General features: G+C 45.7%; 5 protein-coding genes across 15 annotated transcripts; 2 read left to right on the forward strand and 3 right to left on the reverse strand.

Moving 5' to 3' along the window:
* Window positions 1-4,290: 4,290 nt before the first annotated feature.
* Window positions 4,291-19,539, reverse strand: TIRAP (TIR domain containing adaptor protein). Of its 5 annotated transcripts, none has more exons than XM_049654673.1 (5): window positions 19,453-19,539; window positions 11,377-11,456; window positions 8,667-8,822; window positions 6,408-6,995; window positions 4,291-5,834 (listed from the first exon to the last, which is right to left on the reverse strand). In XM_049654673.1, the coding sequence occupies exons 3-5, from the start codon at window positions 8,728-8,730 to the stop codon at window positions 5,815-5,817; spliced, it is 672 nt and encodes a 223-aa protein (XP_049510630.1). In that variant the 5' UTR covers window positions 8,731-8,822; window positions 11,377-11,456; window positions 19,453-19,539; the 3' UTR covers window positions 4,291-5,814. The 5 variants fall into 5 exon arrangements, 4 of the variants coding, with proteins under 4 accessions (XP_049510630.1, XP_049510623.1, XP_049510616.1 ...); XM_049654666.1 differs by having other exon boundaries at window positions 6,394-6,995; XR_007462932.1 differs by lacking the exon at window positions 4,291-5,834 and adding an exon at window positions 7,974-8,080 and having other exon boundaries at window positions 6,911-6,995.
* A 3,638-nt stretch (window positions 19,540-23,177) lies between these two features.
* Window positions 23,178-30,762, reverse strand: FOXRED1 (FAD dependent oxidoreductase domain containing 1). Of its 5 annotated transcripts, XM_049654642.1 has the most exons (12): window positions 30,525-30,762; window positions 28,495-28,715; window positions 27,681-27,791; window positions 27,291-27,409; window positions 26,042-26,136; window positions 25,662-25,763; window positions 25,231-25,307; window positions 24,885-25,045; window positions 24,645-24,774; window positions 24,319-24,423; window positions 23,837-24,095; window positions 23,178-23,566 (listed from the first exon to the last, which is right to left on the reverse strand). In XM_049654642.1, the coding sequence occupies exons 1-11, from the start codon at window positions 30,730-30,732 to the stop codon at window positions 23,841-23,843; spliced, it is 1,584 nt and encodes a 527-aa protein (XP_049510599.1). In that variant the 5' UTR covers window positions 30,733-30,762; the 3' UTR covers window positions 23,178-23,566; window positions 23,837-23,840. The 5 variants fall into 5 exon arrangements, with proteins under 5 accessions (XP_049510599.1, XP_049510602.1, XP_049510603.1 ...); XM_049654645.1 differs by having other exon boundaries at window positions 23,213-24,095; window positions 26,042-26,132; window positions 27,299-27,409; XM_049654646.1 differs by having other exon boundaries at window positions 23,214-24,095; window positions 30,648-30,762.
* Window positions 30,763-31,023: 261 nt separating this feature from the next.
* Window positions 31,024-37,011, forward strand: SRPRA (SRP receptor subunit alpha). Its single transcript, XM_049654683.1, has 14 exons — window positions 31,024-31,265; window positions 31,909-31,992; window positions 32,263-32,426; window positions 32,607-32,770; window positions 33,013-33,172; window positions 33,307-33,460; window positions 33,685-33,776; window positions 33,882-34,000; window positions 34,132-34,218; window positions 34,504-34,676; window positions 34,763-34,976; window positions 35,393-35,556; window positions 35,644-35,742; window positions 35,909-37,011. Exons 1-14 carry the CDS (start codon window positions 31,149-31,151, stop codon window positions 36,035-36,037), a joined length of 1,920 nt encoding a protein of 639 aa, XP_049510640.1. The 5' UTR covers window positions 31,024-31,148; the 3' UTR covers window positions 36,038-37,011.
* A 262-nt stretch (window positions 37,012-37,273) lies between these two features.
* Window positions 37,274-85,911, reverse strand: FAM118B (family with sequence similarity 118 member B). Of its 3 annotated transcripts, none has more exons than XM_049654687.1 (8): window positions 85,827-85,910; window positions 61,996-62,088; window positions 57,423-57,675; window positions 48,357-48,584; window positions 46,106-46,234; window positions 44,520-44,805; window positions 38,071-38,127; window positions 37,274-37,803 (listed from the first exon to the last, which is right to left on the reverse strand). In XM_049654687.1, the coding sequence occupies exons 2-8, from the start codon at window positions 62,079-62,081 to the stop codon at window positions 37,790-37,792; spliced, it is 1,053 nt and encodes a 350-aa protein (XP_049510644.1). In that variant the 5' UTR covers window positions 62,082-62,088; window positions 85,827-85,910; the 3' UTR covers window positions 37,274-37,789. The 3 variants fall into 3 exon arrangements, with proteins under 3 accessions (XP_049510644.1, XP_049510642.1, XP_049510641.1); XM_049654685.1 differs by having other exon boundaries at window positions 38,071-38,130; XM_049654684.1 differs by lacking the exons at window positions 37,274-37,803; window positions 38,071-38,127 and having other exon boundaries at window positions 43,060-44,805; window positions 85,827-85,911.
* Window positions 85,912-85,994: 83 nt separating this feature from the next.
* Window positions 85,995-96,192, forward strand: RPUSD4 (RNA pseudouridine synthase D4). The gene is made up of 7 exons (XM_049654688.1): window positions 85,995-86,208; window positions 86,570-86,735; window positions 88,764-88,965; window positions 92,961-93,054; window positions 93,130-93,274; window positions 94,432-94,529; window positions 95,048-96,192. The coding sequence occupies exons 1-7, from the start codon at window positions 86,020-86,022 to the stop codon at window positions 95,285-95,287; spliced, it is 1,134 nt and encodes a 377-aa protein (XP_049510645.1). The 5' UTR covers window positions 85,995-86,019; the 3' UTR covers window positions 95,288-96,192.
* Window positions 96,193-141,646: the final 45,454 nt, after the last annotated feature.

Genomic DNA, 141,646 nt, shown 5'->3' on the forward strand with positions numbered 1-141,646 from the left:
TGGCGCAGAGGCATTTGTCTGTTGATTTTTTAGTTCCTCTTGTTTGTAAACATTAGAAGGCGTTGCACTGTCCCACCTAATAGCCACTAGCCATATGTAGATAGTTACATTTAAATTAACTGGATTGAGATAAATTAAAATTTCAATTCCCCTGTCATACAGCCGTGTTTCAAGTGCCTGATAGCCTCTTATGACTACTGGCTACAACATTGGCTAGCACAGATATGGATTGTTTCTACCGTAACAGAAGGTTTAACTGCTGTATTAGAAGGTTATTACTGGAAAGCCCTCATCTGTCTATAAGCATCAGTCCTTCAGTCTTGTTGAGAAAGCTCAAAACCTCTCCCAAGTCTTTTTTTTTTTTTTTTTTTTAAAGACTAGACATTTTGGGGCGCCTGGGTGGCTCAGTCGGTTGAGCGTCCGACTTCGGCTCAGGTCATGATCTCAGGGTCCATGAGTTCGAGCCCCGCGTCGGGCTCTGTGCTGACAGCTCAGAGCCCGGAGCCTGCTTGGGATTCCGTGTCTCCCTCTCTCTCTGCCCCTCCCCTGCTCATGCTTTGTCTCTCTCTGTCTCAAAAATAAATAAAACAGGGGCGCCTGGGTGGCGCAGTCGGTTAAGCATCCGACTTCAGCCAGGTCACGATCTCGCGGTCCGTGAGTTCGAGCCCCGCGTCAGGCTCTGGGCTGACAGCTTGGAGCCTGGAGCCTGCTTCCGATTCTGTGTCTCCCTCTCTCTCTGCCCCTCCCCCGTTCATGCTCTGTCTCTCTCTGTCCCAAAAATAAATAAAAAAAGGTTGGAAAAAAAAAAATTGAAAAAAAAAAATAAATAAATAAAACATTAAAAAAAACTAAAAAAAAAAGACTAGACATTTCCATTCATGCATTATGATAGACAAAATATCCTAAAAACAGGTCAGCTAAAAACACCTGGGTGCAAAATTTAAAACATCCATTTGGTTACATTGCTGCTGTCTTAATAAAATTTTCAGCAACGAAAAATGTGGGAACATGAATCTATAAGATGATAAGTGGACACTGAAGCTTAAGTTCTAAGAGTGGTTGGTCATTTCTGGAAATCTAGACCCTTGGGCTTTCAATGTGATGTTTAAGGCACAGAAGACAAGACCCGGGGGCTTGGAAGAGAGCATTTCCCTTAGAGCCAAAATGTCTAAGGTCCACCACCTCAGTGAAAGGGCCAACTATTAAAAACTAAATAAAAATTGTCCCCCTAAAGGAGACGAGATACTTAAATTTATCTGCCTCGACATCTGCATGTGGTGGGAAGAAAAAAAAATCCTCTGAATATTCATAACCACAGGCCAGTCTTCATGCAGGTTTAGAATTCAGATTTGCTCTGTCTACTTGGTCCAGGAAATTGAAATTGAAAACTTATTCAAGCTGGTCTTGTATTTTTCATTTACTGTTTTACTCTATGCCAAATTGACTCCAGAAGAAATGGAAAATCTAAATAGATCTATAACTCTTTAAGACATTGAAATTGGGGTTTTAAATCTTCCCATAAAGAAAATGCTAGGCCTGGGGGTACCTGGATGGCTCAGTCGGTTGAGTGTCGGACTTCAGCTAAGGTCATGATCTCACGGTTTGTGGGTTTGAGCCGCGCATCAGGCTTTGTGCTGACGGCTCAGAGCCTTCTTTAGATTCTCTGTCTCCCTTTCACTCCGCCCCTCCCCCAGTCACACTTTTTCTCTCAAAAATGAACATTAAAATTTTTTTAAAAAAGAAAATGGTAGGCCCGAATCGATTGACAGATGAGGTTACTGAACATTCAAGGACTAATAAATTCCAAGCTTAAACTCTTAATGAATAGAAAAAAGGGACCACTCCCCAGCTATCTTTTAAACGAATGATTAACATACAATATCGTATTAGTTTCAGGTGTACAACAAAGTGATTTGATATTTATATACGTTATAAAATGGTCACCACTGTAAGTCTAGTTACCACCTGTCACCATGCAAAGTTGTTAACAATGTTATGGACTGTATTGCCTATGCCTTACATTATATCCCTGGGTCTCTTTTATTTTATAACTGGCAATTGTACCTCTTAATCTCCTTCACCCATTTCATCTATTCCCCAACTATTTTATAAAGCTGGTGTAACCTTGGTAACACAACCAGAAAGGGTTAATATAAGAAAAGACAATTATGGGCCTATTGTACATGTGAACAGATATAAAACTCTAAAGAAAATGTTAGCAATCTGAAACCTGTGACTTATAACAAAGATATTGTATTCATCATGGCCAAATTGAGTTTACCCCAGGAATACAAGGCTGGCTTAACATTTGAAAGTCTAATGTTAGGGGCACCTGGCTGGCTTGGTTAGTAGAGCATGCAACTCTTCACCTCAGGCTCATGAGTTCAAGCCCCATGTTGGGCATGGAGCCTCCTTCAAAGAGAACAAACAAGGGCACCTAGGTGGCTTAGTTGGTTAAGCGTCCAACTTCCACTCAGGTCATGATCTCACGGTTCATGAGTGCAAGCCCTGCATAAGGCTCTCTGCTGTCAGGGCAGAGCCCGCCTCAGATTCTCTGTCCCCCTCTTTCTCTGCACCTTCCCTGCTCATGCTTTCTCAAAAATAAATAAACATTTAAAAATAAATGAAAACAAAAGCATAAGTGAGACAAAGATGGCCGCTATTGTCACTTTCAACACTTTGCTAGTTATCCTGGGTGGCACAGAAAGACAAGGAACTAAAGCTTTTCTCTTTTGCAAACTATATGGTTGTCTTTATAGAAATCCAGCAAAGTCTATGGTCTTATAAGTAGTTCAGCAGGTTGCTTATTAGATCAATATGCAAAATAATTGTCATCCTTCCTATTGATAATAGATAAAAAATATAAAAATACCATTTACAATGGCAACAGGAAATATGAAGTACTAAGGAATAAATCTAGTAAAAGTGACTGACCAAAATGGAAAAGATTATAAAATTTTATTGAAATACATTTAAAGAGATTGATAATGGAGACACACCATTTTTATGGAGAGAAAAATTCACTGTAAGAAAAATCAGTTCTTCCCAAATGAATCTCTCAGCTCAGTATAAGCCTAGTAAAAAAACTAATAGACATCAAGAATTTTTTTAAATATTTATTTTATTTTTGAGAGAGAGAGAGAGAAAGAGCATGAGTTGGGGGAAGGTCAGAGAGAGAGAGAGAGAGAGAGAGAGAGAGAGAGACAGAGAATCCTAAGCAGACTCCACACTGTCAGTACAGAGCCCGATGTGGGGCTCAAACTCACAAACCGTGAGATCATGACCTGAGCTGAAGTCAGACGCTTAACCGACTGAGCCACCCAGGTGACCTGTGACTTCCTTAAAAACCATAGTAAGTGAGCCAGTGTGCCTCTGATGTAGGGATTCACAAACACACAGGAGAGACCCCCACACATGATAATATAATGACAGCAGTGACATCACAATCAGTGGGAGGAAAGGACAGACATGTAGTCAGTAAAGAATGGCCATTCAAATGGGAAAAAGAAATTGGGCCTTTGACTTATAAGCCCAGAACAACAACAAAAACCCAAACAAAGCATCCTGGTGGATTAAAGACCTAAATGTGAAATAGCTCCAGAAGAAAATACAGGAATAGGGGAGGATTTCCTAAATAAGATACAAAAACACAGACTACAAAGTAATAGGTAAAAGGTTTTATATTAAAAAATAAAGCATTCTGTTCTTTAAAAGATACACTTTTTTTGGAAAACTTCTAAAAAGATACATAGTTTAACATGTAGGAATAAAATAATGCCTGGGATTTGCTTCAAAAGGACCTGGTGGGGAGGGAATGAGTGGGGTGATTGTTGATATCAGCTTAGCTCTGAGTTGGTAATTGTTGAAGCCAGGTGATGGGTATATGGGTATTGGTCAAATTTTTCTCTTCGGTTTATGACATACAAAGAATTTCTCACACACACACACCAAAACAGTTTAAAAAGAAGAAAAGAATAGGATACCAGTTTTCACCCACCAGGTCAACAAACATTTTCCAATCCGATAATTCTAAGTGTTAGTAAGAACATGAAAAAGTGGGAAATCTCACACACTAATGGTGGGAACATACACTGACACAACCAATTTGGAAGAAAATTTGGCATTTTCTACCGAAACTGAAGATGTGTATTTACTACCCAGCTGTTCCCCATCTAGGCTAAGTCCTAGAAAATCTTGTTCATGGAAACACGCACAAAAATGTTCATAAACTCATTGTTTTTACTAGCAACAAATGGCAAACAACCAAATGTCTGTTTGTAAAGGAATGTCTGACTAAATCGGGGTATGTTTACATAATAGAACCATAGTGAAGTTCCTGGTGTTAGTTACATGCATCCACATGGATAAATCTTAACATGGTTAAAAAAAAAGAATTTGTAGAATACGAACATTATAATACCACTAAATACAGTACAAAACCATGTAAAAGTAAATATGTTCTCAGGGATGTATACGTGAAAAGCTAACAATGATGAATTCAAAATTCAGAAGGGTGATTGCTTCTGATGGGAAAAGGGAGGAGAATGTAATTAAAGGCACAAAGGGAGTACCATAGGGATTGTAAGGTTGGGCTTCTTAAGCTGAGTGGAATATACAGGAGTGTACATTATATTCTTTAGTCTTTTTGTATGTAATAAAATAATGCATAATGAAAATAGAAAATGTTTTCACAGTATATACAAATGTCAAATCATGTTTTATACCTGAAACTAATGTTAATATATTAATTATATCTCACATATATATATATGCGTATATATATGTGTGTGTGTGTGTGTGTGTATGTGTGTGTATATATATATATATATATATATATATATATATATATGAATTTTTCCAGTAAAAGGAGGGGACGTAGTAGGGAGAAGTGAGAGAAGTGGCACAAAAGTACACATCAGGGGAATGTATTCGAAATTCATTTCGGTTCAACAACAGACTTATTGAGAACAGGTGAATGAAACCTTGTCCTACAAGGCCCACAGTCATCTGCCAGAAGAAGACAGCTCATCTCTCTCAGTGCAGACGTAAAGAAGCTTGTAGAAGCTTGGGTTCTAGTCAGACCTTTGATGAAGCCCCCATGAGTCAGAGCATCGGTGGGTGGGCTTCTGACCCAGGTGCAGGGTCTGAGCTTCTCCTTGCCTCCACCCCTGCTGCTCCCTGCCATCTCCTGTCTATTCAGAATGGTTTCTAGATGTGTCTTAATGACACGTGCAATAAAAATTCAGAACAGCGCTGAATGCATCTTTCGTGTAGATTTCTGAAGTGAACAATGTCCCTGGGAAAGAGAAGGGCAGTAGTGTGAGTGTGAAGGATCGGTACCTGTTGCTTTCTCCTGATGCCAGGCAACCGGGGACACCATCCCCTCTGAAGCATGCGGTGTAGGCTTTCTAGCCCATGAATCAGGTAAGTGACCTTTCCAGAGGAAGATGTAGGCATGTGCCGGGGCTTCATGTGTCCAGTTGGGCCGGAGGCAAAACACTGGTGATCATCGTGGTATCAGCACCTCCCACCACCTACAATTTCTGGCTTCCCCATGGCCTTCCTGGGGAGTCCCCAGTTTCCTCATGCCTTCCTCGAGGGGAGTCCCCAGCTTCCCCATGGCCTTCGTGGGGGAGTCCCCGGCAATGGGTGCCTGATGGGCAATCTGAGCCCAGGATCACATACAAAGTGCTACAGACTGGTTCCTTACACCTCGTCACAGCTGCCAGAATGCAAGACCCTGTGAGACCCTGGGCTCTCTAACTCGATTTCCGGCTTTGCTCCAACTTTCTGGGTCCCGTGGTGATAGAAGTGTCAGCTTATGGTCTGCAGATCTGAAAGAGACCAAACAGAATGGCAGGGCTTGTCACCCTTCCCAGACCCCAGCATCTGTTTCCTGCGGGACCTGTGGGTCCTGCCACTTCTACCTTTTATCTATTTCACTTTCCAAACCCACCGTAATAGCAAGTCCCCACCCCCAGATACACAATTCTTTCCTATTATTTTGCACCACTGGCCCTCCTGGCATTTTCCTGGGTCTGGGGGAACATCTCCAACCCGACTTCAGAGAGAGAAACCATTAATACCTACTACTATTAATACCTATAATGATAATGGCTATTTTTTGAAGACTTGACAGGTGCTAGGCCCTGCCCGTTATGAGTACTTTACATGCGTCAGGCCATAGTCTGACCACTTGTTTAGTGTATATACTCCTTTAGGTATATACTCTCCTCACTTTACCAGTGGGGAAACCCAAGTACAGAGGACTTGGAATAACTTCCAGCCTTTTCCAGAGCCTGCATCTTGAGCTACTGGGCTACAGTGACTGTCTCCTAAAAGCCGAAGTCGATCAGATGCTGTGGCCGAAGCCACCTTCCCATTCTCCCTTACCCCTAATAGCTTACAACGCATGACAGCTTCCTTGACTTGGCGAAAGCCACCGTCGGGGCCCCGGCCGTCCACGAAGTACATGAACCGGAGCTCAGCGGGGTAGGCGGCTCTGGCGAGGCCTGACATCAGGGGGATGGTGCGGCCCTCCGCCCCGGGAGCCTCACTCAGGGCCTGCAGCATCTGGTACTTGCACCACGGGTCCTGCAGGAAGCCTGGGGTGATGAGCAGCACGCGGCAGTGACTGTTGCTCAGTGCCTGGCACAGCTCGGACACGATGGCGCCGCCTGGGGTTGCATCCCGCAGCTGCAGGAAGCAGCGCAGGCTGGCGGTGCTGCCTTCCAGGTAGGAGACCAGCTCCTGGGCGGCTGCCAGGTCCTCCTCGCTGTGGCACACACAGACATCGTAGTCCTTGCTCCAGCGGCCGCTGCTGCCGCTGCTGCTGCCGCTGCTGCCGGCGACCACGTGTGTTGGAGACGAGGTTGAGCTGAGGTCCAGGCGTGGGGGGTGGTCCTGAGAGCTCGGCTGTGAGACGTCACTGGAGGGGCCGTCTGAGGATTCCAGTATCTTCTTGGGCTTCTTCGACAGGGCCTGCCTGAACCAGTCTGTGGGGAGAGAAACACCACTCAGGCTTGGTATTCTCACCAGGCTGCCCTGGACAGAGCCCAGCCCAGCGCCCTGCTCTGGCCGCCATGCCACATTGCTCTCAGAGACCTACTGCTCTATTTCGTACATCCTTCAGGACTGGCCTTGAAGGTCCCATTATCTTCAAACGTTTTGGACGTCACGAAAACTCTGGCTCTTTTATAAGTCATGAGAATGTAATGAACGGCATGCCGACTAGTGAATAATACTGTCTTCCATATTTGAAAGTTGCCAAGAGAGGAAACCTTAAAAGTTCTCATCACAAGAAGAAAAGTTCTGTAATTATCACTGGTAATGGATGTTAACGAGACTTCTGGTGATCGTTTCGCAATATGTACAAATATTGAATCATTATGTCGTATACTTGAAACTAATATAATGTATGTTAATTGTACTTCAATAACTAAATTAAAAAAAAAACCCTTTGTATAACAACAATATGAAAATTAAAAAGGGAAAGGAAATAACTCTGACTGTTTCACCCACCTGATTAGGAAAGATGGCTTTGCCCTATTCCAGGCCCTTCGGTTTCTGGTACCCTCCGCTTACGCTACCTAGAACTTCTCGCTAGCGCTGACTAGCCAACCGTCTGCTGCTAGTCTGTAAGTAGAGCTGTGTTAAGCTGGGAAGAATCAATCAGTTCCCAAACCCACTCTCTGCACTGAGGGGAGGTGGATTTAGATTAAGGTGGGCAACCCGTTATGGGAGGGAAAGAGGGGAGGGATTGGCATCTGTCTGGCCTGGAGGAATCCCAGAGTGTTGTTGCTAAGTGGTAAAACAAAAGCATGGGAGAGGATTACTACTCAGAGCTCCTGAAGAGCAGAGAGCTTAGTGATTCACAACCTACACTTTGGAGCCAGGCATAGATTTGATTGTGGACCTACTGCTTGCTTTCTACATGACCCTACACAAGTCAGTCTCTGTCTCCATTTCCTCACCTGGAAAATGGGTTCATTTTAATTGTCGTTGAAGATTAATGGAGATAATGCCGTGTCTGGGATATTGTAAGTATTCCATAATGATATCAGCTCAGCTTCTCCAGACTCTAAAAAAAAATTTTTTTAATGTTTGTTTATTTTTGAGAGACAGAGCATGAGCAGGGAAGGGACAGAGAGAGCAGGAGACACAGAATCTGAAGCAAGCTCCAGGCTCCGAGCTGTGGCCCGACGTGGGGCTCAAACTTGCAAACTGCGAGATCATGACCTGAGCCGAAGGGAGACGCTCAACCAACTGAGCCACCCAGGCGCCCCTCCAGCTTTTCATAGGGACAGAAAGTTTAATGTTCTGGAGATTAATTTGTTTTCTCACTCTGCCTGGCTCCTTCTTCTGATAGGTTCTGAAAGACTTAGATGACAAGAAACATGATGCTAGGTGCTCAGCACAATGGTTTCCAGGCTAGGAAATGAGCCGAGCACGCGTAGAAAAGCTGTGAGCCCATACGACTGAATGTTCTATGATGCGTGCCTCTCTCCTCACTCACCACAAAGCTTCTGGGCTCTGAGGTCAAGGCAGGAGGCCTCTACCTTCAGCCTCCCTAGCATTTCCTGCTGCATTTGGCCCAGGCAGCCTTCCACCTCGCTAACACTCATAGCTGTGAACAAGAACACAATTAGGAGTCTATTTCCACTCACCAGCCATCTTGCCCAGAGGCTTCCTGGACCGGGAGCGAGGAGCTGAGGAGGTTGATGATGCCATAGTGTTGGGCTCAAAACTAACCCCATGAGACCAGGCATTGGTAAAGTGGGAGAAGGGAGGGGACTCAGTCTTGATCTTATGGAACAGCCATCCTATAAGAGACAGAGAGAGAGGATCACAAAAACTGGTCTTACCTTACTCCTAGTCCCAGCGTGTGGGCTCTAGATGTTCTCTCCTAATGCCCGACTGAGGCTCAATCTCTCTAGCCCTCATCCCTATCCCTTATCTACCACTGTGACTGGAGCTGGCTTCCAAAAAAACCCAGATCTCTGTGATGTGGTGAGACTTACAGAGTAAGGAGTTCAACATGACCAGTTGAGGGATTGTCCTGTGCTGCCTCTGGCCAGGAGCACCCTGGGGATGTGGGGAAGGGTGGCTGGCACGAAGCCGCCATGGTAAGGACTTCCTGTGTTGGAAGAGCGGGGAAAGATGGCATGGGAGGAGGAGGACCCTGGGCTCATAGGAACACATAACTCTCAGGTCATCCTAAATACCCCAGAAATCAACCTGAAGACTGGCAGAGCAAACTCCACAACGAAAGGGGGAGAAAAGGCCACAAGAAGAAGGTAGGAAGCATGGAGATGTGGTTTGGGGTGGGGGGGAAGGGATCCTGGCTGCTGCAGAGGGGAGGGAGCCGCAGTCACGGAGAACCGTGTGAGAGAGAGAGAAGTTCTAGGAGATGAGTGTCAGGAGACAAGCTGAACGTTTCCCCAAAGCCATTGGCTACGGAAGCAAGAGGAGCTGAATTTCATGAGATTTTGCAACCAGCAGGGCTTAAAGGCTGGAGTTGTAAAGGTTGGAGGGCTTGGCTGGGATAGAGCCGGAGGGCGCGCTGCCCTGCTCCCAGTGGGCAAGTAAGCAGGAGAGCAATAGGGAACAGTGATCTGAAGAGGGCCTGGGGCACACAAGAGAGATCATTGCTCTTCTCCTGAGAGGCAGTTCACAGAGAACTTTCCTGGAACAAAGGAGCCAGCCAGCACCATTTCCCTCCTCCTCCCCCCCCTCCCCCTTACCTCAGTGTAAACAGGGAACCACTGGGGGAGGCAGCTCAGAGGGACACGCTGCCTAACCTGCTTATGCCTAGCCCTGCTCTCCTGCTCCTCCCTTGCTGTCTGGTGGGACTGCCCGACTCCAGCAAGCATGACTCAGTCCCAGCACAGGAGGCAGAGGGCTCCTGTCCCAGAAGACCAGCACAAACCCTTGCCCACACCACATCTCCTGACCAGAGAGTTCTGCCGGGTTTCGGCTCTATTAGAAGTAGTATCAGGTCTCATTTAACAAGCAGACCTAGTTAAAACTCACCATGCTCAGATCAGGACCAAACACTGCCCACTGCAAGCAAGGAGAGCTTCTGCAGACAACTGGCCTGAAGGACAGAGCAGCCAAAACACAGCAGCAGAGTGCATGCAGCACGCACCAGAGACCCTCCCTGAAGCCCCAGGCCCTGGGCACTCCATGACCTCTTCTTCACAAGGCCATTGCTTTCAGGAGCAGCAGACATAACCTGCTCTTCTAACACAGAGAAGAAGGCAGAGACTTAGACAAATGTGAAAATGGAGGAATTTATCCCCAATGAAAGAACAAAATAAGGCCAGAGCCAGAAATCTAAGAAAAACAGGTATAAGTAACCTGTTTAATGGGGAATTTAAAGTAATGCTCATAAGAGTGCTTGGTAGACTTGAGGAGAAAATGGAAAACTTCAAGGAGACCCTTACCACAGAGATAAGAGAGTTAAAAAAGAATCAGATATTTTTAAAAGTGCAATAAATGAGATTGAAAACACACTTGATGCAATGAACGGCAGAATGGAAGAAGCAAAAGAACAAACTAGTGACCTAGAAGATAAAGTAGTAGAAAGTAATCAGCTGAACACAAGAGAGAAAAGGATTATGCAAAACGAGAACAGACTTAGGGATCTCAGTGACTTCATCAAACATAATAACATTCATATAATAGGGATCCCAGAGGGAGAAGGGAGAGAAAAGGAAGCAGAAAATATATTTGAAGAAATAGTAGCTGAAAACTTCCCTAATCTGGAGCAGGAAACAGATATCCATATCCAGGAGGCAGAGAGAATCCCCAATAAAATCCCCAACAAAATCAACCAAGGCATGTTGTAATTAAACTGGCAAAATATAGCAATAAGGAAAAAATCTTAAAAGCAGCAAGACAAAAGAAGATGGTTACTTATAAGGGAAAACCCATAAGGCTAGCAGCAGATTTTTCAGCACAAACTGTAAGCCAGAAGGTATGATATATTCAAAGAGCTGAGTGGGAAAAATCTGCGGCCAAGAATACTCTATCCAGCAAGGCTAACATTCAAAATAGAAGGAGAAGTAAGTTTTACAAACAAGAACTTCCTGTGCCAGTGCTGAAATGGGAGAAGGACAGGTGCTATTTGGACAAGTAATTATGCATCCAGGTAGGCAGATGCTGAAGAGCAGAGAAAGAGCACATGCAAGAAACCTTGGGAGATTTTTCCGCCAGTCTGCCTTCCCTTGAATGACTCCCTCCTTCCACCTATCCATCCAAACACCCATGCCTCCCTCTCTCCCCGCTGCTTCCTCCCTTCCCTCCCCACTCCCTGAGCTAGTGTCATAGTGGTGAAGTCTACAGACTCTGCAGGTAGAGTGCCTGGATGCTTACCTCTTATTAACTGTGGCCTTTGGCAAGCTACTTAATCTTGCTAAGCTTGATTAAGCTTCTCCATCTTTCGGCTTCTCCATCTGTGAAATGAAAATAAAACTAGAACTGCTCAGCTTTATTGTGAAGACCACATGAGACAATTTATGTGACGTGCTAATGGTTCATGGCATAGAATGTTCAGAAAATAGTGTGGGTTAGCATGTATTTAAAACAATCTAGATATTGGAGGGATACATGATGTTCACAGTTTAGAAGATAGTAATGTAATCAATTTTCCCCAAACTAATCTTAAGATCAGTGTTATCCAAATTCTGGAATTTGCAGTGGGGAGTGGGGGAGGGGGGTGTGGGATTGTCAGTCTGCTTCTAAATTTAAAGGGATATGCAAAGGATTTATAACCTCTTCAATGTTTCCTGGGATTGTCAAAAAAGCAGAGGCTTGCTTTCTCACTCCAACCTATCTGCAGAGGTCAAAACAGACTCCTGGGAAATCAAAGAGAACTTGTCCTATGAAACACAAAGTAGAAGATAAGTTTCCCAATTGAACAGATGTTATTCAATAGTGAGGATGATGCTCTGTTCCTTGCTAAATGCTGAACACCTTTATGCCAAGCCAATGACTATCAGACAAGATACTGATGATTCATGAAACTGTATCAAAGTTCAAAAAAGAGAGGGAGAACTTAAACGCCTGCGGCAAGAGGGGCAGAAAGAAGTGGAATGGGCACAGGAACCAGAGACATACCGAAAGAGAAGAGCAGTTGGCTGCTAAGCTAGCCAAGGGGACACAAAAGAGGTGAAGTCTGGCATGTATATGTGGTTCTTTTGCTACCTCATATTCTTTGGATTTCAGAGAGCCTCAGTGGTGCACTGAGGTTAAGGCAGTGCCTGATGGCCACTGATTTTGAAGTCCTTTTCCAGGTCTGGGGTTGCTGTCCCGCAACATCTTCATTTCAACCAATCCAGATGTCCTTTCTCTCCCCCAGTAGTAGACAAAATGTCTCTGGGCTTTTATATCATTTCAACAGTTTGTCAATTTTGTTTTAATTTTAAAATTCATTATGTGGCCTCGATAGACTTATAAACTAGAGAATCATTTGATGTTTTTAGTGATAGCTTAAAGGTTAGAAATTAACATAATGTTTTAATCTTAACACATGTAGATTTAAAAGTTTCAGTTTCTCATGTTATGACATGACTTGGCCATACATGCTGATTTTTGGTAACTGCCTTTTTTTCATTGCTTGGTTAAGAAATCCAATTGCCCAACCGCATATGCCACTGTAAGTGGGTTGGTACAAGCCCTTTGACTAATGTTATGGACAAGTTTAAACACAGGAAATAACAGCATCTTTGACACAGGATAATTCAGCAAGATGGCAGATAAGTCCCATTAACCCTATACACTGTCTACTTCCTGGAATCTAACTCCCCACTACACCTTTCTTGTTATCTTTCAGTTCTTGTGCAGCTGAAGTGGTGAGGCTATCACACTTAAATATGCTTTAATCTTTACAAGATTTAGTACTAGTAATATATATTGAGATAGAGGAGACATCGTTGTCAAACAGATGAGCAGATAACGAACCCAAATCTCCAAAAGGAGGGTCTAATCACTAGCTCTATTTAGGGACTGGTTGTATGGTCTTACATGTAGTCACTTTCCCTTGTGCTTTTTACAAAATTCACAAAAGGATAGACACCTAAGTACCTACCTTGTAGATAATTACAAAGTCTTGATAAAAAAAATTAGTGAAAACTTCTTTTAAAAAAGCAACAGTATTATATCTTTAGTGGTTTTTATTTTTATTTTTTTAAGTTTATTTATTTATTTTGAGAGAGCGTATGAGCAAGGGGGAAGCAGAGAGAGAGGGAGGGAGGGAGAGAGGGAATCCCAAGCAGGCTCCACGCTGGCCATGCAGAGCCTGATGCAGGGCCTGAACTCAACAAACCATGAGCTCATGACGGGAACTGAGGTCAAGAGTTGGATGCTTAGCCGACTGAGCCACCCAGCCCCCCTTCCCTTTAGTGTTTCTTAGAATCCTTTTGCAACGTTATATGTAGAATGTGTTATGTGAAAAAAAAAAAAAAAAGAATGTGTTATGTGAGGAAAAATATGAAGTTTCACTGTACAAAATACAAAGTGTATTAAGTATTATCCAATATCTATTGGTATAGGGAATGTACTGAAACATAGGAAGACATATGATTACAATATGTATCTTACATTTCTGTTAGGCTGGACTCACTTTCTATGGTGGACAGGGCAATGGTCCCCAAAAGATGTCCACATCCTAGTCCTTAGAACCAGGGAATATGCTACCTTACATGGCAAAAATAGATTTTGCAGATTAGATTAAGGATCTTGAGGGGTGCCTGGGTGGCTCAGTTGGTTATGCATCTGACTCTTGATTTTAGCTCAAGTCATGATCTCAGTTGGTGAGATCAGAGCCCTGCATTGGGCTCTGTGCTAATGGTGCAGAGCCTACTTGGGATTCTCTCTCTCTGCCCCTCCCTTGCTTGCTCTCTCTCTCTCTCTCTCTTTCAAAATAAATAAATAAACATTAAAAAAAAAAAAGGATCTTGAGATGTGAAGAGTATCCTGGATGACCCTAGAGGGGAAGGCTGAATGTTATCACAAGGGTCCTTATAAGAGGAAGGCAGGAGTGGGGGGAGGGTTAGAGGAGAAGTGACAGCAGAAGCAGAGGTCTGTGTGACACGGGGCCATGGGCGGAGGATGCAGGCAGCCTTTAGAAGTGGAAAAGGCAAGAACATGGATTTTTCTCTAGAGCCTCCAGAAGAACATAGCCCTGCCGATCCATTTTAGACTTCTGATTGCCGCCACTGTAAGCTAATAAATGTATGTTGTATTAAGCCACTTAAGTTTTTGGTGATTTGTTACAGAGCAGTTGGAAACTACTGCACTATCCTTGATTGTATGTCAGGCCGTGAATGGAGCAAGCATTGAATGTTAAGACTGGTCTGTTTAGGGGCGCCTGGGTGGCTCAGTCGGTTAAGCGTCCGACTTCGGCTCAGGTCACGATCTCGCGGTCCGTGAGTTCGAGCCCCGCGTCGGGCTCTGGGCTGATGGCTCAGAGCCTGGAGCCTGCTTCCGATTCTGTGTCTCCCTCTCTCTCTGCCCCTCCCCCGTTCATGCTCTGTCTCTCTCTGTCTCAAAAAAAAAAAAAAAAAAAATTAAAAAAAAAGACTGGTCTATTTAAAGGTTTAAATTGTTTGAGTTTTTCACTTCTTTGATGAATAAATTATCATCACATTTCACTTGATTTGGACTTTAAATAAAGAATATCGGTTTCAAAGGCTAAGTTTGCTTCTCAAACATTTGCTAAAACACTTGTCGGGCAGGATTTGTTAGGACTTGAAGGACACTGTCACTTAAAAGTGCTCAGTGTAATGGGGCACCTGGGTGGCTCAGTCGGTTGAGCAACCAACTCTTGATTTCGCCTCAGGTCATGATCCCACTTAAACACACACACACATGTATGTGTGTCGAGCCCCATGTCAAGCCCCACATCGAGCCCACATCAGTCTCTGCGCTAAGCGTGGAGCCTGCTTAAGATTCTGTCCCTCTCCTCCTTCCCTGCTTGCACTCTCTCTCTCTAAAAAGAAACAAAAACAATACAGTGCTCAACTAAATTGTTAATAGCTTGATAGACACAATATTGTGTTTCTCAGAGTGATTTATAGAGTAGTTACTTTATATATGATGTGTACTGTCTGTATATGCATTTATAAGTATATATACACACTACGTACATTTACCATATAAGATGTGTACATGTGAGGTGCCTGGCTGGCTCAGTCGGTAGAGCGTACAACTCTTAATCTTGGGGTCATGAGTTCGAGCCCCACATTGGGTGTAGAGATGACTTTAAAAAAAGATATTTAAAAATATGTACACGTGAATGTAGCATGTATATGAATATTGTGTCATACTTATGTATGTGCATACGTGTGCGTGTTTAATCGTAACTTAGCAGACTAGAGAGAGACTCCCATTCTGACTTTGAAGAATTTACCAGGAAATTGCAGGCAGCCTCTAGAAGCTGAGTGATCTCTACAATTAACCTCTAGAAGAGAAGTGATCTCCAGGTGACAGCCAGCAAGAAAACCTTAGAACCGCAGTCTTAGAACCGCAAGGAGATGAATTCTGCCAACAAAGAACACCTGAGGGAGCTTGGTAGTGGCTCTTTCCCCATTTGAATCCCCAGTGGCACTGTGGCCCCAGCTAAAACCTGGAGGTAAGCCAGGTGAGACCCCAGCAGAAGAATCAGCCAAGCCTTGCCTGGGCCCTTGACCCACAGAAACTACCAGATAATAAATAAGTGTTGGTTTAAAATGCTGAACTTGTAATAATTTGTTACCCAGCCCAGAAAACAAATACAATGATGGTTTAAAATGCCAGTTCCTGTGCCCCACCCCAAATCTACTGAATTAAATCTCTGGGTGTAAAACTTGGGAAACTGATTTCTAAACAGTAACTTTGGAAGACTTGAAAAATGCCAAAAAAGTACATATATGCGCACGTGTGTGTGCATTTAAAAGCACCTGTTTTTAAAAATTTAATTATAAGTCAAAAGTATTCTAACTGGTTATTCAAATCTAAAACTTTAGCTGAAGTTCAGCCACGTGGGAACATATCTTACTGATCAAACATGAGTGGGAAACATAATAATGTCTTTTGCAAAAAGTAGCAACTCGGTCTTGGGAAAACACCAGTTTCTTAGTTTTAAAAAATTCTCTTTGTTTTGAAACTATATCATATAGGTACTAAAGCCCACTGTAACTAAAATAAGGTGAATTTATTTTGTATTTACTTTGCTGTAGATCTGATGTAAATATGCAGGCATTGAATGTAATATAGATTGTGTCAGCAGTAAATTGGTGGATGGATACAGTTTACCAATTATGCCAATTACATACCCTTTTACATTAGTACTCTATTGAGCTTACAAAATGACTGCTTTTTATATATTTCTTAAAAAGGCTTTGGGAGGAGTAGTTAAATAAAAATACCTAAGATCTTAAAGAAAAGCAATGCTGAGAGCTTCCACCACCAGAATAATAGAGATTATAAAGCAACCATGAAGGCAGCGTGCTAATGTGCACAAGGACAGACAGATGATGGAAGAACAGGGTGTCCAGAAACAGACCCACATCTCTACTGTCTCCTGATTTATGACAAGGCTGACACCGCCATGCAGTGGGGAAAATTGTCTTTTTAACAGATGGTGCTGCATCAATTTTGATAGCCTTGTAGAAAAAAAGAAATTTGACCCTATTTCACACCACACAAAAAACTTAATTTCAAGTAGATAGAAGTGAGAATAACCATAAAACTTTCAGAGGAGAATATAGGAAATTATCTTCCTGACTTTATCTTCTGATTTATTTAAAATTGTCATGGGGACACCTGGGTGGCTCAGTCAGTTGAGCGTCCGACTTTGGCTCAAGTCATGATCTCACGGTTCGTGAGTTCGAGCCCTGCATCAGGCTCTCTGCTGGCATGAAGAGCTCGCTTTGGATCCTCTGTCTCTCCCGCTCTCTGCCCCTCCTCCACAAGCTCTCTCTGTCTCTCTCTCAAAAATAAATTAAAAAAAATAAAAATAAATTGAGATATAATTGACATATAACATAATAGTTTCAGATGTACAACATGATGATCCAACGTACGTATATATTATGAAATGGTCACCGCAATAAATCTAGCTAACATCCATCACTACATAATTACACATTTTTTTCTTGTAACAAGAATAAATCCACTCTCTTAGCAACCTTCAAATATGCAATAGTTTTTTTTGACTCTAGTAACTATGGTGTAAATTTACATCCCCAGGATTTATTTATTTTATAACTGAGTTTGTACCTTCTGACTACCTTCACTCATTCTTCCCCCCCGCCACCCCTTGGGTAAGTAAAGAGTTTTTCAACTGGCCATAAATAATACAACCATCCAGAAAAAAAAAAAAAAAGATACACTGGGCAACATTAAACTGAACTTCTGTTCATCAAAAGATATCATTAAGAGAGTGAAAAGGCAATCTCCTGAGAGAGAGAGAGAAGATATTTTAAAAATACATATGCCATAGGGGCTCCTGAGTGGCTCAGTCGGTTAAGCATCCGACTTCAGCTCAGTTCATGATCTCATGGTTCGTGAGTTCGAGCCCCACGTCGGGCTGTGGGCTGACAGCTCAGAGCCTGGAGCCTGCTTCAAATTCTGCATCTCCCTCTGTCTGCCCCTCCGCTGCTTGCACTCTGTCTCTCGCATTGTCTCAAAAAGAAATAAACATTAAAAAAATACATATGCCATAAATATGTCATATCCAGAATATTTAAGAAGTCTTACAAACTAGGGAGAAACAGAGACAATCTACTGACAAAATGGGTAGAAGAATGGAACACTTTGCAAAAAGGCTATCCAAATGCCCACCAGACACATGAAAAGATGCAGATTCATTAGTCATAAGAGGAATGCAAATTAACACCTCAGTGCAACACCACGGCCCATGCATTGAGCAGAGTGGCTACAATGAAAAAGAGGGACAATATCGCGTATTGGTGAAGGTGTGGAGGAACAGGAACTCACACTGCAGATGGGAGTGTAAATTCGTATAACCGCTTTAGAAAACCATTTGGCACGAAACTATGCTAAAGCTGAACACACCCAGCAATTCCACACTTAGGAACATTCCTATCAGAACTGCTTACTTATGTTCACCTGAAGACAAGTACGAGAATGCCTCGTGGCACTATTTCAAAAAATAAAAAAAAAAAACCCGAATGGGAAACAACCCGTGTCCGTCAATCCAAGTGTCCAGCAGAAAGTAGAAATAAACTGTGCTCTCTCTGTACAGTGCAAAATTATGCATCAGTTGAGAGTAAATGAATTACTGCTAAATGCAACACGGCTGCATCTCACATACTGTCCACGTGTCAAAAGTTCAAAACCAAGTAAAACGATTTTATGATGTGAGAAGCCAGGATAATAGTTGCCCTTAGATGAAAGTAGCCGTTGGAAGTGGATATTGAGGGCTTCTGGAGTGCTAGTGGTATTTTATTTATTATGGATGCAGGTTGCACAGGAAATTCACTGTGTGAAAACTGGGTAAGCTGTAAGGTCGCACTGCAATATATATTTTTTTAAGTTAAAAAACAAACAAACAAACCAACAACAAACCGGTCCCCTGGTGGCTCAGTCGGTTAAGCCCTTAAGTGTCTGACTTCTGCTGTCAGCACAGAGCCAGCTTCTGATCCCCTGTCCCTCTCTCAGTCTCTGCCCCTCCCCCTCTCAGAAATAAACAAACATTAAAAAATAATAATGTTTAAAACACAAACAACCAAACTAGATGCGACTCTCTCCGACAGCCAGTGAATCCTGACCCTAGGTTCCCCCCGGCTTAGGTGTCCTAGCTACCAGAGTACTCCGGGCTGCCCCTCTCTCTCGGTGGCACTTAGCAGGGCGAGTTGTAATTTCTAATTGACCCGTCTCCAGGGAGACGACAGGGCTGAACCTTTCCTGTCCAATGCTGTCACTCCAGCACTGCACAGGTATCCCATCCCAGTCCTTGACAGATGTTCATGAAAGGCCTCCGTAGGTCATGAACCCTAACTAAAGCCATCTCCTCGCTGGAACACCCACACACAGACCCATCAGAAGAGCAAAGAAGGATGCGAGGAGACCGTGGTAGAGACCCTCTCTCTACAGTTAAAGATGGAAACAGCCTGACCGAGCCGGGCTGTTCTACACAAACTAAAGGGCGCGGGGGTGGGGGTGGGGGGGGGGGGAGGTTCCCTGCACGAGCTCCTTTGCGACGGAGAAGGTGACAACTTTCTCGGAGAGCCTGCTCACCCAGTTTCCGTATTCGGGGTGCTGGAAGCAGCCAGGAAAAGGGGGCAGGAGAGAGGAAAGCGGCGTCCCGGCCAAGGGACAGGGACAGGGCGGGTCCCGGCGCAGGGGCCCCCCGCAGTCCCCGGGGACCCTCCTCCGCCCCGCCCACCACCCGCGGTGACCCCCACCCGGCGCCGCCCCCGTCCCCGCGTCCCCGCGAGCGCTCACCAGCGCGTGGGTGGCGGCGACCCCGCCGCGGTGCTGGCGGAGAGGCTGGCTCCGGCTCCCGCGCGGTGCCGGCCGCCCCCGGCGAGGGGAAGTGCGGCGCGCAGGCCCCTGGCCGCCGGCCGCCCGCCCGGTTCCCCCGGCTCCGCCGGAAGCGGCGAGGAGGCCCGGCCCGCGGCCCCTCCTCCTCCCCGGCCCGCGCCCTGACTCTGCGTGGAGCTCCCGCCGCCGCGTCACCCGGCCCGGGAGCCGCGTCTCCCTGCTGCCCGCCGGCGGGGCCCTGGGAGCTCCGGAGCCCGCAACCGGGCGGAAACCCGGAGAAGAGGCTGTCCTCCCGCGTCCCCCGGAAACCCGCCGCGACACTGTCCCGCGTCGGGGAGAAGGAAAAGAAACCCGTGTTCCACGCATTTCGTCCTCTTGACACCCTGCAAGGCAAGACCCCATACCTTTTTTTCCTTTTCTACAGTTAAGAAAAGCGGAGCTTGAACTTGTCCAGAGGCCGCACGGTAGGTTGGGAACGTGGCTCTCGGATGCCGAAGGGGGCCGCCCGGGACACCGAAGCCGGGGCGGGAAGCCGATGCCGGCCCCTGCGCTACGCCCCACTGCGATTCCTGAAAGGGCGCGAGGAGCGCTGCTCTGCAGGGTGACAGAGCTGCCGCACAAATGTGGTGAGCAAGACGTTGGCCGAGTCCGGGGTTAAACAGGTTGCAGGATTTCTTTACCTGCCCGTTTGCACCGTGATGAACCCGGTTTGGGTGGGGGAGGGAACACAACATGTAGCATTTCCCAAACTTGTTTCACCGTAGGAGAAATATCGGGGTCTTCCTGAGCAGGGGTCCATGGCACGCCAGTTTGGGAAACACTCCTACAACCGTGCGCACGAAATGCTTGGAGGATGCCGGTAGTTTAACAGGGCCAATGGAAGATTCACCATCTCCCTTTCAGTCTGATTTCCTCCTTTTCTCACCAGCCAGCAGAGAGAATTAGTGGCTAATCCCGGCAGGCAGTGTAGTACAAGGCTGGGCAGGAGGGCTCTGGAGTAAGATTGCTGGGGTTCATATCCAGAGCTCATCACTTACTAGCCCTCCGACCTTGGAAGTGTGCAGCCTGCGGAGGCTCACTTTACTCATCATCGAATTTTAGGATCTGGTTCCCGGTGCTGTGGGGAGGAGTCCATGAGATAAAGTAGGTAGGAGGTACAGGAAGGGCTTCTGGGTTTCTTTTACTCTTTATGAAACTCACCTCAGCTTTCCTTGCTGGGTGCTTGATTTCTGCTGTTCCCTCCACCTGCGGGGTCCCCCCTTTCCGTGCTGCGATCCTCAAACGCCCCTCTTGTGGCAAGCCTCAATTCTGCAACTTACAAAGGAAATCCTTTCTTAACCCTGCCCCTCTGGCCTCTTTCCCTACAATCCCTGTGTTGTTCCCTACAAACCTTGTGTTGTCTGGAGTTGGGCTGATGAGGGTTAGCCCTCCCATTTGACTGAAAAGTCTCGGAGGCCCGGGATCCCCTTCCGGCTCCGGTGCAGAGCAGAGTTACTCCAGGAGGCACGGACAGCTCGGTGTTGGGACACAGGTGAAGAAGGCTTGGGCCCCAGCTCTCGTACGGTTTGATAGATGCAATGAATGCTCTCCCACAAGCTTGAATAAAGCCCTGTGGATCTCTCTCCCTCTCTCTCTGCCCCTCCCCTGCTCACACTCTCTCCCTCCCTCTCAAAATAAACTTTAAAAAGACCTGTGGGGGCGCCTGGGTGGCTCAGGCGGCTAAGCCTCCGACTTCGACTCAGGTCATGATCTCGCAGTTTGTGAGTCCGAGCCCCACGTCGGGCTCTGTGCTGACAGCTCAGAGCCTGGAGCCTGCCTCAGAATCTGTCTCCTCCTCTCTCTGCCCCTCCCCTGCTCATGCTCTGTCTCTCAATAATAAATAAACGTTTAAAAAAATTAAAAAAAAAAAGACCTGTGGAAGTATGGAGGATTCATCAATGTGTTCTTAATAAATAAGTACAGTATTTGTCATCTTGATGTCGCTTTGGGGTGAGGAGCCAGATGAAGCCCATTTTCCTTCTGACGCATAGATGGGGGTATTTGTACCGAAGGAAGGGGGTGTGAATATCAGGCACCTGACAAGGCTTGCTTACAGGGTTAACACAGATGTTGGGGTTGGCCTGAGTTGTCACTGCCTTGTGCCTCTGGCCAAGTTCCTTCCTGTCTTTCAGCACTGGTGGCTCTTCCTCTTTTGCTCACCTGATCAGTCCTGGCTGTCCCCCACCCCCACCCCCACAGGGGCTCCTCCTGTTACCTCACTGGCATCTCCCCTGGCCTCCCTCCCTTACACAACCGATAATCAGTCACGTCCATCTCTTGTGTTTCCTTCTTCTCCCCAAAGGCCGCTTTTCAGGGGGAATGAACACTTTCCTAGATATTTCTGCTCCCACTCGCTTCTCCCTTCTGGACAACTGTCGCCTCAAACCCCACCTTCTTCCCAGAACTGCTCTCCCTCGGGTCCCCACTGACCTACTTGGTACCGATCCAGCCAGTGCACGTGCGCGGGTATCATCGCCCATTCCTTCTAGGTTCCCGTGATACCTCATGCTCCTGGCTTTTTTCCTGCCTCTCTGGCCACCTCTTCAGCTTCCTCTCCTTTGGTTCATCCCTTAAACGTCAGTGTCCAGTGTCCCCCTTGGTTCCCTACTCTTCTCCCCTCGTGGGGGTGATGCCCTTCTCTTCCATGGTGTTCGCAGCCCGGATCATCCCGAGTGCCATGACAATAAACTCAACTCCTCATCAGACGTCTCTACCAGGCACCTTTGACTCAACAGGTCTCAAACTGCTTCATTTTGTCCCCCACACGGCTCCTCCCTGGCATCCCTCACCTCAACGAAAGCAAGATATACATCTAGTTGTCCAAGCCAGATGCCTGAGTGTCATGCTTGACCCCGTTTCTTGTTACTACCGTCACCTCTTTGGATACACAAGCTTCTTGCCATGACAGCGTGGGCACTGTTGTTTCTGCCACATGGACTGCAGCAAAGCCTCCCATCTGGCCTCCTGCTTTGATACCACAATCTGTTCTCCACAAGGCAGTCAGAGTGATTTTTCTGAAAGGAAAATCTGCGGCGCCCGAGTGGCTCAGTTGGTGAAACTGCTGACTCATGATTTCAGTTCTGGACATGATCTCACGGTTCCTGAACTGTCAGTGCAGAGCCTGCTTGGGATTCTCTTTGTCTCTCCCTCTCTGCCCCTCTGCCCCTTCCCTACTCATGTGCATACTTTCTCCCTCTCTCTCAAAATAAAAAAATAAACTCAAAAAAAAAAAAAAAAAAAAGGAAAATCTGAGCATGTCACTTCCCTACGGAAAGCCCACGGAATACAGCCTGAGCTCCACACCTGGCTCTTCAGCCCCTGACCCTGTCCTACTCCTTACTACCCCTCTTCACTCCATGATCTAGCCAAGACATCACTTATCCTCCCTCGAATCCTGTGAAGTCTTGGCCCTGGGCATTTGTATACAATCTTCCCCACAGCCTGCGGTCCCCACCCCACCCCCGGTCCCTGCTGTGCCTTCACTGTGTTCAACTGCTCATCCTATAGGTTCAGCTCAGAGGTCGGCTTCCCCGGGGGAGCTCTGTGGAGACACAGCTGAGATGAGGTGTCCGTGACCTGCGCTTCTTCCTGGCACCGCAGGGACTGCACTCGGTCTGCTCTGGGCTGCGGGGCGGGCACAGATAAGAATGCTCCAGTGAGGATGCAGAGGATGCCCCGCCTGGTGGTAGATCTCTGATATGTAGCCCTGGGCCTGGCCGAGAGTTGGAGCCAAATAAATGCTGAATAAAGGAATGAACCATCCCTTCCCTCTGCAGCAACTCAGGAAGGGAAGGCACTAGTTTGCCAACAAGCTGCCTACACCTAGGACGGGAGAATGCTGCCGGGAGGAGAAGGCCGTGCGGCCTGGTACCAAAGGCTACCGGTGCTTCAGAAGCAACTGCTATGAGGTCAAAGGAGAAGGGGCAGAAGACTGAGTAGAAAGAGTAATAACATTTATTGATTGATGAGTAGGTAAACGGTCACTAATTCTGCACCAGCCGCCCTGGAAGGCTCCCTGCCCGGGCTCCAGGGTAGCCTGCCAAGAGGGGCATAGGTGATCTTGCTGGCTCAGTACCAGGAAGAAGGCAGTCTTGGGCCACGTGCTCAGGTATTCTGTCCGGCTGCACTGCCTTGGTGGGTGGCCTCAGCCCGGGCCGTCAGTCCTGGGGTCTCCCCCTCCAACACTCTCTGTTGGTCTGGGCCTCACAGCCCGTAGTCGGCCTGCCCACCCAGCCCTGTGGGGACAGGAGAGTGTAGGGAGGCCACGGGGGGCGGACAGAGCGGCAGGGCCCAGCGAAGAGCTTACAGGCTCAGATGATGTTGTGCTCCTGGACCTTCTCTCCCGAGTAAAAGCGGCTGAAGAGGAAGGAGCTCAGGTTGATGGTCTGGAAGTGGCCCTCCAGCACCATCTCCGCCACAGCTCGCCCCACGGCAGGGGCCTGTTGGAGCCCGTGGCCGCTGAAGCCCGTGGCAAAATACATGTTGATGACCAGTGGGTGAGGACCCACCACGCCATTCTGGTCAAAGGTGTTGTAGTCGTAATAGCCGGCCCAAGCGCTCCGAACCTGCGGGTGTACAAGACACGGGCGTGCCTGGGAAGGTGCCGACACGTGCCACCCTCACTCCTGCTCTGGGGACAGACGCGGCACCCTCTCCCAGCTACCGAGGGGTCAGTGGGATGGGTCCCTAGACCAAGAGTCCTTAGCAGTTGTGAGGCAGAGGGCGAGTGGCAGTGGACAAGCTTTCCAAGCCGACCCGGGTGCTCCAGGCTCATGGGTCTCCTGTTACCTTCAGAGTTTCAAAAGCCGGTACCCTCTGGGCCAAAGGGGGCCACACCCTGTCCTGGAAGAAATCATGGTCCACCTCCAGGTTCCCTGGATCCGGTTCCTCCTCCTACGGTGAGAGGTGGGGACATGGCTTATGTTGCCTGGGACACAAGGGCTGACCCAGACCTCACTGAGCCCCTCAGTAGGAGGGGATGGGGAGAAAAGATCCCAGTTCAAACCCATAGGAGGCTCAACGTCAGTGAGAGCGCTGGGCCGTCCAAAGAGCCTGACTCTTCGATGACAGTGGCCTATGTCCCCTGCCCAGCACCCCAACCCCGCTTAGCTTACCTCAGTGGGGCTACAGCCACCCAGGTAGTTATGGCCTAATCCTTCTCGGCGGAAATAGGTTCCACTGGGGTCTATAACGAATGGGGTCTCCAGGCCTGGTCCCTGGGGGCAGTGCCACAAGTACACGTACCTGCCACAACCAGCAGGTTAGGAAATCCCCTTCCCAGCACATTTACCAAACTCTTACATTGCTTCTTTCCCTCTCTCACCGACCTCCTCAGCTGCCCTGAGGGAAGTTACCTTTTTCTCAGCTCCACAGGTAGCTTGGTGCCCTGGAGGGTGCCAGGTGGCCCCTTCCCAATGCCAGCCAGCTCTGCAACCTGGCCAGACCAGGCCCCTGCTGCGTTGATCACTATGGCACATTCCACGGGCTGGTACTCCAGGCTTTGGTCTATCTTCACCTGAAGGCACCAGAAGGGGAGGGGAAGGAGGGCCTGGCCCACATACCGGGCCCTGTGAGAGGTACATTTCTTCCCGAGCCTTAATTTACCCAGACTGGAAGTGGGTAGAGAAAGACCAAAATGACAGCCGTTACCTTTTCCACCCTTGCACTTTGGTAAGGAAGATGCACAGGCTGGCAACTTACATGAACTTCGTGGATCCTTTTCAAATTCACTTCTTCCCCACTTGCAGTCTTCATGAGGTTAGACGAAGACATGAAACCTGCAGGAAAAAGAAAAGAAGCGCCTGAGGCCTGAAGAAGACGAGACTGGGATTCCGTGCACTTCATTAGGAAAGCAACCTGGAAGACCGGAGCTTTCCCGCAAACAGATATGGGGTAACCAAGATGACCTTGACTACATGCAAAATGGGAGCAAGCTGAAACTTTCACGTGCAACACGAGTCCTGAGAAAGCCTACTTAGGAGCTGGAGTCAGGATGCTCAGGACCAGGCCGCAGGGAGAACTCCATTCCCCACCAACCCTTGCTTAGCCCGTGAGTGAAGATAAGACCCCATCTAGGCCTGTGCCCCAGCTGGCAGAGGAAAGGAGCAGTGGGCACGGGGCCTCAGACTCACGTGTCACCTCTCCGCGGCAGAAGAGGACCCCCATGGACTGGACCTTTCGCCGAAGCCCCTGGAGCAGACACCAGGGGTCAAACCAACCTTCATGCTCCATGCCTGTGATAAGAAAGAGGACTCAGGAGGTGGGATTAGGACCCTCCTCTCCTGTTGGATTTCCTGTGCCCCCAACTCCTCTTTAGGGAAGCCAGGGAAGGTTCACGTTGACCAAGTGTACCAGAGTGAAATCCTGTGGAAGGACAGAGAGCTAGCAGGGGCCGAGGGAGGCTCTGCTGGCCCGGGGGAAGCACTGGTTCTAGAGGCGGGTTACAGGGTGCTGAGACTTCCAACGTTGAGGCGCCCCTCAACCCCTGATCCCCTCTGCAAGCATGTTTTACCATAAGATGCCAAAGCCACGCCCTCTGTGTTTATCCAGGGAAATTTGTTCCGAAGCTGCTCAGGAGACATCAGGCAAACTTTGGCTCCTTCCTGCCTGAGAGAAATGCACGACTGTGTGCCTGTGTGTCAGAGGCGAGGACTGTGCAGAGAAGGCGAAGTATGGACCCCGACTCCACAAGTGGGGATTCCGATTCATTCAAGTAACTTCTCTGCCCCAAACCCCCAAGTTTTCCTCCCTGTTGAACGTGTAAAGGCCAAGCGTCCTAGTCATGGCTCTTCAGCTGACCCCTCTTTCCTTTCCTACCCCCTGGTATCCCTTTGACCACACTAAACTCCCTGACATCCCCTAACTATCCTGTATCCTTTCACAACAGGGCAGACCACTGTGTCCCTTCCGCTTGTCTTCTTCCCTTCTGCCTGAAATGACCTTCCTGTCTACCTTCTAGTACAGTCCTGCTCACTAGCGCAATTATCTCCTATGGGACACTGTCCTCGAAAGGCAGCAACGCAGATCCTAAAACAACACACTCGCAAGCCCGACTGCCTGGTTCAAATCCCAGTGCCACCACTTGCTAGCTACCTCGTGCCTCAGTTTACCCACATGTGAAATGGGGATGTCTTGGTGACTAAATGAATAACTACTGCATCTGGGACATTACCCAATGTCCCTAGTAAGACCCGCAAGACTGTTATAGACACATGCTCCTGACCGATCACAAGACTCACTTAGGAGAGGGCTTGCCCAAACCAGCCTGCTGCATTTTTGTACCTGAGTCACACTGATTCATTTCTATTTTTGCCTATATCTTGTCCCTGGCTGCTTCTGTTTCAACTACAAAGCTGAATGACAGCAGCAGAGTCCATATGGCCCCCAAAGCCTAAAATGTGTACTATCTGGCCCTTGTAGGAAAAGTCTGCAGATTCCTGGGCCCTTCCCTAGAGGCTCTGGCTTATTAGGTCTGGGATTTCCCGGGTGGTTTTTGTGATCTGGCCGATTTAGGAACCACCGCAGCAGTGTGTTGTCTGTATCCATGTTTGAGCACTTAGCACAGGGTACTGGAGGTCTGCATGTGTCTGTGCTTCCTGACAGACTCCTGTCAGAGCTCCTACACAGCAGGGACCTGTGTCATCAACCCCCCTCCCCATCCCTACCCCACCGGGTTTCTCAGTTCCTAACTTGGTGTCGGAGCTTGCTACATGTACACAGCTGAGCAGCAGATGGGTGGTCGTGCCAGGCACCCCACCCACCTCTGCACCTTCACGTTGTTCTCCATGATGGCAGCACCCTTTTCTGAAGCCAGCAAGAGATAACCTGATGGGTTGAACTGGATGTCCAGGGGAGGGTCATCAGCTACAGCCAGGTACTCCTGTGTGTGTGCAAAGAAAAAAAAAAGTTCTTTAGAGAAGCTGATTTAAAGGAGGGAGGGAGGGAGAGCTTTCCTGGCCTCCTCACCAACAGCTCCCAGGGCTCAGAGAAGCCCACCTCTGGGTACCACCACTGGGGAGAAAACTGGTGGTTCCAACTCCTAGTGGCCCGAACTGCTTCCGCTCCCTGATCCCCCTGGCCACCTGGGCTGCTCCTCTCTCTGGGCTAAAGGAGTGCTCACCACCCCAGTCCCCAAATCTCTTTGCACATACATTGATGTTCCGTAGAAAGTCAATTGAAAAGAGGGAGAGCTGGACGTTCTCAGGCACCGAGAACTGCTGACGAATCCCGCCCACGGAAAGCACAGTGGAGGCCCGGGAATACTGTGGAAAGACAAAAGTAACTGAGGGAGACCAGTACCCTGTCACCTGGGAGCAGAATACTGGAACGGAAGCCCCTAGGGGTAATGGGGGGTCCTACTTGCACGTTTATAATCTAAGAGGAGTTGAGGTGGATAAACCTGTATGCAAGTTAACCAGCACCCAAAGAGGACAACAATTATTAAAATCCTTCTTAGCAGATGTGCAGAGCAGAGAGAGCCAGTCATCTAAAAGGGCTGGGCACTGTGGCACAAAACGGTAATGGCCTTGAAGTCCAAGGGCAGGAGATTAACACTTCATCTACTAATTGGAAAATAGAGGAATATGACCAAACTAGTAAGATTCGTGGCTAACTCTCAATGGCTAATCGGAACTAAAGTGCAAAAACTCAGAAGTAAAGGAACCTGGAAGGGGGAGGGGATAGCTGTTTGTGTTGATTCCAGCCGGAATGCAGGCTCTCAGACGGACCTGTGGGCGCCCAAAAGATCTGACATTGTGAAATGTGCTTTTAAAAGCAAAAACTCTATGGCCAAAGTCTCTAATTTGAAGGAAGAACCCGGGACTGTTTCTCAACAAGAGTCAAAGTACAGTCCCTGCCCTTTAGACCTCCAAAGATCGAAGTCTTTCCTCCCTTCCCCTCCCCTTGGCCCTTAATAAAACAGGAGTCTGTGCCCCAGTCATGACACTGCCCTACCCCACACCTCACCGTGTGGTCCCGTTCCACCACCAGCACTCGAATGGCACCTCGTGGCTTCTCCAACTTCTTCAGCCAATAGGCCACGGACAGGCCAAGCACCCCACCCCCCACAATCACCACATCTGAGCTCTCAGGGGGCAGGTGGCTGGTGTCGTACAGTGGATTCCAGTCCCCGCCGGGAAGGATTGACTGGATCTTCTTCTTGATCTCGGACATCTTTCCATCTCGGTCTGTGGGACGCAGTTATGGTCAGAAGGCGATACATTTTCTTTACAGGTGGTAGGGGGTTAGAGGATGGGCACAGGAGAAGGTTGGCTAAACAGAAACGGACACTGAGCTGGCTGTTCCCACGGTCATCCCCTCTCATAAGGTCAGCCTGCACCCAGCAGTATTCCACGGCTTCACCATGTGGTCTGTGTGCCATCAGGCTCTCTTCCCTTCTCACGCATCATGCCCAGCACTGCAAGATTCAACTTCTCAAAAAGAACAATCTATACTCTCTCCCTAGGCCAGGTGACTTACGCGTGCTTATCTCCTGTGCAGACTGCTCTTTCCCTTGAATCACAGGCTCATATATTCAACTGCATTTCCCTCTCCTCTCGGAAAGGCGGGTTCCAGGCTCCTCGACCAATAGGTCCTGGCACACTCCAAGCGGCAGTGTCCTCTGAAGCATGATACCTCTGAGTGGCACCTTATCCTGGATATCCGTCACCACCGACAAAGCTACATTCATGTCCTATTGTCAAGTCCTGATGTCTTTGCCTCCTAAAGATCTCTCCAATCTGTCCCCCTTTCCTCCCCATCTCCGCCACCACCACCTTAGCCCGAACTACCATGACCTCTCACCTGGACTAACGCAAAAGCCTTACTGTTCCCACTAATCCTCCTCTTACCACCTGACTCTTTTGCATCACAGCTAGAATATTTTCTAAGCACTAATTCAATCACATACTCTCCTGCTTAAAACCTTCCAGTGGTTTTCCGTTACTCTAAGAATAAAAGTCCAAAATCTTCAACATGGATGAGGCACAGCACACTCTGGCTCTGGTTTACCTTTTTCTCTCCCCACTCCCCCACTCCGCCCCCTTCGACACCTCAATGGTGGCAGGGAATCTACACAGGTGTTCTCTCGACTTTGAAACCGTGTCCGCTTCTTTGCCTGGTTAACTCCTTGCTTCTTTTCGCTTTCAGCTCAGTTCTCATTTTTCTCAGGGTCTTTCCTGACTCCGTGGACTGTCAGAATCTCCTGTCACACGGTCTCATTACCTCATGCAACACATCTGCAATTTTGAGTTTAAGTGTCATTGCTTCATATGGTACTATGCCTACCTTCTTCACCAATGAGTCTTCAGCCTAGCACAGAACCTGGTACGCCATCAGTGCCTTGAGTCAATGAATCCTTTCATCTTTCACACCTAACACACAAGTCTCCAAGTCGTCTCACCGACTCCAATACAAAATTCAAACTCTTCTCGGCAATGTTGGAATCTTTCTTTGATCTAGGCTTACCTCACCCATCCACACTACGTTTCCTATCTCTGCTCTCTACCTACGTGGCTTTTGTTAGCTTCTTGCACAAAACCAATACTTCTAATTTTCGCTGGGTTCTCCGCAACCTGGAACACACACCTTCCCTGAGCCAGTAAACGATATCCATCAAGGCTGATCTCAGTTCCCATCTGCTTACTGTACTTCTCCAGTTACACTAGCTTCGGGGACTAGCAGTGCAGGGCATTTGTCCAAGTTGGATTCTATCCAGTCTTGAACTGGTCTATTGAAGTCTTCCCTCTCCAGCTGCACTCCAGGCACCTCCAGGCCGCACACTGAACCTTCTTTCTCTTCCCTCCTTAACAGCCACACGCTAAGTGCAGCATCCTGCACGTGAGCAGGACTTTAAGGCACAACTAGCTCTGCAACCAATCAACCTGGCTCTCTGTTATGCTGGTGGTAAGCTGAGGCATAGAACGATCTGGAATTTGTCACCTGAGAAGGGCCTCCTGGGAAGCCCAGCCTTTACAAGCTCCGGCAGGAAAGCTTACCCCCTCCTCCCAGCCGACCCACTGTCTTTACATCGTGGGCCGGGTCCTGAGTCCGGAAGGTCACAGAGCTGGAGCTTGGGGCCATCCAAGAACCACGATACCCTCCGCGGCCCTCAACTTTACCCAGAATAGAGCCTCCTCTGTGTGTGCCTAGACCCCGGCCCAAGGGGCCCCGGCACAAGCCCAAAAGCAACGTCCTGCGAAGCATGACCACTCAGAGCCCAGGCCCTCTGGGAGAACCCCCCCACCCCACCCCACCCCACCCCACCTCCCGACGCCAGCCCCACCCTGCCGTCACTTCTCTGCGCCGCAGGCCGTTCAGACGAGCGCGCCCATTGGCCAGCGGGTCCTGAGGGCCACGCCCCTCCGCGCTGTAGGCCGTCCTCTCTGAGAGCCCCGCCCAGGTCCGCCCCCGCCCGCCATTGGCGAGCCTGGCGCCTGCGTCAGTGTTGCGCGCCCTCGGGCGGAGGCGGAGAAAGAACACAGCAGCTCGGAGCGGAAGTGCGGCTGAGCCGGTTTCCGGGACCGCTGGTGTGACGTGTCCCGAGCTTGGCGCAGCAGGAAGCGGCGGCGATCGCGGCCTGAGTTCCCGGCGCCGGCCCCGGCTCCTTTCCCGCTGCCGCCATGCTCGACTTCTTCACCATTTTCTCCAAAGGCGGGCTTGTGCTCTGGTGCTTCCAGGGCGTGAGCGACTCATGCACCGGGCCCGTTAATGCGTTGATTCGTTCTGTGCTGCTGCAGGTATCGCCCCCTCGGGATCAGAACTACAGGCTCGACCCCCTGAACTGGTCCACAGCCCCTTCAACTGATCCCACGCTCCCCTCCCACCTTCTCCGCCTACCCCAAACTGGCCACTCACTCATTGCCAGTATTCCGCTTCTCTTTCCCGCTCCCCTGGGACCTCTAGCAACTTTGTGACGCCCCCTCCCCCTCCGTCTCTGGGACTCTAGCCGAATCCCGGCGTCTCTTGAGATTTCCCATAGTTCCCTCCATTGACCCCCTAGCAGCTTAATTTTCTGTTGTGTCGAAGGCTGGGTGCTGGGCGAGATAATGGAAAAACGCTTTTAAAAAGCTGTAAATAGCGTACAGCTGCTAGTAAATCTGATTGCTAGTAAATAAGACATAGTGTGATTATGTCTCTTCTGGCTCCCACGTGTCTTTCCTTCCCTCTAACCTCTTTTCCCCTTAACCGTCCCCCTCCCCCCAACTTGGCACCTCCTTTTCTCCCTGATGGGATGCTGCTAGAGAGCAGTGCCCCAGCATCCTCTTGTCCTGGGGACGACAGGTTTGACTTTGAGGGAAGTGTCTGGTTCTTTCCCATAGGTAATCCTTGAGGGGCTCAAGTCTTTCTGGGTAGTCTGAACTCTATTTTTCTTTCTTCCAGGAAAGGGGAGGTAACAACTCCTTCACCCATGAGGCACTCACACTCAAGTACAAATTGGACAACCAGTTTGAGCTGGTGTTTGTGGTAAGTGGGGCTATTTTAGAAGGATAATGATTACACTTTTCTTTAATCCTGATTAAGAGAACCCTCATTAATTGAGCCCAGTGTATACGGTGAAGTAACTGAGAAGACAGACAGTGGAGAGGGAAAGGGAAGACGCTCCTGAGCCCAGGCAGAGACCTTGGCTGCCCCTCAGGTCAGGGAAACGTGCCAGGCTGCTGAGCCAGTCTCTGGAGGCCTGGAGTGAGTTGGCTTGTAAGCAGATCTGTTGGCTCTGTTTCTCTCCCTGAACAGGTTGGTTTTCAGAAGATCCTAACGCTGACGTATGTAGACAAATTGATAGATGATGTGCACCGGCTGTTTCGGGACAAGTACCGTACAGAGATCCAACAGCAAAGTGCTTTAAGTCTATTGAATGGCACTTTTGATTTCCAAAATGACTTCCTGCGGCTCCTTCGGTGAGAGGCCTCCCCTCTGCACAATTGATTTCCATGACCTGATAAGCTCCCTTCCTTCCTGAGGGCGGTTCCAGGGGAGTAAATTGTTTATCAAAACACACGGAATTTGCTGCCCAGTTGTAACTGGCCTCTTGGTGTGAGGGTCCTTTCTCTGGACTTCGATCATTCTCTTCTTTCTAGTGAAGCAGAGGAGAGCAGTAAGATCCGTGCTCCCACAACCATGAAGAAATTTGAAGATTCTGAAAAGGCCAAGAAACCTGTGAGGTCCATGATTGAGACACGGGGTGAAAAACCCAAAGAAAAAGCAAAGAACAGCAAAAAAAACAAGGGGGCCAAGAAGGAGAGTGAGTTTGAGCTCCTTGGACATAGCAGGGCATGAAAAGTTAATGTGATAGTATGGACTGAAATTGTTTCATCTTTCCCTTGGTCGTTGCTTACCTCCCTTGCTCAGATGCCCGTCACCTAATCATCCCGTCCTTGTGATTCGCAAGGTGTTTGCCCCTAGTTTCCTCTTAAGGATTTGGAAGACTTTATTTCCCATTGTAGGAATTTGGTTGTTTTTCTCCAGTGAGTTTTCTCCTAACAGGTTCTGATGGCCCTTTGGTTACCAGCAAAGCTGTCCCTGCTGAAAAGTCAGGTCTCCTGGTGGGGCCTGAGAATGGGGTAGAACTTTCCAAAGAAGAGCTGATACGTAGGAAGCGAGAGGAATTCATTCAGAAGCATGGGAGAGGTATGGAGAAGTCCAGGTGAGCATTCTAACTTTCACCACAAATGTTGTTATCTAGGCACAGTGGGGGCAAGGGAGCGCTTATCCCTGGTTCTTGAGTGGATGTTTCCTTTCCTACTTCACTGTAACCCTTTGTGCTGTAACCCTTTACAGCAGGTCCATGAAATCAGATGCTCCAAAGGAGAAGGGCAAAAAAGCACCCCGGGTGTGGGCTATGGGTGGCTGTGCAAACAAGGAAGTCTTGGATTATAGCACCCCCACCACCAACGGAGCCCCTGAGGTTGCCCCACCTGAGGATATCAACTTGGTAAGAGGCAATAGGGGCCAGTGAGAGTTACCATTAGTAAGCAAATGGGGAGGAGGTAGAGAGTAGGAGGGTAGTACCTTTGGTTGCTTTGAATGAAGGGATGGGTTACATTTGGAGTTTTCCAAATCAGAGATGGAATGAGGACAGGGTAAATCCTGGGCTTCTTCCCCTTCAGCTCTCAAGAGTTCCTGATCCCCTCTTACTCCTTTCCCTGTACCCTCCAGATTCGAGGTACTGGGCCTGGGGGGCAGCTTCAGGATCTGGACTGCAGCAGCTCAGAGGATGAGGGGGCCACTCAAAACTCCACCAAACCTAGGTAGGGGAATTTCAGGTCGTGAGTGGGAGGTATGGCTCCAGAACAGATGAAACTTCATTCCTGCCCGCTGGCTTTATACGTATCCATAATTTCCTGTGCCTGCAGTGCTACCAAGGGAACTCTGGGTGGCATGTTTGGGATGCTGAAGGGCCTTGTGGGGTCCAAGAGCTTGAGTCGTGCAGACATGGAATCTGTGCTGGACAAGATGCGTGATCACCTCATTGGTAAGTTCTGAGAACAGGTGGACTCGTGTACGGGACAGAGATGATGGAGAGTAGAACCACCTAGAACTCTCAGCTGTACCACGGGTTGTTTACTGTGGACGTGGCACTCACACCTGTTCCTGTCTCTCCAGCTAAGAATGTGGCAGCAGACATTGCAGTCCAGCTCTGTGAATCTGTGGCCAACAAGTTGGAAGGGAAGGTGATGGGGACATTCAGCAGTAAGTATCTCCCTAAACCAGAAAGTGCTCAAGGGATTACACTTACTAGGAGGTGAAGAGCATTGTTCTCCATTCTTGCTAGATGTATGGCTTCTGGCAAACTCCTTCACCTCTAAACGTCTATTACAGAACTTAGACTTTAAGAGTTATCAACTAAATGAGTTTAAGTGCTTGGAACACGATCACTTACGGTGTGGATTCCTGGGACAAGGTCCCAGCTCCCTTAGGTGTTGGGTGTTCTTTGAGTACGTTCCTTGGGTTTCATGGATCCACCTCCCTTTTTAGCGGTGACTTCCACAGTAAAGCAAGCCCTACAGGAGTCCCTGGTACAGATTCTGCAGCCACAGCGTCGTGTTGACATGCTGCGGGATATCATGGATGCCCAGCGTCATCAGCGCCCTTACGTTGTCACCTTCTGCGGTGTTAATGGAGTGGGGAAGTCTACTAATCTTGCCAAGGTCAGTACAGCTCCCCATTTTCTTCACTCTCCATGTCTTAGCAATTCTCGTTCTAGATGACTGGTTTCTTTGCTTTTTTTCCACAGATTTCTTTCTGGCTGTTAGAGAATGGCTTCAGTGTCCTCATTGCGGCCTGTGACACATTTCGTGCCGGGGCCGTGGAGCAGCTGCGTACACACACCCGGCGTTTGAGTGCCCTACACCCCCCAGAGAATCACGGTGGCCGCACTATGGTGCAGTTGTTTGAAAAGGGCTACGGCAAGGACGCTGCTGGAATCGCCATGGAAGCGATTGCCTTTGGTATGGCGCAGAGAAAGCGTGGGGGAGCTTGTGTGGGCCCCGTTCCTCCTTGGGTTTCCTTGGGATTGGCAGAAGGTCAGGGTTACCCTCCTACCAGCTTACTGCTCTGTAACGAGTCAGGATTGGGAACTCGCAGTGCTCTGCCTTGGGTAACAGGAGTACTAGCTGCAGGCAAAATACATTCCCACCAAAGAAACCTGTTTGCTCTCCTCTATCCTGTTGCCATCTTTTCCTGAGTGTTCTTGATTGCCAAGCACAGAATAGTTTTTTGCTCACATAACCTTATAGCCAGATCCAGAGCCCAAGAAAGTAAACACATAGGCTTTTAATACAGCCAGGTTATGACTTCTTGAGAGAAAGCTGGGAATGAACAGGATATTCCAGATGTTTTGAGTTGACCACTTTTTTCTCTTTAGCACGTAACCAAGGCTTTGATGTGGTGCTGGTGGACACAGCCGGCCGCATGCAAGACAATGCCCCTCTGATGACTGCCCTGGCTAAGCTCATTACTGTCAACACACCCGACTTGGTGCTGTTTGTGGGGGAGGCCTTAGTAGGCAATGAGGCCGTGGACCAGCTGGTGAGGGCTAGGGCCTAGTTCTTTTCCCAGCCTTATCTTTGGACAGTTGGGTGCTTCTTACAGTTATATCATGTTTCTCCCTTACAGGTCAAATTCAACAGAGCCTTGGCTGACCATTCTATGGCTCAAACACCTCGGCTCATTGATGGCATCGTCCTTACCAAATTTGATACCATTGATGACAAGGTAAATATGGATGATACAGAATAGAGTGAGATGGGGGCAGGAAGGGCAGCCTTTACAAGGGAGCTGATGCTATAAGGGTATGTTGTTGGCTCCGAAGATTCCTGTTACTGAGGGGGTAAAAAGCAGCGGCCTTGAGTTGATTGGGTATCCCCTTTCTCCACTTCAGGTGGGAGCTGCTATTTCTATGACCTACATCACAAGCAAACCCATCGTCTTTGTGGGCACTGGCCAGACCTACTGTGACCTACGCAGTCTCAACGCTAAGGCTGTGGTGGCTGCCCTCATGAAGGCTTAATGTGGCTCTTGCCTAAAACCAAATCACTGCTTCCCCCCAAAGCGCCCCCTGCATCAAGAATGTGCTTTAGAGTATGTGAGCGACTTCTCTTCAGTGTAGTACAGAGGCAGGGTGAGGGGAGCTCCAGGGGCTGCAGCTCCCCTGCCCCACTCCCTGGCAGCCCAGCCTCCACCTGCAAGGAGGGCCTAATCGTGTTACAGTCACTGCCCATCACCCCCTTCCCTGACAGCCCCCCACCCCCACCCCCCAGGCATTCCCTTCACTCTGCCTACACACTCAGCCTCACTATAGCTCTGGCCAGCGGTCGGCAGATCCAACATCAGAGCTTTGCTAATTTGTACGGTCACAGGGATGTCTGAGCACAACGAGCAGTCTGAAGTCCCAGCTCGAATAGGTTAAGAGACTTCCAGAGCCAACTCTGGGTTCTCCCTTGGATACATAGCTTTCAGGTCCCTGGGGGCCAAGATGATACCCACCACACTGTGGCAGAGTATGGCCTGTTCTTAATTGCTGCTAATTCTGATGATGACCCCATCCCCATTGTTTCCTCAAAGCATCAGCAGAGGCCAGAGTGAGTTGTTACAAATGAACGAAAGGAGTTCCTGCTTCTCAAAATCAAAGGGAGCTGAGCTGCAGTGCTGCACTGGGCTTCTCAGCCTTCCAACTCTTACCCGCTCCCAAACTCCAGATGTAAGCTTTGCATGTTCCCTTTCCTGGGAGAAAACCAACTGTCAGAAGGGTAGACGAGTTGCCCCTCTCCCCCACCCCACTCTCCACTTGAGCGGATCCTGCCTTTTCCTCTTCTTTCTCTCTACAGTGCCTGGTAGACAAGTGCTACATTGAAGAATACAAACCTCTTGTTAAGACTTGTCCTGTAGCTTGGTATTACAGATGTGCTATTAGTGCAATAAGGTGAAGGCTGTCTGCCCAGAGAAATACATAATTTATATAAGAAAATAAATTTCATAAATAAATTGCCTTTTATGTCTCGGAATTCTTTTACACAGGATTTAAAGCTAAGATCTCACATCACGCTAACTACGGTTCTGGGCCTTGTGGTACGAAGGGAAATAAAACAAGAATTGGTAACGAATGGTTGTCCAGAGAACAAGATCACCCACCTCAATGTGAAAGGAGAGCACTTTTAAATTAAGGGACAAAAACTAGGCTCCTCTAATGCCTCTGCAGGTTTGTTTTCTAAAGGGACTCTAAAAGTAGAGCCAGGGCCCTGGGAAGTAAATGAACAAGCTTTTAATACAGCTCAGTTATGTAAAATACTGTACACTGTAAAAGGTCTAGAAAACTAGAGCTTCGAGTCATGTTTTAAAAAAGCCATTGAGCTTAATTGAAAAACCAAGTATAGAGTACAAAACTGCAACAAGGGCCATGGCGGTCCCACGGCATCCAGATCCCAAGTCCTTCATGCAGGGCTGTAGCCACAGTCAGTGGAGGTGTTGCACTGATCTGCTGTGTGGACACAGGCATGTCCACCCAGGGGTGGGGGAGCTGCATTGGGTCCCACTGTCACTTGGGGATTCTTGAACTGGAATAGGACGCAGAAGATCAAGAACCAGTGGGCATGAAGGATTGAGCTGGAACACCCCCTACCCCCAACTCTCCCCCCCAACCTTCAACCGCTGGGTTTTGGTACTTCCACAGAGCTGTGTTGGGTTCTTGTAAGTTTACTTGTTAAATACTCTCCACAGTCAGGCCTGACGGTTTGGTCTAATGGTGATGATCTCTCTAGCCCTCTCATGTTCTACAGTCTGTGGAAAGAAAGAAAAGAGAATAAAATGAAGTCTCACAAAACTGATGTGTACATCTAAAGCTGCAGATAAATATTTAAGTCCCGTTTAACCCGTCAGAAGACACGACATCACAGATACTAGGAATCTTGTGATAGACTCGATAGGAAAATACAGACTCCTTAACAGGTAGGAGAGATAGATAAGTCATTCTCTAAGGTCTTAACCAAACCCCAGGAAAACATTTTCTGCCAAGAAAACTGACAAATAGACCAGGAAATAGTATACCTCTTATTTCACTGTGTGCTGTGGACGAGCCATTGAGCTGACCTTCTCTCACCATCCCTGCTAAACAGAATGCACATCAGAATCAGCATCAAACTGGGAAGCCAAAACTTAAAAAAATTTTTTTTTTTTATTTTAGAGAGCATGTGAATGGGAGACGGGGCAAACGGAGGGAGAGAATCCCAAGCAGGCTCCATGCTGTGTGGAGCCCAACGTGGGGCTCAATTCCATGACCCTGGGATCACGACCCGAGCCTAAATCAAGAGATGCTCAAGCAACTGAGCCACCCAGAACCCCAACTCTTAATAGTAGAAAGAAAACCAAGCAACTAATGGGGAATAAAACCATATGGTCTAACAAGAATAGCATTATTTAGTAATGACCGTATCACAGAGGAAGATAAAGGAGGTGGAGAGAATGAACTGGATTAGTCTTCAGACTATATCAAATAATGGAAGCAGTAAGTCTGCACTAACGCTGTCTGTAAAGAAAACATTAAATGGGCAAAGTGTGCATGTTGTCCCTAACTCCTCAAAAAGGCCAAGTTTAGGTAAAAATCCAGGGATGGAGATGGGGAGCAGCATGCAAGTGAGCAAACTCAACCAAGTAGAAGAGTGAAAAGGATCAGACGCTCTGACAACACAAAATGGGTTAAATCTGAGCTGTCCAGTAAGGTGCTGTTGGCCACACATGGCTATACACTTTTATGTTAGAAATTCTGTTCCTTAGTCACACTAACCACATTTCAAATGCTCAACAGCCACATGTGGCATGTGGTTACAATACTGGACAGGGAAGATAACAGAATATTTCTATCACTGCAGAAAATTCTATTGGACAGCCCTGAGATAGATAATAGCGCAGGAAAAAAGTTTGAACACATGGAAGAAAACCCTAGTCAGAATTATGACCATTTAGAGGATAAATAAATAAAAGCACTCATACATACAAATTAGTATTGATATTCCCCCATCTTAAAAAGAACTTTAGAGGGATGCCTGGGTGCTCAGTTGAGCGTCCAACTCTTGATATCAGCTCAGGTCATGATCCCAGGGTTGTGGGTTTGAGCCCCGTGTCGGGCTCCATGCTGAGCGTGGAGCCTGCTTAAGAGTCTCTCCCTCCCGCCCCAAACCCCTCTCCCCTACTTATGTTAAAAAAAAAAAAAAAAAATTTAGCAACAGTTATCGACCACTAAAATTCTCATTCCCTTTGACTAGTAATTATACTGAGAACCCATCCTAAGGAAATTACTGGCAAAAGGAAAACTTGCAAGGATGAACATATAATTCACCACTACAGTACTTACAATAGAAAAAAAAACTAGAAAAAAGTAGAAGATGGCTAACACAGGGGAAAAATTAGGTAAACTAACATCCACACGGGAGTATAACAGAGTCATTAAAAATAGTGGTTATGAAAACTAGCCATGTGGGAAAATGTATGAGATGTACCACTGAAAAAAAAATGTACCAAGACTATGCTTCGTTTACAGCTATGAAAAAATCCACAGGGAAAATTGTTAATTGGAAATATACCAAAATAACTGCTTGTATTACAATAATGAATTATAAAAGAATTATTTTTTCCTTCCCCATTACTTGATTTTTCTGAAATAAATGTACTAGGTCCTACAGAATCATTTGAATTCAAGTAACTTTCACTATGCAAAATCAAGTACACAGCACAATGCCAAGAACATAGCAAATTTCAGTGTTAACAGCAAAAGACCTCTTATTAGGATGTATCTATAAAAATGCAAATCATAACCAAGCATGGAAGATAAGCTTGACTGGTCTCAAAATGAAATAATGTTTTTAACCTAAAACTACTCTGCTCGATTTCAAATCACAAACTCAAGCTGACCACTCGAATAAAGTCCCCTGGGTCATACTGAGAATCCTTCATTTTTGAAAGTTCAGAATGCCCAACTGAGTGATAACTTTGGGGAAAGCCCCTTTGGGAGGAAGCCCATGTAGCTAACAGGATTTGTGCCACTCTACAACACTTCTAATGATGTTTGTCAAGAAAAGATTTTGTTTAACAGGAACAGCTGAACAGGGGGATTTTGTTATTGCTTTTAATTTTAGCATCATCCCTGGGTAGAAGGTCTCAAAATGCAGATCAAGAGAAATATGCAGAGCTTGGGTAGGTACCTCTTGTTTGATGACAATACAATATGCTTAGTGGAAAAGCCTACTGAAAAGTCCTAAGTGTGGGCCAACAACAGAAGAATCTGAAGCATGGCAGGACAGCAGAAAATGCATCCCTAAAGAAAGAATAGCAAATTGTTTTCACAAGAGACAAACCCAAAGGTTTGTCTTTTAAAAGGATTTTCTAAAAACCATAAAAAATCCTACAAAAGAACACAGGCAGTAACCTCTTTGACATTGGTCATAGCAATTTTTTTCTACATATGTCTCCTGAGGCAAGGGAAACAAAAGCAAAAATAAAATATTGGGACTACATCAAAATAAAAAGCTTCTGCACAGCCAAAGGAACAATCCGCAAAACTAAAAGGCAACCTACTAAATGCAGAAGATATCTGCAAATAACCTATCTGATAAAGGGTTAGTATCCAAAATATATAAAGAACTTATAAAACTCAACACACCCCAACACCCCTCCCCCCGCCAATAATCCAATTAAAAAACCGGCAGAAGGGGTGCCTGGGTGGCTCAGTCAGGTGAGCATCCGACTTCAGCTCAGGTCATGATCTCACAGTCCGCGAGTTCGAGCCCTGCATCGGGCTCTGTGCTGACAGCTCAGAGCCTGGAACTTGCTTCCAATTCTGTGTCTCCCTCTCTCTCTGCCCCTCCGCCATTCACGCTCTGTCTTTCTCTCTCTCTCAAAAACTAAATAAACAAACAAAAAAATTAAAACAAAAAACAGGCAGAAGACATGAACAGACATTTCTCCAAAGAAGACCTATAGATGGCCAACAGATACATGAAAAGATGTTCACCATCACTTACCATCAGGAAGAACAAATCAAAACTACAGTGAGATATCACCTCACACCGGTCATATTGGCTAAAATCAACAACATAAGAAACAACTGGTGTTGGCGAGAATGTAGAGAAAAAGAACCCTTGTGCACTGTGGTAGGAATGCAAACTGGTACACACACTGTGGAAAACAGTATAGAGGGTCCTCAAAAAGTTAAAAATAGAACTACCCTATGACCCAGCAATCACACTATTGGATATTTACCCAAAGAATATAAAAACACTAATTCCAAGGGATACATGCACCCCTGTTTGTAGCAGGAGTATTTACAATAGCCAGGAAATGGAAACAGCCCAAGTGTCTATCACTTGATGAATGGATAAAGACGTGAGGGTGTGTGTGTGTGTGTGTGTGTGTGCGCGCGCGCGCGTGTGTGTGTGTGTGGTGTGTGGTGTGTGTGTACTGGAATAGTACTCAGCCATAAAAAAGAATGAAATCTTGCCATTAGCAATGACATGCATGAAGCTGGAGAGTATAATGCTAAGCAAAAGAAGTCAGAGAAAGGACAAATACCATAGGATCTCACCTGTGTAACTTAAGAAACAAAAAATGAACAGAGGAGGAAAAAAAGAGAGAGACAAATCACAAAACACATTCTTAACTACAGAGAGCCAACTTAGAGTTACCAGAGGAAAGGTGGGTGAGGGAATGGGTAAACAGATGATAGGGATTAAGGAATGCATGTGTGGTGGTGAGCACCAGGTGACGTATGAAAGTGATGAATTGCTATATTGTACATGTGAAACTAATATAACTGGAATTAAAATAAAAACATTAAAAAAAAGGTTTTCTGGGGGCACCTGGGTGACTCAGTCTGTTAAGCATCCGACTCTTGGTTTCAGCTCAGGTCATGATCTCACAGTTTGTGGGTTCAAGCCCCACATTGGGCTCTTTGCTGACAGTGTGGAGCCTGCTTGGGATTCTTCCCCCCCACCATCTCTCTGACCTATCCTCTCTCTCTCTCAAAATAAGTAAACGTGAAAAAAAAAAAGAGGGGAGACAGTTCTAAAGTCTTTGGGAAAAAGGGTTGATATCGTTTTTGGTGTTCAGTTATGGTGATGCCTTTTACAAATCTGGTTCCATCAAAGCATAGCCATTGATATCTAAGAGCTTGTGGAATTTCTCATTATAGGAGAATTCCACTTGAAACAATGTGATTCAGAAAAGAAATCAGGGAATATCAGATTTAGGAAAATTTCTCTCTATATTAAATTACTTGTACTTCCTTAGGTCCCCTAAGATGCATTCAGATTGACAATGAAAATATATATTAACATACACTTTTCAGAATATATACTACATACAACAGCAAAGTGGGTTGTGTGTGGGATTTTTATTTTAGAGAGAGAGAGTGTACATGAGTGGGGAAGAGGGGCAGAAGGAGAGAATCTTCAGCAGGCTCCAGGCTCAGCAAGGAGCCCAAAGCAGAGCTTGATCCCATAACCCCGAGATCATGACCTGAGCTGAAATCAAGAGTCAGACACTTGACTGAGACTGAGCCACCCAGGTGCCCCACAACAGCAAAGTTTTAAAAAGCGTTCTCAGGGCGCCTGGGTGGCTCAGTCGGTTAAGCGACTGACTTCAGCTCAGGTCACGATCTCGCGGTCCGTGAGTTCGAGCCCCGCGTCGGGCTCTGGGTTGATGGCTCGGAGCCTGGAGCCTGCTTCCGATTCTGTGTCTCCCTCTCTCTCTGGCCCTCCCCCGTTCATGCTCTGTCTCTGTCTCAAAAATAAATAAACGTTAAAAAAAAAAAATTTAAAAAGCATTCTCCAATTTAGCTGATACCAAAAAATTCTGCATTTTGTAGGGTACTGGGAGCTTGTCTGGAGCCATTAATAAACCAAACCTTTTATCCCCATTTAGCTTTGTCAGAACCTGGAGGCAGGGGTTCCTGGAATCTCTGTCCCTCTCTCTCTGCCCCTCTCCCGCACCTATGGGCATGCGTGCTCACTCGCTCTCTCTCCCTCCCTCTAAAAATAAATAAACTTAAAAAAAAAAAAAAAAAAAGCTGGAGGTAAAATAACGAGTGGTACCACTAACCTCTATGTTTAATACCACCATAACAGTTTCCAAATAATATTTTAGGTGTTTTTTCTATTTGTAAAGATAATACATATCTTTATCACTGTTGGAAATGCTAACAGAAAAATACTAAAAAAGAAACACCTTATATCCTACCCCAAAAAGAAACCACAGTTAATTTAATAAACATCATTCCAGATATTTCTCAATACAGACACAAACAAAAATAGAATACATCTACAATTCTGTATGAATAGGACGGACCATGGCATTCTACAACCTGCTGTTCTTTATGCACAGTGTTAGGTGTCTGATGTCTTTTTGGGCAACAAAATTTTCCCTCTTATGGATTGTGTTTCATCAAAAAATGCTGATGTATTTGCAAATTCCATATTAACTGGAATATTTTAGGTTGCTTCCTTTTTTTTTTTTTTTTGGCCATTATATTCAAAACTGATTACATTCCCGCACCTGTTATCTCTATGCAGTTATGTAGTATAACTGTGCAATTGTCTAATTATCTCCTTAGGAGAAATATGTAAGATAAATTGCATCAAGTGGGATTTCTAGGTCAAAAGTTTTTAAATTTTGAGCAATATTCCAAAACTTCCCCTTCAGAAAAGCTGTACTAATTTTACCTTCCCACCAACATGATGTGACTACATTTCTTTCCTCATAGCTGTAGCCAAAACTGAGTTATCTATCATTCTTTTTGATTTCGAAATCTAAATTTTATTATTTTACTTTTTTATTAAAAAACTTTTTTTTAATGTTTACTTGTGAGAGAGACAGAGGCAGAGCACGAATGGGGGAGGGGCAGAGAGAGAAGGACAGATAGAATCCCAAACAGGCTCCAGGCTCTGGGCTTACAGCCCAGATGCGGGGCTCGAACCCATAAACCATGAGATCATGTCACCTGAGGAAAGCAGACGCTTAATGGACTGAGCCACCCAGGTGCCCCTATTTTTTTTTTTAAGTTTATTTGAGAGAGACAGAGACAGCATGAGCTGGGGGAGGGACAGAGAGAAGGTAAGAATCCTACGCAGGCTTTGCACTGCCAGCACAGCACAGGGCCAGAATGTGGGGCCTGAACTCATGAGACCATGAGGTCATGACCTGAGCCAAAACCAAGAGTCGGACGCTTAACTGACTGAGCCATCTAGGCGCCCTGCAATCTAAATTTTAATTGCATTTCACTGACAATTAGGCTGATTTTTTTATTCTTCCCACTTCTATATTAAACTGCTTGACTATGTCTTGGTCCACTTTCCTAATATCCAAATGGCAGCTTAGTCTAACGCAAAGACTAACCATGATCTCCCTTCATAATATGGTTGGGATTATAGTCCTTGTGTTGGTAATGATTTTACTCACCACAAATACATAAAAGGAGCTGTTATTCTCAGTGTCAAAATACATCTTACCTGATCTACCCCTCGTGGAGATCTCACATGTCAGGCGCCTGAAATATTCTGGGAGATCAGCATATTCATTTCCATAGGAGATGACCTTAATTCCTTTGTCCAGCATGTTTTCTCGAAGCTTCTTGAACTCATCCACATCTCCTCTCCGAACCAGCATGAAATGTTCTAAGTCAGATTTATGCTTCACAGCCTCCAGAAAAAGGGCTTGGAAAGTGGTATCATCCACAGTCCAGCCACAGCCCAGGAAAAGAAATGACTTGTTCTCATACAGTTTCTGAATCTCTCTCTTGCAGGAAAAGAAACGACATATGAAATGACACTGTGAAGACACACGCAAGGCATGTCAAAAACAAAAAAGTCAGCAGGCTCACAACTACTACATTTAGCAGCCTGTGATGATCACTTAATGAAAATTTAAGAAGGTATATTCATTCCACAAAGGAGTCTGATCCTGTATATTCCTGTAAGTTGATGACTAGTCCAAAATTTTATCTTTACCTAGCATTCTACTAGTCTCTATTCAGGCTTTCACTGGGTTGGCACTGGTCAAATGGCTATATAGTTTATTTGTCAGACCTATGTGCCCAGAGGCCATAAAGCAATGAGAAGTTTTCAATATATCTTACTCTTTCCATTTTCTGGATATTTTCTTTTTTTGCTTTACAAACTGAACCACGGATCACCAGAGAAGATCACTCCATCACCAGATTTGCTCAAAAAAAGCTAAGACACTTAGAACATCAATATGTGTGTATATGTACGTATATGTATATATACGTACATATAAAAACATCAGAAATGATTCTGCTTATGGATCACTCAATGTCAATGATGGATGCAATTAAAGCCAACGTCAGGGAAAGTACAGGTGGAAAAGAGTCCCTTATGCTTTTCCTGGTCTTTCTTTTGCTGCATCATGCAAAGATACTATCATCCAGCCCTGAAAACAGCCAGTATATACCAGTCTCAGAGTTGGAGAGTTGGGGGCCAGTGAATTTTCCCCACATATCCCTGGCCAGAGAGTGTTTCTGGTGTTCACACATACATATAAACAAGTCTAAAATTTGTGTCCCCAAAAAGCAACAAGCTTTTCCACAAAGCTTTTTTATCACGCTACCTAATTTTTTTCAATTTTTGCACTGAGCAGTGTGAATAAGTGTGTTAATTCAATATAAGCCCATCCCTGTTCACACACCGTCTCCTAGAATGTATGTTCTAGGAGTGATTGGTCAGCAAAAAGGTACATAAATTGTTTTTGGCAGAGAGAGGGTTATTAATCCTATAACAAACTAAAGGATGAAGAAGGGTAATAATGTATTCTTTGTATGCAAGGATGATGCCAATGACAGAGTGCCATCTGCTGGCTGTCAATCAGGAATAAAGTAAAACCCCATGGCTTGATACCTGAAGAGACGTTCCAAAATTCCGAAGATGGCCTGCACAACCACAAGCTAAGAAGCACAGAAAGAATGTCTGAACTTCCAGTTTTAACTCATAGGGAAAATGTCATCCCATGAAGACCAACAGTATATTTAGAGGTTTCCCAGGAAGGCCTTCTTGAGACCAGCAAGATCAGCACTACTCACCATAACTTCAGTGTTCCTGAGCACATTCTGATACCCTGCTGGGTGCAGGACAATGCCACTAGGATTGGTGTAGACTCCATGGATGTGTAAGACGCTCAGCTTCCGCTTCTCCTGAGCCCACTCTAGAACCTATATAACACAAATATAGCTCAACCAGGTCGGCAGGGCTGAGCACCTGCTTAAAGGTCCCCATGGGTAAGAGACTGTTTTGATGGATCAGGCTGCTGACATAACTCTTTATATCACAGGGCAAGAACGCAAAACCCAATGTGGCCTCAGTTTCCATTTGGGGTGTGGCTGTTAGGACTGATAGAAGCACGTCTGGCGATTTCTCTTTGAAAGTAGCCATCAAAAATTAGGTATTACTTGTCATCAGTTGCAGAAATGATAGGGCTCTTACCACTGGTGATATACATGACAGCTATGGATGACTGTTTCAGTAATGATCCCTAAGATATCAAGCCTCCTTGTATCCAGGCCCTGTGTAGTCCCTTTTCGCACTTACTCCAGGCTTGGCCACTGGCCTGCTTCAGCCAACGTGGCGTTAGCAAACACAATGCATGCAGCAACTTCAAAAATGTTGGCGTGAGTCTCCTTTCTCTTTTGCTGCTTTTGGAACCCAAGCTACCATGTGAAGCAGCCTTGGCTAGCCCGCTAGAGATGTGTGGCCCAGCCACTGCCTGTACCACCAGACATGGAAACAAGGGCTACCTGACACCACCCAGCCTTAGTCTAGCCCCCGGATGACTGCAACCATGTGGGTAACCGGTAAAACCCGCAGGACTGCCAAACTGAGCCTCTAAGCCCAGCTCAGATCACTCATTCACATTATCATGGGCAAATAAAATGTTTGAAGCTCCAGCGTTTAGGGTGGTTTCTTGTGCAGCTGATGAGCAACACAAGAATCACTTCGGTCTCGCCTGAGTTACCTAAAAGGTTACCAATGAAGAACAGTCACTTAGGGACAATGATAACAATAGCCACCTGGATGCCATGGTTCCATTTACTCAAGACCCTGAGAAAGCATAATTTTATTCTCTTAACATTCTAGAGAAATTAGGTATGGGTTAGGAAAAATAGTAAATAGGCGGAGAGATACTGAATCTGAATATCACTAGGCCCCATTCTGACTACCAGTCAATGGCTTTAACCACTAGACTTCAATATGGCCCTCGTGTGAACTAAAAATACAAAGCAAATCTTGAGGTTCCAAGATGAAAATGACAAAGAAAATAGCAAGTCTGATACTAGCCTTAACATTTGATTTCCTTTCAAAACCTGACTTCAAGGTCAGCAAAATCACAAGAAATCTCAAGAATGGTATTGTAGCTACTTCTCTGGCAGAGACAGTGTACTGGGACACTGCCAGTGGGTGAAACACTTTTCTATCCAAACTCTAGTTATTTGGGCTCTAGGTTGGACACAGAGACAGGTTCCTTGGAAAACCAAGTGTAGAAGGAAAATTACAAAAATACAAAGCAGGGCACATGAAACCTGGTGGCATTTTACAACCTGGTTTTTTCTTTTTTTTTTTTTTTTCTTCTTCTTCTTTGATCATGTCTCTGACATCTTTTTATGGCGATAAAAATATTTTCCCTTTCATGGCTTCACCGTATTTCATCAATTAGGTAAATGTTGGTGATCTACAGAATCTCCTATTGGTGCTAGAGTTCAAATTACAAACTCAAGTGACCAGTCTAAGAAAAAAGCCTCATCTTATTAGTTGACCTAGATCAACATAATATCATGGTAAATGGCTTGGGTACAGTATGAACTATATTAATAATAATAAAAAAAAAAGGCTCTCAAGGTTTCCACTGAACATTAACTTTAACCCAGCTATCACTTTGCTTGAAAGTTGCTCTCCAGACATCATAAAGTAGTTTTCATACATTTCCAATAATGTCATGAAGAATATATCCTAAGATATCTAAATCAGTATTACACTCACCTGATGTTTGCAAATGTTACAGAGATCTTACAGTTCTAATGACTTTTTATAACCTTGCTTTGAAATTTGGTGAAACTGTCAAAACTCACAGAACTGAACACTTTTAAGGTCTGTGCATTTTACTTCATGTTGATTTTATCTCAAAAACCAAAAAAATAAAAATCCAACCAAAGACAAGAATCTTCCTTTCTACCTTGACATAAATACCAGTAAATGTATAATATACCAACTAGAAAATAGTTTTTCTGAAGACACAACCCATCATTAGCCCAAAGAAGAGACTAATCCTTTACTTTTTACCTTTTTCTCATCAGTAAGGTCAAGGGATTCGAGTTGTTTTCCCTGATCAGCTGCATACAGTTCCAGGAGATTATCAAAATTTGTAGTTAATACGAGGGCTCCATTTTCCATCAGGTGGAGAACTGACTGAAGGAGTTGTTTTCCAGAATCTTCCATCTTTGACTCCAAGTCATCAAATACTTCATATAAACAGTCTTTGAAAAATGTGGACCGAACATTACTAGTTCTCTGGGGAGGGATTTGAAAGAGAAAAATTAATTCTAGGTGTTTTGGTAGGTCATTTGTTTTAATAACAATTATACAGCAAATCTTTGAAGAGAACACTCTGTACTTAAAATAAGGATAAAATACTGTCTACCTCAAAGAGTTATAAGAAAAATAGGATGATACATGCCAAATGCTTAGCACAATGCCTAGCACATAATAAGTGATTGGTACTATTACATCATATGCAAAAAAAAGAAGTTCTCTAAATAAGCATTTTCATAGATTAAAAGACAGCTCTAAAATGTGGTTTAGTGTCTCTTTTTCTAATCCTGGATGCTTTTTACAGATGCTTATAGATTTAAGAAAAACTGCTTACTTTTCTCTCTGCCTGTTTTTTTCCCCTAGCATAATTTAGGAATTCATTTACAGATATGCTAGGAAAAATACTTAGGGTATAACAAAGGTTATCAAAATTATGCATTTTGCAACTATTAAAAATACCAAACACTAATGAGTTAAAAAAAAACAGACATCCTACTTCTTTACATATGGTTTATCTGAATAAGTGCTTTCCCAGGTTCATTCTAAACGTATGTAAATGTCAAGAACTAATGAGGAACTATAATACAAACCTCAGGTAGGAAGTGGCTTTATTTTTTGTAATTTTTATTATTTTTTCATTAAAAAAACTTTTTTTTAATGTTTATTATTTTTGAGAGAGAGAAAGAGAGAGAGAGAGAGAGGGAGAGAGAGAGAGAGAGAGACAAAAAACACGAGTGGGGGAGGGACAGAGAAAAAGGGAGACGGAATCCAAAGCAGGCTCCAGGCTCTGAGCTATCAGCACAGAGCCCGACGTTGGGCTAGAACCCACAAACTGTGAGATCATGACCTGAGCCGAAGTCAGACGCTTAACCGCTTAACCGACTGAGCCACCTAGGCGCCCCAGGAAGGTGGCTTTATAACTTGAAAGACAAAGTGGCCCTGGGGCACAGGAATTTCAAATGGGAAGGTAACTATGTAATGTGCTACAACAAATGCCTGATCCCTATCTTGTTCCTGCAATACTATTTCAGTAGATAATATCAGAGCAAGAATTAGTTCATACAGGCGCCAATATTTCCCATTCAAACTCCAAGCAACTGCCATTAGCAGCTAGACAGGTAGATAATGAGCTCCTTCTGCTTTTCCTCAAAGTAGTCCCCCTACCTTCCTGGTTTCCTTTGTGTATCTTTCTAATAGCACAATGCTCAGAGAAAAATCCGTTTCCATGGAACCACATAAGCAGATTCATAAAATACACTTCCACGTGCCAAATTCTTTTCCTAATTTTTCCAGGTATTTTTAAAAACTATCCATTCTTTAAAAATTATACCTACCAAAAAATGGTAAATATTTAAACTGTAGAAAAACTGGAGCACAGGGGTGAAACAGTACTTCTGTATTTGATGGTGAGACATCTTGAAGTTTATCTTGTCTACCAATCACTATTCCATGCTGTATCTACCACTAGACAGGCTTCTCATTCATCAGCGTGCTCAAAGATCCTCTTCTAGGGCTAACTAGATGCTATAGACCATATTTATGTGGCTAAGAATGTGGGTCATGTTTTTCAACTTGTCCGTTTTCATTACATAATGGCATTAATAATTACATCACATACTAGCAACCCACAGACAACCAATTGGGGACTCTAACACTTTATCAGAATGAACGATCTGATCAGAAACTGTGAAGAACCTATAATCACACTTACCAAAAATATGATGCCCCTGTAATATCTACCAAAATTACAACCCAATTACCCTACAGTCTTGCAGTTCTATTTCGGGGAATATATCCCACAGATATACTTCAAACAAATGAAATGACATATACAAGATTATCACTGCTCTGTTATCTGTAGTAGTAAAAAACTGGAAACAAGCGAAGTATCCACATGTAGGAGACGGATATGGCCAAGAACCCATATAAAGGAAGCCGGTATGGAAAGATCTCCAGGATATACTGTTAAGTAAAACAAACAAGGTGCAGAACAGTACCTTTAGAACGTACCTGGGGTGCCCGAGTGGCTTAGTTGGTTAAGCACCCGACTTCGGCTCAGGTCATGATCTCATGGTTCGTGAGTATGAGCCCCCACATGAGGCTCTGTGCTGACAACGCAGAGCCTGCTTAGGATTCTCTTTCTCTCTCTCTGGCCCCCCTGTGCGCGCGCTCTCTCTCTCTCAAAATAAATAAATAATCTTAAAACAAATCTATTAAAAAAATTAAAAAAGAATGTACCTGTTAACATGGGGGATGGAGGAGGTAGTGAGGTAAGAATATTTGCTTGTATTACAAAGAGGAACACTGGAAGGATGCTCAAAAAGCTAGTAAGAGTGGTGACCTATGGGGGAGGGGTGAATGTGGGAAGAGGAGATAGACAAAGACATGGTGGGAGTGAAATGTCACAACATAATGTAAACCTTTTTACATCATTTTGATTTCTGCAATGTGCATAATACCTACTCAAAAAAGCAAAATTAAGTTTCAAATGAAATAAAAACTATAGTGATTTTAAAAACTTCCTTGTTGTGCTTTGTATCTTCATTTTGTACTCTGATTCATACAAAGTCATATGATAGTATATTCTAGAGCCAGTTAATCATTACGCACACAGATAAAAACACCTGAGTATACAATCAGGTAGGTAATCATGGGTATGGAATAGTTCCTTGCTTCTAAGGAAAGAAATACAAAAGGTCAAAGCCTGGGAATAAATGTTATAGGTCATTTATTTCAGCTATCTCTTAGTTCTATTCCTTTAAATTATCACATCTTGCATATCAACACTGAGAGGAACGAGAGAGACTTCTGCAGCTGTACTGATTTCCTCAGACTTTAAAACGAACACTTCTCTCCCTGAAAGCATGTGACCCTAGAACTAAGTTTCCCACCAGCAGTCTAAGCAAAGACAAAGGAATGAAAACAAACAAGGAGGTTCCATGGTCCAAAGGAAATGCCAAACTCCCACACAATTTTAAGGACATGTTCTCATTCATTTAAAACAGTGAATTGAATCCAGTGCTACTTCATTTCCTTTTACCCTGTAACTCACATCTTTCTGATACCAGATACAGTAAGAAACAAGATCCTGACTCTTTCCAACGAAGGTTATGACCATTTATAGTACATTTACTATGTGCCAAACACTTCATATACATTATCTCACTTGTTCTTCACATGAGTTAAGCAGTATTAGCCCAGTTTTTACAGGTGCAAAAATAGATTCTGAGAAGTTCAGTGATTTTCCCAGGGTCCTAGTTCATTTAAATGCCAAGTCTGATTCTGAAACCCAAGTTCTCTGCATTGAATGCACAATGTCACCGCCTTACAAAAAACTGGCCCAGTAGACAGGTCTATTAACCCTGCCATGTTACTACTGTTAGATTCTTTTTAAAAAAAAAAAAAAAAAGAAAGAAAGAAAGAAAAAAAAAGGACATTTTCAAAACATGTAACAGTAAAAAGAACATAATGCCCCCTGTAGACCCATCATCCAGTTTCAACAATTACCACACATGGCCCATCTTATTTCATCTAAGCCCTCTACCACACCCTGCCACCTTCTCCCCTTCGTGGAATTTCTTCTGAAGCGATTCCCAAACATCATTTCATGCAGATACTTCAACAGTTCCCTAAAAGATAAGGACTCCCCTTTACATATAAAACAAAACTGCAATACCACCTATCACACCTAAAAAAAAAAGCAGTAATACGAATTCCTTAATATCAAATACCTAGTGTTCAAATTTCCAAGTTTGTGTGTGTGTCTTTTTAAAATTTGGCTTTAAGTTTATTTATTTATTTTGAGAGAGAAAGCATGCATGAGTGAGGGAGGGGCAGAGAGAGGGGAACAGAGGATTCTAAAGCAGACTCTGTGCTGACAGCAGAGAGCCCAATGCGGGGATTGAACTCAGGAACCGTGAGATCATGATCTGAGTCGAAGTCGGACACTTAACCGACTGAGCTTCCCAGGCGCCCCAGTGTATCTTTTTCTTAAAGCCTCTGGGTTGCCTGTTATTTTTTTCTTACATATCCTCTATTAAAGTGGTTTTCAAAATGTGGCCCATGGACCCCATGTATCTCTAATATCCTTTAATGAGTCTGAAAAGTAAAATTATTTTCATAATAATATTAAGGTGATTTTTGTCTTTTAAACTGTGCTGATATTTGCACTGATGGTACAAAAGCAATGGTGGGTAAAACTGTTGGTGCCTTAGTGTGAATCCAGACAGCGGAACCAAGCTGTGCCAGTGATCACTGTATTCTTCACTACCAAAGACCTACAGTAAGAAAAAAAACTCAGTTTCCCTTAAGAATGCCCTTAACGAAACAGTAAAAATTACTAACTGTATTAAACCTTGCTCCTTGAGCACATGTCTGCTTAAAAGTCTGTGTGAAGAAACAGGAGCTCTGCACAGAGCACAGGTGCTGCAGACTGAAGTATGATGGCTGTCTCCAGGCAAAACACTTGTGTGGTCGAGCTGTAAACTCAACTGGCCACCTGTTCTCATCAAACGTTATTTTTACTTGAATGAATGACAGACACACTACAGTTATTCAGATTTGGGTTTTCTCAGGCAATGTTGCAAAAATAAAGTGAGCCTGCCGTTTCGAGGAAAACAACGGAGCATTGCTGTCATGGCTGCCAATGACAAAAGTTGAGCTTTCAAGCAAAAACCAGAATTTTAGAAAACCTTATTCTGCCACCATGAGCTTGACTGCTTCCAGATACCTCTGTGAGGGATGGGTGGTGTCATTAATGGATGCAATTTTGTTGCCGCTGTAGTGAAATGTGTCAGTATCTAGAAGATATATATAACTCAGCGAACCAATATTTTCCAAATGACAAATGCACGATATTGCAAAAGGGTGAAAGATGGGGGAAAGGTTCATCCTAAATGCAAGATGGCGGGGCACCTGGGTGGCTCAGTCGGTTGAGTGTCTGACTTCGGCTCAGGTCATGATCTCGCGGTCACGGGTTTGAGCCCTGCATCTGGACTCTTTGCTGTCAGCGCAGAGCCCACTTTGGATCTTCTGTCGACCTCTTTCTCTGCCCTTCCCCTGCTCACATTCGTTCTCTCTCTCCCAAAAATAAACAATTAAAAAAAAATAAATAAATGCAAGATGGATTGCGGATTTTAATGCAACAAAATAGGAGAAGTTCAGATTCCATATTCCTATTAATATGGATTTGACTTCAGATTCCCTATTGCTATTAATCTTAAGGAAGGAAGCCACTACTTACCTAGTTTTTAGTGTAGTATCAACAATAAATATCTATAATTATCTAAAAAGACTATTAAAATACTTTCTTTTTCAACTACGTATCTGTGAGACCTGATTTTTTCCACATACTTACACCAAAACAACACACACTATAGAACACAGATATGAGACTCCAACTGTTTTTGATTAAGCCAGACCTTAAAGAGATTTGTAGAAGTGTGAAACAATACTATTCTTTTCACTAATTTATTTTTGTTTTGGAAAATATATTTTTCACAAACATGTTAGTTATGTTAACATGTAATAGGTTTATTGTCACTTTTTTTTAAACTTTGTTATTTTGAAAGAGAGCTTGAGCAAAGGAGAGGTACACAGAGTGGGAGAGAGAGAATCCCAATTAGGCTCCTTACTGTCAGCACAGAGCCCGACGTGGGGCTCAATCCCAGGACTGTGACATTATAACTTGAGCCAAAATCAAGAGTTAGATGCTTAACCAACTGAGCCACCCAGGCGCCCTGGTTTATTGCTATTTTTAAACATTTCTCAATTTTTTTTTTTTACCGTTTATTTTTGAGAGACAGAGAGAGAGCATGAGTGAGTGTGGGGCAGACAGAGAGAGAGAGACACAGAATCCCAAACAGGCTCTAGGCCTTGAGCTGTCAGCACAGAGCCCGACGCGGGACCCGAACCCACGAACGGTGAGATCATGATCCGAGCTGAAGTCAGATGCTTAATCGACTGAGCCACCCAGGTGCCCCTAAACATTTCTCAATTTTTAATACAGTGAATATTGACAGATATACTTCACAAGAACAAAAGTTGTTTGAGATTCTCAAAAATTTTTAGGCGTATAAAGGAAGTCTTGAGACCAAAAGGTTTGATAATTGCTCCTCTAATGCAACTGACACTAACCCACAACTACGCTTTCAGGCTAATAATAAATCTTCATCCAAAGATAATTAGTGGCCCCAGTCTGGTACATTTGGTAGGTATACACTTAATGACACTGACTTTAAATCTCATTACTTTCAATCATAACTCATCCAGCTAGCAAAATCATGTTTTCTGTTCTCAGGAGACCATGGTGATAGATTAGAGAAGGCTATGGCCAAGACAATAGAGGGCATGACAACATTACATCCTAGCTGGAAACAGAACTTCTTCATCCACAGACCAATCATCCTAGTCAGACACAGTACTCTTTTTCCTCATGAGTTCTCTTTCCTTCTTTTTTTTTCTCCCCCAGAAAGATAACATTTTTTAAATTAATTAGCTGACACATTTCCAATAACATTTTCCCTTGTATTTTCTGGCTATATACTCTTTAATTGACTCTTTATATGACAGTATTTTGGATTATTTTTTAGACATTAAGAAATTATGTTTTCTTTCCTCCCTGTTCTCAAGTGTACTTTATCAGATATTGATATAGCCACTCTCACTTTCTATTGATCGGTGTTTGAATCATACCTGTTTTCTATCCTTTTACCTTTATTTCTACAGCTGTGCTGAGATGCAATTTTCATGACATACAGTTCACTTATTTGAAGTGTAAATTCAATGATAATTTTTAGATTCACAAATATCGCAACTGTCGCCACAGTCAATGTTAGGACATTTCATCATATCAAAAAGAAACCAGGTACCTTTAAATATCACCCAGCTGCCCTCCATCCATGCTCCAGCCCTCAACAAGTACTACTATACTTTTTCTAACAGGTTTCCCTATTCTGGACATTCTGTATGAATGGAATCATCTAGTATGGGGTCTTTTGTAAATGGCTCCTACTTAGCATACATTATGCTAAGGTCATTCATGCTGCAGCATGTATCAGTACTGAATTTCCTTTTATTGGCAAGTAGTATTCCATTGTATGAATATGCCACATTTTGATTATTCATTTGACAGCTGACAGACCTCTGGATTACTTCCACCTTTTGGCTATTACGAATAATGCTATCAATGTTTGCTTGTACGTTTTTGTCTGAACATGTTTTCATTTCTCTTGGGTGTATCCAGAAGTGGAACTGTTGGGTCAGATGGTAGCTCTATATTTAACTGTTTGAGGAACTGCCAGACCGTGTTCCACATTGTTCGCACCATTTCACAAGCCCAGCAGTGCATGAGGATTTCAATTTCTCCACATCCTCGCCAACACTTAATTATCTGACCGTCTGACTCTGGCCGTCCTGGCCCAAGTGAAGTAGCACCTCAGGTGGTTCTGATTTGCACTCTGCTAATGACGTCTGATGTGGAGCCTCTTTTCGTGTGCTCATTGGCCGTTTCCCTTGGAACAACGTCTATTCAAGTCCTCTGCCATTTAAAAATTGAATTATTTGCCTTTTTATTGTTAAGTTATAATACTTTTTTATATATTCTGGATACTACACCTTTAGAAGATACAGGAGTTGCTAATATTTTCTCCCATTCTGGGGGGGCTTTCTTTTCACTTTCTTATAGATAGTGGTCGTTGAGCCTAACAGATTTTATGTTTGGTAAAGTGCAGTGTTATCTATCTTTTGTTACTTGTGCTTTTTTGGTGTCATGTTTAAAACACTGCTGCCAGATTCAAAGTCATTAAGTTTTAAATCTGTTTTCTTCTAGAGTTTTATAGTTTTAGCTCCATATTTAGGTCTTTAATCCATTTTGAGTTCATTTCTGTATATGGTACCGGACAGAGGTCACATGAGCCCTTTAAAAGCCTATTATTTATTTACATTATTCTAGATTAGTAACAGTTTATCACAACTAAGGATAAGGAAATGAAAAGAGGACGTAAAACATACTAAGTTTCTGAAATGAGTCATGAACCATTTTTCTTCAAAATGTTTCTTCTTTTTCTTCAAAAATATGACTTAGTAAGATTTACAACATGCAAATTAAAAAATAAACAAAAATGTTAAAATGCACTATATGCTAACTAACTTGGACGTATATTAAAAAATAAATAAAATTAAAAGAAAAGATTTACAACATGCTTTGGCTACTCTATTATTTGCAAATATATAAATATATTAAATGAATCCTGATTTTGAAGGCATGTTGAAGACAATACAAGACAAGGAGGCCCTTATCATTCAGGATCCGGTGAGTCTTCTTTAGCATATGAAAGTCCCCTTGGTAACTTCCCCTAATCTTTACTTCCCCCAACTCCCAAGTAGTATATATATAATCAGTCACCCCTCACGATCCCAGTGCGTGAGGTCCTGTCCCCGTGCTTTAATAAAACCACCTTTTTGCACCAAAGATTCTCAAGAATTCTCAAGAATTCTTTCTTGGCCATTGGCTCCGAACTCTAACATTTCCACATCACTCAGAAACAACATCATCATCATCACCATCATCACCATCATCACCACCACCACCACCACCACCACCACCACCACACACACACACACACACACACACACACGCACACATGCACAAATGGGTCAAGATAACTACCCTGAATAGGGTCCATAAACAGACATTTTGAAAAAGAGCAAAATGTTATGCAAATCTATAAACTAGAAGTGAATATTCTTATTACATTTGGCATACGTGCCATGGTTTCAAAAAATATCAAATCCCAGGGTACACAGGAGGGTACTCACAGGAGAGAGTTTCTGGATAAGGTCATGGGCAACATGGACAAGGTTTTTGTCCTCATGGAGACATTTCTGAAATTTTCTGCTTTCCTCATCTTCTAGAAGATCAAAATCAATGGCAGCATCCAGTAAGGCCTGAATTAACCCCTTCCAGGACTTTAGGGCTGGAACCTGAGGGGCAACTGCAGCACTAATGCCTGTTCCGATCACCAGCACAAGCTCCCGGGGCTTCTTAGTTTTTAAGCTTGGAAGCAGCTTCCTGAAAAAGTCAACCAAATGAAGAGGATTGGAACATCCAACAGATAAGAGAAGGCACACGGAAGGACTGTTGAAAACCACGGTTTTCAGCTATCACTTTCATAATTGCAAAGAGGATAAAGTACCAGTTTCTGATACCTCTCCTAAGTATCTTTTTTTTTTAATGTTTATTTATTTTGAGAGAGAGCGAGCGGACGTGTGTGCGCATGAGTCGGGGGGGAGGGGCAGAGAAAGAGGGAGTGAGAGAATCCCAAGCAGGCTCCATGCTGTCAGCACAGAGCTCGACGTGAGGCTTGATCTCAAGAACCGTGAGATCTTGACCCGAGTCAAAGTCAAGACACCTAACCAGCTGAGCCGGGTAGGTGCCCCATCCTCTCCTGAGTATCTTAAGCAAAAAGACCAGAATTTTGTGCCAAGACTTGCTGAAAAATCTATTTCAGGAATCTTAAAAGACACTCTCAAAATCAATTTTCTCCCTCATAGTTCTCTCAACCTAAAAAAACCCACTAACAGTAGGAAAAGATCTGATCACATTACAGCCCAGCTGAGTTTTACTAACTTATATTTTAAACCAACACTGAATTTCAAAAAAACACGGACTCCAGACAGAAAAGAAATCCATACAAATTAAATTCCCACTGCTGGCAAATATAAAAGAAGAGATGAAAGAAAGCCAAATTTAAGCTCAGATTTCATACACACTATTAAGATAAAATTGAGAATGAGACAGTCAAATATGGGAACAAATTCCACTTCGGTTTTGTTCTAGATTATCTTGAGGCAAAAAAAAAAAAAGAAAGGAAGGAAGAAAAAAAAGTAGTTAAGAGAACTGTGAAACACAGGACCTTCACATTACCTAAATAAACAAAGAAAAAACTATTCAACAGATACAAGAAGAGAAAACATTCCTTTCTTATCATGAGAAGCACCACAGAGTTCTGTTTTGAAGAGATAGCAGGGGCACAAGTTTTTGTGTTTTGGCCCCCCCCTTCAATCTGGAAACTACATTAAAATGTGTTTGAAATATGTTTATTCACTTTAATTTTTGCTAATGGTAGGTGTTTTCCAAGAAATTGCCTTTCTCAATCTTTTGTCAAAATAATAAAATAGAAAAAGGATTCGCATTTTGGCATAACGTAAGAAACAGCCTTGGGAAACCTGTTTTGGGAAACCAAACTTTAGAACTGCCTTCCCTATCCCCAACTCCTGCATTCAGTCATTCAACAAATATGAAAAACTTACAAAGTACTAGACATAAGGGTAGGCACTAATGATGTTCCTATGAATAAAATCAAGTCCCCAATCTCAAAAGTTTAGTCTATGGGAAAAGACTTGATAACAGATATCAGAAACTGATGATGAAAAATAAGTTTCAGTTCAAGGGAATTAAGATATTGAAACATAAAACAATACATACAGAAAATTTCTAGAAGGGTTCACAAGAACTGTTAGTAGTGGTTAACTCTGGGGATTGGGGAGAACAATGATTTTTACTTCTCACTTGATTGTGCTGTATTACTTGAATTTTTTACCTCATCCATTATAGGTCTGAGGTGTAATTTTGCCTCACTTTTCATTTCTGATTCTTCCTAAAACCACTAAGTAATTATAAAGTAATTTTTTTAGAAGGCATAAGTTCATAAAAAACAGAATAGGAAAAGATGACAGCAGACAACACAGGCCCACAAAATTTTAGAAGTTGTAAGGTAAGAGCTGATTCCCTCGACAGAACCTTGGGAATGTCAAATAAGTCTGAAGGTAGAGGGGCAGGTGGGGCCAAGATAAGAGAAGTCACTGCAAGGCTGTCTTAGAAACAGAATTCTAAGACTGGAGGCTTGCTCTCCAGAGAGGTTGAGTATTTGAGAACACTGTGCACAGCTTGGGGAAGGAGATTAAGTAAAAGTCAGTATATGAAATGGCAAGACTCTCCTTTGCCCCCTTCTCCCAGAGGAAGACTCTCAAGACACTGGCAGTGAACCTTATACCTGCACGCTATTCCCCATCCACTCATCTTTTGGGGATAATGGCCAGCATGAGAGAAAAGACCCACAGGTTCTGACAGGCAGCGATTCCTCAGCTCTAGAACCATGCTTGACACCCCCAATGAAGCACGAGAGACCAAGTCCTTTACACACACACAGATTCTCCAACTGGCTCTTTAGCGTCTTCTCTTAAATATGAGCAGACAAAGAAAGGTCACCTTACATTTGAACAAAGCCCCCAATGTGAGAGTTACATATAAACAAACTAGTACCTAGAAAGAAACCTGCAGGAAACAAGGGACAATACCAGAGAAAGAAGAAAAACTGAAAACAGTTATCTCCATAAATTAAAAAAAAAAAAAAAAAAAAAAAAGGCACCTATGAAACATGAACATTAGAACGCTGTATGGGGCACCTGGGTGGCTCGGTTCGTTAAATGTCGGACTTCTGCTCAGGTCATGATCTCACGGTTGTGGGTTCAAGGCCCGCATTGGGCTCTGTGCTGACAGCTCAGAGCCTGGAGCCTGCTTCAGATTCTGTGTCTCCCTCTCTCTCTTCCCCTCCCCCCCAGAACTAGCTCACATTCTGTCTCACTCTCTCAAAAATAAACATGAAACAAACAAACAAACAAAGAATGCCATAAAAGGGGTGGGCATGGGGCACCTGGGCAGCTTGCTCAGTTAAGCATCTGACTACTGATTTTGGCTCAGGTCATGATCTTGCAGTTCTTAAGTTCAAGCCCTGCATCTGGCTCTGCGCTGACAGTGCAGAGCCTGCTTGGGATTCTTTCTCTCTCCCTGCCCCTCCTCTGCTCTTTCTCTCTCAAAATAAATAAATAAACTTAAGAAAAAAAGGAGGGGGGTGAGCAAACAAAAAGATTTCTTGGAAATTAAAAATATAACAAATAAAAATTTTGTAAGGTTGGAAGAAAACAAAATTACTTGAGACAGCAGAATGATAAAAACAAAAGCAATAGAAAAATATAAAAAAACTAGAGTCCTACTCTAGAAGGTCCAATATCTGAATACCAAGAGTTCTACAAAGACACAATACAGAAAAAACTGTAAAGGAAATTATCAAATAAGAAAAAAAATTTTCAAAAATGAATTATCAGTAGACAGCTCTGAAGAGCTACCTGATGTCTAGACTCATATGAAGGTACATCACCATGAAATTTCAGGTTGCTGAGAATAAAATAACTATCCTTATAAGCTTCTAATGAGAAAAGAAGAGGCCACATGACACAAATGACTGGGAATCAGCACAGAGTCCCTATTTTGGCAGAAGACTTAGCTGCTAGCAGAGAATGAGCAGTAACTTCAGAACTCTAAGGAAAATGACTTCCTCCCTAAAATTCTACACTCAGCCAAATCATCAAATCAATGTACAAATATGATAAAGACATTTGCAAATGTCTCCAAAAACCCTTCTCATGTGAATCCTTACTAAGGAAGCTAATGAAAATAGTTTTCAGCAAAATGAAGGACTACACCAAAAAGGTGACATGGTATCTAGGAACGAGAGGCTCCAATACAGGAGAGATGTAAGAGGAATCCTTGAGGTCATGGGGAAGGAAAATGGCAAATATCAGCCATTTTCAGCAGGCCTGGAGAACTATCCTCAGCAAAATATGGTTCAAAAGGAAAACCCCACGAAACAATTTAAACTAGTAAATTACTGATGAGTGTCAGCATATCTAAGAGATTTACTCTTCTGTCACAGAGTTTGAAGACAAATTGATAGGTACATAGAAAACAAAGCAAACCCAAAAAAAAAAAAAAAAGAGAGAGAGAGAGAGAGAGAGAGAGAGACAATCTTTAATAACTTGGAGGGAAAAATGGACAAAAAAGTGTAATTTCAAAACACGATTAGGCTCACCTATGAACTACTTATACAGTCATGTAATGTAACTATTAAAAACTGACTTAACCAAAAATTATGATATAAAACACACTGGGGAGGGGGGCAACATGTGAGGAGAGGCTCCAGAAGAGCAAGCCTAATCCTCATCTTTCTTAACTGGAAATAGATAAAACCAAAACACTAAAAAACAGCAGTACATACAAAGTATTTAAAAATATGAATGGAAGTATTAAAGAAATCAATTAAAAGGCTGCAGGTGATTATCTCTATAGAGGGACAAGGCATTATAAGCTTTCAGGTACTGACTTTTAAAATTATGTACATTCATGACCTGGATAAAAATAAAAATTGAATCCAAAATAAAAATAATTTAATTTTTATATGAAGACCAATATTAATTTCTGAAAACAACTGGGATGTGGGGCAAGTCTGTTTGATAATTTACTGTGTTCCTCAGATTCCCTTCCCTTGTTTACCTGGGCTTTTTGGTGGGGGGTGCGCCATCACTGAAGAATCCAAGAATCTTGTCTATATCAGAGGCCTGGCTCCCTGTAGAAGCCATCCAGTTTCTAAAATAGATTAAACACCACAGACCACAATTAGATCTGTAATATATACCATTCAAAACAGCATATACATTAAACAGTTTTAATAAGCTGTATACCCTAAAGGTGCTCTAGAGATATCCCCTGCTCAAGAGAAATCCACTAATTAATGAGCACCCCAAACTTCAGGAACTCAATTCATCTTGAAATTATGACTGGTGCTCCATACTGTCATCTTGTTTCTGTTCCTGAAGGCTCCCCTGCAACCCCTCCCACCACCCTGCAAAAACAAAACAAAAACCTGTGTCAATTCATGTCAATTGCTGGCCATCACTTTGTGGAGCCTAAGAAATACCTGTTATTCTCCCATGAGATAGGCTTGGGAAGACTTAGGGGATTAAAAACAACACATGGATAAGTGTGCTAATAGCCCCCAATTATCTACTTACTACTATCAGCTAAAGAAATCACTGGGTCAAGAATAGAACAATCAACACTAATTTGCTGATTGTTAGACATTCCTTGTTGCTGAACAAGTGTGTCCTGTCAGGCAGTGAGGCATGTCTCCCGAGCTCAACAGTGTGGACTCTGAGACACGGTGATAAATGGGAAAGGTACGGATTGTCAAGCAAAGATGCATGAGAAATGACAGTCTGTGCTCAGGTGATGGGATAACTAGCAAAAGAGAATTGCCATGGATTAGAATGAAGATTGTAATGAGAAGTTTTAACTGCTCACAATTTTAGTAAATTTGCTAAATCGAAGGACCAGTAATTCTAAAACAGCAGTATTTTAAATAGTGTGTACACACACCCAACAAAAGACAATACACATTACCAGAGTTTTGGGTGCTTTATTATTGCTTCATTATTGATATTTAGAATTAACTGAATCAATACAAATTATCTCAAGGTTATTATTTTATTAGAAAGCTTTTTTCCTTATGGAAACATTTTTTTAAAGTTTGCTGAATTAATTTTTCTGGTAAATAGAAGGCTCAGTTCCTCACCCCATATTGCATCACATGTAATGGAATTCTCTGATATCATAATCATTAGATAGGAATCTCAAAATCATAAAGTGAGTTAGGAAGCAGACCATCTTTCTAGTCAAATCTTTGATTCTGTTGGTCAGAAAGCTGGGGTTCAGAGAAGACACACAATACTTAACTCTGTAAACTGTCTCTTAATAATCATCTGAGAGGTTTGTCAAATGTATGTTTTTAAAAGATAAAAATCTATCAATTGACTTAAAAAAGTGTATGTTCTCAAGATCCAAACCCAAATTACTGAACCAGAATCTCCAGAATCTTCAGGAAATTCTTATGATGAGGCAAATAGAAAACAACCAAATGAAATGCAAGCAATTTTTCTACAATCCAGCTATTTTGTTAAATGTAAGCATACCAGATGTCATCCTCCCTTCATTTAAATGTACAAATCATTTGTAAAAATAAATAAATAAATGTACAAATCATTTGTTAGTCAACACCTTCCCTGTTTACTAAGTTAATCACCATTTAAAATACTGAAATATTTCCATTAAGTTTTAATTTATGTGAAGTCATTTTCTACTCTAAAGTGTAGCCTGGGCTCTAGACTGGAAAAGTGCTTAGAGTTATCAAGTACATTATCCTATTTTAGGGATGAGAAACACTGAAGGACAGAAAGGCTGGGTGCCATAATTCAAACCAAGGCAGTCTGCCTTCCAAGTTCATGCTCTGAACCACTCTATTACAACCTAAAAGTGTCCTCCAAGTTTTAGCAACTCACTTTTTTTTTTTTTTTTTAAGTAGGCTTCATGCCCAGGGGAGAGCCCCATGTGGAACTTGAACTCATGACCCTGAGATCAAGACCTGAGCCAAGATCAAGAGTCTGATGCTTAATGGACTGAGCCACCCAGGTGTCCCTGTTTGTTTTTAATTTGCACACCGAAACTATCAAAAAAGGAGATCCCACATTCCAGACAGATTTACACAAAATAATTCTGGGTAATGCTTGATAGCTGCTATATGACCAGGCACTCTGCTGATATAATCATGGCACTCACCTAAATTCAGAAGCTGAATGAAACAGCTTTTTCTGGTGACAGATGCCATTTGTTACGTACCCCCTACCACCACTAATCTACATAGACGGGTCGTGTCATTTTCTCCTGGAAAATATGCTAGGCCACTTTCCCTGGATTCTAACAGATGGTAAATTCTTGGTGTCTACACCTGAATACTAAGCTTTCTTTTTTTCTTTACAAAATCAACTATTCTTTTGTTTGTTTAAAAACATTTTTTTTAACGTTTATTTATTATTTTTGAGAGACAAGAACGTGAGCAGGGAAGGGGCAGATAGAGGGAGACACAGAATCCAAAGCAGGCTTCAGGCTCTGAGCTGTCAGCACAGAGCCCAATGTGGGGCTCAGACCCACGAGCCATTAGATCATGATCTGAGCTGAAGTCGAACAGTTAACCAACTGAGCCACTCAGGTGCCCCAGAGTCAACTATTCTTAAGATCCATTCTATCTACATAATTTAAGAGAACTGAATATGGCCAATGGGTCCTAAGAATTGTTACTGCAATGTTTTGGGTCCTCTTATTTAGGAACTAAATAAGAAGAAATTCAATATGGCCACATTAGATGTAATCATATACACATCCTGTTTTCTAACAGGATAACATCTTTCCTTCAGGCAAAAGGATGCCTCATACAATCTCACATATACACTCTAGTGGCATTGGAGCATAAACCGTATCCTATTTCTTCTAGAGTACTGTTTCAGTAAAAAAAACAAACAAACCCATTTTAGTGTTTACCCTAAACAACATGCAGTTACCCATAAAGAGCTTTCACAATGATTACGAAAATCTTACAAGGAATTCTTTTTTTTTTTTTAATGTTTGTTTATTTTTGAGAGCGAGAGAGAAACAGAGAGAGCAAGTGGGGGAGGGTCAGAGACAGAAGGAGACACAGAATCCCAAGGAGGCTCCAGGCTCTGAGCTGTCAGCACAGAGCCCGACCTGGGGTTCGAACTCAAAACTGTGAGATCATGACCTGAGCTGAAGTCAGAAGCTTAATTGACTGAGCCACCCAGGCGCCCCGACAAGGAATTCTTAACATGCATCAACTAGCTCGCACACTTATTTATGTGATCACTGAGTTTTCATTTTAGGGGGACTTGCTATGTACAACAGAGGGGGGAAAAGCTTTTCTGCCACAAGAAGACAAAGGCAATCACCTGTGGCAGCGTCTTTGTTACTATAATTACTGCTAAAGCCACTGAAAAATCCTTCAAGGCCGAGAGAGTTCAGCAAAATAAAAGTCGGATATTTGGTAAATGCTGAGGAAAGTAACAGCAACCTCATTAACAATTTTTTAAGGCCTAAGTCTTCATATAGAACACATACACTTTGAAACCCATCAGCTTGGCAAGAAATAGAATGCTTCTATCTTGTGAATGAAAGGGAAAAATCAAGGCGAGCATCCTTGGAAAAATCCATTAAGAAACACAGAAAAGGGACAAGTGGAAAGGGGGCTGAAATTAACTTCATATAAACTAGAGGACTTGTGGATTTGAAAACACTGAAAAATCTCAGTAGTTCTTGCTCTTGGTGCTACAATGACAGCAAAATCTGGTTCCCCGAAGAATGAGAGTGAGGTCTCCCAGCCTGCTTTTCCTCACGCTGACCTAGTGGTCTCTCCCCAGGCTTCCAGTGTGTAATCTTCAGTTCAAACAACTGACAGGCCAAAAGGAACTCAGGATAATACATTTTGGTATATGGGCAGACAGAACAAATCAAAAGGAGAGAAAAATTCTAATGATGGCATTTTTGCCTGGAAATAAAAAAATCTACAAATGACTAGCTTGAGGAAATGGTACATCTCTTGCCTTAAAAGACCAGCTCTGGGGTGCCGGGATGGCTCAGTGGGTTAAGCATCCAATTTAGGTCATGATCTCACAGTTCGTGAGTTTGAGTCCTGCGTCAGGCTCGGTACCGACAGCTCAGAGCCTGGGGCCTTCTTCAGGTTCTGTGTCTCCCTCTCTCTCTGCCCCTCACCCACTCACTTGCTCTCAAAAATAAACAAAATTTAAAAAACTTAAAAAAAATAAAAGACCAGCTGTATTTACAGTAAGCTCTCCCCCATTCCATTAAATATATAAAACCTTGACTAGAATAAAGACTGGCTTATTTCTCTAGCATAAACACAGAAAAGGGTTAACTTCAGTTTTTAAGAGAAAAAGATAGTCACCCTCTGACTTGGAAGAAACCAAATCCTTCTAGTTGTGGCTTTTGGACTAATTCCAACACATCTGGTTTTCAGTAACTAAGGGGGAGGAATGAAGGAAAAGATATCCAGTATAAAGTACTAAAAAAGTAATACAAAAGCAACAAGCTTATTGCCAATTAACAAATTAATTTTACTAAAGTAGTTGATAAATTCAGTTCTATAACATAGATTGCACCCCTTCCTATCAATGTGTAAAAAAACTTTCCATTTCTTCCTAATAACACAGAGAGGTGAAACTGATATATAAGAACTATATGTGAGGACTGGATTCCTCTGTGTACCCCCCAGTCTTGAAGTGTTTCCTCTACCTCTGGTTAACTTAGTTTGCTCTTACTTCTGTATCTAAATTGTATGTGCCTGATATCCTCTATCTTCTGTCACATAAGATCTGTCACACTTATTTCCTGAAAATATGCTTTAATGTAGTCACTGATAAAATGCCAGACTGACACTACTTACTCTTGGCATTTTACCAAGCAATGACCCATATATGAGCAATATGAGAACGACCTCATCAGAGGTAGGGTTTCTGAAAAACTCTAAGGAATTGAGAGGTTTACCCCAAATTCTATGGTCTTTTTATTCAAGTCCTAAAATCAACCACATTGGTATTCCAGGCTCAAGAGCTCAGATGTTATTTGTTTCAGTTATTTTCAATTATAAAACCAAAGTAACACATCACATATATATAAGGAATAAAATTGTTCTTTTTCAATTTTTTAAAAAATTTTATTTTAGAGAGAGCCAGCATGAGTGGCGAGAGCGGCAATGAGAAAGAGAGGGAATCTTAAGCAGCCTCCACACTCAGCATGGAGCCTGATGTGGGGGATCAATCCCACAACCCTGGGATCATGAATGACCTAAGCCAAAATCAAGAGTTGAATGCTCAACTGACTGAGCCACCCAGGTGCCCCCAAAATTGTTTTAAGAAGGAAGAGTAAGACACCCAAATTAAAATTTCATTTGAATTAGAAGTTGGTGACTAAAGTTGATGATTTTATCATGCAAAAAATAACTTCCTTCTTTGTCACTGCTTTCTCTCCTGTGAAGCTTCTGAGAAGGTATATCCTGAAAACAAGAACACGCGTTTCTAAGAAAGGGGACTTTTTAAAAATTTTTACTTTTGAGAGAGAGACACACAGAGGGCAAGCAGGGGAGGGGCAGAGAGAGAGGGAGACACAGAATCCGAAGCAGGCTCCAGGCTCTGAGCTGTCAGCACAGAGCTCCACGCTGGGCTCAAACTCTTGAACTGTGAGATCATGACCTGAGCTGAAGTCAGATGCTTAACTGGCTGAGCCACCCAGGCGCCCTGGAAGGAGACTTTTTAATAAAATATTTTCCACGTATCAAATAGTACAATCATACAATTTCATCACAAATGACACAGGCTATTCAAAGAAAATGAGATTAAGTAAATCTTTAAGGGCAAGGTTTTATGTTCTATGGAGTCCTTGAAAACTAAATTTCTCCTCTGAAGACAGTGTGGCGAAACCCTCAAGGGCTTACTGTTCTTGCCAAAAGAGCACACACGATACTGCTGCATACAAATGTAGATTCATCCCAGTTTGGGCGACCCCAGAAGATATTCTCATTACAGAGTGTTGCTCTTTGAGTTAATCTGACAAGTCTTAAAGGGAAGACTTTTCTGTCATAATAAAAATAAAAACGTTTACTAAGATTATGCCACCTAATTTCCACCCCCTGCTGCTTTTTACTTTCTTGAGGATTTCTGATTCAAACAGTACTGAGTTTGACGATTAAAAAAAAAGTTCTATTTTGACAACATGAAGTTTGGCAAATGCAGTCGGTTAAGCATCCGACTCTTGATTTTGGCTCAGGTCATGATCTCAGGGTTTGTGAGATGGAGTCCCACACTGGGTTCTGTGCTGAGCGCGGAGCCTGCTTAAGATTCTCTGTCTCTGCCCATGCTCACTCTAAAATAAAAAAAACAAAAATAAAAAACGATTTTGCTCCTTACACGTGATATGCTACTTTGGTTTTATAATTGAAAATAACTGATATAAACAATAGGGAGCCGGCTTGGGATTCTCATTCCCCCTCTTTGCCCCTCCCCTGCTCAGGTTCGCTCTCTGTCCAAATAAATAAGTAAACATTAAAAAAAAAAAAAAGCCCTAAGTGTATTGAATGTTAATAATGATAGGGGTGCCTGGGTAGCTCAGTCAGTTGAGCATCCGACTTTGGCTCAGGTCATGATCTCACAGCTCGTGAGTTCAAGCCCTGCATCAGGCTCTGTGCTGACAGCTCGGAGCCAGGAGCCTGCTTTGGATTCCGTGTCTCCCTCTCTCTCTGCCCCTGATCCACTCACATTCTGTCTCTGTCTCTGTCAAAAATAAATAAAATAAACATTAAAAAAAAATTTTTTTTTAAAAATAATGATTAAGTGAATCCACATCAACACAAGGTGAAACACCTCAGAGGTCCCCACATTGTGGGTTTGTAATCCAAATTCCATTAAACAGCAAAAACAAGGTCAGAATATAAGATACAAAGTAGATTTGTTTTACAATTACTCTTAGAGTTAACTAAAAGGAAAAGAAAATGTTCTTCAACATTAAGATAAACAAAAAAAATTACTGAGGTTCAACTTAGTCATTACTTTCAAGTTCATGTTCAAGTACACAGTTAACTTTAACAGATATAGCAGATAAAAAATAACTGAATAGGGGCACCTAAGTGGCTCATTCGGTTAAGTGTCAGACTCTTGATTTTGGCTCAGGTCATGATCTCACGGTTTGTGAGGATCTGTAAGTTTGAGCCTGGTGTTTGGATCTGTGCTGACAATTTGGAGCCTGGTTGTGATTCTCTATCTCCTTCTCTCTGCCCCTCCTCTGTGCTCGCTCGCTCTCTCAAAAATAAATAAACATAAGAAAAATTTGAATAGACACCTATCTTAGGTTAATTATGTTAAAAACTCAGTTATCAGAATGCCCAAGAAAGAGTGATTTTAAGAATAAGCTCGCTTTGAGTGTATTCAATTTCTTTTAATCTTGTCATACAATAAAGCTATAATGTCTACCAAAATGCTAGGCTCTTGAACTTCCCACTTAGAATGGCAATGGATTGGTGGCTTAAAGAGACTGTGATATTTCCTTTTAACAAAAAAGACGGTAAGAATGCTAAATTCTTGGGTGATTCATATACAGTCCTATCTGGAGGAAGAAGGAAAAAAAGCCCTGCAATGTTTTCAAAAGCACTTCTAATTTGCAGTTCTATGAATGCACACCATTTTCCTTTTTTTCAGTGAGCATAAAGTACAGATGAACCTTGAACAATGGGGGGTACCCCAAACCCCTCTGCTCAGTCAAAAATTCACACATAACTTTTGACTCCCCCAAACCAATAATAGCCTACTGTTGACCATAAGCCTTACTAGTAAATGAACAGTTGGTTAACATATATTTTGTATGTTATATGTTATATGTATTATGTACTGTACTCTTATAATGAAGTAAGCTAAAGAAAATAAAATGGTAAGAAAATAACAAGGCAGAGAAAATGCATTTACAGTAGTGTCCTATATTTATCAAAAACAAATTTGCATATAATAAAACAATCTCATGTACAATTGCACCAAAAACAATAAAATATCTAGGAATAAACCTAACCAAAGAGGTGAAAGACCTGTATTCTAAAAACTCTGAAACGCTGATGAAAGGAATTCAAGACAATGCAAAGAAATGGAAAGACACTCCGTGCCCATGGGTTGGAAGAACAAATATTGTTAAAATGTCTATACTACCTGGGACACGTGGGTGGCTCAGTCTGCTGAGCATCTCACTTCAGCTCAGGTTACGACCTCATGGTTCGTGAGTTTGAGCCCTGCATTGGGGGCCATGCTGACAGTGCTGAGCCTGCTTTGGGTCCTAGGTCTCCCTCTCTCTCTGCTCCTTCCCTTCTTGTGCTCTCTCAAAAATAAGTGAACATTAAAAAAAAAATGTCCATATCACCCAAAACAATCTACAGATTTAATGCAATCCCTTTCAATATACCAATGACATTTTCGCAGAACTAGATCAATCGTAAAATTTGTACGCAACCACAAAGGACCATGAATAGCCAAAGCAATCTTGTATAAGAAAAACAAAACTGGAAGTATCGCAGTCCCATATTTCAAGTTATGTTACAAAGCAGAAGTAATTAAAATTGTATGGAATTGCCACAGAAATAGACACATAGATCAATGAAATAGAACAGAAAACCCGGAAAGAAACTCACAATTATACGGCCACTTAATCTTCTACAAAGGAGGACTGAATACACAATGGGAGAAAGACAGTCTCTTTAACAAATGGTGTTGGAATAGCTGGACGTACACATGTAAAAGAATGAAACTAGACCATTTTATTTCACCATACACAAAAATTAAACTCAAAATGGATTAAAGACCTAAACATGAGGGGTGCCTGAGTGGCTCAGTTGGTTAAATGTCCAGCTCTTGGTTTTGGCTCAGGTCATCATCTCATGGTTCACGAGTTCAAGTCCGGAGTTGCGCTTTTTGCTAACAGCAAGGAGCCTGCTTGGGATTCTCTCTCCCTTTCTCTCTGCCCCTCCCTCGCTCTCTTTCTCTCTCTCACAATAAATAAACTTAAAAAAAAAAAAAAAAAAAACCTAAATGTGAGACATGAAACCATAAAAATCCTAGAAAAGAACACAGTCAGTAATTTCTCTGACACTGGCCATAGCAACATTTTTCTAGATAGGTCTCTTGAGGCAAGAGAAACAAAAGCAAAAATAAACTATTAGGACTACATGAGAATAAAAAGTTTCTGCACAATGAAAGAAACAATCCACAAAACGAAAAGGCAACCTACTGAATGAGAGAAGATATTTACAAATGACATATCTGATAAAGAATTAGTATCCAAAATATGTAAAGAACTGGTACAACTCAATACCCCAAAACCAAAAAATCCAATTAAAAGGGGGCAGAAGACATGAACAGACATTTCTCCCCAAGACATCTAACAGACACATTAAAAATACTTAACATTACTCATCACCAGGGAAATGCAAATCAAAACTACAATGAGGTATCACCTTACACCTGGAAGAATGGCTAAAATAAACAAAACAAGAAACAGCAAGTGTTGTTAAGGATGTGGAGAAAAAGGAACCCTCTTGTACTGTTGATGGGGATGCAAATTGGTACAACCTTTGTGGAAAACAGTTGGGAAGTTCCTCAACAAATTAAAAATAGAACTACCCTACAACCCAAGAATTGCACTACTGAGTATTTACTCAAAGAATACGAAAACACTAACTCAAAGGGATACATGCACCCCTATGTTTATTGCAGCATTATTTACAATAGTCAAAACTATGAAATTAGCCCAAGTGTTCATCGACAGATGAATGGATAAAGAAAAAGTGATAGACACACACTGGAATATTATTCAGTCATAAAATAAAAAAAGAATGAAATTTTGCCGTTAGCAACAACATGGATAGAGCCAGAGAGTATAATGCTAAGTGAAATAAGTCAGAGAAAGATAAATACCATATGATCTCATTCATATGTGGAATTTAAGAAACAAAACAAAGGAGCAAAGGGGGAAAAAAAAGACAAGCCAAGAAACAGACTCTTACCTATAGAAAACCAACTGATGGTTACCAGAGGAGTGGTGGGCAGGGAGGGGATTAAAGAGTACACTTATCATGATGAAAAAAAATCTGCATATAAGGAGACCCATGCAGTTCAAACCTGTGTTGTTCAAGGGTCAACTGCAGAATGTTTTGCTTCAGAAAGTCAAAGACCCATGCTTCTGAGCATTTTCTTCAGTGATCTTACTTCAACTTCAACCTCAGGGGAAACTAGGCTAGAAACAACGAACACCAATTCACAGACAGGACTCAAATATAAAAAACAACCATGACACATTGGGAAAGGAATAGATGATAAAGAAGTTTAAGAAAGTACACAAAGATACTCTATGAAAAACAAAATTCAGAAACATGAGAAAAGATTATGGCAAGTACGAGTGGGATAACTCCAGTGATTGTCCTGGATGAACTGGTTCTTTATAAAGCACTGTGCTTCGGAAACAAAAGACCCTGGGGGCACCTGGGTGGCCCCTTCAGTGAAGCATCTGACTTCAGCTCAGGTCACGGTATCATTCATGGGTTCAAGCCCCACACTGGGCTCCCTGCTGTCAGCACCTAGCTCGCTTCAGATCCCGTCCCCACCTCTCTCTGCCCCTCCCCAACTCGTGAGCGTGTGTGCACTCTCTGTCTAAAGTAAACATTAATTTCTTTTTTTTAAAAAGGACACTGAATACATATACCAATGTAATACACTTGGTATGCATGGGACATAGGCTATACTCTATTAGATTGTTATTGCTGAGGACCTTATGAATGTAGTGTAATGATTTATTTAGACTAGAAACTTAAGAAAAAACAAGGAAAACTGCGCAGAGTCAGAAAACAGAAAATTAGACCACCTAATTAAAAAAGTTAAAAGGAAGGGTGCCTGGGTGGCTCAGTCGATTAAGCATCCAACTCTTGATTTAGGCTCAGGTCACATGATCTCAAGGTTCTGGAGTTGGAGCCTAGAGTTGAACTCTGTGCTGACAGCAAGGAGCCTGCTTGGGATTATCTCTCTGTCCCTCCCCATCCCCCACCTCTCCCTCTTCCCCTCTCTCTGTCCCTCGGTCTCTTGTGCGCTCTCCCAAAATAAACATTAAAAAAAATGTTAAAAGGATTTAGAGCTACTGAGTTTGAAAGAAATCAGGGAAGTAAACCAAATCTGCTCTTAAAGGGCACTTTCTCCCTAAGCCCAAACCTCAAGGCTATCACTGCCCTTCTTAAAGACAAGAACATTTGGCACCCTTGCCATCTTTGCTATAAAACAAAGCCTTCTGGCTTTTAATCTGGAAATGTATAAACTGGAATGTTTCTACTAAATGCTAGGCCTTAAAAGCATGTGATCCAACATCATTTCTTATTGATAGAAAAAGATTTTTTTTGTTTAGCTGCCCTATGAAATTAGCTTAAATTTTGTGTTACTTTGGAATTACCAGATTCAAGACATGGATCTAGGTATTCATCAATTACCATCTACATAACATTTGAAGGATGGAAATTCTATGCCCTCTTATTCATTTATTTTGGCTTATGAACTTTTTTGAAGTTGAGGAGAAACTTGTTCCTAGAAAGCCAAGGAACTCCCTCCCTTCCTCTGGACACACTGGCCTCTTTCCTGGTCCTCAAACAAGCCTGGTACACTCTGGCCTTGGGGCTTTTCTTTGTATTCGTTGTTCCCTCTGCCTGGTATGCTCTTCCCAAGTTCCAAGTCGTTGCCCCAACCACACCTTCTCAATCATGCTACCCCCACCACCCTATTTAAAAGTGCAACTTCTGGGGCGCCTGGGTGGCTCAGTCGGTTGGGCGTCCGACTTCGGCTCAGGTCATGATCTCGCAGTCGGTGAGTTTGAGCCCCGCATCGGGCTCTGTGCTGACAGCTCAGAGCCTGGAGCCTATTTCAGATTCTGTGTCTCCCTCTCTCTCTGACCCTCCCCCGTTTATGCTGTCTCTGTCTCAACAATAAATAAACGTTAAAAATAAATAAATAAATAAATAAATAAATAAATAAATGTGCAACTTCTCCACTCAACACATTAACTGCTCTAGTTTTTATTTCAAAACACATACCACCCTCTAACGTACTGATTATTTTTATGATTAGTATAATAAATACACTAATTATGTTTATTTTTGGTCATCTGTCTCCTCCCAGTGGGAAGTAAGCGTTTCAAAGGTAGGAATCTTTGTTTAGTTCACAATATATCCCAAGATCCTAGAATGGTACCTGGAACAGAGTAGGCATTCAGATATTTATTGAATGAATTAACTCAAATGCAAAATGCTGCTCATGATTAAAACTACAAGAATTTCCCATGACAGAAAAAGCATTTCCTACTAAGAGAAATACCCACCCCATTAATCCTTTTTTTAAATTTAAGTTTATTTATTTTGAAAGAAAGAGGGTGAGGTATCATGTGGTAGGGGCAGAGAGAGGGAGACCGAGAGAAACCCAAACAGGCTCCACACTGTCAGTGTGGAGGCTGATGTGGGGCTCAAACTCGTGAACCATGAGATAATGACCTGAGCCAAAATCAAGAGTCAGATGCTTAACCAACTGAGATAACCAGGTGCACGTCCCTCCCATTAATGCTTTTAATACAGCAAAAACCATGAAAGACCGTTTCTTTTTTAAGTGAAACATGGGAAAAGTCACATTCCTGTGAACACTTGTATGCACAGTAAATCAACATTCAGACTATCATTTTCCAGACATGGCAACGAGGGACGGTAATCTGATTCTAGCAGGCAATAGGATTTCAGACTTAAGGTTTCAAGACTATCCTCTGTCACTAATTGAACGATTTTATACATGAATCATTTTATGTTTATAACTCAAGTTTCTGATATCTAAGATGTAAACTGATTCTTAAGGGTGGATTCTTAAGGCAAGAACTCTTTCTGGCAAATGACTCAAGGACATCAGTACATCAGTATTTCGGGCTAAGATATCAGTTTCTGTATTTTATAGATTAAATCTATCTAAAGTACTTTCTTTACACACGACCAGAGAAGAAGAAAAGCTTATGTAGCAGTAAAAGGGATTTCAAAACACAAATCGGATTAAGTCATAGTTTAAAACCATTCAATGGCTTCTCACTGTGGTTAATAACATTAAACTCCTTACATCAAGGCTACAAGACAGGCTTGATCTGACATCTGCAGCCCTCTTCACAATATCCCATCCAGCCCTCTCCCTCATTCACCAGGCTCTAGAGCCACATGGACACACACTGTCCTGGCCCACACACCGAACACGGCTCAGGGTGGTATATTCTACAAGTATTTCTGGCTCCATCCCATCCTTGAAGCCTCAGCTTACCTGTTACTTTACAGGGGCTGGTCATCCGCCCCCCTCACCCCATTTGGCTCCTTATCTGCATCTCTAACACCTGCAATTATTGGCCTCTCCCTTAAGAATGAAAGCTCTTTAAAGACAAGTACAGTTGGTCTTATTTATAGTCCTATCCCCAGCCCCTAGCACATTCTGTTATACAGTTAAGTGTCTATACAGAGCAGTAAATGCTCAAATATTTTCTGGCTGAATGAGTATGCACCTACCATGAATTAATGTAAGGTTTAAGAGATCAAATTAAGGTCTAAAAGATACTTTTAATTCTATAAGGTGTAAAAACAAGATGAATGGGTGAAGTGTTATTTTATGCCACACAAATACCTTCTGTGACTGATATCCACCGGCTACCTATTTACAACAAATGTTCAGCACTACACATAAAAATACTCACCTGCTTTGGAAATCTTCGTCTTTCAGTTTTCTCCTTCCCCACCACATGAAAAGAAACTGAGTACTTTTGTAAAAAGTCTATAGATTTGTTTTATAAAACAAAGCTACATGCACTGAACTCTGTCCACTTCTATTCTCCTATTCTATCTATTCTACAGGTTTCCTATGGCTGGTTATGGCTACATTCTGTATATGCTGTATACAGAGTTGAAAATGACAGGGATTGTATTAGTCCCAAGTTGTTGAATTTTCACATTCAAAAGTCCATTAAATGCCAGGCATATGCTAACAATGTTATTACCACCACATCCAGCTCCCCTCCACCAAACACTACATAATATTTACAATGAGCCAGGCACTGGTGTCTACACCTTAAAATGTTCACTCTTCTGTGAAGCAGACACTAGTATCATCACACACCAGACATTACAGACAATGGCATTGAATCAGAGACGTTAAGTAACTTGCTATAGGTCACACAGCTATTAATACACTGGGAGGCTGATTCCAGAGTGCATGTTGTGAACACACAATGCAACACTGTTCCACAAAGGTGACTAAGACCATACCCTGAAGGGCCATACCCTTCAAAAGTCTCCACCTTTTAGGGGAAACAGAACTGTAAACTATTTATGACACATTGGTGCTAAGTTTAATATGTTTGTATGTGGTACAGTAAAGATTAACAGTTGTGTTCAAGGAAGATCAAGAAAAGGGGACACATCCCTCCATGGCAAAATTCAGTGAAATAGTCAGTATTTATCTTCCTTTAGGTCTTGGAAACATCTGACACTTAATTCCATTCTCTTCTGGACATAGGATTTTCCTGATTTTCCTCCTGTCCCTCTAGAGGAAGCTCTTCTTCCTCCTCCATCTAATCCCTAAATGTTGAGGGTCCTCAGCAAACTGCTTTCAGTTCTCCATATAATCACTTCACGTATTCCCTCGCCTCCCCTTCCAGTTACTCCAATGATTTAAAATACCAACTAAATGCTAGCAACTCCCATATCTCAATCTTCAGCTCAGATCTCTCCTGTGTTTCAGACCCAGGAGACACCTGGGTTACACAGTCCTTCACATACTTTAAGGTACTTTAAGACATACTTCAAACTTAAAGGTCAAAAAACAGTTCAACAATCTGTTCCTTATCATGTGGTGTTAAGGTCTATGACCCATAGAAGTAATCTCTGGGTCACAGGGTTACAGGCGATTATTTCCCTCTTTCTGTTGCAAGCACCAACACAATTATTTTTTGATTTTGAAAGAACTATCATATACTTTAGGAATGTACTTAGAAAGCAATTTCAACCATCCTTAAGAACAAGAGAATGATAAATGACAGGCAACTCAGGAAAGTGGTTTTAGCTTCTAACCTTAATCTGGCTTGATATTCTTTTCAGGATATTTGCTTTTTTCTAACAAAAATTAACTCAAAAATATTCTCTTTGATCTGGAAATGAACTCCAAGATGAAAGCATTATTTAGACCCGAACCAAGAATCTGAAAGCTAAAAAAAAAAAAAAAGAAAGAAAGAAAAGGTATCACCTGCCACAAGAGGCCACCAGAACAACTAGAAAGATCAGGCTAAGGGAGAAGAAACAGCTTTAAAAGCACTGCTTTGCTGAGCAGGTAGCATCAGTGTTAAAAAGTAGCAGTGAAAAAAACAGAGGAAACAAAATAGGTGAGCAAAAAAAAGGTTAGGAAGACCTAAAAACATACTTTGTTAAAAGTGCAAAGGAGGTCAGTGCTAGATGGAGGGAGGACCTGGAGGGAGAAGCAAGAGTGGGCTGAGCAGCTTGAGCCCAAGGGACACGGACACTTTATCTGGCATAAGAAAGCACCCCTCCTCCTTGACTAGAGAGGAAAAGGTCCCCCCTAGGCCCTGCAGGAAATATGTTAAGTACAGTAAAGTACAAAGAGCAAATGAAAACCACCCTGTAATCCTACCTGGAGATAACAACTGCTGATATTTTGGTTTATGTGTTGATATTTTGGCAGTTTTCAAGAGAAACTCTTGGAGAAAGTGCAAGCATCCTGGTTTCATGCTCATCAAGTCAAAAAAACTTTGCTAGAGTTTGCAGTTGCTTTTACACTGTAAATTTTCTATATTACACACCAGCCCCTCTTTTCAATTTATTTTTCTTTCAACTTTTCTTCATTTATCTTAGTAAAATGAACTTTGAACAGTACTCAAATAGCTCACGGATTCATCAAAAGAGCAGCAGTAGAGGTTTCTACAGTAGAATAAAGCAGCAGTACAATCCTAGTGCCTGAGGGCAGTGAGGAAATCAGGGTGAATGGGAACTGGGAGGGAGTGTGAGCAAGGCTAGATCCTGCCCACTCCCGGAGCACATGGCTTCATGCAATCTACAAAACTGAGGGGTGAAGCACTAAGCTCTTCTCACATGCAGGGCTTGCCATTATTTGGGGGTTGATATTCATTCTGGCAATAGATCTTAAACCTACTCCAATGCAGAGAGCAAAAGTGAAAAACTTTAATGGGTCCTCTTTGAAGTTATCCTATCCGCACAGCAAGAATAGATATTATGAAAAAGAATCAAAGAAAAAGAAGAGATGGAGAGGGACAGAAATCAGAGGAATAATAGAAGAAAATGTCCCAGAACTGAAGGACATGTATTTCCAGAATGAAAAAGTCCACTGAATACCCAGAACAACAGCTGAGGACTCACACCATGGTATGTCATTAAGAGATTCCAGAACATCAGGGACAGAATATTCTCAAAGCTTCCAGTAAGGGGGGGGGGGGGGGGAACCCAAAAAAAGGGGGTCTCATAAAAAAAGGATTTGAATTGCTATGTCTGTGGAGCAATTACAGATACCAGATTGTACAGCCATGCCTTCAAAATTCTGAGGGAAAATTATTTCCAACCTAGAATTCTGCAACATTTCCAAACTATCAAACAAGTGTGTGGGCAAATACTTCTTAGGAAATAAAGATGTAAGCCAAGAAATGGGACATGGGTGACAGCCCATGTTCCTGAATGATATACCTGGATAGTAGTTCTCCATAGGAAACATCAGGTGACACATCTGAGCTCACAGAAAAGGTTACTGGTAAGAATGTGACAATTATGTTTGAGCATCTGGAAAAAAATTAACGGTATGTAGGTATGTGGGGAAAAAACAGGCAAAGGTCAACCTAAACACAAGAGTGGAGCTGAGACAAATCATCTAGCTCAACAGGCCAAACACTGGAGGGAGAAAAAAGCAAGAAATAACATATCAAATGATTTAGAGGGGTGCCTGGGTGGTTCAGTCCATTAAGCGTCCAACTCTTGATTTTGGCCCAGGTTGTGATCTCAGGGTTGTGAGACTGAGCCCCAGCTGGGGCTCCACGCTGAGCACGGAGCCTGCTTGGGATTCTCTCTCTCCCTCCCGTGCACAGCCACGCACTCTCTCACCCAAAATAAACAAACATTAAAAAAAAAAAAGAAAGAAAGAAATATGAAGATAATACCTAAGGAAAGAAAAAAAATAACTGAGGGGCTACCTCTAAAGAATGAGATTATGAGGTGGGGAGAATGGAGGGAATGGCTTTTTTTCCCACTAAGTCTTTAAGCACTACCTGACTCTTTAAACCATACACGTGAATTACTTTGATAAAAAACAAAATTAAAATGGGGAAATGTTGCCTAGTATACTGGGATCAGTAGACGCCAGCGTGGATTTGGTTTTCTTTCTTTTTTTTTAATTTTTAAATTTTTTTTTAGTGTTTATTTTTTTTTTTCCTCAACGTTTTTGTTTTTTTTTTTTTTTTTAATTTATTTTTGGGACAGAGAGAGACATAGCATGAACGGGGGAGGGGCAGAGAGAGAGGGAGACACAGAATCGGAAACAGGCTCCAGGCTCCGAGCCGTCCATCAGCCCAGAGCCTGACGCGGGGCTCGAACTCACGGACCGCGAGATCGTGACCTGGCTGAAGTCGGACGCTTAACCGACTGCGCCACCCAGGCGCCCCTAGTGTTTATTTATTTTTGAGAGAGAGAGAGAGGGGGAGAGAGAGAGGGAGAGAGAGAGGGAGACAGAGACAGACAGCGAGTGGGGGAGGGGCAGAGAGAGGGAGACACAGAATCCAAAGCAAGCTCCAGGCTCTGAGCTGTCAGCACAGAGCCCAATGCGGGGCTCAAACTCATAAACCATGAGATCATAACCTTAGCCGAAGTCAGGTGCTCAACTGACTGAGTCACCCAGGCACCCCTGTATTTGGTTTTCTAACTCAGTTACACTACAGCTCTCCTACTAACTGCTAGTGGAGGTTATTTTCATTACCCTAACAGTATTATTAAACACTTACATCATGTTCCAATTATTAACAACTGAAAAACACACAAACAACAATCTGCTTCTTTGACTTATTGTTCAAATTTTCAAATAATGCAGAAAACAGGTTTATTCAACTTAAGCAACAAGTTGTTGCAAATACCTTCTTAAATTTCTCTAGGGACCCTGACATCCTCTGGCTTTTATCCAACCACAAAGGTTGAACAGTCCCTCAATTTTCCATTGTTCATGTTCTGGAAACATGGTTTCCATGTTTACCCTTCCAATGTATATTCCTTTTCCCTTAAGATACTCTGTTCATCTTCATTTATATAAACACCACAAAATACATATTTCTTCACAACTGAAAATACTCTCACGTAATGATCTTATTTTAACTTATAATCATGAAATGCTGACTAATAATTTGAATATCTTCTACATGCTAGGCACCACATATATATTGATCTCAGCACTTACTGCAACAATACTAGGTTAGGTAGTATTAATTCCGTTACACATATGAAAAAACTGAAGCTGAGGAGAATTAACACTTATAAATGGCAAAGCGTGATGCAAACTTCAGTCTCTTTCTAGAAATACCAAGCTGCCTTACTTCTAGCAAGCACTGGGATTTCAGAAATCATCATTGTTCACCCCACCTGCTTTTTGGGGTGTGCAATTTAAGTAAGGTCCAAAACACTGAAGTGTATCACCTAAGTGGCAGAATTAGACTAAATTCCATACCCCTTGATTCCTACCCTGTTTAACACCTTTTAAACAAATCTATAAACCTGGTGCTATACTGTATGCAGGACATACCTAATATTTTTTGAGCCTTAACTATGTGCTAAACTCTACACGAGTGCTTTATCCCACATTAACTCACTTACTCTTTACAGCAGTCCTAAGGCAGACAACATCCACATTTCACAGGGTAAAAAATCTAAAGTAAGAGAAGTAACTTGCACGAGGTTACACAGCCAGCAAGTAGCAGAGCCAGGATTCCGAAACCATCTTTCTGACTCCCAAGTGTAAGCTCTAAGCCAGTGTACCAAGCACCTTTAAGGTACAGGCCACACGTCTCCTCTGAATGCCCACAGTTTTGTTCTTCTAATTAAAAGAATATGCATGAGGGGTGCCTGGGTGGCTCAGTCGGTTAAGCGGCCGACTTCGGCTCAGGTCATGATCTCACAGTCCGTGAGTTCGAGCCCCACATTGGGCTCTGTGCTGACAGCTCAGAGCCTGGAGCCTGCTTCAGATTCTGTGTCTGCCTCTCTCTCTGACCCTCCGTCGTTCATGCTCTGTCTCTCTCTGTCTCAAAAATAAATAAACATTAAAAAAAAATTAAAAAAAAAAAAAAGAATATGCATGATATGTGGACTTTTCTTGAATCCCAATTCAAACAAATTAACTATTAAAAAGAGACACCCAACTGAAAATGTGTCAACTGCTTGCTTGATGATACTAAGAAATATATTGAAAGGGTGATAATGGTGTTGTGGTTTTGGTAAAAACCAGTGCTTACCTTTTATAGATACATACTGACGTGTTTACCAATGGTTTAAAACCATCTCGGAGATCAGGGTAGGGTGGAAAACAAGAGTGGCCCTGTATGGCCCTGTATTGGCTGGTTGTAGAAACTGGCAGATGGAAACATGGGGTTCATTATATTCTCTACTTCTATAAATGTGTGAATTTACAATTAAGAAAAAAAAATGCAAGATTAAAAAAACCTGAGAAAAAACATTTTAACCATATTTGGGAAACAGAGCTATGAATGATTTTTTCCCATCTTTTTTTGTTACTATTTTACACATTTTTTGTATTACTTTTATAATGGAAACCATAAAATACACTTTTTAAGGAAATTCTCTATCTTCTAAAGAGGCAGAGCAAAACTGCCCATAATCTAATTAGGTCAAAACATTGTGACAAAAGCATTCCCCATCTCTTCATCAATTAACTACTTTTTACAAACTTTTAGAAGGGCCACTTTGTAAGGATAAGTATGATCCTTAGATATAAGCTAGCTAAGAGCATAAAGGCACATAAGAGAGAAATAAATTAGAAGCGGACTTAACAAACATAACTGATAATACAATTCCTCCCAATAGAGTTTGGGTCCAAGCCCTTGATTTTGTAATGCTGACCTTCCTAATGGTCAAACAGGCTACAGGCTAGGGATCCCCTCAGCCTATGGTGGAGTCAGGTGGGGTCAGCCTCAGCATCCAGGCCAGTTGTCCTCTGTGGGTCACCTCCAGTTTTCCTCCATGAAACAATTATTTCCACACATACCATGATATGGAAAAGTTTGGGAAGACTAGTTTAAGCCAGACCTGTCTTGAGCATCATTCAAGAGCCGAATAAAAGTACAACGAGGGGTAGGAGGATAACGGAATCTCTTTAAATTGCGGATATGGAAAAAAGAACTAACATCCAGAGTACAGGTTATAACACAACGTTTTAGAAAACCACTGTTTTCTAATATATATATATATATATATTTTTTTTTTTTCTTTCTCTATCTGTACTCTCTCTTATGCCCCACTTAGGAAATCTTAAGGTATATTCCAGCACCACTCAAAGAGGTGGGTGACCCCCAAATATAAATGTTAGCTCAGTGGCTCTGGCAACAAGAGCAGAATCCTGATTCTCTGTGCTTATGCTAAATGTATGCAAGACAAGTCTGAAATAAATTCTGTTTGTTAAGAAAGTACTTAAGGGTCAATGGAAAATCTTCAACGAATCGAAGCTTAGAGCCCAAATGACTTGGTTCACAGGAGCTGAGCTGGGACTAGTACCCAGATCTCCCAGCTGCCAACAACTTCTCTTTCCTGGACACCTCCAGGGAGCTCCTGCTAATTGCTTCCTTGAATCTAAAACCATAAAATGATATCCACATACTTCCTGCTCTTGAGGGAACTGAATTGCTGGTTAATCTGCAACTAGCAAATCCCTGTTTAAGGAGCCAGAATCTACCTTCATGCCACTAATCAATCTTCACTTTGTGATATTTAAACACAAGTTCCTTTATTAGTTAGTCACTCTTTGTTTACATTTGTGAAATAAAAAGGTGACCATGTTCTTGCACAGCAGGAAATACCCTCAAAAATGAATTATCAAGTGCTTCTTTATATTTTTTTAAAAATTTCAAATGTTTATTTATCTTTGAGAGAAAGAGCGGGAGAGCATGCAAGCAGGGGGAGGGGCAGAGAGGGAGACACAGAATCAGAAGCAGGCTCCAGGCTCTGAGCTGTCAGCACAGAGCTTGATACGGGGCTTGAACTTACAAACAGTGAAATATGACCTGAGCGGAAGTCAGACACTTAACCGACTGAACCACCCAGGTGCCCCTCAAGTGCTTCTTTAAACGGTTACTTTGGGGGAACACATTATGACATATACCAAAATCTATGCAAAAAAGTCATGTTTGTACTCTCTAAGAATGAAGATACCACCACACCCCTCTAGTAGAATTTGCTTCCTTGTACTGAGAAAACAGTACAGACTTGCTTCCTGTCTGTACAGAAAGGAAGCAATATAGCATTAAGATACAATATAGCATTACAAAAACAAAAGACAGAAAATATATTTGCATAAGTTCTTGTACATGCAGAGAGCGGCTCTACTTTAAATGACCAAATGCCTAGACCCCTAGGAGAAGCATTAAGATCTAACTTCTGTACCCATATTGGCTAAAGTTGTACTGTGAAAACAAGCAAACAAACAAAACCTTTGAACTCTTCAAATATCTTACAGTTACAAAAAGAAAAACCTGAAAGTTCCTTCTTCAGAAAAAAAGTGACCAGTTTTTTTATTCTTCGGTATTACAGTTTGTACCTTGGGTTACCCTGAAACCCAAGAACACAAGCTCTGTTGTCACCAGCATTGACATCTGAGTTGGTTCTTCATTTGTTTCGTGCTACAGAATGCCAATTCTGCAAGAACAGGTGTCATTTCTTGAATGCCAAGCAGAGGTTAAGGCAGAAACAGCCCTTACACAAAATTATAAAAACGCTATACCTAAAACAAGTTCATAATTAACACAAGGATCTGAATTTAAATCCTGACATCCATATTTCAGAGTCCTTGGAAAAGGAGGCTTCATGTCCCTAACTGAAATTAATAAAATTTGAACCTGCATCTGGAACATATCAGTAAAAGATAGTAATTCCCACCTTTTATAGATCTATGTCTTACCTGTAAATGTGAAGAAGAAAAAAAATAAAGAAGAAGAAAAGTTGTTTTCCAACCTCCCTCAGGATTCTTCAAATTTATATCGTGATCACCTGTCTTATTACAGAAACATACACAAGCCTTCCTTCCCATTCTTCATACATTTACTCCCACACTTCCATTCTTCAGGTCAAAAACTGACAGAAAGAAGACAATTCGAATGTTCAGACACATCTAACACATGTCTGTGATGCATGCAGCCATCTAAAGAATGAATATTTGTGAGTTTACTCTGTGCCAGATGTGGGTTTCACAAAGAAAACATGAGCAATCCTCAAGGGACTCAGGCTTCAACAGCAGCTGCCAATGATACATCCTGACCTGTATTCAAAAGCAATTCAAACTCAAAGAACAGTACCGTGTAGGGGAAAAGACCACCGGATGAAGCATAACCTCTTTACTGATCGTCTAGACTGAAGTATCCCAGCTGATTTCCCTGCTATCAAAGCCTTCCTCTCTTTAATCTGTCCTGCATTCAACTGCCAGATTCATTTCTAGAATTCCAACTTCAAGGAGTCTCTCTCCTGCTCAAGAAGCTTCAAACACTCAATACTTATCACATCTAGTTCAAACTCTTCTTCAACTTAAAGTTTTCCATAGGTTAGCTCCACTTACTTGTTCAACTTTATGGCACGCCCAATATGGCTCCCTTCTGCCCGTCCCTTTCGAAGGGGCGTAATCGCAAACCTAATTCCACTACCTATACCAACTCCTCAGGGAACCTTCATTCTAAGCAGTCTTAAAAACTGTGTCCTCTAGTGTCGGTACAGATCCATTGGTTTTCCAAACAGCTCTTCGGAACTCGCCACTAGGCTTCTTAACAAATGGCAGGTATGTCCCGAGATACTTTTCCCATTATCACCCCCAACCAGATGTTCATCTTTTCGGCCACCCCCGGGGTGAAGTCACAGGGAGTCGCTTACAGTTTGGGCATGAGAGTCCCAACACCGCACCTTGTTAAGAGAGGGAGAGAGGGTCTAGGGCGGTTGCAAAGTAGGGAGGGGAAAAAAAAAATGAAGGAAGCAGCAAAGGGAAAGGAAGGTGCGTGCTCTGTACTGTATTTTCAGTCTTTGGAAGGAGCAGGGAGAGCATAGGGGGAGAGGAGACTCCAAAACAAACAAACAAAAAATGAATTCTTGAAGAGTAACATAAGAAACTCAAGGTATTCCCTAAGGAGGAAATACGGGCTGGGGCCCCTGGGTAACGGCGGGGCTCCCCATCATCCCCGGGAGAGAAGGACAGGTTACAACCTGAAACAAAGAGGAGGTGAGGGGTGGAGAGGCTACAGAGATCCGGGCATCTCCGAAGGTCGAACGGCAAGGAAATGAGAGGTGACACGACGCGTCCCTCAGGGGACTCGCCGGACACCAGGGATGTGGTTGCCAAGAGGGACGAGGTAAGCGCCCAAGAAGGCTCTGGGGCGAGCGTTTATGGGGCATCGCTTCCACGGGGCGCGGGGGCGGGGAGGTGTTTGTGAGTGGGATCTTCTCGCAAAGGGAGAAACGGTTCCCACTGCAATGCTCTCCGAGAACAGAAACCCCAGAGTCGTGAAAACGTTAAAGCGTTGATGAACCGGCATTTCCCAGCCCGAGCCTGGCTTCCCAACACACTCACCGAGTCTCCTCCAAACGCCACCGCTCCAGCTGCAGCTACCGGCCGGCGCAGCCGCACTCTGCGCGCACCGCCCCACGTGACTCGGCCGAGAGCCCGCCTCATGCCCACGTGATCCCGAGAGCCCGCCCATCCCCTCCTCCCCCAAGCCCCTCTTTCGCACGTGGTCTTGGCTCGCCCCTCCCTTTTTGACAAGATGGCGGCGCCCAGCTGTAATGCTCTGGGCCTTTGGGTGAGGGGTTCCGGGCAGTGTTTAGGGAGTCGTTTCATTCTCGCCTGCCAGCCATTTTGTTCCTCCGCTGCTGCGTCTGGGACTCTGAATGCCCAGAAGTTAGCGGAGAAACTCCGATCCCAGAAACAGGAACAAAAGACGAAGACGCAACCGGTGAGTTCGAAAGGACCACAACTCCCAAGAGGCAGTGCGTTAATTGGATTCCTGGGCTGGGAGTGAGGTAGGAGGGTCCTCTGACAGCTGTTAAGCAAATGTGGAGGACATGTGGGAGAATGGGGAGAAAGGGAAAGGGAAGAGGTCTGTGTCTTCCTGCGGGGTGTGTCTTTGGCTTCTGCCGGCCTCGCTCCTGAGCACTGCGATGGGACAAGTTAAGACAGACGCGCACCGCTGCTCTCAAATTATTCGGGGAAGGCGCGAGTCCAATGCAGGGATAGTCATTCCCAACCTAGATTCTCACCCAGGCTTATTGAAGATCTTCACCAGGCTTTTCCTGTCGCTCCTTCTCTCCCCGTAGGTGCCCACAAACCCTGTTCAGCGGAGAGTGCAGGAACTCGTGCGGTTCACACAGCAGCTGCAGCGAGTCCACCCCAACGTGCTTGCCAAGGCACTGAGCCGAGGGATTGTGCACCAAGACAAGGATCTCGTGGTCATCAATAAACCCTACGGTCTCCCCGTGCATGGTAAGGACCACGTGGGAAGGAGAGGGGTGCTGCTGGTTCTGTTTTCGCTACACCTATGGACAATTCGGACACATTACTTGTGGGGCTTCTTGAAGCCTTGCATTCAAAATAATTAAGCTTTGGGGGAGCACTCTGTAAGACACTACATATATATATATATAGTCCTGTATGAGGTACTACTGAGGATACTGGGATATATAGGTCAGTCCCTGCATTCCAAACATTTGGCAGTCAACAGTGATATATGGAATGTGCTGTGTGTAGACCTCCACAGGGATTTTTATAGAGAGATACTAAGGCTGTGTGGTTCTTGTCTTCATGTTGTTTTCCATCAAAACTGAGAAAAAAGAAATGACATAAGAAAAAAACGGGACTTAATATATTAAGGTTCCCTTCACTTCCCCTTTCGATAGTGACACCACTATATTTTAGTCTTTGTTAACAATTTTCCCACTTTCACTAATTTTCATAAATACCGTTTGTATTTTCAGCCTGTAAATCTCTTATGGGTAATGTATTCTGATAGTTTATTACCTCTGTAAGTAGGAGTATTTCAATATAGTGGCTCTGAATTTGCTTCAGTTGTCTTTTTTTTAACCAGGTTGATTTAATGCACAATTTTGTCACATGATCCAGACAATAATTTCATCATTTAAGTCCAGATCAAGAAAAGCATTCTATCTTCATTGAACAAAGATCAGAAAATCTCAATCCAGGAGCCCAAAACTGCAGCATAAATCAGTCACCTACCTCAAGCCCTGAGTGGAGACAGAATAGCCTTAGACAAATCAGATCTTTTACTATGCATGGCAAGGATCAAATAGGTATCACCTAAACATGCAGAAACTCCAATGACAGAAACCAGTATGAAAACCAATAAGAAAATGGAGCTCCAGCCAAAGCAGAAATTAAACTGCTCTGTAGACGGGCCTCCACTACTAAAAACATACTCGGGACCCACGCACCCACAAAGACATATATAAACCTGTGTAGAAGATAACTTTCTTTAAAGATGTCGTAGAAATTACAAAATATAGAAGATACTCATGTTGTTATAAAATTCAGGTGCCAAAAAATACATAATAAATTATGCATTCATAATATATTAAAAAGGAATTAAAAACCATATGAGGTGTGTGTGTGTCAGAGTATGCCTAACAAAACCCCAAGATGCCTAGAACTCGATGGACAATGAAATGTTTTTGAATAACTGTTGAATGTAGTTGTCTGAGACAGTTGGAGTGTGACCAATGGAGAGTGATAGGAAAAAAATGCACTTGGGAAAGGGATGTGCTGGAGGAAAAAGCATAGTTGAACTAGAAGAATGCTTTTTGGGGAGGTGTAGATAAAAGCATACAGAACGAATTAAGTCAGACATTGCCATGTGTTTTGTGTGTTTTCTTTTTCACTCTTGATCCTTCTCATTCCCCATTAGATAATTATTATACAGATATTTGCATTTTATAGATGAGAAAGCTGCACCTTAGAAAGACTAAATAATCTGTTCAAGCTCAACGGCTACTTAGGCATAGAATAGTTCCGAGAAATGTCTCACGTAAAGTCCCATCTTCTTTACGGGAAGATGTGATGCCTGTCATACCCCAGAAGAGCTTCACAGTCTTGTATGTATCACTTGAGTTTATTTGGCAGAGTCTCAAGCCTTTGTTTATATAGTGAAATATCCGACTTCCTCATTTTGATTGCTGATTTTATTGCGAGTATTCAAGTAGGTTAATAAGTATATATATGTCTGAGGAGAAAGCCACATGCTCTGGGACATTGCTTCTCAAAGTTTAATACGAGTGTGAGTCACGTGGACATCTTGTTAAAATGCAGATTTTGATTTAATAGTCTGAGTTGGAGGCCTGAGATTCCTTCCCAGCAAGCTCCCTGGGCATCCTGATGTTGCTAGTTCCTGGCCCACATTTCAGTAATAAGGCTCTAGAAAGCACTGACTCTTTTCCCAAGCAGAGTTCTTTGGTGGGATCTTTTACTGGCCCCTAAAACCTCTGATTCTCCCCTTCTTAGGTGGCCCTGGGGTCCAGCTCTGCATCAGCGATGTATTGCCTATCCTGGCAAAAATGCTTCGTGGCCACAAGGCAGAGCCATTGCATCTGTGCCACCGGCTGGACAAGGAAACCACAGGTGTAATGGTGTTGGCATGGGAGAAGGAAATGGCACATCAAGTTCAAGAGTTGTTTAGAACCCGTCAGGTGGTAAAGAAGTACTGGTATGAAGCCCATCACTGGTGGTAGAGTTGGTATCAATGAGGGCATCCTTTTATCTCTTTGTCCATTCGTACGGAAGGACCTCCTGTTAGGAGAAGGCACTGTGCTAGGACCTGTGGGCATATGAGGAATGTAGGAAACAGACTAAGTGCTTAGCCTATTGGAGTCTGATAGAATAGTGGTTCCTAATTACGGTTGTACATAAAAATTACTGATAATTACACAAGTAACACATGATTTCGTTCCTGTGGTGAAATAATCAAAGATCAAGCAAAAAAAAACTCCTGGAGAATCCACCCACTCTGTCATTCTAGTCCCTTCCCTTGGGATAGTTTGGTTTTTATTCCCCTGGTCCTCCCTCGATGCGTTTACGTACATGTCTAGTATATACAGTGTGATTGTGTGTGTGTATTACATTGTACAGTGTCCACTGTACTTTTATTATTTTTTTTAATGTTTATTTATCTTTGAGAAAGAGAAAGAACAGAGCACGGGCAGTGTTCTCACGAATCATGAGATCATGACCTGAGCTGAAGTTGGACGCTTAACCAACTGAGCCACCCAGGCATCTCTGCACTTTACTTTTCTCACTTAACTGTCTTGGAGATCTTTCCATGTTAGTACATTTAAGTTTACCTCCATTTTTTTTTTTTAAAGTTTATTCACTTATTATTTTGGAGAGAGAAAGGGAGAGAGAGAGAGAGCAAGAGAGAGAGAGCATGTGTGCACAAGTGGGGGGAAGGGCAGAGAGAGAGAGGGGGACACAGGATCTGAAGCCGGCTCCAGGCTTTGAGCTGTCAGCACAGAGCCCGATGTGGGGCTTGAACTCACCAACCGCAAGATCATGGCCTGAGCTGAACTCAGACACTTAGCTGACTGAGCCACCCAGGAGCCACACCTCCATTTTTTTTAATAGAGGAAAGATACATGAACAAAACTATAACCTACTCCTGTCCCCCATCTGCTGAATTGTCTTCCAGAGGCAACCAGTATTCTACTATCTTGTGTAAACTTCCAGAGTCATACCGGGCATGTATAAATGAATTATTATATGGCAATATATTTTGCACTGCTTTGGATCCTGCTTTTTTTCACTTGGGAAATATATCTGGGAGAGCATTTTGTGTGTGCTTTTAGTTCATTTGTATTTTTTTTAAAGTTATTTTAAATTTATTTTGAGAGAGAGTGCACAAGCAGGGGAGGGGCAGAGAGAGGGAGGGAGGGAGGATCCGAAGCAGACTCTGAGCTATCAGCAGGGAGCATGATGGGGGCTCACACCCACGATCCATGAGATCGTGACCTGAGCCGAGATCAAGAGTTTGAAGCTTAACTGACTGAGCCACCCAGATACCCCTGTGTGTACATTCTGAGCTCTATAGTATTCTGTTGTATGGCTATATCATAATTTCCTTATTAATGGATGTTTGGTTAACTTCCCATTTTTCTGAGCCAATTGCAAAGAATATGTGAGTATATTTTTAAGACAGATTCCTAAAGATGGAATTGCTAGGTCGAAACATTTAATATTCGAATGTTACTACTCTTAGGTGGGCCAGGTTTTCCTCCCAATAGAGTAGTGAGTACCCACCTTCCCTTATAGCTGACCAACTCATTTTTCAAAGGTTTGCCACTCTGATGAGTTAAAAAAAAAAAGTTTTCTGTTTCCCGTGTACCAGCAATCTTATGCCTGCATGTGTATTGGCTTCTCATGTTTATTGAGTTTCCTTTTCTGTGAGCAAACTGTTTATTTCTTTTGCCCAGTTTCTGTTGGATTGTTTATTATTTTCTATTTGATTCATGGGTATTCTTTTTATCTTTCGGATATTAGTTCTTTTGGTGTTACAGATTTCGCAGCTACTTTGTAGTGTTGGGAGCCTTCAAAAAATCTCTGCTGAGGCCCACCCACAGAAGCTCCACAAGTGACTCTGATGAGGAATCAAACGTAAGAACTGCTGTACGAAGAGATTATAGATAATGGAGGAAGTTTAGCAGAGTAGCTCAGAGCTCAGCAAGATCTGTGTTCACCTGTCAGCTGTGCCATTTAACAGCGGGAGTCCTTAGGCAGGTTATGAAACTTCTCTAAGCTTTGTCTGTATATGAAAAATGAGAATAATGGAGTTGAGGAGAGAATTAAGTGAGACAATGCATGTAAAGCGTTTTGACCCAGTATGTAACTCATAGTAAAAGCTGAAAGGCAGAAAATTGAGGCTATTCTCATGCATATAAGTAATCCAGATGTTAAATCTATCAAAAAGTGTTATGCTATTTGTGAAAATTGTTTATGAGAGTTTAGAATCACTAACCATTCTGAGGGTCGGGCTTCATGGAGGAATTGAAATCAGTTAATTGTGTCTTGATGAATGAATAGGATTTGAAAGACAAGATGGAGAAACGTGTTATAGATTGTACGAATGGTAGGCACAAAAGGGTAGAACATGCGGTCTAGTCTGGAGTGGGGAATGGTGACAGATAATGCTGGAAAGTTGACTGGAACACAGTTAATGCTGACTTTAAATATTAAATACCAAGTGCAGGAAGTAGGAGTTAGAAATAGAACATAGTAGGCAACCAACTAGTATTTGCTGATTTAACTGATAGCGACTTGTTACAGTTACTTGTTTGAATCTTCTAACTAAATTTCAAATTCCTTGAAAGCAGGGATTTTTGTCTTGCTCTTCTATACAGAACTAGTACCTACCTAAATCAGTGCCTCTTTACATTCACTGAATGTGGAGTGAGCGAACATTAGTAATGTTAGGTCCTTAGGAAGAGTGAGCTAGCAGTTAAAACTCAGTCTAAGTGTGATAAACTATGTCAGAGAACAGCCCAAACTGCTACCAACCCAATGTGAGGAGTCCAGGGTGTGAAATGTATGAGGGGCAGTCAGTGATAGGCCACCAAGTGCCCAGGAGGATTCCTTTGTGATTTACCTGAAAGATGCGTAAGCAAAGGGACAGATTAGAGAGTCTTCTACCCGTAATGAAAGGAGACCTCCAACAAACGTGATCTGGAATGGTTATCTCGTGGTGGTAGTTGCTTCTGTGACCTTGAGCACGGAGCACAGTTCCCCCGGTTTTGTGTATCTGGCAAATCCGGCAGGAGCGGATCTGTGAATTCGTTTACTTGTTCATCCGCTTCATGTGCAGCCAGAACTTAGCCATCTTTTAAAAACCAAGATACATGGGGGCTCTGGGTGGCTCACTCGGTTGAGCGGCTGACTCTTGATTTCGGCTCAGGTCGTGATCTCATGGTTTGTGAGTTCAAGCCCCGCATCGGGCTCTGCACTGACAGTGTGGAGCCTGCTCGGGATTCTCTCTTTCCCTCTCTCTCTACCCTCCCCCGTTCTCTCTCTCTTTAAAAACAAATAAATAAGCTGTAAATGGTAAACAAACAACAACAAAAAAAACCCCAAACAACTGGGATACCTGGGGAGCCTGGGCGGCTCAGTAGGTTAAGCATCCGATTCTTGATTTCAGATCAGGTCGTACGTGATCTTACAGTTTGTGAGTTTGCACTGTGCTGACAGTGCAGACTCTGCTTGGGATTCTCTCTCTCTGCCCCTCCCCTACTCTTTCTTTCTTTCTTCTTTCTTTCTTTCTTTCTTTCTGTCTCTCAAAATAAATAAATAAACTTAAAGATAATAAGAAAAACCAGGATACAAAACCATATTACCCCAGTTTTGTTTTAAACTATAAATATTCATTTTTAAAGGCTAGAATGAAAGAGCATGCTACTATGATAAATTTTCTATTGTTTTCTCCCAAATATTCTGTAATTAGTAGATATTAGTAATTAGTATATATGTAATATTACTTTGGTAGAAAAACGGATGTGTTTGTATCAAGCTCTCAGGCTAAGTGCTATGACGAGAGGTCATTTGGGATGGTCCCGTCTTAAGAACTGACCACAGAAGGTCCAGTGCTAATGCCTCTAGCCAAATCCGAGGAGTTTCCCCCTCACCTTGTGGCTTAAGTGAGGGTCTGTGTGTCACTCCCAGGGCCATCGCTGTGCGTGTCCCGGTGCCCTCAGCAGGAGTTGTGGATATCCCCATCGTTGAGAAGGAGGTGCAAGGCCCGCAGCAGCACTACAAGGTGGGTGAGCTGTGGCCCAGAGGGATGGGTTTTCTGCTCTTCCTTTGCGACATATCTTGATTTTTTTGGTTTCAGATGACGCTGTCCCCAGGCTACCGCATGGACAATGGGAAGATGGTGAGAGCACGAACGAGCCGCAACGCGCATGTAGCTGTGACTCAATACCAGGTGCTAAGCAGCACTCTGTCCTCCGCCCTCTTAGAGCTCCAGCCAATTACCGGTGAGAGGCCACTGTTGTGCAGTGGGATCGGTGGGACAGCGAAACCCCAGGGCCGCTCAGCTCTGTCCGGGGCCTTGTGCTGGACTCTGCCCTTCTTCTGAACAGCTGGTATTGTGGGAGGGCTGGGATTGTAGCTGGCATGTTTAAGAGTGTGCTTCTGGTGCTAATCTGAGGCTGGGAGCTCCAATGGGGATGATTGTTGTTTAAAAAAAAAGGAAAGAAAGAAAGAAAAAACACTAGGTAGCAGAGGGATATAATTAGTTCGGTTACATTTATTTAAACATTTGCAAAAATGGTTTCTCAAAAAATTAAGCATAGAATTACCATCCGGCAATTCTCATGGGTATAAACCCAAAAGAATTGAAAGCGAGTATTCGAGAAGATACATGCACACCAGTGTTCATAGCAGCATTGTTTGCAGTAGCCACAAGGTGAAGTCAACCCAGATGTCCATGGACAAGGTGAATGGATAAACCAAATCTGGTCTATACATACGATGCAATATTATCCAGCCTTGACGAGGAAGGAAATTCTGACACGTGTTACAGCATAGATGAACTTTGTGCTAAGTGAAAGATGCCAAACACGGGAGGACAAATATTGTATGGTGCCATGTATGAGATCCCTAGAGTACTCAGATTCAAAGACCAAGTAGAATAGTGGTTACCAGGGGCTGGGGAAACGGGGGCAGGAATGGGGAGCTGTTGTTTAATTGGTTCAGAGTTTCAGTGTGGGAGGAGGAAGAAGTTCTGGAGAGGGATGGCGGTGATGGCTGCACAACCAGTGAATGTGCTCAGTGCCACAGAACCGCACACTTAAAAATGGCTAAACTGATACATTTTTTGTTCTGTATATTTTGCTACAGTGAGAAAATGTGGAAAACAATACTATTTAGCATTATGTAATAAAGCTAAAAAAAAAAAAAAGCCCAGGTTATATGTGGTGGAAGGGGAACCGTGGAGGGTGGAGAGGGGAATTTAGAGGCTCAACGGTATGTATAATGTTTGCTCCCTGGTAGCTTACAGTTTGTTGTTGTTCTTTATACTTCATTGTAGGTGTGGCTTTGTCGGTTTTACTGTGCTTTGATTTAACATGGTTGGAAGTGGTGGTATGGTTTCTGTCGCTCCTCAAGTTTTCTCTCTCTTTTTTTTTTAAAGGCATAAAACATCAGCTTCGAGTTCACCTGTCTTTTGGATTGGATTGCCCAATCCTTGGTGATCACAAGTACTCAGACTGGAATAAGCTGGCCCCCCAGGTGATACTGGTTTGACCCAAGGTGCAACAGATAAGGGGGAGAACTTAATGCTTTCCCCTTGTTAAGCCCTGAAGTGAGTCACCACAAGGCTGTGTAAGTTCCCGAGCTTATAGAGAAACAGCCACTGTTCTTATGGAGCTGCACCATCTGTTAGCAAAACCTTTGTGCTTTATTCCTTAGTCTCAGATTTTGTTAGGAGGTCGGGGGCAGGGGGAGCAGACTTTCTGAAGGCTCTGAGCAGCCTTTCACGCTATTGCTGAAGAGCTTTTTTATCTCTCGATGTTACAGCCTGTTCTCTAGGAAGACCAGAGCGTTGGCTGATACGAGCTTCTCTGGTGTGGTTTTTCTCTTACCTGGATTCTGAACCTTCCTGGCAATGTCCCTGACGGGCTGTCCACCACTGTGTCTTCCAGGGGAGTTAGTGTTGGTTCCTTTAGGTGGAAGGCCTCTGGCCCTGCGTGCTGCTCAAGGATGAGCCATTGGCCTGGCTCTCAAGAAGCTCTTTTGTCTTTGTACAGAAGCTGTCTGTCGGTACCCTGAAGAAGCTGGGGCTGAAACAGGCGAAGGCCCGCCACATCCCCCTTCACCTGCATGCCCGCCAGCTGGTCCTGCCAGCCCTGGGGTCCAGGAAGGAGGAACTCAACTTGGTCTGCAAGCCTCCTCGCTACTTTCTGTGCTCCCTGAGACGTCTGGACTTACGGATGCCAAGTCAGGATCAAAGTGGGGACGATGAAGCTGGACGTCTAAGAGCACAGTGAAGACCCTTGGGCAGTTTGGCCCCTGAATTCTTCACTGTTTAGTGGACTCTGCTAGCTTCTCGTCGGAGACAGACTCCAGAAGGGTCAGGTGCTATAAGTGGAAGAAACCCAGCTGCTTCTGGGCTTTTACTGGACACTGAATATTTACCAATGCTCTGGCCATTCTCTGGAAGAGCTTGCGGGAAGTCTCCCTGCCAAGATAGAAGAGAGCCCGGGACCGGGCCGATTGGGTCAATGATCGGAAAAGGAGAACTACGGCACGGAATCTGTGCTCAGAAACTGGTTACGTCCAACAATAAAGTTCTTGATCTATCGGGAAGGTTCCTGTGTTTGGAAAGAGCATATAATGGTTCTCTAACTGATAGATTCAGAAGCAGTGAGTTACTGTCCTCATGGACAAATGGAGCAGAACCTTTCTGCTCCATTTGCTTAGTCTTGCATTTTGTAGGCCCGTGTCCTAGAATGCAGGGCGCTCTGCTGCTGGAGCCCAGGAGCTTTGCTGCAGGAGTGACTGGAGCCTGCGAAGGGGTGTTTGATAAGCAAGAAAAGCAGATGTAAATGGCAGGCGAGGTGTGAGGCCCCGGTGGGGAGCACACGCACCATCCAGAGAGGGCAAGTGTTAGCTCCAGCTGGGTGTTGCAATGTGGAAACAGATTTTCTAATTTTTTCCAAGAAACCCGATACACTTGACCCTTGAACAGCATTGAGGGGTTTGGGGGCACCGGCCTCCCCCCTGCTCTGCTGCACAGTAAAAAATTCACGCATAACTTTTGATTCCCCAAAAACTTTACTGATAGCCTACAGTGGACCAGAAGCCTCACTGGTAACAGTGGATTAACACATATTTTGCATGTTGTATGTATTCTATACTGTATTCTTTACAATAAAGAGAGAAAAAAATGTTATTAAGAGCATCATAAGGAAAAGAAATACATTTACAGAACTGTACTGTATTTATCAAAGAAAATCCGTGGCCTATGCAGTGCAAACCCATGTTCTTTGCAGATCAGCTGTGTTTATGTGAAATCTCCAAGTATATCGCTCACTAAATAAGATTTGTAAGCAAACACCTGTCCCCAAACCCAGGTGGTCACAAACGTGGTGCCCTGTTCGGCTCTAGAACCCCTTCTCTGGAGATGTGCTTTCCTCTTTAATCCTACCACGTCTTCCTGAGCACTGGCTCCACTCCCTACGACTGTGATAGGATAGTTCCCACCAGAAACCAAATGCAGACTGGAGTGTCGAGACCATCCCCAGGTCCCTAAGTTTCCCTAAAGTCAGAGAGGGTAGGGTGGTTCCAACTAGGACAGGGACATCACGAAACACATTGTTAGGTTTGCCCCATCTGTTGCCCTGGGCTCTCGGGGCTCCTTTTAGCCAGAGTGCCTGCTAGGATATACAAAGACACAACCTTTTATCTGCTGCCGCAAAGCATGCCTTAGGGATGCAGACTCCTTTTCCTCAGTGGGGTGGAAAGTGCTGGCTTGGTGCAGTGTAACTCCGATACTGACTGCCCAGGGTGAGGAGGCCAGTCTCCACAAGTTAAGTGCAGTGACTCCCCCCCCCCCCCCCCCCCAGACTCCTCTCCAGACACCAGCTGCAGGCTTGGAATCCCAGACAATCCCCCACCCTTCTGACCAACATAAGGGAGGGATAAGTTTTGGTCAACCTCTAACGGGCTCAAGGGAAACGAGCTCACGGCTGGAAGGGTCCCAAACAGACCAGGTCCGGCCCAAAGGCAGGGTGGAGGTGAAACAGGACGAATTCATTTCAGCGAGGCCATCACCAGGAAGACCGCAGACCAGCGTCTCAAAGACCGTCTCCAAGGTGCCAAAAATACTTCCAGGTTGATAGAAGGAAAATGTGGGGCAAAGGTTGGTGGGTACATGCAGGTGGGCAGTAGAGGTCAGGTCCATCGTTGTCTTGGAGTCGATCACTTGGGGTCTTGCTGGTGTCAGGACAGCTGTTACTGCTTCAGGGGGTAGTTTCAATTCCCATCACGGGATGCGTTGCCCTTGGGATCTTTGGCCTGAGTTAAGAGAGAAGCTGGAAGGAACTTAAGCAGTTAGGAAGTACAGACTGAGATCAAAATGGAGGCAGCTGAAGTCCTCTTTCAAACCCTCTTAGGTCCTTGGCTGGATCTAAAAAATTAAACTGACAGATACAACTGGAGAAAAACATACAAGTTTATGTGATAATGAGTTTTACACAGCATGGGGGTCTTCATAAGGAAATGAAGATCCAAAAAATGAGACTTGTGGTGGTGTTTTTTTAATGTATGTTTGTTTGTTTATTTAGAGGGAGAGAGAGAGAGAGAGTGAGCGATCAGGGAAGGGGCAGAGAGAGAGGAGAAAGAATCCAAGCAGGCTGCGCACCACCAGCAACAGAGCCAGATGCAGGGCTCGAACTCACCAACCGTGAGATCATGACCTGAGCTGAAATCAAGAGTCAGATGCTTAACCAGCTGAGTCACCCAGGTGTCCCCAGACTTGTGTATTTTTATGCTGGGTGTGATGAGTGGATGGATGGTCATGGAATATGGTAGGTGAAGAAATGTGAGGTCATCGTAAACCGAGGGAAAACCTAGCAAAGCATGTTAGAATTCTTGGCGTCTCTCTGTCTTTGGACAAAGGAGATTCTCCTTTCCTTGGGTATAGAGAGGGCACCTCCCAAATGAGGGCATGACCTCATTTGAATGAGGGGTGAGAGGTCAAAGCAACCCTCCTGGTTCTGCCATTTTCTCAAGCTTCTTCAGCTTAAAATATTCAGTGTGCCAAGGGACCTGTTTTGGGGTAGCATGTCCTGAACCCCGTTGCCTAGCAGCCACAAATTCAGAGGTTCCCGTTCCCTTCTCAGGCTCAATAATTCACTGGAACAACTCCCAGAACTCAGGAAAGTGCTATACTTACTGCTTTATTAGTAGCAATAAAAGGATACAAGTCGGGACAGCCAAAAGGAGGAAAGGGCGAGGTCTGGGAAGGTTCTGAACTTAAAGCTACCATGTCCCCTCCCTGAGGAATCAGGACACGGCACCCTCTTGGCACATGGATGTGTGTTCTCAGCCAGGAAGGTCACTTAAGGTACCATGTTGAGTGTTCATTGGGGCTCAGCTCTTCAGCAGGACTGATTAGAGCAGTGGCCAGATGACTGAACTCAATCTAGCTCTTTTCTCCGTCTCAAAGCCCCAACCCTCCAGTCCCAAGGTTAACCTTTTCACAAGGCCAGCCCCATTCTGGAAGCTCCACAGGGTCACTTATTAGCACATACTATCAGGGCCCATCCCAAATAACAAAGCCACTCCTATCACTTGGGAAACTCTGTGTGGATTTAGAGGGTCCCTCCCAGGAAGGAGCCAAGGACAAAGGCCAGGCAAATTCCTTCCAACATTCAGTTTCCCCCTCCACCCGAGCTCCCTCCGGATCCCTTCACCTTTCTGTCCCCTAGTGAGTGACAGTCTTGGTGGCCTGTCTATGTAGATGCCTCCATCTGCTGCACCCTTAAGGTCCTTTAGGCAAGTGACCTTGAGATATTTCTGTTCACTTCCTTGCATCCCACTTAGCACACTGCCATCTGCTACAGTCCACAGAAGTGAAAATGGATTTTAATGGGTGCTGATCACACAGGGCAAAGCCCTTCTTTCATGGGCTTTTTCACTTGCTGTGTAGATGCAGTCACAGCGACTTGTACCCAAACATGTCCTAAATGCACAAGTAACCCATGCCTTCTAGCTCCCATCGGTACGTCCATACACACAAACACTCCACCCTAGAGGTGTCGACACATCAGAAGCCCCACACTATTCATATCAGCTCTCTTTAAGATCCACCCCACCCCCAACCCCAGACTGATTCCCACTCTCACACCTGCAGGGCTATTTGCCTGTTGATCACCCTATGGGACTCGTCAGTTGGTGTGTGCAGAATATTTTGGGGGGAGATAAGCAGAGGAGTAGGGAGACTGGTAAAGGGCCCATGCAACAGTCCAGGTGAGATGTGACAGTTGCCTGCACCAGGGCGAGGCCCTGGGGTGGACTAGACAGGTTTAAAATGCAGCCCAGAAGACCAATGAGTAGAAATGACCGAATATGGGGTAGAGGTTGAGTCTAGACTCCCAGGGAGTCTGTTTGAGCAACGAAGGAGATGAGGTGACTTAGCAATAAATAGGGAGGGAACAGGTTTGGGGGTAGCCCTCCCAAGTCCATGTGTTTCACGCATGTGCAGAAGGAGATCCAGAAGATGGTCATTACCCTGTGTTCCCAAAGCACCATGAGCATGTCATTGAGCACTTACTACAGAGCATCTTAATCATTGCCTGTAATTCTGTCTGCCTCCTCCCAGATGCGACCGTCTTGTGGGCAGTCACCAAGTCCTTCAAATTTGTGTCTCTGGCCTCCAAGCCCTATACTTGTAAACCCTCCAAAAGCGACTAGTGAACAGAGGCAGCTGTAGCACCGGAGGGTGGGGGGAAGTTAGTCCTCAGGCTCTGAAGCCAGATGGGCTTTGGGTTAAAATGCTGGCTCTGCTATTTATTTGCTGTGACAGTAGGTAATTTATTTAACTTCTCTGAGCCTCAGTTCACTCACCTGCAAAATGGGTCAAATAATAGTACCTTTATTAGATGTCTTAAGGATTAAATGAATTTATAGTACGTTTCCAGAATAGTTTCTGACATATTATAAGAGCCCAATTACTGTAATAGGTTAGGTTGAAACGGATTAAATTTGCCATGTGGAAAACCTCCTTTTTGAGATAAACTTCACAATACAATAAAATTCACCCATTTAACTCAATAGTTTTATGTTCCCAGAATTGGATCACCATCTAACCTAATTTTAGAATATTTTCACTCTTAAAAAAGAAACCTTACACCCATTTGGCACTCTTCATTCCCACGCACACCCAGCGACACCACCGATTCATCTATTTTCTGTCTCTAGAGATTTGCCTAGTTTGCATACTTCCTATAAATAAAATCATGTCATGTATGGCGTTTTGTGCCTAGCTTCTTCCGCTCAACGTAATGTTCCCAAGGCTCATCCATGTTGTAACATATATCAGCATTTCATTTCTTTTTATCGCTGAATAGCATTCCATGATGTAAGCTTGCCAATTCTTGCTTATCCGTTTATCAGTTAATGATTTTTCCACTTTTGGGCTCTTATGGAACATTCATTTATAAGTTTTTACGTGGATGTATGTTCTCATTTTTCTTGGGTACTCCTAGGGATCTAGGAGTGGAATTGTTGGGTCACGTGGTAACACTGCTTAATACTTGCAAAATTGCCAAGACAGTACTCCGAAGGAGTTGGCACTATTTTAGACTCCCAGCAACAATGTATGAGGGTTCCAGCTTCTCACCAACGTTTGTTATTACCTGTCTTTCTGATTATCACCATCCCAGTAGATGTGAAGTGATTTCCTGTGTTGTGTTTTAATTGAAGTGCAACTGACGTATAACATATGAGTTTCAAGTGTATGACATAACGATCCGATTTTTCTGTGTATGGCAAAATGTATCACCATACATAATAATACATGTTTTTCTCGTGGTGAGAACTTTTAAGATCTATGCTCTTTGAAACTTTCTTCTTTTTTAAAAATGTTTATTTATTTATTTGGGGGAGAGAGAGAGAGACAGGGAGACACAGAATCTAAAGCAGGCTCCAGGATCTGAGCTGTCAGTGCAGAGCCCGACGTGGGGCTCGAACTCACAGACCGTGAGATCACGACCTGAGCTGAAGTTGGACACTTAACTGAGTGAGCCACCCAGACGCCCCTCTTCATAACTTTCAACTATGCAATACAGTTATTATTAACAATGGTCACCATGCTGTCCATGACATCCCCAGGATTTATTTCATTACTGCAGGTTTGTACCTTCTGACCCTGTTCACCTATTCACTCACCCCACCCCCCCACCCCCCGGCCCTGGCCCTTGGCAACCACCAATCTATTCTATCTATGAGCTCTTTGTTTTGTTTTAGATTCCACATGTAAGCGGGGTCATACAGTGTTTGTCTTTCTCTGTGTGACTCATTTACTTAGTATAATACCCTGAAGGTCCTTCCATATTGTTGCAGATGGCAAGATTTTCCCCTTTTTTAATGTCAGGGCATTATTTCACTGTGTATATATACTACATTTTCTGTATCCGTTCATCCATTGATAGACACTTAGGTTGTTTCCATATGTTGGCGTTATCATTGTGGTTTTGATTTGCATTTCACTGATGGTTAATGACATTGAGCATCTTTTTGTGTGTTTACTAGCCATTTATACATTTTGTTGGGAGAAATATCTTCAAACATCTTGCCCATTTTAAAATTGGGTTATTTGGGGCACCTGAGTGGCTCAGTTGGTTAAGCATCCAACTCTTGATCTCAACTCAGGTCTTGATCTCAGGGTTGTGAGTTCAAGTCCCACATTGGGCTCTGTGCTGTGCATGGAGCCTCCTTATAAAAATAAATTAGGTTAGGGGCGCCTGGGTGGCTCAGTCGGTTAAGCGTCCGACTTCGGCTCAGGTCACGATCTCGCGGTCCGTGAGTTCGAGCCCCGCGTCGGGCTCTGGGCTGATGGCTCAGAGCCTGGAGCCTGCTTCCGATTCTGTGTCTCCCTCTCTCTCTGTCCCTCCCCCGTTCATGCTCTGTCTCTCTCTGTCTCAAAAATAAATAAACGTTAAAAAAAAAATTAAAAAAAAAATAAATTAGGTTATTTGTCCTTTCTTACGAAGTTGCAAGAGTTCTTTATTCTGGTACCAGTCCCTGATCAGACATATGATTTGCAAGTGTCTTCTTGCCTCCTGTTGTCCTTTCACTTTCTTGATTACATCACCTAGATCACAGAAGTCTTTCTGATATAGTACAATTCATTTTTCCTTTTGTTGGGTGTGCTGCTGGCATTTTATATATAAGAAAACATTGTCTAGCCCAAAATAAGGGAAATTTCCTCCTATATTTTCTTCTAGTAGTTCTCTAGTTTAACTCTTGCATTTAGGTCTGATCCATTTTAAGTTAATTTTTGTATATGATCTATGGAAGGTGTCCAGCTTTGCGTGGGGGTGGCTAGTTGCCCCCCGCACCATTTGTTGAAAAGATTATTCTTGGGGCACCTGTGTGGCTCAGTCGGTTGAGCATCCGACTCTTGATTTCAGCTCAGGTCATGATCCCAGGGTCATGGGATTGAGCCCCACATCGGACTCCATGCTGAGTGTGGAGCCTGCTTGAGATTCTCTCTCCCTCTGCCCCTCTCCCACATGCGCACGCTCTCTCTCTCTCAAATTAAAAAAAAAAAAAGAAAAATTATTCTTTCCCCCATAGAACTGTTGTGGTAAATTTCCATTTCTGAAAGTTGTACTTGGTGGAATCTAGATAATCTCACAGGTTACAATTTAGTTTTAGTACAGTACTAAATGAAAAGAGAAAAATAATTACAGTTTCTGATTAGGCCACCAGATGGCAGCAGTCTCCAAGATTTTATTCCTCTCCGGCTGAGCTACTCTAAAAAGGGGGAACAGGTTTTCATCAAGGATCAAGTATCCTCCAGAAGTCTTTTGCTGTCTTTCTTTAACCTTATAACCCTGACTTTGGTTACCCCAGGCTTGTAAATCTCGGTCCCCTAATTTTTTTTTTTTTTTTTTTTAAGTAGAAAATCTGGGGTTTTCTGCTCTCTGGTGGAAAGAGACAGTGCGGGGAGGATGTGGTTTGGGCTCCCTTGGTGAATTTGAAATAGAATTTGATTCATAAACACTCAGAAAAGTACGACAGGTTCATTACAGAAATGTAGAATGCATAGTCAAGTTGTTCTCAACTACCAAAACGTCTACTGGAAATACAATTACCCACCACGTGGTCGCACCGCTTAGCTAAAACATCAAGAGTTCTTAGGTCTCTGTTGATTTTACTTTGGCTCAATTGTAGGAAAACGCTGCAATCTCTTTGTTGATCAGAAGCATTGATTGATGGTTATGTATGATTCTGACTAATAAAAACAGGCTGATGTCATACTATTTAATAAATAATGGAGGGAAGGGGTGCCGGGGTGACTCAGTTAAGTGTCCGACTCTGGATTTCGGCTCAGGTCACAATCTCACAGTTCGTGGGTTCGAGCCCCATACGGGGCTCCATGCTGATGACGTGGAGCCTGCTTGGGACTCTCTCTCTGCCCCACCCCTGCTTGCACTTGTTCTCTCAAAATAAATAAACTTAAAGACAATAAACAAATAATGGAGGAAAAATCAGGGTAACAAGTCTGGCAGCCTCTGGGACAATAATGTACTTTGGGCACATCAGAAGTGTGAGTGACTTCTACAGCTGGTCTCCCCTCCCCCATTCCTCCTGAGTGATAAGCTCCTTCAGAGCCAGGCCTCACCCCTTCTTCCTCCACTGCCTTCCTGACACTGATGTAGGAGCCCCAGACCCCTTGCCCCTCCTGTGCCTTCCGCCTGCATCTTTGGGTGTCAAGGCTGACTGTGCACCCCTTTTCCCAGCACAGACTGTCCTGGGAGAGCTTCGAGGGGGGCGGGGGGGCGGGGGTGGGCAGCGGGACAGCGGACATGGCAGCCTCCCCTTACAGAGAGCCAATGAAGGCCAGTTCTGACTGCGGAGGCCCGTGCGCACCAAGCCTTCCTTCAGCACTCTGGGAGCGATTACCGCCTGTCTGTCAGCAGCTCCAAGGACCCAGGCAGCATGGTCTGGACCCATTCAGGGAGCAGAGCAAGGGGAAGAGGTCCCCTCTTTGATGTGAGCCACGAGGTCAGGCAGGGAGCAGGAGGTGAGGGCCCCGGGGAGGGCCTGCCGGAGACAATCTCCTCTCCCATCTCAGCCTTCCCCCGGGAAGACGCCAGCTTGTCTTGTCGCCCCTTTCATCTCTCCCTTGTCTGGGGCCAGGTCTCTGCCCAAGCCTCTGGGCTGCTCTGGGCTCCTTGTCCCAAACCCGTGTTCTGCATGTAGCCCCTTGTCCCGCCTTTCATGGTGTCCTGGGCCTGCTCACATGCCCGCTTTGGGAAGGAGGGTGCGAAGAGGGACTGTGGGGGTGCCTAGGATGAGGGCTAAACCCACCTACTCGGTCTGTAGTTGCCTCTACGGAGCCTGTGGTAATTACCTCAGGCAGGAAAGTCAGGGAAGAGTATTTCCCTTGAGTGCCATGAGTCCAGTGCCGGGAGGGGCCTCAGAGGTCACTGGCTCCACCGTAAATATATTCCCAACAGGTGCTGCCTATCCTGGTCCCCCACGCTGGCACTGCAGATAACTCACCAACTCCTGAGTGTTCCCACCTCCCTGGTGGGGGGAGAGTGAGGTCAAGAGCAGGAGGGAGGGAGGAGGAGGAAGACAGAAGGATGGACAGGGAGGAGAGGCCCACTGCCCCCTCTGAGCTCCCCAAAGTTCTCTGAGTAACACACACACACACACACACACACACCCCAGGGCCTCCTCCAGGCAGGCCTGAAAAGCTGCCAGCTCATCCTGGCCCAGCCCTGGAGTCTGGCCTTTTTCCTGTCTAAAGTTACAGAATTTTCCAGAAGTTTCCCCGTGTTTTGTTTTGTTTTTGTTTTTCTTTTTTTTCCTGGAGTTATAAACCAGATTTCCCCTATCCCCTTACTTCTCCAGCCTAGGAAACAAAAGCCAAAGAGGGACAGAAAGCAAGACAGAGGGCCCACGATCAAACCCAAGGTTTATCCTTCTTTCCTTTCTCCTACAGGGAGTTCCAGAAACCTGACTGTAACAGTAATTGCAATATTCGATGTTCGTTGCCCACTCAGAACCTCTTACTTACCTGAGGTTATTTAAAGCCCCCAATGATAACCTTGTGAAGAATATACTATTCTCCTGAATTTTCATTTCTCTTTTATAGACGAGGACCATGAAGCCCAGAGAGGTCAATGGACTCCCTGAGGTCACATCTGCTTACACAGCAGAGCTGGGTTTTGACCCAAGCCTAACTTTGGAGCCCTTGTGTTCAGTCTGCATCTCCCCCCATGACCAGGTGTCCTAGACATCACCAGAGCAGTCCCTTCCCAGGTCCCCAATGGGATGGACACAGCCCTGAGGAGAGAGCAAGGCTTGCAACGTGAGCTGGGTGTGTCCCATTCCCTCTGGGCCTCAGTGTCCTCACCTGTAAAATGGGCAGGATGAGACAAAGCCTACGATCTCCGTCTCTAACTAAGACAATCTCTGACACCCCTCTGGTTGCAGGACCCTGAGTCTGATTATGCCGAGATTATGGATTTGGGAGAAGTATCACCCTCGTCCCCTTGCCCCACACAGTCCCTGCCTGAGAATGTTCTGTGTCTCAGAGAGGGCAGAGTAGTAACTCAGTATTTGGACGCCGTTGAGGAGTCTTGTCTGTCATTGGAAAAAGAGCCTCCCGGAGCCCCAGTGGCAACTGCCACCGTCCTGGGTGGTGAGTGATCATACCAGCCATTACAGTTAGAGCAACGGCCACTCCCTTTCGCTGAGCACTTAGAGTGCAGCGGCCACCCTGCCATCTATTTTATCTGTGAGATCTTATTAAAGCCTCAGAATAGTTCCCCGAAGTAGGTAATTGAGAGACCAGGAAATCAAGTGAAGCAGCTTGCCTGAGGCCCGGAAGCGAGGGGCTGGGATTTGAACCCACCTTCTTACCCATCATTGCTGCCCAACTTCAGATGCAGCCTTAGATTCTCAACGATGTTTCTAGAAAGGAGGCAGTGTCATGTTAGACTCTTTGGACCACTAGTATGTTTTCCTAGAGTCTCCAGGAGGTGAAAACAGCCCCAACTATGCTATTCTTACTACGTTTTGGGGAGAAGTAGGAAGAGAAAGGGAGACATGTCCTCCCCACTGCAGACAGAGATTGGAGGTCCAAGCTGGACGTGTGGAGGCCTTGATTTGGGAACTGAGCGGTCAGAACCCCAGGAGCCAATGTGACGAGCCTCTGGAGCAGCTCAGGAGATCACCCTGAAACAGGGTGCACTGATGGTGTCCCCCAGATGGGGTTGTCCACCAAAGATGGAGCTGGAGACCAGAACGCAGGGAGGGAAGGATGCGGCAGGTAGCCCGGCAGTCCCCAGGCTGGAAGGGTGCAGGCGTGCAGGAAAACACAGCACCCGCAGCCTCTGAAGGGTCTGGGCTCCTTGAGGAGTGTAGGGTGGTTCGAAGTGCTCACGTGAAGCCAGGGTTCTTTGGTTCCCGACTCGAGGGTCAGAAGCCCTGCACACCAGGGCTACGGGAACCCCCACATCCTTTACCTGTCCCAAAATCAGGGTGAGGGGAGCTTGAGGTTGCTATGTCAAAGCTTTCTTTCCTCCCCATTGAACAGAGCCCAGCGCCCAGCATCAATCATCCCTGGGCCATTTAGCTGACACCAGTGCCTATTTGGTGCAGAGGGAGGGTAAAAGGAGGCAGGGGAGGAGGGAGAGTGGGGGCGGGGGGGGGCCCTGGGGCATGAGGGACACCAGAAGCATTGTCCCTGCGCCCACTTTTAGGGAGGGAGGAGCGGGGGTCAGCAGTGGCCCCATACTTATTGGCAAGCGCCCTGTGTCTGGGTCAGGGAATTAAGCTGTCCTCGCCTCTGTGGCATGGATAAGGCCTGGGGGGCCTGTGACAAGAGCTGTCAGTGCTGGTATCCTGTCTCAGCAATTGCTGACAAGGCCAGGCAGCTCAGGACACCTGGGAAAGACAGGACTGGAAGAACAGGGTCCGGGGCCCGCCAGGGGGAGGAGGGCAGGTGGGGACACAGCAACATTTGTATGTACCTGACCAGCGCTGGTCACGGGCTGCTTCCTGTCAGGGGGCTCTGTCCCTGTCCTGCGTCCCCACACCTGGACTCAGCACACTGTGTCTCTCCCCCACCCTCACCTGGCACCTGCTCAGGGCCAGGTACTGAACTCCACCGGAGAGCTCGTCCTGATGAGGACAGGGACGAGCTTCAAGGTGAAGCTGGTGACAGCGACCATCTTGGCATCGGTCCGGTGTCTGCCCTCCCTGTCCTCTCCTCTCTGTTTTCTGCTGTGCAGATGCCAACCAGCCTGTCAAACGCTGGAGGCCAATTGGGAAGTGTGTGAGCTGGTGGGAGGTGTCCTCGTGGGTGGGCACCCGGGTGACCCGCAAAGCCGCCCCGCACGGGCCTGTCCTGGGAGGAGTCTGAGCCTCTGTGGGAGCTGAGCCCTAAGCAGAGAGGAGCAGAAGTACCTCAGGCCAGGCCTCGCCGGTCCCCAAGTCCTCCTGGGCCTTACGGCCTGACACCCTCATCAAGCAGAGCCCTTAACAGGCTTGGGTTTCTGTGGGGGAAGTTTTGGGGACCGAGGTTCTAGGCCCTGGGCCTCAGCCCAGCTCATTCCAAAGGCATCAGGCCAAGTGACTATGCCCACGGGCAGGGCAAGACGGGCCACCTCCCTGGGAAGCAGCTGGACGAGCAGTCCAGGACGGTCTCTCTCCCGACGTGCTGGCGTGTTGGGGGAATGTGGGCACTACCTCAGCAGGAAATGTGCATCTGAGTGGCTCTCTGCCTCCTCTAACTGCCTCAGTATTTTCCATAGACAAGTGCCCTCATCACCAGCCTCCAATTCCATCCTCTCCTCTGGCCTGTCCCCAGGTCAACCTGGAGGGGGCTCTGGGCCAGGGTTCAGAGTATTGGGAAGGAGAGGGAGCATCTCTGACCTTGCAGTTCCTGGAAAGGGGTGAAGCCCCAGGTGAACTTAGAACCTTCCTGGTGCCCGTGAGCTCTGAGTGATGCCCTGAATTCAGCCTGGCCCCTGGGGCCACAGCGTGGCTTCCACTCCTTTTCTGGTCCACGAGTGTCTAAAGCCGGACAGGGGCAGAAGCAGAGTGAGATGCAGCCCCTGCACCCAAGGGAGTTGCAGTCTAGCTGGAAAGCCAAACATGAAGTGGGAACCAACTCCCGGGGTGACTGGTGAGCTGTGGCTTATAATCATTCCCCCACATCCATCCACCCGACACCTACAGGGCCTGGGCTCTGCTGGGCAGGGGTGGACACACACACGATGCTCAGCCTTGTCCTGGGTCTCCATTCCAGACACTGTGGGCGATGCTTCCGGGGTGTTAGGAGATCACCAGCAAATGCAGGTGCAGCCCGGGCAGTGGGGTTGCCCAGTGGAGGGTGGGGAAGGGCACCCGAAGGAAAGAGGGCAGGTTTACAGCTGGGTCTGCAGGTAGTGTGGTCTAACTGGAGGGCAGGGCCTGGGGCAGGAAGGGGCAGGGCTGGAGAGGAAGCGCCGGCCTGGTGGGCTGGGTTCAGGAGCCCGGACTCTAACCTGCAGATGGGGGAGTCAAGGGGTCAGAGGCCAGGGAAGCCTAGTGTGGTGGGTAGTGCAGGGGCTGCCGTGGGCCAGTGCTGTGGGGGACTGGAAGGCTGAGGCCCCTGGATGCTGTCAGCTGGTGACTGAAGGACATGGCTCTTCTTGGGTCCGAGGTCTCCATTCAGCCCCCTGTGTCCCAGGTGGGCCTGGAAGGGGCCTTGAGGAGTCTCTTTGATCGGCAGCACTTAGGATCCTTCTGGGGGTTCCTGACACCCCACAAACAGCCTCCCCTGCTGCCCAGGGCTGGCTTCGGGTGGACTGCTCACAGACCCAGCGCGCCAGCCGGACTGCCCCAGAGGAGTCTTTGTCTGCACAACGGATCTCACAGAAACTATGGGGAGGCTTGAAACTGCCCCTAGGGTTCCAGTGGGAGAAAGGGAGAGGAAGGTGTCTATTGGAGGGCACACACCTCTGTCCTGACCCTCAGGATCCAGGTCAAGAACTGTCCTAACAGGTTCAGGCTCTGAGATACGACAGGCTGCCCATCACCTGTTTCTCTGCTCTGTTGTATCTTCTGCCGGGGTCTCTCTTTATCCCTCTCTCTTCCTCTTTCGGTCTCTCTCTCTCAGCCTCTGTATGTGTCCATCTCTCTGCTGTTTCCTCTATTTAGTACCTTCTCCTTTCTGTTTCGACTTGGATCTTTCCCCTCTGTTGCCGGCTCTCTGCCTCTTGAGGTCTGTCTTTCCTTTGTGTGAATGCCCTTCCCTTTGGGTGGCGGCTGCCTGCTCTCTCCAGCCTCCTCTTTCCCCTGGAGCCTCACCCCGTCCATCCTAGCCCTGGGACACCCTTCCCTTCGCAGAGACCACAGCATGCATGGCGCTCTTCTCCCTGGCCCCCCGAAGCTGGGGAGCTGGGGGGGGGAGGCTTTAGCCCCTGATAGTCCCCACCCCCATCTCCACCCAGATAAACAACTTAAGGACAAAAGGTGCTGCTCTATAAATGGTTCTAGACCAGCCCCTCACCTCCCCTTCCAGGAGGGCTGCCTCCCCTGAGCCCCTCCAGCACAGGATGGACTGACACCTCCATCACCCAAAGGCTGTCTTCAACCTGAGGCCCCACACCCAGAGCGTCCTGCTGGCAGTGGGGAGACAACCCTCTGCCGTGGAGAAATGGCGGAGGGGCGGGCAGCAGGGGCTTCCGTCCGCTGGGATCTTGAGGACAATCCCGGGGTCTGACTTCCAAGCTGGGTTCACTCCATGGCTCACACAGCAGCTTGAAGACTAGAAAGAAGGATGGGGCACACCAAGCCACGTCATCACCCACTTTCTCAGAAGCTTCCAGTCTTCCTCAGATAGTCTGGAATTTTCCCTGTGTCCTGGAGGAGACCTGCATGCATCCTGCTCACCTCTCTGGACCCTCACCTTGTTGCTTTCACTCACGGCCACCTCATCTCTTTCCCGCTGGTCCTCAGATGGGCCAGGCTCCTCCCTGACTCGGATCTGGCCTCGCATGTGTCTGCCTCTCCTCGGTCTGGCTCCTCTGCGCCCCCAAGGCCCCCTGGCCTGGCTGCAGTCTCTCCTTCAGACCTTGTCTTGACCATCCCTGTCTCAGGGAATACCGGCCAACCCTCTACACGACTGCTGGTCCTTCTCCATGGTCTGGCCGCCTCCGCCATGCCATCATGCGGTTGACATGACTGAAGCTAACTCTGTGGCCTTCACGGGCTCGGGGAGACCATGTTTGCTGGAAAGCTACAGCATGCCAGCTGCTAAGCCAGGATTTTCAGATGGCCTACCTCATTGAATCATCTCAGGAACCCTGCCTTTATAGAGGAAGGAACTGAGGATCAGAGAGGCGGAAAGTCAGCCCAGGGCACACAGCAGCAAAGCTGGGATTTGGCACCAGATGTGCGACCCTCTTTCCCCACACCCACCTCCTCCTCAGGACTCTGCCTGAGGCATCGGCACTGACTGCCAAGTGCGGGTTGAGTCGTGGCTGCTACGATGCCCGTTGCATGCATTTACAAATTCTCGAGTTTCACAAACACTCGTCAAGTACGATCTCTACACCGGCCACTGGGCTAGTTTGGGGGCCTGAACTTGCCAAGATGGGTGTGAGCGGGCATCTCCAGGAAGTCACCTGTCTGCGTCTGACCACTTGTTCTCCAACCAAGGTCTGTGTTGACGCCCGGGCAGGGCTGAATGGAGGAGGGGCAGACGTGGGCATGTGTGGGGTGGGCCGTGGGGTGAGAGGGGGGGACGGGGGTGGAGGGGGACTGGGTTTAATGAGGTGACTGCCACTTGTAAATGAAACAGAAGGCGGAGCAGCTTGTGTGAACTTTGACCTCTCTTGTCTGTCCTGCCTTTCAACGGGAGCTTTACGAGCAGGCGCCTGACTCAGAAGGGACCCACCGCATGCAGCCTGGGGAAGGCTGGACTGGGGATGCTCAGCCCCAGGGTGGAGAGAAGGAGAGCTGGAGTCAGGGGTGAAGGCTAGGTTCATCACAGCCCTGCACCTCTGCTCTCCCTAAACAGGAGCTTCGGAAAACAGAAGCAGGAGGCTAGATCTGAGAGGCATCCATGGCAAACCTGGAAACTTCTAGAACTGCAAATTCCCAGTCCCCATCCCCGGAGGTTCTGTGGTAGGTTCTTCGGTAGGTGTGGGTTGGGGTTTGGAAACCTGTATTTAAAAAAAATTTAAAAAAATCTCCCACAGTGATTCTTTTGCTCAGCCAAGTTCAGCAAATGCTGTTTCGGAACACACGGGAATGTCACTGAGCTATGGAATCTTCAGCTCACCGGCAGTAGGAAACTCCGGTTCTCAGGTTCTCCGGTGCTAAGTGTTTTACAGCCGTTGGCCCCTTGGGCCCTCCAAGGTAGATGGCATTACCTACATTCCACACGACAAAGTGTGAATAACGGCTTGAAGATGGAAAAGATTGCCCGAAAGTGCACAGAGCTGAGATCTGAAAAAGGTTCTGACTCGAAAAGTTCTGTTTTTAAGCAGATGCCAGCCCATTGCCTTTACGGACCTACGTAAAGGTCGCCATTAACATTGAGGGGTCTGGTATCCAGGAACCCAGAAATCATTGTCTCATTGCATTCTCAATATAGTCCTGGGGCCAGCTTTGGACTTCATGGTTAAAGACCACCCCTCCGGGCAGAGACATCTGTCTGTCTGTCTTATTCATGACAGTATCCCCCGGGGCCTAGCACAGGTCTGGCTTGTAAAAAAATGCTTGATTAATTCTTATCAAATGGTTGGTAAATATTATTTAAAAAAAGAAAAGGATTCTCAGTAGAAAGTACACAGCATCCCCTTCCTCACTGGGTGCCCATTCAGACAACAAAAGAGTTTCTTCCTTTCTCTTTGGAGCAGGTAAGTGGGGGTAGCTAAAAAGGGTAAGAGAGGCGTGCAATTCGAGAGAGGGACAGCTATGAAAGAGAAGGGCCCCCTTCCCTCTGCCCCGCCAACCTCCTGCCTGCATCCGGAGGGGTTAAGTGGGATCTGCCCCCCACCCCCACCCCCTGCGCCCTTCCAGAAAGGGTGTTATCAAGAGCTGCCCGTTCCCAGGTCTAGGCCCGTACTTTTGCCAGTATTTCATTCTCTTGACAATGACTTACTGAAAGTAACCATTTATGGAGCACTTACATTAGCCAGGCACTAGCAATATACAGTGGAAGGGACAGGGTTTGGGATCGTAAGGAACAGAGAAGACTGGGCGCTGATGACAGGTAGGAGACATAGATGTCAAGGAGTTGGGATTTTTCAGTCTGGGCTGAGAGAGAAGGCTGCGGCCCCCCCCCCCCACCACCCCCCGCCGGGTAACAGAGGAACACCATCTCTGCCCTTGAAGAGATTTGTGGGGAGATGCCCCCTCCCCTGAAGACAGCTGGCATGGGAGGTGAGGCCCTGACCTGTCCCCTCCTGCCGAGGCCCTTAGGGAACCCTGCAGGCAGGGGATGGCCTGGGGGCCCCTGAAGTGGCCCTCATCCCCAGGAAGCCATGCCCATCCCCCCCTCAGAAGGACAATTAAACGTCTCTTCCAAACCGGGATGCTGTTGAGAGTACAAGAGGGCGCTCAATAATTGCACCGGGACAACAGGCTTAAACCAGGACTGTCCGTAGGCAACCGGGACTGTAGTCACCCTACTTTTGGGTCACTCCGCCTTCAGAGTTGGGGGCGCTGGAAGCCGTGGGTTCCCACTTCCAGTTGATGGCTGGAGTGAGCAGCAGCAGCAGGATGTGGAGCTTTGGCCCTGGAGGGAAGGGCGACAGGGTGGGGTGTGGGGGGACAGGGGTCCTCGAGGTGAAGGGGCTGGAAGGGCTCAAAGCTGGGCTCCAGGCCGTGGCCGCGTGGCTGCTCTGGGAGCTGCGTCGAACCCGACTCTGCACTGCTGAGCGGGGCTTAAGCAGACTGAACAAAATGGATGGGCCCCACAGGGGAGGTGCGGGGCAGCTGGGGAGATGTGAGTCCCCACTCCAGGTCAGCCTGAGAACAGGCCGTCTTTTGGCACTTGAACCCTTTGCAGAATCCGCTGAAAGCCAAAGGCATTCTTAGAAAATGCACAAATGCTCTCCCACATCATATTTTGCAATGCCAGGGGATTCATTTTCCTCTCCCCTTCTTATACACACACTCACAGAACTTTATTGAGAATTCACAATGCCGTAAAATTCACCTAATTAAAGCATACAATTCAATGGGTTTTTTTTTTTTTTGTACAGTCACAGAATTGGGCAACCATAACAATTAATTTTAGAACATTTTCAACACTCTGACGAGAACTCGCTCAACCCTAAATCATCACCTCCAAAGCCCCCTTTCTGCCCAGCCCACCGCTAATCTAATCTATGGTCTCTCTCTAAAGATTGGTCCATTGTGGACCAATGAATTCCATTCATATAAATGGAATCATGTAGTATGCGGTCCTTTTTAACTGGCTTCTTTCACTTAGTGTAATTTTTAAAAACTGTTTGTTGATTTATCTTTGAAAGAGAGAGAGAGAGAGAGAGAGAGAATGAGCAGGGAGAGAGAGGGAGACAGAATCACAGGCAGGCTTCGTGCCATCAGAGCAGGGCCTGACATGGAGCTTGATCCTACAACCTCCAGATCATGACCTGAGCTGAAATCGAGAGTCCAACGCTCAACAGACAGAGCAACCCAGGTGCCCCTCAGTGTAATGTTTTCAAGGCTCAACCTGCTGTAGCATGTAACAGTACTTGATTTCCCTTTCTTGCTGAATAATATCCTATTGTATGGATACACCGAATTTTGTTTATTCATTCATCAGTTGATGGACACTTGGATTGTTTCCACTTTTTGACTTTTATGCAGAATGCTAGGTTGTTTCCCAAAGAGGTTGCACCATTTTATAATACTGCCAGAAGTGTAGGGGGGGTTTTAGTTTTTCCATGTCTTTGGCAACACTTGTAATTATTGGTCTTTTTTGATTCAAGATAGCCTAGTGGATGTGCAGTAGTATCCCATTGTGGTTTTGACTTGAATTTTTATGATTGCTGATGATGCTGAGAATCTTATCATGTGCTTATCAACCACTGTATATCCTCTTTGGAAAAATGTCTATTCAAATCGCTTGCTCAGTTTTAAAGTGGATTGTCTTTTTATTACTGAGTTGTAAGTTCTTTTTTATCAGATATATGATTTGCAAAAATTTTACCTCCTTCTGTGGGTTGTTTTTTCCCTTTCTTGATGGCATCCCTTGAGGCACAAAAGTTTTTGATTTTGGTGACATCTAATTTATCTCTTTGCCTTTTTTGTTACATGTGCTTTTGGTGTCATACCTAAAAAACCATTGTCTAACCCGAGATCACAAAGATTTATGCTCGTGTTTTCTTCTAAGAGTTTTCTCTTTTTAAGTCTTATATTTAGGTCTTTGATCCATTTTGAGTTGATTTTTGTATATGATGTGAGGTAGAGGTCCAGCTTCGTTTTGCATGCAGACATCCAGCTCTCCCAGTGCTGTTTGTTGAAAAGCGCCCTTCCTCTCTCTCTGTCTTCCTTTTCCTCTCTTTCTGCCCACGTCCCCACTCCTGAGCAAGGAATGTGGGGTCATTGATTTTTCACGTGACCCTGGCCAGGTCCCTCATGTCTCAGGATCTTAGTTTTCTCCTTTCTAACAATGTGTGAGATGAGTATCTCCACAACTACTGTCTCAAAGAACATGCTGTGAGGAGTAACCCAGATGATGGAGAAAGCTGTGGAACAAATTTCATGAGCACTTATTATCAGGTGTAGAACCGTCGTGTTTGACGAATAGAAAGATCTCTGCTTTCCCCGTCATATCCGCTCCTTTTATTTTGTTTTATATGCACATCCTTGGCCCCTTCCATTTTCAACTGTTTTGTACCCTCCTTCAGCAATAGGACATCCTTTTATGCTCTGTCTTGAGTCAGTCAGGCATGAGGTGAGGCAGTCTTTTGATTTTTTTTTTTTAATAATCTCCAATGGGTTGGGATTGTTCTAGGCTCAGGGGGACTTCGGTGGGCTGAAGCATCTCTTTTATAAATAAGAGGGTTGCACTTTATTCAGAGAGGCACGGAGAAGTAAACAGTTCAGGCAGAGACATCCGCTTTATGAAGTCTGGAGGTGAGTCTTGGGGATTCGTTGGGCCAAGATTCCTCCTTCTCTACCTTCTCTTACTCTTCTTGCCCTTCACCCACTCCATCGGCCAATTAATTAGTCAGATTATTTCCATCACTTGCTATGAATTGTTCAAATACAGCTTACGGTCTAGTGGGGCAGCTGAAATTCTCTGGACCTCTGGACTTGTGGTGGGTTGGGAAGGGGAGATACAAGGGTGACTCCCAGGTTCCTTGCTTGTTTCTAAGAGGGTGAGCTGGAACTTCCCTGTTTCCGTTTGAGGAGGTCTCTATAAAGATGCAAGGTTGAAAATGGACATTGGGCCAAGTACTGGTCTTACCACCTTTCTATTAGCTATGGGCCTTGGCCGGGCCACTTCATCTCCCTGAGCCTCAGTTTCCTGATCTGTGAAATGAGGATAATGTGATTAACTTCCTCACAGTAGTGGTGATGATTAATGAAACAGTTCTATAAAACACTTGGATCATAACTTGAATAAAGTAAATGTTTCCGTCAATGGTGGGTAATATTATTCTTTTCTGGTTTTCTGTCCTTTATCTATCTGGATTATTCTTTGGGGCTTTCTTGTGACCATCTATCTATCTCTAACACAATGATATTACTTGTCTGACTGATCTAGTAGGCAGCTCCACACTGAGGCTAGGAGTATGGACGACAGGGTGAGGGCTGGACTGAGAACTTTCAGGAAGTGGGGAAGGAAGGGAAGAGCTCACTCTTGGGAAGGGATCTTTTCTCAAAGTAAAGAGCTGACTCTTATCTCCTAGCTGGCATTGTCTCTGCAATCCTTCAGAAGCAGGTATGATGTCACTTTAAGACCCTTCTAAAGATGAAGGGCAAGTGATTGGTTGTAGTCTTAGCTGAACTTGGCCTCTATGGTGGCCTCTAGGTCATAATGGAACTTGGGGGCAGGGCTGAAAATAGCCCATATGGTGTCTGCCTGTGAATTTCCAGAGGGTGAATTTCAACACTCTTCTAGTCCAGTCCAGCCTAAGCCACATTCACCCCTTAACTGGTGCCCTTGTGCAGTGCACAACCTGCACATTAGTAGTTGTCCTACTTATACTTAGAGGATAGAGGGAAGCCAACTTTAACACTTCCTAAGGTATTTGTGAGCTCCTGAACCTGTGAGTTTCAACCACAGCATCATGCTGTTGGAGTCACTCATGAGAGGACTATAATAGCTGTCTGTTATCATCTACAGAAGTCTACATCTTAGCCTGGGAGCACCTGTTTGAGGGAGCCTTGTCATAGCTGAGCTTCTCACCCATCCTGGAAAATGTGGCCATCTGGACACCCCTAATTTAAGGGATAACACCTAGTAATTGACAACTGGAAGTGGGGAGACAATAAAGGACAAGAGAACACACGTTTCCCAATTGTCTATGCCCCTACTCACAGTAGGGACTAGACTATTCTTGGCTAGCCCCATAGTCTCTAGCATGTAGATTTACAGTTAGTAGTTACTCAATAAGTGTTTGCCAACTTATTTGATCCAATTCCTGATGAAGAAATGCCAGACACCATCAAGGACATCTATTACCTAAATCTTAGGACGGTTCATCTGGCACATAGGGCGGGAGCAATGTGGGACCTTTGAAGAGGGCTCGTGGTACTGAGAATGTAGACAGGAGTCTGGGCAAGAGAATCCAGGCAGGAAGCTACCCAAGTAAGCGTACCAACCTGTAAGGAAAAATCTGCCTTGTCTGTCTAAAGCTTTCATGAGTCTTCACCTTGACCTGTGGGCCGGGGGAAACACCAGAGTGGTTTTGAAGAGACATTTCACTCATTTCCCCAGGGTCCTCCCCTCTCCTTGGAAGAAGAGAAGTAGAAATTGGACTGGGGGGTTGGACATCTCAGCTGGTGGGCTGTGAGATTCCAGTTATATCGGTAAACTTTTCCATTTCCTTCCTCAAAAATGAGAATTGGATGGAAGAAATCTTAGAAATCCAGGAATCCAACAATCTTATTACCTGGGCCTGGAGAGGTGAACTGACTCACCCAAGGTCATACAACCCGTTGGTTGCAAGGCTGGTCTAGAACCCAGTGCCCTCTCCAAATCACTCCCATGCTGCTCTGCCTCTTGAACGGGGCAATTTAGAGCCATGGGAGCCAGGACGTTATAGCAACCATAGCCAGGGACTTCCCACACTCGGGGTGAAGCCCAGCTGAGAACAAATATGGGAGTGCCTGGGACAGTGGCCCATCTCCCTGCCTTCCCTGGAGCTGTAAGAGTTGGGAGTTCATCGGCGGCATGAAGCATCTTGTTCATATTTTCTTGGCTGGGCGGTCCTGGCAACAGCTCTTCATTTCCTGTAAGGGAATGAGTTTTTAATCTCTGAGCTCAGCCTCACTTAGGATGGGGTGGGGGTTGGGGACGGGAAAACTGGATCCTCAAAAAGTGAGCCCCCTCCCTGTCCCAGGGCACTCGGATGAGCTGGTGAGGCTGGCAGTTGCAAGCAAGGGGCCCCGGCTCTGGGCAGAGACCCCGGAGGAGCACAGGCTGAGTGGGGCCACTCCCCTGAGACCTTCCTCCCAGCCTCGGGCTCACAATGAGGAGCCTAGGTCTTTGCTCTTGCATCGGGACTTGCTGGAGGTTCAAAATCATTTTCTCTCCACCCTGGCCGTGCTCCATGTTGGATCTCGTTTCACAGAATATCTCTTCTGGGAAGCCTTCTTGACCCCCCAAGTCTGGACTAGGTGCACTGCCTAGGTACTTCCGTAGCACTCCGTGCTGCACCCTATTCCCAGCTCCGTCAACTATTACCGCGGCCTGCTTCCTTGTCAGCATTCACCCACCGGCCAGATTCTAATGGCGAGACACCCCTGCAAGAAAATGAGCACGGTGGGATTGAGCAGGGAGAAGCCCATCCCATCATCGCCTCTCTGGAGCCGGGATGGCTCTTTGAAGCCGTCCCTGCTGCGGCAAGATGGCCGGGCCCTTCGTTTTCCACGTTAGGCCAGCCCCAGGGAGGAAGCACGACCTTGACTGGGGCATTTCCCAGAGAGGCCACCAGTGCCCCACATTCCCAGCAGCTGGGGGTGGTGGGTTTGTCAGCCTTGAACAGGGGACCTGGGCTGAGCACCAGAGTATTACCTTGAAGACGGAAGCTTTTTGACTGCCATAGTAATGTTTATGGTAACATAGATATTACCTGGCACTTAAGGGCCATTCCATAAATACTTGAATGTAAATGAAAGACAGCATTTTGACCTTTTCTTCTCTGGGCTACCAATGCCAGAGCCTTGAAACATTCTTCCCGAACCATGATTTGCACTGCTTGCACCATCCCGGTGTCTACTTGGAGTAGATCTCTTTTTTTTTTTTTTTTAATTTTTTTTTCAACGTTTTTTATTTATTTTTGGGACAGAGAGAGACAGAGCATGAACGGGGAGGGGCAAAGAGAGAGGGAGGCACAGAATCGGAAACAGGCTCCAGGCTCCGAGCCATCAGCCCAGAGCCTGACGTAGGGCTCGAACTCACGGACTGCGAGATCGTGACCTGGCTGAAGTCGGACGCTTAACCGACTACGCCACCCAGGCGCCCCATGGAGTAGATCTCTTTTAATGTGACCCCCAGAGCTTACAGCAAGACTTCAGGGCAGCTTGACCCACGGAGCGGAGCTGCATTAGCACACTCCTTGGGCTAGACGCTGCTTTTCTCCACAGAATGCAACCTGAGATTTTTAGCAGCAGCCTTCCATTGTTCCCACGACCTACTAAAATCCGGAAGTTCTTCTTCCCACATGTGTTCTGCTGGCTTCCCTCTCTCACCCTTATAAAGTTCTGTGATGTGTGTGTGTGGGGGGAGGGGTAGTGTGTCCATGGTAGTGGTATGTATGGGGGGTGGGGTGTGTATATGGGGTAGGTGTGGCGGGGGGCTGTGGGGTGTGTCTGTGGGGTGTGTGTGTGTGTGTGGTATAGTGTGGGGGGGATGTGTATGTGTATGTGCATAAGATCGAGAGAGAGAGATCTGAGGGCAGGACCTTGCATTTCCTCTTATTAAATTTTATCTTGCCTTACTTGCCCTCTAGGTCCAACCTACTAAGATCTGGATTTTCTTTTTCTTTTTTTTTATTACAAAATTTTTTAATGTTTTATCTATTTTTGAGGGAGAGAAAGAGTGTGTACGAGCAGGGGAAGGACAGAGAGAGAGGGAGACACAGGCTCCAGGCTCTGAGCTGTCAGCACTGATCCCGACGTGGGGCTGGACCTCGTGAACCCTGAGATCATGACCTAAGCCAAAGTCAGACACTTAACCGACTGAACCCCTCAGGCACCCACAGATTTTTTTTGACCAAGGAGTTTCAGTTGTTCTCCGCCCCATCTGAGAGTCTCTGACCTTCTCCAAAAGAGCCAACACATGCTGTATACTCAGCATGTGCCAGCACGAATCTGATCACTTGACATGGAAATTTCCCTCTTTAATCCTCATAATTTAGGAGGTAGGCACTCTTATTAATTCCATTTTACAGACAGAGCAACTGAGGATTAGAGAGATTAATTCCTTTTGCCACGGTTACAAGAATGAATACATTGTGCAAAAGGGATTTGAACTCGTCTATCTGACTCCAGCGCATGCTTTTAACCACGACGGTATATAATCCCTATGTCTTCATCCCAATCAATCCTTAAAATTATGGAAGGAAAGACATGGGGATAATACGATTGAAGCAATAAACACAAAGAAGCATATGGAAGTAGGGATCTCCCTGTGTCAGAGTGAAAATTCTAACATGTGAGGTGAGGTGACCTCATCTATCCCAACTGTATCTTGCCACATGGACCAGTTTGCAAGGTGACCAGGAACCCCGTGGAGAATAACTCAGACATTGACACTCAAGTCTGTATCCATCTGCAAACCTGAGAATGCGGGGAGGGAAAAGGGAGCCAAAAAAAGAAATCTCTTGAAGTCAGTGTGTTGACTAGGGCCTTTGCACATGTGGTTCCCTATACCTAGACAGCTCTTAACACTCTCAGCTCCTCCTCTCACCCTCACCCTCCCATACCCCTTTGCCTAGCAAACTGGTCTTGATCCTTCAGTCTCAGCTTCACTATCACTGCCTCTAAGAAGCCTCCCCTGATTACCCAGACCCATTCCCATTAGGCCCAGTAGGCGTGTGTTCCTGAAGCACCCTGCCCATCTCCTTGATCTTAGTACCCTCAAAGCGACTCATTTTTCTTCTTCTTTTTTTTTTTAAAGTTTATTTTGAGAGAGAGAGAGAGAAGGCATGCGTGCATGTGGAGGAGGGGCAGAGAGAGGGAGAGAGAATCCCAACGTGGGGCTTGATCTCATGAAGTGTGAGGTCATGACCTGAGCCGAAATCAAGAGATGGAGGCTTAACCGACTGAGCCACCCAAGCACCCCAAGTGACTCACTTTCTTGTCAGACTTCTGCTAGACTAGAAGTTCCAGGAAGCCAGGGGCCTCAGCTGTCGTGTTCTCCACTCTGACCCTGCTTCTAGTCTCCAGGCTCCTAGCCTGGCCCAGAACAGACGGTAGAAAATCAGTGAGTGGATTTTGCAAACAGTAGGCGGAAGCAGAAGGAAGGAGGCGGCTCTCAAGACTTTCCTAAGCCACCCTGCCTACAGCTACTCACCATTTTATGCCACCTCTCTCCAGCCTTCACCCCTATGCCCTTGCTTGGCTTTGCTTGATGTTGAACTGGTTTTCACCACCGGCCGATGTTAGTGGGAAGGGAGGACCCACAGAGCTCAGGCCAGCACCCACCTGGGCCTGGCTCTGCTCACGGAAATGCAGCTGGGCCTTTCTTCTGCTGTGGGATGTCTGGAGCTTTGTGCCTCCAGCTCGGCCAGCTTTGTCCAGCTGTGACTCAGATATGTTTTTATCTGCCAGAGCCAGTCAGGGTTGGAAGGGTTTTAAAGATGACAGTCAGTTCACAGCCATGCACCTGTGACTCTGAAAGTGAGCTTGGACCTTGGGAAGGAAGGACGTCACTGCTCTGAGGATAAGGGCACTGACCGCTGCAACTCTGCGTCTCCACGATGGTTCTTCTGTGATCACAGCGTCAAAACAAGGGCCAAGTCTCCTGGGCTCCTCCGCCATCCTCGGAAGCTGGGATCTCCTCTCAACTCCCCCCCGACCTGCTGGCAGGGAACAGAAGAAGCCAGCTACTGACTTACATACCCATAGAACATCAAGACTTCTGGTGCCCTTATTGTGTTTAGAATCCATTAGTGTTGGCTATTTGCTGGGTGACAATGTGTTGTATGTCATCTTTTTTATCCTTACGTTATCAGAGCGCAGGATCATTATCTCCGTCTTCGAGTGACAAAACAAAAGCTCCGGGAGGTAATATGGGCTTGCCAGTGGTAAATCCGGCCTGGCATCCAGGCCTCTCGATCTTTTTGAGGTCCTGTGCTCTTTCTGCTACACCGGCTGCCAGCTCCAGGAAGGCATCCCCGCCTGCCCCGGGCCTTGGGGCCACTGGGCGTGGAATTTCTTTCTGACGGGGATGGAGCGTAGAAGCAGAGGCAAGAGCACCACTGGGCGCATAGCTGATTTGGGGGGGCTGGCAGTTTCCTCCCTCGGCCACGTGAAGATTTTCCAAATATGGGGAGCCATCTGTCGATGATGTGGGGCTTGGGCCGCTTGCACTCTCATCATTAGCTTGGCAGCGATGGAAAGTGAGTCCAGAAAGAGCCCTTGTGTATCATAAAGGAAATTCAAGCCGTATGGTTCTCATTCATTTACTCTTAAGTCATCAAAATGTTGGTTTTAAAGAGGCTTTTGATGTCCAACTTGCTTTCTGCTTTTTTTATGGTGGGGGGGACGGGTCGCAGAGAGAGAGGAAGTCACGATTCTCTAGCTGTAAATCGCACAGTTTGGGGAAGGCTGGAGGTGATCCAGTGCCCCAAACACTGGAAGAGGGGAGGAGGCTCCAGGCAGGGGTCTGTTTAGGAACCCAGACAGAGGCATTCGGATTCACCTAAAATAAACCAAAAAAGTGTGCATTGAACACGATGATGAAAAGCGTGGCTTTGACAGCATGTGACATGCTCGAGGCCACCAATGCTGTGGATGTAGTCCTGGGGCCAGGATTTGAATCCAGACCTCTTAACCTCTAGCGCCTCTTGGAGAAGAGGGGAAGGCGTTCCTCAGGTGGGGAGAAAGGGAAAGAATTCTCCAGCTGGAGGATACAACCTCTGAGAAGACCCCAAGGAGGAAAGGGCATGGCCCATGTAAGGGGCAGAAAGGGCAGCGTGGTGAGCGTACGGGAGGGGCCCACGCGAGGCTGGAGTGGCTGGCGAGAGTCTTGGGGTCCAGGCGAGGATGTGGTCTCTAAGCTAAGAGCAGAGGGAAACCGCTGGAAGGTGGTAAAAGCTCTCTAGGTGATGCACCCGTGCGTTCAGGGCACGAACTCCTGGAACTAAGGCTGTGGCAGCTGAGGCAAGGCAAAGTGGACAGAGCTGACAACTACTTTGGGCTTCAATTTATAGGATTTGGAGTATTGCATGGTAGCGAGGGAAGGGGGAGATTTTACTGAGAATGAAGAAGGAACAGCAAGTGATATTGTTGGGGAGTTCCCAGCAGAGGGTCCAGGGACTTGGATTTTTAGGAAATAACTCAGTGCCGACACTGTTATTAACACCAGAGCTCCTTTCTGAGTATGTGAGCTCCCTGAGGTTGTCCAGGCTTTGAAGCCAAGATCACTCTTGTCCTTGTAATCCAGTCTAATTAATATGCTCCCAGTATAACCCAGTAAGTGTCACAACAGAGATATAGGTAAGATGCTGGAGGAGCTAAGAGAGCCAACTGGCTGGCTCTGCAGGGGCAAGTCAGGGAACTCTTTCCTCAGGAGGTGACGTGTAAGTTGATCAGTAAGCGTTGTCAGGTGAAGAAGAAAGACGATGTCCCAGGCACGTAAGAGGGCACGGGGTTGTGAAGAAGCCGTTATGCCTGGAAAACAGTGGGCAGTTCAGAGTGACAGCGACACCATGGCCCCTAACTTGGGCACGTCAGGGAGAATAATCAGGAAGAGACTGGAGGGATGGGTTGGGACCGGCTGAGAAGCGCTGTGGAAGCAAAGGACTTGGATTGTGTTCCCCTAACATGTAAATTCTCCTCCTCATAGGACTTGTCTTTTGCCTTTTGTTGGGGGCCTCGGAACACAAGAGAATCCTCAGGGCCAATAAGCCCTTGGAAGTTCATCTAATCCATTGTCATGTCCTTAGGGGGTACCGGATCTCAACTGCCGTGGACACACAAACAATTTTCCTGTGTCCGCAGCATCTCAAAGAAGGGAGCTCCTGTAACCCACTGGGTCATCCATTAGTTGGTCCAGGAGCCCTAATTCTTTTCCCCTGCAGTTGCAACTATTTTTCTAGATTCTCAAAGGAACGGAAACAGTCACCATTTGCTGTAATGCAACTTGCCCACATTCTTAAGCAATCTCCAAGGAAAAACATTTATCGGACACTCACTGTGTGAAAGGTTCTGTGAAGATGGGAAGATCAATAATTAGAAGTCATTCTTTGGCTGCAAGTTGCTCATATCTGGGGAGTTAGGAAAGAAAAAAGGAAACTAGTAACACAAGGCAATGTGTGCTAAGTGCCAAGCAAAATCTTCCTCCAACTCCTTCTTAGGCAGACCGGGATTGGTCTCTGCCTGTGCTCCCATTATTCCCGGTCTATACCTTACTTACACGTAGCGATTATTCCATGATGGCACGGTTGTTTGTTTCCATTTTGTCTCCCCAGTGGACTGAGCTTCTTAAGGCAGAACTGTATTTCTTTCCTCCTTGTGTGAAGCCCTTGTCTTTACCTCAGTATCTAGCTTATAACATGTGCTCAATAAATGCTTGATGGATTAGTAAATAAATGGTAGACAGTAAGTTTCTCATAGAGATTCAGAAGATATAAAAAAACAAAATTGACAAAGGCAGTGAAGCACCTACCATGTGCCTTTTACTGGTGACAAATGAGAATCAAAATGATGCAGTAGAAAGTGGTAAGTTGAGTTGGAAGAAGGTCTCCCATAACCAAACTCCGGCTAATTTTTTCCAGGTTGTAGCCATGGCCGCTAACTGGAAACACAATGGATTCTGGGAAAATTGACGAGTGAATTGTTCTAATCTGTGGGTAAGTGCTGAGTCATGGAGATCCCGAGTCCATCCGGGGCACTCTCTTGGGTGTGGAAGCACCAGATGTTGCTCTGTTTTTTCTGGAGTTTCTTGGGATCCCACTCTCTCCACTAGAGACTGTGCCCCCTTCGGAGTTGTCCCTTTCCCTCTTGCTCAAATTAAAACAGCTAATTTTAGATGTTTCCTGATTACTCCTAGCTGGGTCTCATTAGCAGAATTAAAACAGTTAGAACCTCAGCTGGAGAAGGAGCAGCTTTCATTGGTCCTGGTCTGTTTTTCATCTCCACATTGCTGTTGATGTTGGCTGCCTTGGAGAAAAGCAAAATGAACTCTCCCCTAAGAGCGTGGACCACGGGCTGTTGGCGGAGAGCCTGAACCAGTGGGTGAGGGGTGAAGGAACACACGCCCAAGGGAATGTGACCACCTCTGGTAGCAGGCACGTGTTTTGCTCATCACACATCTCAAAAGTGCATAGGTGTTCATTTTTTCATTTATATATTCATTCAACATTTATTGGTCACTTACTATATACCAGGCTCTGAACTCTCCCCTATCCCAGGTTCTTAGGATATGAGAACACTTAATAAATGGTTCCTGCTGCCCAAGAACTCACCGTCAAGTGGGTGCAATAGACAAGCATATGACTACCAACCCACCAATCCGTGTAGAGGTAGGTGAAGGGTACTGTGCTCTAATAACAATAAAAACAATAATCTTTGAGTGTTGGGTTCCAGGTTCTGTCCAAGGATTTTACATAAATCAATTCACTTAATTCTCACGCTACCCCTGTGAGCAGAGAGAAGGACCAGCTAACTTAGTGGAGAGTGGGAAGCAAAGAACAGGCACGTAAAGGAAGGGAGGGCTTGCAGGTGGGTGGAATACCTGTGCAAAAGTGTGGAGGCACCATGCACAAATGGAGTCTGGGGGGTCTCTATACTTCTCCCTGCAATTCTTTTTCTCTGTCACAGAGAAGATGATTGCTATAAATATCTTACAGTCGGTATGCCTGTTGATTACGGGCTGGATTTCAGCCATCTCCAGGGTGTTTTTATTCCACTGAAGATAACCTCAATCAATAGTTCTGATCTCCTGCTGGATTTGCACCTTATCTAATGGGACCATGGCTGCGAGCCTCTTAATCTACACACACCAGTGTCATCGCTTGCTTCTTTCTGGCTCCTCTCCCTGCCCCCAAAGATCCCAGAAACGTTCTTCTCACTTTTAGTCTAGAGACTTTCAGGAGGGCTCTTTTCTTTCCACTAACATTGTAGCTCATTTCCTGATGTAACTGGTCACTGGGGCCCTTCTCATCTCTTTTTTTTAGAGTCCCAGTGATTCTGGGACTGTCCCTAAGCAGAATCAAGAACAAAAAGACTTCCACAAATACAAGATACATCAGCAGGAGCAGCCACAGTCAGTGCCACCTGCACACAGGTCACGCTGGCCACCATAGAGTTCAGTGTCTTCCTGCCTGACAATCCGGTGCCCAAATGGGGATGTGTGTGGAATCTGAACCAGGGGATTGACGTGAGACCCAAATCCTAGCATGGAAAGGGAAAAAGGAAGTTGTAGAGAGAGGGGAAACGGGAGCACAGTTTGGGTCACAGAGGAGCAACTTCTGGAACAAACTGAGAAAAGTGATCCTGGAGAGACAGCAAGGTTACAAATGGTGACTTTTCCCATCCCGAGTCAAATGGCCTGAGGATCTCAGCACATCTGACCCTCACTGCCACTTTTCAAGCACCTGAGTCTCCTTCTTGGGCTCAAGGTACTTTCCTTCTCCTCTGTACGTCCTTTGTCCCAAGTCATAGAGAAACTCCAAGCCCCAGCCTGGGACAAAGTGTCAGGCATCTGAGGCCTGAATCTGGCCTCAGAAGGGACAGGATGGTGCCTCTCAAGAAAGCCGGCTTTCTTCTCGCCTTGTGCCTTGGCTCTGGATCACGATCCTCTCCAGAGCACTTGAGGCCTCCAGTCTTTTTTAATGGAAACAAGAGACTCGTAAATCCCCAAGCCAGACTCCCTTAGAAGCTCCTGGCTCAGCCCCGGCCTCCCGGGCTCCCTGCCATGGGGAGCATCTCCCAATCCACTCTCCCTCTCCCCCAACAGACTTCACACATTGACTTCTGGCTCTGGTGGGGCAGCCTCTACCCGTCTGGCTGGAGGCCTTGGCCCTGCTCTGGTCACGATGGTTGAGTGTCTTTGGGATGAACCATAACCCTCAAATCCTTCCAAAGTTTGGGGTTGCTGGATCCAGAGATGCTGACCCAGCATCCTGGGGACAGTCTTATAGCTTAGGCTTTGAAGAAGTCCCAGACAGTCAACAAACCAAGAAAAGTTTAGGTGAAATCTACCCACAGTTACCTTACATGGAGGCCTCAGCCCCCAGGGCCCTCCATTCCTTGTGTGGTGCCATCCCAGGGTGCTGATCCCGCACCAGCTCCAGTCAGCTGCCCAGGAGTCTGTCTTTTCCACTCTGATGAGGGGGCTCCTAGCCCCTCCCCTCCCCTCTTCCTTTTCCAGTCAACCTTGTCCTTCGTCTAGAGGTCATGAGCAGAGGCCTCCAGGTGCAGCCAGTGCTGGGATAAGAGGAATCAATCCCACACTGCCAGGCAGATCTGTCAAGAGGACTTTAAGTTTTGTAATTAGGAGGGCCAGCTGGGCTCCTTCTCTAGTCTCCCCCTTTCCCCCACCCCCAGCCTGGCTGGAGATGGAACCAAAAAGAAAAAAGAAAAAAAGAAATAAAAACTAGTAACCCTCACCTCTCCCCTATGTTCTAAACATCGCCTTGTCCTGGGTCTTTCTTCTTGAATCCTGGGGTCTTGGGTCCTTAAGTGTCCTCAGGACTTGCAGGGAAAAGTTTCTGCTGGAGGAAATGGATTCCTGGAAGCTGTCAGAGGAGGGAGGTTTCTTTCCTTTGTGTTACGGCAGGTCAGCGGTGGGGCTGGAGCTGGAGCCCAAGCATCCATGGTGCAGCCTTGATTGGAGCCAACGGGGTGGAAATAACCTGGAGGGCACCAGGAGCCCGGGAGACTGGTCAGGCTCAGGCTCTAACTTGCAGGGTGACCTTGGACCCTCTTTGTCACAGGTGTGAGAGAATTACCTGTGCTTTGGAAGGTACTCCAGAAAAGCAACTGCGGGAAAGGAAGAGATTATTACTAGCAGCAATTTGTGTCAGAGACGGAGGAGACTTACAAGGATTTGGAGGTGGAGCTGGCCTGTGGTGTGGTGATTTTAACGAGGAGAGGACTTGGGCCCTGGGGGACAAGAGTGGCTGACAGAATGTTGCTATGACACGGACGTGTGGAAAGTCATGGCGTCCACAGCAGGTCCAGTCAGATCCCAGCTCTGTTCCTTCCCAAAGATTCATCTCCTTTCTCAGGCTGGTTCAAAGGAAACTAGAATTTGTGGGCACAGAGTTCTAGAAAACTGTTTCCTGACCATTAGGGCAAATCTGAACCCCCTCTTGGAGGGGGGCGCCCTTTCTTCCTCTGCTGTGGCTGTCTGTACCTCCTGGGCCTCACTGTCTCCAGGTCTCACTCTGTGAGAGAACCTCCCCCTTCGGGACCCAATTACTGGAACCTCCAGGAAAGTTTAATTGAATATTTGTATTGAAAACAGGAGCCAGGGCCCATGGCCCTGATTAGAGGAAGCTGGAGACAAGAGGAGAGTTGTGTTGGCTTTTCATTCCGGATTAGAGACCTTTAATTGTGCTGAGAGCAGAGAGTGGGGCTGGGGGATAATGGGTCTGAAGTTTGTTTTCTCCCCGAGCCACCCCTCCCTCTTCCACTCTCCCTACAGAGCAGGGCTTAGCCTTAGGGCCATCCACTGGGCATTCTAGGCTCTGGGGCCCAGCCTGGGTCTCGGGAGCTGGGGGTGACCTGTAGCTCCGCCTAGAGGTAGGGCAGAGTGCACAGGTGTGTGTGTGTGTGTGTGTGTGTGTGTGTGTGTGTGCAGGTCACGTCAGGCAAGGCATGGTTCAAGGCCCTTGGCCAAGTGTGTGTGCCTCACACACAGGAGAGAAATGCCTCATTAGTGACTGCAGAGCCTGCCTGCCAGGTGGCTAAGCTGGCCATGTGACTGTGTGATTTTACTGAGGTCTGAGAAATGCTGTCCCTGAGCCGTTCTTCATCTCCATGGTCCTCACGGCTGGACCTGCCATTTCTTGATCTGGCTCACCCTTGGAGGAGTTGGAGCAGGGAATTGATGGGGCTCCAACTTTTTTTCAGAGCAAGAGCTACAATGAATCCAGATCCCGGAGTCCTCTGGTCCCGCCCTTCACCCTGAGGCCTTTATGAACATTACTGCTTGTTCTTGGAGCAGATTCCAGAGAGACCTATGTCTCTGAGAGGCGGGGCGACTTGCCCCTGGGTCACAGAAAGCAAGGGTCTGCTGGCCCTCAGGTACACTCACGTACAGGGTCTTGACCGGTGAGACAGATACTACCGGCCATGATTTTATAGCCGAGGACAATTAGGTCACATAAGTCACTTTCTTAAGGCCACACAGCCTCCTCCAGGCAGAACTGGGATTTCAACCTACGTTCCAAAGTCTACGTTCCCCTTATGCCATACCGAGAAGTCGAATCAAGGGGTGAGGGGTGGAGGCTTCGGGGCTAGGCCAGAGACCAGAAAGTTTGGTTCTTCTTTTTCTGAAGAAAGATTGTGAAGGGAGGTGTGGAATTCCTAGAGGTGACTCTCAGTCACCAGCAGCGATGGAAGCAGCAATGTCCACTTCAAACCTCCCACCCCCCTCCTCCCTGTCCACCCTCTGAGGCCTGGCCTGCTTTGAGATATCCACAGCCATCATCACTGAGCGCCTACTATGTGCCAGGCCCACGGTACGTACTTTATGTGGGTAACGTGTTTAGTCCTGTCACAGCCATGGGAAGGGGGTTCTTCACACGATTTTTTTTAAACAATTTTTTTTAATGTTTATTTATTTTTGAGACAGAGAGAGACAGAGCATGAACGGGGGAGGGTCAGAGAGAGGGAGACACAGAATCTGAAACAGGCTCCAGGCTCTGAGCTGGCAGCACAGAGCCCGACGCGGGGCTTGAACTCACTGACTGCGAGATCATGACCTGAGCCGAAGTCGGCCGCTTAACCGACTGAGCCACCCAGGCGCCCCGACTTCACCCGATTAAAATCGAGGGAAGAAGAAACATGTTTACTTAGGGAGCCAGAGGTCCAGGGACCTGGCAGCAACCACTGAGAAGCCTGAGGGGAATGCTTCCAGCTAGCTCCATTGCTACCTCACTGCCTCTCCAAGGGGTCTATGCGGTGGTCAGAGGGAGCGAGAAGGGTAGGGTCACCATTCTCTGGTCCCCAGGGGGTAGTATCACTCCCTTTAGCTCCTGGCAGGCTGGAGATCAGAAGAGACAAGGTTAGACCTGCCTGGGAGAGAGAGAGCCGCACACCGTCCTCAGGTGGCCCTCCGGGCCTGCGAGCCGCAGGGTTGACTCGCTGGTCAGGATCCCAGGGCAGTGAGCTTCCTTGACACATCCCAATGGAGCTCAGTCTGTAGCATCGTGTAGCAGTCCCCAGGCGTAGGGCGCTGGCAGTGGCCTTGGTGATAGGGGCGCGTGGAGGGTGTGCAGCGCTTGTGGGTTACCAGCCCTAGAACGGAGGTGACAATGCACGGAGCCCCCAGCACATCGTCCGTGGTTCCTTCGCCTGACAAATGGTCGAACTGAATTTGAAGCGACCGGTCTCCATTCTTTACCTCTCTGTGTGTGTTTCTGAGTGGGATGAGGGTTGTTGGAGAAAACTGGGGGGCAGGGGGATGGGAAAACAAGGAGGAGACTGAGTAATGGACCCGTGCATGGGCTATGCAGCAGAGCGAGCTTAAACCCACTCATGAGGCCAAGTGAGCCGGGAGGGTAGTGGGGCTGGTTCCCTTTGCAGTCAACAGTAGTGGGAAAATGCAGCTGTTTGTGTATAAACTAAAGCTTCTGGCAGTCCTGTAAGCTTCCGACGCGGGGCCCACAGACTTGGAGCAGAGAAGGTTGTGGGGAGAAAAAACCATGTGTGAGCGGTGACTGTGGGGCCCCAACCGTTCTGCTGCCCCCTCGCCCTCCTCCACCCTTCGGACGTGCCCTGCTGCCCTGCCCTCACCCCTGTCAGAGCCCAAACACAGCCCAGCTGCAGGAGCATCAGGCTGTCCTGGCGTCCTCCAACTCCTGCACAAACATAGCAGGTCTGTAGGGGCCCAGAGGGGCGATCCGACTGTTCTCACGGTGCTGTGAAAACACGCCAGAGGAGAGGCACCTTCCAGAGCCCGGCCATCCACAGGGATACTCGGAGCGGACTCCTACCCTGAGGACGGGGTGGGGCAGGAGGAAACAGGGCAGTGGGGAATTTAGATACGGGGTCGAGCCCACTGTTCAGAGTAGCTGAAGAAGCTGGGGGCGAAGAGAAGGGGAGAAGAGGCGGGGGATGAGGGCCACAGTGAAGGCTGCAGTGGGGATGGGGGCCTTCGGGCCATTCGGGCACTAACTGGTTACGTAAATAACATGCAAATTGGCCCTTTATTGTGTTTTAGTCAATAGCCAGGCATTTTTTATCTTTGACTGGTAGCTTTGGTCTCTGTAGGTCCCAGCGGGTCACCAGGTGGGAGGGGGCTGTGAGCCTCAGAGAAAGGAAGGGGTGGGGAGGAATCATCCCTTTCCTCTGCCCAGGAGCTGTCACACCGAAGGAGCTGCCAGTGGGGACTGGCGGCAGATAGACCCTGGGAGTCCCCCCTGGTGGGCCCTCTGACGGCAGGGCTGACATTTACAGGCTGGGTGTGCAGGGGGCTGGCGGGGAGGGCGGGTCGTGCAAGCCTGATGAATGGGCCCTGGCGGCAGCAGCTCCAGCCACCCTGTGGCGGGTCGGGGGCCCCAGCCTCTGCACAGCAAGGTCAGGCTGAGGGCGGAGGGAGTGCCTGGTAGCCAAAATGCCCAAAGTGGGGGCGGCTAGGAAGGACTGGTGATGGGAGGTGGGTGTCAGGATATTTCCCAGCTGAGAAGCGAGTCGGGTGGGTGGTGGGGCAAGGAAGAATAGGTCCCTTGCAGGGAGGTGATTAAGGTACACTCTGGGGGTGGGGGAACTTGGTCAGAGAAGACCACGTTGAGTTGTGTTTTCAGTCTTCCTAAAGGACCCATGTGCATGTGTTTTGTGTAGATATCAGGGTGTCTGCTGGAGAAGGATGGGGTCTAAATGTAGTTTGTAGACAAAGCAGATAACTACTTCTCTTGTCGGGATCTTCTGTTCTACCCCAAACACACACACATACACACACACACACACACACACACACATCCCTTCCTTTCATTAGAAAAGGAATCTGCTTTCCATGGAAACCTGGCCACATAACTGAAGTGTCTGAATTTACATTCTTGAATGTCAAGTAATGTCTCTCCTCCCACCTGTATTTCCAGTGTTCCAGAATGCAGTGCTCGAGTTCTCTCCTGCTCGGTCCCAGAAAGTCCACCCTCTCCTTTGATGCAAGCTCACCACCCCCCTTTTATGTCTGACAGTTGCGGGGTGGGGATGGGGGGCAGTCTGCCCATTCCTACCTCGTGGCCACAAACCTGGGACCCAGTTGCCTGTCCTCAGGAGTAAGAGACTGCCACCAGCCCTACCAGAGGTGGTCCCATCTCTCAGGGTGTCCAGAGCTGGGGGCGATCTTCGAGTCTGAGCTGGAGGGGGTTAGGGAGTGCGTGGTGGTTCTGGACTTTTTTGGGAACACAAAAGGGAGCAGTGGTCACTGTCTTCTCCCTTTCCAGCCCATTCTACAACCTGTGCCGTCGTGTGAGCACCATCTCCCAGAGGCCCCTCGCGTGGACTGGAATCCTGGGGATCTGCCCCACTTGCTGGTGAGAATCTTGCTTCCTCAAGATGAAGGCTCTCCGGGATAGTTCGGGGGTTGAGGCAACAGTGTTGGGGCAGGGGCCAGCAGACAGCTGTCAAACCAGCCGCCTCCTCACTTCATAAATTCCCTTGCCACTTCCCCAGGATACCTTGAGTTTGACCTCTGTGTGAGGAGCAAAGGCCTCTCTTTGTCCCCTAATAAACAGCCTCAGCCACTGCTGGCCTCCAGCTGTTCTGCAGCCCCTTGGACCCCACCCCCGCTCACCCTAGAGTCTCTTTCTCCCTGTGAAGTCTCATTAACTGGAGGCCTGGGGCCAAGGCAGGGTCCTTGCAGACCACCTTCCTCCTTATTAGTGCAATCATTTCTGTCCTGTGTGATGGCCTGAGCTTCTCCTGGAGGACTGTCTACACAGAGGCCCCTGTGAGGCCACTGGAAAACACTGCCTTGTGTCCTCATAGTGAGCAGGGCATTTCTCCCCTGCTGTGGGGGTGGCGAGGATTAGCTAGGTCTTCTCAGGGTCCACGGATGCAGGATGCAGCTACTGTTGGGTCAGATCCGAGGTCGGTGGGTCTCTCGGTACCTCCTCCCAAAAAGCTGTTGCTGGCCTTTGCAAAGGGATCCCTTTCCTCCTGGCGTTTGCCCATGGGAGACTTGTAAACTCGGTTTGCCCAGAAGGTGTATTTCTCTGTGTGTGCGGGTCCCGTTCCTTGTCGCAGCTCTTTCCCTCCCAAAAATTCAGTGCAAAACCTGAGCTGGGTGGAAAAAAATCTCAGGAAGAGACTTGGAATGTTCTTTGCAGGTGGCCTTAAAAAGAAAACTGCAGGCCCAAAATGGCGTCGCTTAGGCCAAATTGGGGCTTAATACTTAAACTAATTGAAATTTCAATATTCCCTAGAAATGTATGTCTTAACTGGCCAGTTAGGAATTTTCTGATCGTCACCAGTGAGGTAATCTGTCACAAGGGCCCTCTCCATCCCTCAGAGGAAGATGAGGTAATTTACCTACTAAGACCTCCCTGCCCTTCCCCCGAAGGGAAGGTGACCCTTGCCTGGAACAATCCTTACTTTTCTTTTGCTAATAATTTTCTTGCCCCAGCCTCCTTTCTATAAAAGCCTTATGTTTTGTTTTTTGTTTTTAATTTTTTTAAATGTTTATTTTATGAGAGGGAGAGAGAGAGAGAGAGAGAGAGAGAGCGAGAGCACAAGCCAAGGAGGGGCAGAGAGAGGAGGAGAGAGAGAATCCCAAGCAGGCTCTGCACTGTCAGTGCAGAGTTCAAATTCATGAACTGTGAGATCATGACCTGAGCTGAAATCCAGAGTTGGACGCTTAATCGACTGAGCCACCCAGGTGCCCCCAAAACCTTCTATTTTGTACAACTCCTCCAAAAGCTCCCTTCTACTGGCTAGATGGGATGCTGTCCCACTTGTGTATCACTTAATAAAGCCTGTCAGATCTTCAAATTTACTCAGTTAAACTTTTGTTCTTTTTAAAAAATTTTTAAAAATATTTATTTTTGAGAGAGAGAGAGAGAGAGAGCAAGCACGGGAGGGGTTAGAGAGAGAGGGAGACACAGAATCTGAAGCAGACTCCAGGCTCTGAGCTGTCAGCACAGAGCCCAGCACTTGAACCCACGAACTCTGAGATCATGACCTGAGCTGAAGTCAGAAGCTTAACCGACTGAGCCACCCAGGCGCCCCTAAACTTTTGTTCTTTAACAGTGAATTTCTCCCGGAACATCTCTCTGTGTAGCTTCCTCACACCCTGCACCGTCCAAAGACTTCAGTCTCCAAAATCCACTTCCTTTTCTACTTCCTTTTTTCCGGAAGTAGATGTATAGTGGTTAAGCATCAAAGATGTGCTGTCAGAGAGGGCTGGGTTCAAATCCTAATGCTGCCACTCACTACCTGGGTACCAGGGGGACATTTCTGAACCCCTCGGAGCCTCAGTTTCTACGTCGGAAAAAGGGAGGTGATGAAGGTAATACCATAAGGTTCCTGTGAACATTACAAGAGAGAACGCAGGGAACACACGCAAGTTAGCTTTTATCATCCCAAGGACAAGCCGTGTGCATTTGTGTGTATAGAGTCCCAGGGAGGATTTTGCTGCTGTTCCACATGGGCTGGGAATTACGTACTCTTCCCTCTTACCCCCTGCAGGGGAGTCGCAAAAGAGCCCAGAAAGTTTGTTTCAGCAGAAAAAGGTTATTTGTCTTCTAAAGAGGATGGGCAGGATGTTAAAAAAAATAATAATAATTAAAAAAAAAAGGGGGGGGGTGCACCTGGGTGGTTCAGTCGGTTAAGCATCCGACTTTGGCTCAGGTCGTGATCTCCTGGTTTGTGAGTTCGAGACCCGTGTTGGACTCTGTGCTGACAGCTCAGAGCCTGGAGCCTGCTTCAGATTCTGTGTCTCCCCCTCTCTCTGGCCCTCCCCCGCTCATGCTCTGTCTCTCTCTGTCTCTCAAAAATACATAAATGTTAAAAAAATTTTTTTAAGAAGATGTGCAGGTAGACAGGCTCTGAAAGGATCCACAAGGCCCTAGGAATATTGGTAACACCAGGAACAGGAAGGGGAACTCAGGGTGAGATGCAGGGTAGGAGGGATACTTTTCATCGCATGTCCTTTTTACTCTTTTGTTCTATGTCTACCTCGTATAAAACTTATGGTAAAGAATTAATAAAATTCAAAATTTAAATGTTAAAAATATCTAAAAGGAGACACACTGGGAGAGAAATTCCCCAAGCTTTCTTTCTTTTTTTTTTTTGAAATGTTTATTTGAGAGAGAGAGAGAGCGAGTGTGCACGCACGCAGAGGGAGAGAGAATCTGAAGCAGGTTCCACACCCAGTGCGGAGCCCGACACAGAGCTCGACCTCACGACTGTGAGATCAGGACCTGAGCTGGGATCAAGAGTCAGACACTTAACCGAGCTCAGCCACCCAGGCGCCCCTCCCAAGCTTTCTTAAATTCCCCAACTCAAGGTGCTTGGTTTAGTTAGACAAAAGCCTAATCGTGAAGGGTTCTTCCAGAAGAGGAAAGTTGGGGGACCTGGGATACAGGGTCAGGGCCGTGGGGAGGTCCTGTGGACCTGTGTGGAGTAACTTCCTCAGAGGGTTATCTTTTGCCCAAGTGCCTTGTCCCAGGGGCTCTTCCGGGAGCTGGACACCGGCCCTCAGGGTTGGCGGGCTGTGAGTGCTGCACTGGGCCAGGGTGTGCAGGAAGATGGAGCCAGTGCCTCTGGAGGCCGCCTCAGTGAGCCCTCCCTGCTGGCTGTCCTCACTGGCTAACAGTCTGTGTTTTCTCCAGGCTTAGCCAAGATCCCACCTCGGTGAAGCCCTCCTTGTTCCTGCCAAGTCAGAATCCACTCCAACTCCTCTCACACAGCTATTGCTAGCTCCTCTTTTCTAGTTCTTTCCCCCATCCTGTTTTATGTTATCCTTGGGCTTTTGGGTGCCAGTCCTCACTACTAGCTTTGAAGCCGCTTGAGGACAGGGAGCAAGGCTCACATGAGTTCTAGATTTCCTAGTCCAGTGCCCAGAACATGAGATACTTGTATGAGGGAGGGAGGTGGGGAGTAGCTTTTAGGCCTCAGGACCTCCCAGATGGGCCCTGGTATGTCCTGATTCTTTGAGCCTCAGTTTTCCATCTGTAAAATGGGGATTATAATCATGGAGGCCACCTGTGAGAGGTCAGCTAGGTTGTACCAGGAATTCTCAGGGGCCCCACTGGCCCTGATGGATGCCCGATAAATTTGGGCTGTGCTACCTCTCATTTTGACACCTCAGGTGTCCTCGCACTTCCTGTCAGCTCAACGGCGTACAGGTTTTGCCTTTCTACCATTCCCCACGTGGCTTCTTGATGCCATAGGTCATAAATGTAGCCGGCATTAGGCTGGGCCTAACTTCAGTGCCCATTACCCCAGACAGAAGTTACCCCAAGACATCAGCCCTCGGTCCCTCTCCCCCACCGCTCTCCAGCAGGGCCTCGAGGCAAAGCGGCCTGATTCTGCCCTGTCTGCTGAGGGGCGTCGGGGCAAAGTGTTTACAGGTGTGCCCGTCTGGGCCCCTTCCCCCCGCACCCCCGTGAACAGGGTAAGGTCGCTCTGAAAGGCTGACCTCATGCCTCCCTTCCAACCTGCCTTTCACAGCCTGCTTGATGCTCTCTCTCCTTTCTCCTTCACTCTTATTTTCCTCTTCTCCAAATCGTCCACGGGCTTGAATCTGTCGATGGATGAGGGACAGGCAGCAGGAATGTGTACATGAGGGGAGGTGGCGAGCATGGAAGGAACATCCATTTCTCTCACTGACCACCCATCTCTGACCTGACTTCTGGCCTTGCTCCGGGTAGGAGCTCAAGGGTTGTGCTGAGTGAGGAGAGGCTCCTTTTGATACCCTCCGTCATTCCGCCCTGGTCCTCCTAGCTCTGTCACTAAAAGGCCCACTGGAGTAAGGGTCCAGCTGAGATTCTTCTGTCAGTAGAACATTCCTGTGTCGTGGCTAAATTTTATGTCTACGGAACCCATTGATCCTCCGTGAAGTGAGATCCTCGGTCCTTTCCTCAGAAAGAGGGCATCTTCTCTTAGCACAGCGTCTTGAGGTTGGGGGTGTGCAGTACTGTGTCACCAAAGATAGGACTCGACGCATCACGGGGCTTTTTCTTTCCTTTCCTCAATCACTGAACAAGCCCCCCAGTCTCCCCAGGGTAGCACAGCAGCAGCATACGGTACCCACAACCTGCCCGAGGGGTACCCTTCTTCCTTTGGCCTCTTCTGTATCTGGTCTGCAACCCTCAGCCGTAGTGGACGTGCCTTGAGATTTATATGGTGCTATTTACTGGCCCTCTGCCAATTAGTGACACTTTGAAATTCCCTTATATGACGCACTGCTGCTCTGACAATAAACAAGTCATTAGCTGGGTCGGAGGGCAGCTTCCAGCTGGATTTGATTCATTGTTTCTGAACCAACTCAAGAGGCTCATTAAGATGCAGGGTCCCCAGTCCAAGGCCCAGGAAACCCCTAAAGCAGGGGGCAGATGGGGCTTCTGCACACCCAGGCACTAGGTCACTCTGTCTTCTGTTTTCCCCTCGGATCCCCCCAAGGCTCATCACCCCACCGCGGGACAGGGGGGCAATACTCATCGCCACGACAGCCCCCACCCCCCTTTCCTAAGACACAGACACAGGCCTCCGCTGGGAGTACCCTGGCGTGGCAGCAGGGGGCTGGGTGACAGGAGGCTGGGTAGAAAGGAGCAAGGGTCCTTTGGGGGTGATTGGGGGGTGGGGAAAAACTGTGAGACACCTGAGTGAGAACCTGACCATTTTGCCCAGTGTGTGTTCTTACCTTGCAACTTCGTGGGCTGTTGGACCTGGATGGGGTCTTGGAGGTCACCCAGGCCACCCCCTGCCTCCAGTTTACAGATGCAGAATCTGATGCTCCAGAAAGCTGAAGTGACTTTCCCAAGTTCACCTGGCTCATAAGTGCCTGAGATGAGACTAGAACCAGTTCTAACTCTTGGTTGAAATCTCTATTTATGACCTACACTACCTATGAGGAAAGAAACAGGAATTTGAATTTTTTTTTAACGTTTATTTATTTTTGAGACAGAGAGAGACAGAGCATGAACGGGGGAGGGTCAGAGAGAGAGGGAGACACAGAATCTGAAACAGGCTCCAGGCTCTGAGCTGGCAGCACAGAGCCCGACGCGGGGCTCGAACTCACAGACCGCAAGATCATGACCTGAGCCGAAGTCGGCCGCTTAACCGACAGAGCCACCCAGGCGCCCCAGAAACAGGAATTTGAACGAGAGCAGGGAAGTGTCCTACTCCAGGGCCAGCACTCACTGCTGCCTTCTTCCTCCTCCGATCTCCTGCCCCAACCTGGCTCATGGGATCCTGCATAGAGGAAAGGGTTTTGTATGTTTCAGTGCATAAGCCAGAAGCCTCTGACAGAGCACTGTGCTAAGTGCTACAGGAGAAACAAAGATGAATTAGACAGGCTCGATCTGTTTGCAAAAACTCATGAACTAGAACACAAAACACAATGAAAAAGTTGCCAGTAGGGAAACACAGAACTTAAAGTCTGATTGGTACGTTCCACGAGCTAAAGCCATGATGATGGGGATATCAGGTTGGATGCAGTCCTGGGTGCTAGGGACTTAGGGTTCTGATGCTGAAATGGGGGCAGGTGACATGATCTTTAGTTTGTCATCTTCTAGTTCATTTTAGCAGGCAGCTAAAAGACCTCTGCCAGTGCTGGGATCCTGGAAGAAATAAATCCTCAAAGAAATCAGGATTAGAAAAATATCACTCACAGGTTTAAGGTAGGACACTGAAGGGCTCTGATTAGAAACACATCTCCAGTGAGAAATGGAAGCTCCAGGCCCAAACCATATGTAACTAGAGTGTCATAATTTTCACTATTGGAATTCCTAAGCTGAGAAATTAAAGTGAAAATAGGTTGCAGACCAATAAAACTCATGGAGCATCAAGAGAAGGAAGTGCAAGACTACTCCAGAAGAATGTGTTCCAGAACAACAGCATTCTCACAGCAACATACAGTCACCTTTGAAGTTGTACTAACAAAAAAACAAATTGCAAACCACATGAGGAAATGATATGTCATCAGGGAAAGTCAGACACCATATTAAAATAGTTTAGCATTCTCATAACGTAAAATAATAGAGCAATCTGGAAGAAACTTTAAAACATCTATGTTTAAGATGATTAAAAAGATGAGAAAGAAATACAAACCATACAGGATAGGATATTTTGAAAGAGAACAGGCAAATTTGTAAAACAACCAAATAAATAATGCTTTCTAGAAGGGAAAAAGATAATCATTGAAACAAAAGCTCATGAGATATGTCAAACAGCAGATTAGACAGAGCCAAACAGAGAATCAGTGAACTGAAAGGGAGATCGGAGGAAATTACCCTAAAGGCTGCACAGAAAGATGGAAAATATGAAGGAAGCTAAAAGGAAGCTAAGAGGCTCCAAACGACCCCTACAGGGGTTTGCAGGAGATTTGAGAGAATGGGGGAATGGCAACATTCAATTTTCCAGAATTGATGGAAGACATTCATCCTTAGATTGTAGAAATTTTAGGAGTTCTGGGGAAGGCGCATGAGAATAAATTCACACCCAGCTATGCTATCTCAGTGAAACTGGACTCAAAGAAGCACAACCAATGTGTCGAGGGACTAAGGGAAAGGAAGGCTCAATTTTGTGCAGGAATGTCAGGGAAAGTTTATGGATCACTGAGGACCCATGGCTGAGGAAGAGGCAGAGAATATGGCAAGGAGAGCTGGAAAGCAGTAGGAAAATATGGGGTTCTGGCCTGCCTGCCTAGTTTCTGAGCAGGTTTTAACCCCTTTTGTTTTGAACAAAATTACCTAGACTCTGGATACTTGTTAACTAAAGGGTGTGGGCGTCCCTCCCTGCTCTGTGCCTTCACTCAAACCTAGTCTTTGTTCATCCTGTCTGGGTCCCCTGCTCTGTCTCTGAGGTCACCATGACTCCACATGGTGCATGCCACCCCCTCTCATCTTCCTGAGGCCACTCGTAACCAGATTGCCCACTGAGGCCTCCCCCTCCTTTGGGGGCTGGACTGCAATTGGAGTCTGCAACCTTCCTTCTGTCTACTTGGGGTCCTTCAGGGCAAAAAAAGGCCCCTGCTCTGAAGTGGACAGCAGGGGCCTGCCCCTGCATCTGTGACTGGTTAGCAGTGCCAGTGGCTTCAGAGGAACAGAAAAACCTGGCCATGGTAATTGGCTCATGAAAGCTGCACGTTGCTGGAGGGGGAGGGAGGGTCTGCAGAGGAAGGGGAGAGGGCTTAATGGGAAGCAAATGCCATAGAAGAGCCTGGTGCAGATCCTCCCCCAATTCATGGCCATCAGCATTCCTCAGACACCTGCAGGCACTTGGCCCTGGCTGGGGATGGGATGTGCTGACTCCTCCCTGCTGGAGCACAGAACAGAAAGATGAAATTTGGTTCCAATTAAGGGGGCAGAGAGCAGGGTGGAGAGGAGGCAGGAGACCCCTTTCCTCTATCTTTTGAGAGCACGCGGTTTTATTTGGCGGTTGTCAAATTCTGCTCCACCAATGGTTGTTTATGGTGTCAGCGAAAGAGCATTGGGCTCTGGGACCCGATGAACCTGGGTCTGAATACCAGATGATCCCTTTCCGGGCTTTGCGACCGTCGAAAAAGCACTGAATCACGGTGGTCCTCCGCCTCCTTCTCTGTAATGATATCTACCAAACAGGGTTACTGTGAAAAATAAATAAGACAGGCCATTGGAAGGCACCGAGCAGAGTGCTGATTATGGAATGGACCCTCAAAAAATGTTCATTCCTTTATCTTTGGCCTGTAAATGCCTTTAGGGGAAGAATGGTGTCTCACTCATCTTTGTAACCCCTGAGGTGCCCACTGCAGTGTCAGGCACAAAATAGACTACTGAGTAAATGAGGGAGTGAATACCCTACCGACGGAACTCCCCCAGCCCTCACATGAGTACAGGTCAAAGGTCAGCTCAGAAGCCAGAGATGTCAGGAAGGAAAAGTCCGAGTCCCCAAAGAGTCATTAAAATGAACATGGCGGCAAGCTGTTGACCAACCAGTAAAAAGGCCTATCTCCTTGGGGCCACTTGAAGATCTTATTCCAACTAAAAACGCAGAGACTCCAGATGCCTCTCTCAGGAAGGGGGGATCTGTGGCCGGGAAGAAAGAGGCCGCCCTGGCAGGGAGACCCAGCCTGGCCCCGGGGAGGACATCTTTCCCCTCTATCTCGCACCCTGTGCCTGTGGGTGCTGTGCCAGGAGCAGGGGAGGGGCAGGCTTGCCTGAGGCTGGAGGAGGGTGAAATGGTCTCTGGGGTTGGCTCCCCTCCAGCCTTGAAGACCCCTCTGGCTGGGGCTCCTGTCCACCTGCTCTCCAGCTGCTGGTGGAGCTCTGGTCTGCTGCTGTGTCTTCCATGCATCTTGAATCTGTCACCCTTCAGTGCCAAACATCTGCAGAGTGGATCTACTGGCCGTTTATTTTCTGTTTGTCTTGGGTGTGACACAATCTCCATTCTTTAATGACTCCTTTCTTTATTATTATTGTCCCAACCACTCTGTTTATTTGCTTTCCCCTGGCCCCAATGACTTTCCCTCCTTTCTCCCAGATTGGCTGGGGCCCATGCCAGCCCTCCCTGCTTCCCTTCCTCCCCAGCTCCAGCGGGCCATCTCCTCTGGCATCCCAGGGTCCTGCTCTCCCTGCTGGGAACCTCACTCAAACCAGATGTGGTTTCCTCCTTCTCTTCCTCCTCCTTCCCCTGATTTTCCAAGGTCTGCAGGGGGTAGGGGGGGAGGGGAAGAGAGGCTCCCCACCCACATCCTGCTCTCCCCCTGCCACTTCCCTGCCCAGCTCTTTGGCCCATGCCAAGGAAGAGTGGGAGAGCAGTGCATGACAGGACATCTGTTTAGTGCCAACAGTGAGGGGTCGTGGGCGAGGCTGGATAGGAATCTTACCCCTGGGAGCCTAGCCAACACGGGGCCCTGGTCTCCTCTGCAGTACAGCTGC

Source organism: Panthera uncia, chromosome D1, assembly GCF_023721935.1.
Source record: "Panthera uncia isolate 11264 chromosome D1, Puncia_PCG_1.0, whole genome shotgun sequence".
In the NCBI taxonomy this organism is placed as follows: Eukaryota; Metazoa; Chordata; class Mammalia; order Carnivora; family Felidae; genus Panthera; species Panthera uncia.

Excerpts from the sequence above, each read along its gene's own strand:
- TIRAP (XM_049654659.1), bottom strand. The coding sequence starts at position 8,730 with ATGGCATCATCAACCTCCTCAGCTCCTCGCTCCCGGTCCAGGAAGCCT. Across the intron at positions 6,996-8,666 it reads GCCTCTGGGCAAGATGGCTG|ACTGGTTCAGGCAGGCCCTG; the intron begins GTGAGTGGAAAT and ends CTCTCCCCACAG.
- FOXRED1 (XM_049654642.1), bottom strand. The coding sequence starts at position 30,732 with ATGCTTCGCAGGACGTTGCTTTTGGGCTTGTGCCGGGGCCCCTTGGGC. Across the intron at positions 27,792-28,494 it reads TGGTGGAACGGGACCACACG|TATTCCCGGGCCTCCACTGT; the intron begins GTGAGGTGTGGG and ends GTCTTTCCACAG. Across the intron at positions 24,096-24,318 it reads CGGCTTTTGAAACTCTGAAG|GTTCGGAGCGCTTGGGCCGG; the intron begins GTAACAGGAGAC and ends GTACACCCGCAG.
- SRPRA (XM_049654683.1), top strand. The coding sequence starts at position 31,149 with ATGCTCGACTTCTTCACCATTTTCTCCAAAGGCGGGCTTGTGCTCTGG. Across the intron at positions 31,993-32,262 it reads AGTTTGAGCTGGTGTTTGTG|GTTGGTTTTCAGAAGATCCT; the intron begins GTAAGTGGGGCT and ends CTCCCTGAACAG. Across the intron at positions 32,427-32,606 it reads GACTTCCTGCGGCTCCTTCG|TGAAGCAGAGGAGAGCAGTA; the intron begins GTGAGAGGCCTC and ends TCTTCTTTCTAG.
- FAM118B (XM_049654684.1), bottom strand. The coding sequence starts at position 62,081 with ATGGCTTCTACAGGGAGCCAGGCCTCTGATATAGACAAGATTCTTGGA. Across the intron at positions 57,676-61,995 it reads CCCCCCACCAAAAAGCCCAG|GAAGCTGCTTCCAAGCTTAA; the intron begins GTAAACAAGGGA and ends TGACTTTTTCAG. Across the intron at positions 48,585-57,422 it reads TTATCCAGAAACTCTCTCCT|AGAACTAGTAATGTTCGGTC; the intron begins GTGAGTACCCTC and ends ATCCCTCCCCAG.
- RPUSD4 (XM_049654688.1), top strand. The coding sequence starts at position 86,020 with ATGGCGGCGCCCAGCTGTAATGCTCTGGGCCTTTGGGTGAGGGGTTCC. Across the intron at positions 93,055-93,129 it reads GCCCGCAGCAGCACTACAAG|ATGACGCTGTCCCCAGGCTA; the intron begins GTGGGTGAGCTG and ends TTTTGGTTTCAG. Across the intron at positions 93,275-94,431 it reads AGAGCTCCAGCCAATTACCG|GCATAAAACATCAGCTTCGA; the intron begins GTGAGAGGCCAC and ends TTTTTTTTAAAG.